The 144,179-nt window shown below is 40.3% G+C and overlaps 3 protein-coding genes and 1 long non-coding RNA gene across 7 annotated transcripts; 2 read left to right on the forward strand and 2 right to left on the reverse strand.

Annotated features, from left to right (window-relative positions):
* The first annotated feature begins 8,609 nt into the window (after positions 1-8,609).
* Positions 8,610-20,513, forward strand: LOC114015937 (uncharacterized). Of its 2 annotated transcripts, XM_027805874.2 has the most exons (3): positions 8,612-8,827; positions 8,913-9,020; positions 18,376-20,513. In XM_027805874.2, exons 1-3 carry the CDS (start codon positions 8,816-8,818, stop codon positions 19,009-19,011), a joined length of 756 nt encoding a protein of 251 aa, XP_027661675.2. In that variant the 5' UTR covers positions 8,612-8,815; the 3' UTR covers positions 19,012-20,513. The 2 variants fall into 2 exon arrangements, 1 of the variants encoding a protein (XP_027661675.2); XR_003560126.2 differs by lacking the exon at positions 18,376-20,513 and adding an exon at positions 10,084-10,321 and having other exon boundaries at positions 8,610-9,020.
* A 101-nt stretch (positions 20,514-20,614) lies between these two features.
* LOC102053062 (desmoglein-2) lies at positions 20,615-44,605 on the reverse strand. 2 transcript variants are annotated; one of them, XM_055705283.1, is made up of 15 exons: positions 44,436-44,605; positions 38,234-38,269; positions 37,216-37,350; positions 35,834-35,992; positions 35,450-35,594; positions 34,064-34,224; positions 33,064-33,198; positions 32,732-32,917; positions 31,491-31,750; positions 30,479-30,621; positions 29,583-29,810; positions 28,074-28,304; positions 26,935-27,059; positions 25,509-25,841; positions 20,615-23,456 (listed from the first exon to the last, which is right to left on the reverse strand). In XM_055705283.1, exons 1-15 carry the CDS (start codon positions 44,478-44,480, stop codon positions 22,434-22,436), a joined length of 3,345 nt encoding a protein of 1,114 aa, XP_055561258.1. In that variant the 5' UTR covers positions 44,481-44,605; the 3' UTR covers positions 20,615-22,433. The 2 variants fall into 2 exon arrangements, with proteins under 2 accessions (XP_055561258.1, XP_027661674.2); XM_027805873.2 differs by lacking the exons at positions 38,234-38,269; positions 44,436-44,605 and adding an exon at positions 38,071-38,136.
* A 65-nt stretch (positions 44,606-44,670) lies between these two features.
* On the forward strand, positions 44,671-59,365 carry LOC114015940 (uncharacterized). Of its 2 annotated transcripts, XR_008731416.1 has the most exons (3): positions 44,671-44,834; positions 54,468-54,518; positions 59,146-59,365. It is a non-coding gene; the product is annotated as an uncharacterized LOC114015940 (long non-coding RNA). The 2 variants fall into 2 exon arrangements; XR_003560132.2 differs by lacking the exons at positions 54,468-54,518; positions 59,146-59,365 and adding an exon at positions 46,397-46,800.
* A 7-nt stretch (positions 59,366-59,372) lies between these two features.
* DSG4 (desmoglein 4) lies at positions 59,373-80,681 on the reverse strand. The gene is made up of 16 exons (XM_027805879.2): positions 80,634-80,681; positions 73,848-73,883; positions 73,344-73,472; positions 72,501-72,656; positions 72,218-72,365; positions 71,146-71,309; positions 70,740-70,874; positions 69,991-70,176; positions 69,550-69,809; positions 68,482-68,624; positions 68,117-68,335; positions 67,273-67,824; positions 65,275-65,423; positions 64,715-64,775; positions 61,835-62,046; positions 59,373-60,354 (listed from the first exon to the last, which is right to left on the reverse strand). Exons 1-16 carry the CDS (start codon positions 80,679-80,681, stop codon positions 59,383-59,385), a joined length of 3,570 nt encoding a protein of 1,189 aa, XP_027661680.1. The 3' UTR covers positions 59,373-59,382.
* Between the last annotated feature and the right edge of the window lie 63,498 nt (positions 80,682-144,179).

Consider the following 144,179-nt stretch of genomic DNA (forward strand, 5'->3'; position numbering starts at 1 on the left):
TAGCTAACATTCTATTTGCCAAACCCTTATTATGCTGGAAATGTTATTGTTATGCTCTGAAATGTACATTTAGGTAAAAGGTTTTTCAGGGGTGAGCTCAGCCCCAACCTAAGTTGGGAGGAGATGTCAGCTGGGAGAGCAGGCATGGTGTAGCTGCGTTTCTCCAGCTGCATCACAAAAAATTTGTCCATAGTGTACCTGGTGCTAGTTGAGAGACAAAGAAACAGCCCTGATTGGCATTTCCTTCTCCCCATGTCCTAAACGTCCTAAACAACCCTGAGCCTACACTTCTGTTCTCAGGATACAGCACATTCAGATTTTGCTGATTTCACAGTATTCTAATAAAAAGGAATTTTGCCTCTTAACTTGAATAGGATTATGATAAAGGTCTTAGAGAGAAGTCATGGACGGTATTCTCCAGTGGCCTGCATGCCTTCAGGCTGCTTTATACAGTTGTTCTCTTTAGGCAAAGTTGGTTTTTGAAAAAAAATCTATATTACAGTCATCTCCTAAACTGGGATCAAAGTGCGCTTTGCACTTACAGCAAAGCAGGCTGATACGTAGTAGGTAGCAATCTACACTCACTTTGCATGCACATAAAAGTCAATGCAAGTGCCCAGCATTACAAATCACACTGCAATCTCGTGTTTGTGTCTTGTATTCAGGTCTTGGAAAGGTAAATACTGCTCTTAGATTTGTGCATCAACACTTGACTTCATTGTTTTGCTCTCTGTGTTTGTAAATATTTCTCTGAAGCTGCAAAGCTTTGTATGTCAGGAAGAGAATTATCTGTATTGAAGTGCAAGTAGGCTGTCCTGTCACTTGCTGTCAGCTGTTTTTCAAGGAAACAATACCAAGGAGGTGATGATATTGGCACCTGCCTGCATGTGAAGTTGCTCTCCTGTGGCAGAATGACTTAAAAAAAAAATTATTTTTCATAGGTTTTCCTGCAAGGTAACGGTTTCTGAAAAATCAGGTCTACAGGGATAGTACCTTTCAGCTGTCCATATTATCTGTTTTACTTTCCTCTTTTATAACATTTGACAGCTGTTTTTTAAAGTGAATAAGGCGCATGGAAAATTCTAACCCCAAACATGATTTTTTTCCCCGTCCTGCATTTGCTGCTTTTTTTCAACTCTCACCCATCCCATACATAGCCTAGATAGGGATCGTTTGACTATCGGCAGCAGCACCCTTCTAAAGGGAAATTAGACTTTGTGTGTTCGTGAATCCCCATTCACACATTTTGCAGATAACTAGATTATTTCTGTAAGTTCTAAGGTACAAGTGGATTCAGAAACAAGGTAAAAAAAAAATAGTAGTCTTTGTTATATCTCTGATCTAGAAGGCCATGGAGTATCTAGAATTTACACAAATTCCGTCCCATGTGAACCTAATTTAAAATTACTATAGCCTAGTCAAACAAATGCTGGCTAGATCTTTCTCCTTCTGGTATCAGCCTCAACCTGTTAGCACAATATGCTAGTGTTTTCCATAAAATGTACAGGAGGGCTCAGGAATTTGAAACAGCTGCCTAAGAAGAATGATTTCCCCCTTGGTGGAGAATCAAAACATGCGACTGTGAGACGGAAAAGGAGCAAGGCGATGGGTAACTGCTGAGCAACCAGTAAGTGCTGACTGACTGTTGTCTGTCTATTGTTGTTAAACTATTTTTGTGCAATGGGAGTCTGAAGCTTACCAACTGAGTAACTTATCCCAGATTAAAAAAATATGGAAACGTGAGGTGACAAGGAGCTGAGCACTGAGGAGTAAGTGTGGCTGGGAAAACCCTAGAACTTCTGTAGGAGTAGGGAGCCTGCCATGAAGAGCAGGAAACAGGGAAGCTCCCAGAGACTCCTGGCAGGATGCCTGCCACAAGGAAGGCAATGCAACACAGAGCCTTAGCACAGAGCAATAGCATAAAAGCCTGACTGTAAGAAAAGAGTAAACAGAGTCACTGAAAACTCCTCAGAAAGAGATATTTAGGAATCCTGGTGTGGAGGAAACAGAAGGGTTACATAGCTAATGCAGTGATAACATAAAGCTGTTTAGGGGCTAGGGGACACAAAACCGAGAAGAGAGGGTGATCGCCCAGCGTTACAGGGTGGTTAGGGGGTGGGAGAAGAGGATGGCAAAGTCCCTGGTGTGCAAAGTCATCTCAGCCTTATGGAAGCCAAGAAGTATGAGACCCCCAGTTATGGAAAAAATTAGATAATCCTCAAATATGAAAATTCTTTAAGGCTTATCTGAATTCCAAATCAGTTGAAGTTCATCTCCAAGGAATTAGAATTAATGCCTATTTTTAATGAAAGCATGTTCCCTGCTTGGAAGCATTACAGTGTTCAGGTCAAGAACAAACATGTCCTGCTAATACTCTTGTTTGTGTCAAGGATTTTTCCAACTGCACTACAGTATTTTTCCCTCTCTTCCACGTAGTCTCACACACTTACACTTGTTTTACATAGATAAGCTCCTTATTCTCTGCTCTATTTCCCTCTATTTGATTTTGTTTAGAAAGCCAACTGCTTCTACATGACAAAATGCTCAGACAAGCTGGAATATCTGACTTTGACCATAAAAACCTGTAAGCTTCTTCTGTGATGCTGGAGTGAAAGGGGCTGATAGATGAGTAAACTGTTCAGTAACCTGAATAGATTTCCCTAGTACTTTCCAAAGAATTAATGAATTCCTGAGCTCTGAAAAAAATCCTTTCTGTAGTACAGAGACCTGAATGTGACACCCTCTCTCACTTTTCTGGAGTAACATTCCATAGGGATTTACAGAAAAAGACCTGAGATTTACCTCTTGAAGAAGTTTGCTTGAATTTTCTGAACTGGAGTCAAGAACTCTCTGAGTTTTACTCCCGGTGCCTGCCAGCTGAGTTGCTGTGGCAGAGCTCTGGCACATCAACCGAGTGCTCAGGGAAGTACTGCTGAAGCCAGGGAGAGATTTTCTGTTGATTTCACTATTTGCTAATTATGTAACATTTTCCCTCTCTGCAGAACCAGGGATAATACTTTTCTAATTAAAAAATGTGCTCAGCGAGGTTCATGTTTGAGCTTGAATTTCAATTTGTAAAGAATTGCATTTAGGAATAGCGTCATTTCAGGTGTGCGGTATGCATGTGTTTGTCAGCCTGCTGCCCCTTTTGATTTTCAATGACGAGTATGTCTGTGTTTAGTTTTAATAGTCATTCTCAAATTTCTTTGTTCATAGGACTAACACTGGCTATTTTAATGGGCAGTAACACCACTGATATTAAACAGAAAAATAAGAAAATCATCCTTATCTTGTAATCTGTATCAAATCCTGTTAATCTGAAAATTAGGAAGTGTGCACTGTTAACAAAAAATTTAGAAGACAGATGGAATGGGTTGGCCTTCAGGTGTAAAATCTCAGAGTTTGGTCATTTCAAGGTTATGTCCAGAAGCATTCTGGGACATAGCCCAAAAAGAAGAAACATCTAAATAGGTGATTGTTGCTTTGGGGCATTTGTAATGTATGAATTCACCTGGCACCTGCTCATCGCAGCAGGCTTTTGGTCTGAAGTGCTTAAACTCCAAGGTCACTGGGCACTGATCACTACGAGGTACTACTTAAGTAGCTGCCCCCATAGTCCCTGTAATCCCTGTAAAACAAACTTCTGTTCTTCATCTTTAATACATATTCATGCCTACATACTAATCCATCAGTCTAGACAAGTGACCCCAAATCAATCTATACACAAAGCTAACTGAATAACCTTGTGCCAGCCCTGATGTCTTAACCTTTCCTATTGCTGAAAGATGCTTGGAACTTGCCATAAGATCAATGTCTTTAAAGGTCAATTTCTTTGTTAACAAAACAATTAGATAGTTTGGGTTTTAAATTTATTTCTCATCCCCTTCTTACAGTAAAAGGTACACAGTAAATCTACATGATGCAAATGTTTCTGATAGCAAAAAGCATTTAACAGAGGCTGCGATTTTCTTAGGGTCTTGACTCGGGTCTTTTGGCAGTGTATGATGTTTTATAAGGGAATATCCATAAATTCTCAGTTTATTCTCAGTGGACTGCAGATGTCAAATGAATAATTATAGTAGACATGACAATGAAAATCTTCCCCTAGCTTTTGTGACCATTAAAAAGATTCTGTAGGGTTAAATTATAATCTTGTCTTAGGTTATATATGTATTTGCTAAAGTTATTGCAGCTGTGTACTTTGCTCAGCATCTTGCTGTTCAAGATTGTAAAATGCTGAGTGTAAGGCACTTCATTCTGGTACCTGAATGCAAATAGGTGTGTGGAAATGCCTGTTTTTCCATCATGCAGGGCCAGCTGAGTAGTCTCTTCAAAAGCTTCTTCAAATTTGCACAAGGCCAAATTAGCCATTGGTTAATGGCTAACTACCTTATAATGTCATTTAAATTACTCAATTCTTTCTTTAGTGGAGATCAGTATATGTAGATCACCATATGGACTCATCTGGATGCAGCCTGTATGTGAACTGTCATTAGAGTGCCCGTGTGTGAGTGCCTTTACACGCTGTCATGTTCCCTGGGCTCCCAGTCCCTCTGTCCCTCCTGCCCGTCTGCCCCACCTCGGGATGAGATCCCCATCTGCCCTGGAATAAAATCCACAGGGCACGCTGTTGAGCGGGAGGTTCGCCAGCTGCAGTGACAGTCACACATCTATGCCTTTCTTTTTATGAACTGAACCGGCGCCTGCTTCCTGCCAAAAGCTCTGAGGAAATGCTGCACTAATCATTTTATCTCATAAACAGCGTTCCTGTATCTACCGAGGGCTTCACCGAACTTTTGCATCAGCTTCCAAGCACATTTACCAGTGTCACTGGTCTGGCAAAAACAAACGTGTAAGGCATGAAAATGGATCTGGAAGGAAACAGCCTTGTATCTTTTGAGGGATAGAAAGAAAAAGGTGTCTGGAAAGGGCAGGGTCAGGGCAGATTATGATTTTTATGTACAGTAACATCCAGATTTCCTTTTTTTTTAGTCTTTTTGCTCTTCCTCAACTTTTAAGAACACGAATGAAGCCCACTACAACATTTCAAGGACAAAAACTGATGAAGAAGGGCTGGACACTTCTATGTTGCGGAAGCAGCAGCGTGATGCATAAGCAGAAGAAAAGAGATAACAGCTATTGTAGACCAGCCATTGCTCTTAGACTGGTGTAGCTGAGCCAAAAGCTGCTGCTGATTATACCCGTAGTAGATGTGAAGCTAACTCCATGGGCAAGGTGGGAAATAGATGGTGGAGACATGCTATATAACGTATGAGTAGTTCTGAGATTCCTAGTGCTTCTCACCAGATTGCCAGTAAATTGAGCTAGTTTTCTACTTCATGGGATGAAAATAACTTGTACACTTTGAAATGCTGTGGGCTACATGAGTCAACAGGGGATTAACTAGCAGTCATGTCCTGATATATTGTAAGGGGAAATCTAGCTTGTGTATGTTTTCACATATGTAAATACACAAACTCTCCAGTATGCATTCTGTATGAAGTGCTGTCTGCCTTACATTAATTGCAAACGCAAATTGCTGCTTTAGATGGATGAACAAAGGCAACATGTATACTTTTCCCTGATTAAGCCTTTGTGGTTATAACCCCCTTTACCTACTGCTAGCCAAGCTGAGAGACTAAATTCTGATCATTTCACAGGAACATGCTCAGGTTTATAGAGTGCAGGCTTGTGAATAGTTAGTGCAACATTTGCTGTGGATAAAAATAGCAGTTTCTTTGCTCACTGTCTCTGAACATAGGATCAGAGCAACTCTTGTAGCACAAAAATAGAATATATATCAGCTGAGACTTCAACTTAACTGTATGTATGGCCGTTGTGCCGCTGCTCTGTATCTACAGTCACAGCTATTATGAAATCTGCTTTTTGCAGTTGGGGTGTGTGTTCTATTCCTGCCCTGTGTCTGTGTATGTTCTTCCTGGGGAACATACAGTTTCTCTTTTTCGGTCTGCATAGTATACAGACCCAACATACCATTGCTGAGAAACTGTTCAGTCATAGGACTGTTCAGGACTTGCTCTGCATTCAAGGATGCTTTTTTAATAACAATAACAAAGCAGAGGCCTGCTGTGTGTTTAGGATGAGATCAAGCAGAAAAACAGCCACCCTATCCAGCAGATCCTCTATGTGTTCATGCAGTATGTAGTGTCCAGGGGGTGAAACAGTAGCTGGCTTACAGCAGCCAGTCAGATCTCTGCTATAGATAGGAGAAAAGATGTATACCTGTATGCATGTCAGAGAGGTAGGAAGTTTTGAGTTCCTCAGTCCAACAGCTTGTTTATAAACCTAGAGTCCACACAGTGATTTTAAATATTGTGCAAAAAAACAGTGTGCAAAGTGGAGTGATCCACAGTGCTGGATGAGCATGGAGGTCTTGCGGGATTATTCCCACTGCCCGCTGTCATGGGCTATGGAGGTCTCAAGCAACTTTCTATGATGGCTCATTTTCCTTGCTCGCAGCAATTCAAGCTAATAGCAGAACTGTCCAAAGGATCCCTTGATGCTAGATGTTTGTCCACTGAATGCTATACACCAATGACCTAACTTCAGTATAAGCCCACAGGTCCTTCATATTCAGGCAATTAATCTAAACTCTTCTCCTTGCTTGGCTCTAAAATCTATAAATTCTATAATGCAGGTTATGCTGTAGAATGTAGCAGTAAAACATGTCTAGGTTGTGTTTTAATTTTTGGGACATTTTTTTTCCTCCTGAGGCTGTTCGGGTTTTTCAAATCTCTGAGGAATTCAGTGTTACTTGACTAAAGTAATCCAAGAAAATCTGGAATCCTTATGGTATGAACTGTGATTGTTGCACCGACCCTTCTAACAGCAGTTCTCAGACCAGAGCTCATGGACCGCTCCTGCTCCTCATCACCCCAGCATTCATGCAGAGCTAATCTGGGTGGCTGCATGAGGTCTCCTGCCCAAAGGCATCTGCCTGGTAGTGCCTTCCCTGTTTATAGGGCAGCACTACAGTCCCTTCAGTACTACATGATGCAACGCACAGCATCCCACATCCTCCTGAAACTGCACCACAGCCCATAATACTGGAGCCACTGGAAACCAGCTTAGGGAAATATGTACTGGTAGACTAAATTAATTTAATCCTCTTCAACTTTGTGATTTTCCCATCAAAGCATGTTTCAAAGGAATTTTAATCCCCTTTCATATAGGTTAGAGAAGGCGTTGAGGGTAGCAGCTTGTCCCATACCTAGCAGAATAGTTACCACTCTGTATGTTCACATACTACCGTTAACTCTCAAGTGTGGCCAAATAAAGAAGTCCTTAGGATCAGTTGGATACCTCAAATTGCTTTGGAATGTCAGATCAAAATCCTTATCCACTCTTGCTAATTAGCATTCTCCCCCAGCAGAGCACAAAAGGCTTGTGTGCTCTGGATGATTTTCTTTGTTCTGCTTTCCTTCATGCAATTTAGAAGGTTTCCTCTGTCCTCAGTATTAGACTTCTCTACACTATTGGGTTCTACTTTGTACTGATGATTTCCCACAAGCTTGACATCGTTTGCTGTTGAGCTCCTGGTGACAGGGAAAATGTAAATTTTAGCTTTTCCTTTAAAGATGTTACTCAGCAAGTAGGAGCTTTAGTCTTTGAGAAATGATGAAAGAAGCATAGCCTGAGATGGGCAAAACCAGCAAATAACTTCAGCCCATGACTGTTATCTGGGGAATATTTGACTATAGACAAGATTGTAGCTGTGTTATTAGTATCAGCTTGATGAGTCTATTGAAGTTCCTCTGCAAATATGAAAAGTCACATAAAAAGAGGGACACATACTAATTTTGGTCCTTCTTTGTACTGTTACATGAAGAGGGCTGTAACTAGCAGGCAAAGTGTGTACTTGCTAGTCACACTCCGTCAGGCAGTTTTGGTTTTTTTTAAATACAGGGCTGGCATGCAGGAGAAACTCAGTGCGTGAAAACACTGAGCTATACGTGACTTATGAGACTTTCCCCCCCGGCTTTGCCTGAAGTGGGATGCACAACTGCATGCTGCATACACACACCTGGCTTGTGGATGGTGGGTTTACCTTCCACAGAGGTCCATAAGTACTCTAGTAGCATCTACCAACACAGGTGTAATTGCTTTGAGAAACCACCCCCTGGACTCTTTTGAAAGCCAGAACTCCTCTGGCTGTTCCTTTCACTCAACCACCCAAAAAAGTACAGGAGAGGTAGCAGAATGCCCTGTTCTGTATTTCCCCTTCGCCTGCCTATCAGCTCCTTCCCGAGGGGACCTTGTCCTGTGGCCCATGGCAGGGCACCCAGTGGTGGTGGAGCTCTGCAGCCCCCTTGGCCAGAGCCATGCCACCACAGTTGGTTTGGCCTAGGAATGAATGGCTCCAGCAACTTGGAGCAGAGTCATGTCGTGGTACAAAGTGACTCTGTTAAACGGGGTTCATGGGTCTGGCATAGACAGGTCTTAACTGCTCAGTGTCAGAGCAAAACCTTACTGTAAAAATCAGAAAACCCCGTGTCCTTGGCTGAAGATAACCAAACACAGCAAAGCAAGGTTAATCCTTTTAAAATGTAAATATTAAATTAAACACTGGTTTTAACAGCACCCTTGGGTCTGTTGCCCTTTGGCTGGAGTTCCTCCCCTCTCTCCCCTGCAGCTGGGCAGCACTGCTGGGATGGGAGTCCATTCCTTCCACAGCCTAGGGAACAAATTGCTTAAGGTGGGAGGAAGCTGTTGCTGCTGGAGTCTTGTCTCTGAAGATCGTGACACCTGCAAATAAAAAGGCATCCAAGCTGGACTGTGGGGGAGAATCTGCTGCATGGCAAGAAGGGTGTGCAGTCCTACCACCGAGATGTGGCTGAGCCTAGCTGTCAAGCAACATATAGCATGTCTTTTAACTGCCTCTCTGCCCCCAGATTCATAGCAACATTACAAAAGATGATGGTTTGGCTGCTCCAGACGCTTTAGTTAAAAAGCACAGGAAAAGGAAAAAAGGGAAGAAGAAGAAGAAGAAAGAAAAAAAGGTAAGAAGGAGATGGAAAAAAGAGGCTGAGATGTAAAGAGCATGGTGGTAGGCATCTAAATCTGACACTTTCTGTGATCATGAAAATAGCTGAACCTAGGACAGGGCTGAGGTAGGCTGGCACTCTGTCAGGTGCAGTGTCCCTCAGAGACAGGATGGTGAAGGCCAGTGGCTCTGGGCTGGGATCATTGCAGTAGGGTAACACCCTCCTGCACTATTCTCTGAGCATCTCTGTGGCACTATGGATGCCCAAAATGGTGTAATGACTGTTGTTCTTACCCACCAGTTAAGAGTAATTTCCAGTGCAGCAGTTTTGGCCCACTGGTCCCTTCTTCCACATTCCTCCTGCTTATGGCATATGATCTTAATGCAGTCCGTGGACCTATTTGTTTGGATTAATCCTGTGTTTCTGTGAGTAAAGTTTGCTAATGCTTCTAAACAATTTTATTTGCCCAGCTGAGCTGGACTTTGGGCCATTCACTTGAAATTCAGACTTCTGCATAATAGTGCTGAACGACACAATCGAGCCAGTACCTGGAAAAACTGTTGTGCCTGCCCAGAGAGGGACCTTTTCTTCTCTCTGCTTAGCAAAGAGAGGAATTTTAAGTCACCCTGGCTTCCCATCCTGGGTTTGTAATTCTGTTGCTAAGTGGCAACAAAAGAAGATTATCGGATCACAGATTAACAGAAACCTCTATTCAGTGTGCTTGTGTAATTACACATTTCAGTTACTTATTTAAGAGCTGATTTTTAGCTGCCGTGCTCCTACCCCACCCTCACCCCTCCACAGATCTGTTGCCCTCAGGGTCCTGAAGAACTAGCCTTTCCTTTCCATGCTCAGCCTCTGCACCCGGGGTGGCTCTGCCAACTAGGGTACCCCGGGGGTCTCCGCTCTTAGGGGGATCTCAGAAATTCAAGTCCCTACCCTAGTCCTTCTGAATGGTTTACTTTGGGACAAAGCAGGAAAGAGTGTATAAAGCGGTTTAGATAGTTCAGGTGTTTCAGAGGTCACCCATTTGCCTCCTTCATTGAGAAATTCCCTGTTGCTTTTTCACTTTTCCCAGCCAGCACAGTTCCAGTCTCTCAAGCAAAAGTAGTCAAGCAGCTTTAGAAAGTAGAAGAAGAAAAAAATGTGAGTGTTCAAGATAATTATTAAATGATAAGGGTGAACCTCTGGCAGAAATTGCTTAGAGTGAGGTTTGAGAGGGAACCAGTGAAAAAGGCAAGGAAAAATCAGGAAACATCCTAGCTGGCCAGTGTCAGGGATGCAGACAGAAAGGGAGTCTGGGAAGGAGATGTAGTCTGTCAGCTGGGAGGAGGGGATGTGCAGCATGTGCATTCACAGAAGCACGAGGAGCAAAGACCTCTTCATGTGGGAAACCAGTTCACATTATTTTAAGCAGAAAAGCTGCACCAAGTTGAACCATGCAAGGAAGAGGAGGCAGAAAGAAGGGCAGAGCTGTGCCGGGACACATCCCTGGGGCCAAGGGGGAGGAAGGAATGTGAGCTGAGAATTTAATAAGGGTAGGGAAGGGGAGGAGAAGAATTCCCTGGCTAAAAAGGAAGTAAAAGTTAGGATTGGCATGGAGGGATGGTAAGAAACTGGAGCTGCAAAAAGAACAGAAGGGAAGAATGTGTGGAGAGAGGTAAACAAAAGGATACACTTTCAGGAGGTGACAGACACAGACTGTCATGCAAATACAATACAGAAACAGAAAGCAGTAATATATAGAGAAGCAATTCTGTGGGCAGTTCAATATACCTGCTTTTTCAGGGGACTGGTATTTTCTATGTCTTTTATGCTTGAGTCTCCCAGGGAAGCAGTAACTCAAGAAAAAACAGGGCTGAAATAATATTTTCTGGGGCAGTCTCTGTGTTTTAAACTGTAGCTGACACTAAACGTGCTGCCCATGTGCTTGCTCAAGGCCCTGTGTTTGATGAACATCGTGCTTTACAGAGCCCCTTGAGAAGAAGACACTGGGTTTGGGGGTTTTTTTGTTTCAAATTTTAGAAGGAATGAATACTCATTGTCCTTTTTTCTGAAGAGCTTGTGTTATTCCCCTGTCACCCCACTCTGCCTTAGCCTTGCATGTAAGTTCTCTTTGGAGGTAATGGTGCAATTTTCAGATGGAACACTGTTTGCTAAGATCGGTTTTAGTTCAGTGGCCACAGCAGTGTAGCCGGTGCCTAGAGCAGTGAGTCCAAAAATGGAACTCCTCTTGCTGGGATGTGTTAATTCAGCTGATCAAACACAAGGCAAACATTCACTTTGCAATTCCTACCCCAGAAGAGATTTTTGCCTTGTATGTTATGGGTCTCTTTCAGACTCAAACAATCAGTTTTGATTTCTCTTCATCCTTAGCAGCAAGCTGCTGGAGGTGTTTTCTGCTCTTGTGGCTCTTGTGTTTTGGCACAGCAACCTGGATGACGACAGGAGGTCACTCCCTTTCTTTCCTTCCCATCTGAGTCCATTTGGATCTTCAGCTCGGAGACACAGGTTTTTTGGATTTCAATCTGAACAGGTGGCACTGACTTCATGACGGCAGTGCCCAGGGACTCCTCCAGAAGTAAGGGCCTGGGAGAGCTCACCATGTGGAGATGGTGGAAAGCAGGGGACCGGCATGTACTTCTGAGTGGTGATACGCCCAGCCTCTGCTTTTGAATGTTGCCCCCATGAGCAGTCTGCTTTTTTGGGGAAAAAAAGGTTTTGCCTAAGATCAGGTAGGACACTTTACCTGAAATCATTTTGTAAGGAAGAAAAATACCCTTCAAAAATAGAGAGCATTCTCTTTTCACTCTTACAGACATCCTACTGTTTTTGTGACTAGTCATCTGTGATCTAAACTCCATCTTTGACCAGAGTTACCAAACCTGAATTCTTTGCACCCATGAAAACTAAACTGCTAGGACTATGGCAGCCTTGCTATTTGTCAGAATATCCAGTTATGACACAGTGACTAATTTGTCTCTGACCTCGTGATTACATACATTTCCCTATATGACTGCTGTGATTAACATAGCAATTCCCATTAGAATTACACTTGCCTCTCATCCCAGGCTGAGCTCTGCTCAGAAGAAAAAGGAATTCCTGGACCCTCTGGTGGTGCCTTTGCCTAGATGCTGAGGAAACTACCAAGTGGAACCTGATGAAGCAAACATAATAGCGCCTTCATGGCAAATAGGCTCTAGTCTTGACCCTAGGTCGTCTAGTCTCCTCTTATGACTCTTCCAGCATAGTGGGATGGAAAGGGTGGACCACAAAAGAAAGAAGCACTGATAGAAGAAAAACAGCTTTCTGCAGAAAACCTACAAAGCAAGGAGAGAGAAAAGGGGTGGAAAATATACTGTGTTGCATAGCACATAACAAGACCGTTAGCTTTCTGAGGGAGGGGACATCTTCTGCTGTTCTGTGTAATTTTTTTTTTTCTGGATCCCTTCTTAATTTTTGCTGTTAAAACTGTTATATCCATACCGGGTCTCTTTTCTAAAGGTGTCACTGCTCAGTTGTTCCTTTTGACTTAGGGTGACCATCATACAGAAACCACCGCACAGTGAACTGGGATGCTGGGACATCTTTTCCTCTCTGCCCCTGTAGCTTGAGTCACCGCCTGTAGAAGCCCAGCACGCCGGCGGAGTTCCCTGAGGTTAAACTCCTGCCAAGTTGAGAGGAGGAAGAGTGAAGGCAAGGGGGGCGGGGGGGTCGCTCCCTGCTGGAGGCTCTGCTCTGGCATTACTGGGTGATAAGACCAGTAAGGGAAGGCAGTGCTCCCCCGGGATGACTCTCGGTGGCTGCAGAGCTGTAACCAGGCTGAGCAGCGTATTCCTTTTCATTGCAAAGTGTGTCAAAGCTTCTGACAGAAAAATGCCGTCAAGTGTTGGCATGTTGCCAGAGAGCATCTTCTTTAAGAGATCGGTGACAAAGCTAGAAAAATCATTATTCCTTGGATTTGTTACCTACACGAAAGGAAACATAAGAGAGAGGCTGTTTTGCAGCCCAGGATCTGGCTCTTTCTTCCCACGGGCCTCATGGAGCACAGCCGCTGACACTAACGCCCGAGAGGGCGCCTCGCTAACCGGACCGAAAACCTGACAGATGCAACGGCGCCGGGGCGGCCTGCCGGCGGCGCGGCACTGCGGGGGTGCGTGCGGCCGCCTGCTGCCTGCCCGCTGCCCGCTGCCCGCCCATTGCCCGCTGCCCGCTGCCCGCTGCCCGCTGCCCGCTGCCCGCCCATTGCCCACTGCCCGCTGCCCGCTGCCCGCTGCCCGCTGCCCGCCCATTGCCCGCTGCCCGCTGCCCGCCCATTGCCCACTGCCCACTGCCCGCTGCCCGCTGCCCGCTGCCCGCCCATTGCCCGCTGCCCGCTGCCCACTGCCCGCTGCCCGCCCATTGCCCGCTGCCCGCTGCCCGCCCATTGCCCACTGCCCGCTGCCCGCTGCCCGCCCATTGCCCGCTGCCCGCTGCCCGCTGCCCGCTGCCCGCGCCGTTGGGGTGCGGCGGCACCGCCCCAGCCCGCAGCCCCGGCCCGGCCGAGCCTCCCGCGGCGCCCCCGGTGTCCCCGGGCGGGAGCGCGCGGCGCGATCGCGGGCTGCCACCTGGCGGCCTCCGCTACCCGCCGCGGGGCCGGCCACCGGCGCCGGGAAAATCCCTCTTTTCCCAGGGAGGGGCGGGCGGGGGAGCGGCCGCCCCGCTTTGCTCTGCGGAGGGGAAGGTTTAGTTTGGTGGTTCGGCGTCCAGAGAGGTGCCACCGCCCTGGTGCCCCCGGGGAGGCGGCTGGGCAGCGGCCGGCGATGGAGGTGATAAACCAGTTCCCAGTGGCACCAGGGCAAACGCCTGTCCATTCCCCGGCGCTGTGGTTCAGAGCCTTATCTGTTCTGGCAGGCGGAGCCAGCCGTAAAGAACTAAAAGTAATTCTGTCACTAAAACAAACGAATTAAAAAAAAAAAAAAAAAGCAAAAAAAAAAAAAGCAAAAAAAAAAAGCTTAAGGCAAATTTCCCTTCCCTTTGGAAGCCTGGATTTCTTTCCTAATGCTCCACAAACGCAATGCACCCGGATGGGTCAGATCCTGTCAGACTCCAGCTCCCCTAAACAGCAAAAGCGCCAGGTCTGCCGGATGAGTAGGCGGCACAGGGGAGTATTTCGATCCCTGTTGATCCTTTAATCTGGCTACAGAGCACAGCAGGAAAAGGTGGATGTGGGAGAGAAACAAAGCGGGGTTATCTGAGGGGCAGGGCTTTTCAAAGGAGGCTCTCCCTGAAAAGAATCCTGGGGGTACTAACTGCTAATTTATTTGTGGTACAAATTCCATCCATTGCAGCAAACACTCCTCACAGATTATTTCTCTCTAACACACAGCAGATAACTTGGTAAGCTCGGGCAGAGAGGTATGTTCAGCACATTCTCTTCCAGAAGCAGTTTTTAAAATAACAGCTTCTTTCCTTCTTCCATGCCATCACGTATTGTGTCACACTGTCCTTTTCTGCTAATCCCAAACTTCAGTTGATCCAATATATCAGCTTTCAGGAGCCTGAGATCGTTTCTGCAGCAGAACTTCAGTGCTCTGGAGCTTTCTACCTCAAATTATTTTCTTGCTCCTCACACCAAATCACATCAGGAATGTTCCTGTTCCATCCATCTGTGGCAAAAGCAGTATTCTTCTTGTTTTGTCATAGGACAGAATACTATACTCATCAGTGAAAAACCTGAATAGTATATCTGAAAAGTAAATACAGACACTTTGGGACAGCACCGCGTTCTGCCCTTCCTCTTGGATTTCCCACCGTGGCTGTAGAATTCCAGCTGTCCCCCCTCCCAGCGCCTTGCCTAGCCCCAGCCTGCTCGCTGGCAGGGCAACGTGCGAAGCAGACAAGGCCTTAATGCTTGTGCAAGCACTGTTCAGCAATAACTGACACGTCCCTGTGTTATCAACACTGGTTTGGTCACAAAGCCAAAATGGAGCACCTTAGGAGCTACTATGAAGAAAATTAACTCTATCCCAGCCAAAACCACTAGTGGGATGCCAGACTGCACTACAGGTTACCAGTGGGATTTGTAGGGAGGGGAACACAATAAAATGGCGAGATCTTTCGTAAATAATACACTGAAATCTCTCTTATAAGTGGGTTAATGGGGGCCTTGAACATTCAGGATTTTTTAGCAGAAAGCTTCATTAAATATCTCCTTTAACAGACTCCCTTAATCCTTGAATAGCTAACTATACTTCTCTACTGAACTGGATTAATTTAGGAGTCCAATTTTACTGTGGGTGTTTTCCTAGATCCTAATATTGTGTTATGCTCAGCAGGTGCAAAGTGTTTATGTCTTCTTTTAATTTTAAACCAGTTTGCAGGAGTTTTCTTGGATATGAAAGGAGGAGAACAACAACAGGAAGGGTTGAGGATTTAAAGGTAGCTGAGATTATTTTTTTTCTAGCTGTATGTTTCAAAAAAATGTGATTCAGAATGTCTCACAAGTATTTTGAGCTAATCTTATGAAGTAACATCAGCAGAATGAGGCACAGTTTGTAATGGTGGTTGCCTCTTTTCAAGTTGTAAGGGAAATTTTCATTAAGACCTGCATTCAGCTCTATCTCATCTTCCCTTTCTTTGAGAAGAGCATCCAAACTAGCAGCTTCAAGGGTGCTGTAAGGTCACTCTGCTTGGACTTGTTTCACATGGTATTAAATATTTAAATACTCATCAATTTGAAGAATAGGGATGTGAGAATGATCCTCCACCCCTTCTTCAGGACACATCCTTGAGATCCGCTCCAGCTGTTTACCTGCTGTTGTCTTCTGGGCTGCAGCTGCCCCAGTTGACAGCCATTTGTCCAAAGTGCAGTAAGATCAGCTACTAACTAATTCCACTAGCACCACCCATTAAGGTGGTATTTAACCTGGAAAAGGGTGTTTGGGGCATTTAGGGAGCCAGCAGACTTTTCGTCATTTTATACTAAGTCTAATTTGCTTGTTTGCTTTAAGAGATGCCTGAAAATCCTCCCACAGAACTCTGGATACGGTTTGGTTTGCTTGTGTTAGGGAAAAATACTTTATTCTAGTGAGGCAGAGTGTAGGGAGGAAGAATAGCCCATCTACAAGTTACCAGGACTGTGGAAATTTTTATGGATCTGTATTTCAGTTCTCCCAGATCTTGCTTGCAGGAACAAAACAAAGGTAGGATGGATGATAAGGAAGCTTTTCTTAAACAGGCTTATTATTTTGACAGTACCTCGCTGGGTTCCCAATTCAAAAGGAGTGTGAGAGGCTTTCCTTCTTCCCTGCTGTTGCAGAAGTCAGGCTTGCTGGCTACAGGACAAAAGTGTTAAGTCTACCACAGGATGATAAATCGCAAAACACGAGGGCCCTTGCACACAGAGCACATCTCCCGCTGCCAGCACTAGCTGTGTTCTCAGATGGGAGTTACAGCAGGTGTAATGCATCAGCCGGGAGACGTGATTTGGCTCCATCTAAGAGCTGATGCATAAATACATAATTCCTTCTACTTGGAAGCTCTGCTTTTAGTTTTCTTTTCTAGAAAGGATGAAAGGAGTAACTGGTAATGCTTGCAGACTAAAAATAAAAGAGAAAAAATATCTGCCTTACATCAGAGAGGCGATGCTGGGAGTTTTTCACAAGAGGAAGAAATCAAAGGAAGAAAGGAGGCCACCAGCTTGACCAGCGTGGGCGGCAAGAGGTGAGGAAGGCAACCAGCCAGGCTGGAGGTCACCCAGGGAGGCTATCACAGCCCAGCCCAGGGCCCTGCTGAAGCCTGTGCCCTCCTTCTGCCGAGTGCCATGTCACTACCACCAAGCTGCTCCCAGCAGCTCAGTGTCTATCACCATCCTGTGTCCCATACCTGCTCCCAGATACCCCATCCCCAGCAGGAGAAGGGTAGTTGGCTGCTTTGGGAGGCTGGTTTCAAGGCCTGAGGGAGACCTGTCAGTTGGTACCAGCCCTGTCCTCTCAAATCCTGCACTCCCCCAGGGTTTAAACTTTAGCCACGCTGCAAAGATCTTGGATAATCATTAGCCAGTGAATCAATGCAGTTTGTTGCTTAATCATTGGGAGGTAATACATCATCTCTGAGTTTTATTTGCTAGAGATAACAGATCTAAGAGAAATATTATGATGAAACATTTGAATCTTAGGTCAGAAACCAGCTTGAGGCTGAGGCGGGAGGGCTATAAACCCTCCCACCCCCAGCGCCCCGCAGAACAAACTGTTTGCCGTGAGGTTTTCCCCCCAGTGCATCCACAGCACCTTCTGGAGGCATTCTCACCATCCAACTGAAGACACTTTCTGTTCTATATTTCAAAGAAATGAGTTTCAGGGCAATTTTAAAACCAGTGCTAACACTTTGTACACGTATCTCAGTAACTGTAAGAAAATAATGAAGTAACTAGAAAGAACATCTGCACAGTGTGAATCTTCCTCTCTCCGGACTTCCCCAGCTAATACAGGGTAATGACAGAAGTTTCCCTCAACATATGACACATAAAAAAAATTACTTAGTATTAAATAAAAATGCAATTTTTAGCTGTGGCCCCCTACCCTTGTGCCCTTTTCATTACAGCCTCAGTGGCTCCATGAATGGGGAGCTGTAAAAATGAGGATAACCTCCCCATATACCACGCCCATGCAACAGGGGAACAGGTACCCGGTCCTGCTCTGCCTCAAAATTACGTCTGCAACTTTGTCTACTTTGGTGTTTTTTTCCAGCTGTTGAAATAAAGACGTGGTGCAGTGAGAGAATGACATAGCCACTGGTGCCAGTTCTTGGTACACCTTATTTTGTCCGTATCCTCTGGGACTGCAAAACCCAAGATGCTCCAGCAGTTGGTACTGCCCAGAGTTAGCTGTCTTTGTGGCAGGCAGGCTGCCGAGAGCTGCGGACATGGTGATGCTCTGTGCGGCAGCCCCTGAAGTTAGATAAAAAAGCCCATTTTGGGAGCAGCTTTCAGGATCTATTCTGCATAACTTGCATTGCCCTCTATCCCCCTCTTGGGGTGGTGGTCCTGAGTTTGATTTTCAGCTGCCAGGGTGCTGAGCAATAGGATGTGCTGGGGAGACCTGATCACCTGCAATGCTGTATCCTGAGGCGAGGCCACCCAGAGAAACTGGGAGCTGGTGACTGCAAGGGCTTTGTGTGGTTCAAGGGTCACAACGGCTACGTTTGTGCAGTTGTTTCTTGGCAGAGACTCTCACTAGAGGGTTGGGGCACTGGACATGGCTTATCTGGCAGTCAGGGCCCTATCCTGCATCCGTTTTTTATTCAGGGATTGCTCTCTCTGCAAAGAAAGCAAAACACCCTGTCTCTCCTCCTCCAGTTATCTCCCTAATCTACTGTCCCTTTGCCTCAGGTGACTGCTGTGCTGCTCTCTCTTGACATCGAGCCTCTCCTGGATCATGCCAAGAGTTCTTCTTGTTCTGTATCCCGCCATCATCATAAGGGGATGCCTATGGAAGAAGGCCTTCACACCAGGAGTCTCAGCTATCAGCTTTTCCCAGAGTGGGGACCCCCCCGATGGCTTGCTTTTCTGTGCACTTGTGCCCTGAATCCATGCGAACTCTTTTTGTCATTTGCAGCAGCTTTTGTAACGGAGCGTGTGCTTCAGCTACAGGTGTGCACAGCAGGGCAGCAGACGTTGCCTGTTCTCACATGGAGCATCCCAGTCTGGGAGAGCAGTGGGTTCAAATCCCTCAAGGAAAGGCCAAAAACTCCTGGGCCCTCGGCCACGCTCTGCCCACACCCTCCCCAGCTACGACAGGGCAGAGTGCCGCCCCCACCAGTGGGCTGCAGCCCAGGCTGGCATCCGCAGGGCTGGGCTGTGTGCCAGCTGCGGTCCCTCAGCTCCCTCCATGCACAGCCCCTGGGCCAAAGCCTACATAGGCTCCGGTGGGCAGGGGCCACTTTGCCCGTCCCACCAAGAACAGGTCCCACAGGGGCCCTGCCCTGCAGCTTGGACTTTGCCAGCAAATTTTGCATGATGTGCTGAGCCCCTGCAGGACCTCAGGCACATAGGGGCTGGGCTTCCTAGCTTGTGTCCTACAAGACAGGCTCAAAAACTACTCCCAGCTGGCACTCTGACCCCTCGGGGACCCTGTTCAGCCCAGCCTTGTGTCCTCAGATGCAAAAGCCGTTTGATACCCCCAGCTCACCTCCTGATTTTCACCCAAGTTGGTTCAGCTGGAGGAATGCGTTTGAAAGCCTCCACTGGTACCAGGCAGAGGCCAACTTTCCTGCCCACGAGGTGGGAAGGGCAGATGGTTGTCACTGTTTCGACCTCATGGGGAGCTCAAAGGCCACCAGGGGAGAAGGGGCCAGTAAGGGAGACAGCCAGAGCCACTTGCTCTGCTACTGCAGCTCAAGAGGGAGTGATGCATTTTTGGAACACCTCAAGGCCATAAACGCTTATCATCGTTCTCCTGGGGAGAGCAGCTGATTTATTTAACTATTACAACCCTGATTTACAGCTGATAACCCTGACAAGCTTTAAGCCTTTGATGGTGGTTGATGGTCACATTCCCAGGAAAGAACAGAGCTTGGAAAAGACTGTCCTGTCTTGCAAAGCCTAACTTGGCTCCAAGCACACACCGAGGTCTGACAAAGGAAATCCTTTCTCGTGGGTGCTTGGGACAGGGACTCCCCTCACCCTCCTACTGGGGATGACTGCGCTGTCTTGCAGCAGCCTGGCTCATACTCGTGGAGTCTGCTGTACCTGGTGAGGATTCAGAGGAAACATAAATCATGGAAAAGCAGCATGGATACAGTCCCTGTCATGCTGGTATTTCAGCATAACTGCACTCTGTTATTTTTAGATAAGAAAATTACAGACTTCATTTTTACTTCTGAAAAGTCAGAATGAGGCATCTCTTGAAAAGATAAGTTTCTAGGGCTAGTCCTGGTCTCAGGGTTATCTGGTGGTCAGATGCTAACCAGGCATTTCCATTAGTTTGGGTTTGTACATTCCTTCCACCAGCCACCATCATTTACAAAACACAGTTCCATTAGAAGTGACTTTGTTAATCTGATTGATGTTCTGCCAGCATTAGCACATGCTGATAGCATCTGAAGTCTTGGTATAAGACCAAGCCAAATAATGGGGATTCACTCTTAATGGATCTATTCAAATAGACTCTTTACAGCACTAGCCAATCTGTGATAAAAGTTTTTATATAAACAATACGCAGGGAAGTCAGGATTTCTGTGACACGGTCCTGACTCTTACATAATCTTCTGGATGTTTTAACAACTATAAAACTGAGACAGTATTTTAAGCCATGTTGTTTTGATGTATAAACTCATTAGAAGACTGGACTCAAAGCCCAGTAAATCTGTGGACGGGATGCTGTTTTGCATCCATTCTTACAGAATTTAGTGTGCTACACCAGCAGGCAGAATTTACATTTTTTTCCGGAATCTGTAAGTTAGCAGGACACTAACTTTTATTACATCTGCATCTTTCAGGTATTCCTTCAGGCTCTTTGGGAAATCCCAATCCTCATTCTATGTTTAAATTTATTTGCAGTAGGAAAGTTGGTGTTTTCACCGGGGTGGCCATGTTAAAACCGAATGAAGTACATATTAAAAAAAAAAAATACAGTAAGAGTTCTTTATTTCAAGATTGCATAAAACCACAGAAATACTCCATTAAAAAGTTAGAAATAAGTTCACTCCCTCTAAACTGCACGAAAAAGTGGTAACCACTTAAAACTGTGTGCTTGCTTAAAAGTAAATACATGTACTTAAATAACCAACAGGTCCAAGCAAGGGGGTAATTTGATTTGCTTGGAAGTACTCCACTTAATGTAACAGCCTGTCTGTCAAGTTGCCTCCTGTTAAGCATAGCCACGGTTCCTACTTTTTATATTTATATTTTTGAATCAACTTTTACATCCTTATCAGTAAAATCAAATACACTGAAAGCATTTCTAGCCAAAGGCAAAACATACTACTGGAAAACATAACTGCAGCTGCATGCAGGAAAACTCCAGGAGAGATGGAGACAACCAGAAAGTTCCACGGGTACACTGGTTTTGCAGCACCGTATGACCAGCTTGCTGATTTTACTGGTATGAGAGAAACGTGGCACCAATACCTAATCTAAAATACTGCTTCCTACTCTGAGAAAACATGAGGAGTGTATGACAGTTTTTCCTTTATAAAATTAACTTTAAAGTGTTTCAAACTGCATACAAATATTTACATATGCATATGTACATAGTGCCAAACAGTGCAGTACTGGCTTCTGCTTTTACCACATAAAAATGGTCTTATTTGTTGGAGAATTAAAGGCAGCTTTCTCTTGTCTTGTCAGAGCCAAGAGACATTGCTGTTATACGGCACTACACAGGCCTACACAGCTCTGGTACTGGAGCCAGCAGAACCTCACACACAAGCACACGTATCAGGCTGCATTTCTGTGCTTGTACCTGTGACAATTCATAGACAAAATTAAAATCACTTAGTTAACTGCACTTGTAAATCATATCCTACAGATGTCTAAGGGCCATAAACTTTGCTAGCAAAGTTACTGATTGAATCTCTAGCTTTAAAGCTAAGGTTAAGTCCTGGCTGTTTCTCATATATTATTAAAGGACCAGTTAGGAGCCAATGAAAAAATCTATACGATGCAAATGCTTACTTGTCCATGTCAGCCTAGACCCATGGCAAGTAATGGAATTTTTACACTGAAGTACCAAAAAAATTGCAGTTCTCAGCTTTTTTGCTACTTACTCTCTTTAACCCCTGTGCTAATGCTAATATGCAAGTATTGATTGCTTAAGGTACAAATGCTGATAACCCGAAGTTGTGACATCCCTCCAGAAGATCAACACACCACTGCCCTGAGGATGTACTGGCTTTGGTGGCCTTGGCTTCTCAGGAAGGGGAGATTTCTCAGACATCCACCAAGGTGCAGAGATCTGCAGCTGCAGTTTAGGAGGAGCTACCCTGGCCCACAAGGTAATAGATGGCAAACAGGCAATGAGAAACTGATGCCCCTGAAGGGGGACTTCAGCAGACACACTAAACAGCAGTTCAGAAACCTAACCAGCTTTGCACACCACTATCCATCACTAGATTTTAGACTTCTTTTTTCTGCTTTCCCATAATTATGCAGCTGTGGTTATGTGGTATTATTACACTAACTGAATAATAACAGAAATTACAAAAACAGTAAAGAAGAAATTACGTTTTTCCCACACACTTCCACTTCAAAAGGATCGCTGCCAATGTTATGTAAGAGCAGATTTCTTTGCTAGCTTCCTGGTCATAATCCTTATTTATACAAACTACTGCAAGCAAGTCCATGTCATTCTGAGAGCTCCAGCAAATTCAGGTCTTAAGAAAAAGCCCAAGGCAAGACACACGTGGACACCAGAGTGCTGGACACCACCACCCCTGCAAGGGGCCAGGCTACGAGCGAGTGTACTGCACTGTGCTGTATTTGGTGACCCTGGAAGACTTGCTCAGCGTGGCACTAGCAGGAGGTGGCCCTTCTAAGTTGGAGCCTGCCTGGTTAAGCAGAGAGTCTGTGATCAACACATGCCCTTGCCTTCCCAGGCTGGCACCTGCTGCCTGTTCGGCTCTGCTTTGCATCCCCGAGGCTGTTGCCACCCTTTCATTTACCACCACACTGCACCCCTCTGCCAAAGTGGGGAAGCTGAGTGAGCCCTGCTCTGCAGTGGGCACAAGCACCCTCTCCCGCTCCCTCACCACGACGTACTGGGAGTCAGGGAGATCCTGAACCGTCAGGGCTCCTGGCCCGGCACTCTCCGACTTCACCATCCTCTCTGTAACCACCATGTTATTTCCGTGTGGCAAACTGGGGATTTCCACCAGACCCTGCAAGCTTGATGCAGGTGCCAGCACTCTCTCTGTCACCACTATGTTCTCCTTAAACTGGGGGTCTAGACAGACACTGGCAGAGTAGGCAGGAGCCCCCGCAGAATAGCATGTTTCCACCGTGGTGAAATTGGTCTCCGTGTGGGCTGTGGGAAGGGGCCGGGTATTATGCTGCCCAGAGCAGGATGCAAAGGTTGTTTCCGTGACCACCTTCTTGGACATGGTGTCTTGTCCTGCACCACTGCCCACGTGCACTGGTGGGGTGGGCTGGAAGCAGCTGCCTGGGGCAAAGGCTTGTTTGGAGCTGGAAGCATTCTGTGGATCTAAGAACTGCGACTTTGCATCATTAAGACCAAAACCCGATTCATTCCTGGAGCTACCATCTTTCATGTTGATGTGTCTGCCTATGCATATTTCTGCTAGAGTCTTAAATTTGTCTCCTAAATCATCAAGGAAATGGTCATCAAGATCACCATCAATAAAGCTGCAGCAGCCGATGGAACCGTGGGGGGAGCCTGACTCTCCCTGGGAATAAACCAGGAGACAGTCATTTGCAGCTTGGGCTTCATCTTCATCCGCAAAAGAGACAGCTTTCTACAGACAAAAAACAAAAGCAAGCAAAAATTCATTGATGTCAGCTCTAGACATAATCAATCTGAAAATAAGGAATGCTTGGTCAGAAAGGTTGAAGTAAGAAAATTTAACTGAACCCACAGAAATCATCAACCAAAAAAGGGTAGTACATAAAAGTGTTTTGGTTTTTTGAAGTTAGTCTGAACTTGACAGTACACTTGATGAGAAGAAAAATCTGAGGTTAAACTGAAAATCTTGGGTACTATAACCACCTGCTGCTACTCCTACCAGGAACTGTACCACTTGTGATAACGCTCCATCTTCACAAAACGCTTGCTTTTATTTTGGTTCACTGAATGAACTTCACCTCCAACTAGGTGTTTGTGGGACAGTGCCAACACCATGCCTGAGAGTACCCTAATATTTAAACACACATTTAATGAGTACATGCTGACATGTTATCACCTGCCATGGCTCTTTTCACTACCACAAGCCTGCTGTATCACACCCAAGGAGCCCAACAGCAAACAAATCATGAAGTTAAATGGCTTGATGAGTATGGGAACACAGTCCAGCACATAAAGTTTTAGGCTCTATGCAGGCTGCTTTGCAACAAGGCATGCTCACGGGTTCTCATTATAGTGCTTCCAGGGCCAGCTCTGTCTGAAAACAGCATCTGCAATGGAGCTGCTGCCAGTGCTAGCACGAATATCTGTGTACGTGCTTGCACCAGCTCCAGTTCCAGGAGTGAAGACAGCCAAATCCTCTGGGCCTGCTGAACCAGCTTTACTTAATATGGTTGCTGGCCTGTGCTCAGAACCACTTTTCTGCCACATTTGACATTCCAGGGCGTATATTAGGCTTAGGCATCTGTATAATGTGGTATATATCCAGACCCAAATTGAGTGGATGATTATTTGTGTTTGATCCTGGAAGTAGGCACACTACCCGAGATGCTTTGACAAAAATCAGCACACATCTGAAACTATTCAATGTGGTCATTTGTCTGGTTTGGCGTTTTTTCCCCCCTATAATCCAAGAAATTTTAGCCTCCCAGAAGCTGTAGAGTACTGTAGCGTGACCTTTACTAAGCCCTCCTGCAGGACTTCAGCAAGCAGCTGTGTTTAAACTATGTCTTAATATTAGGAAGCGTAAAAAGCGGAAGGAAAGTAGAGGTGCTACTGTTGCATCTGTTCACCCAGAAGATCAATAGCTACAGCACTCAGGAGACATGCAAGTATCTTAAGCTCAAATCCTTCCCTAGCCTGGGGTGTTGATTCAAATCCGCGCTGCTGCTCCCCTGCAAAACCCCATCATCAGCCAGCTGCAGGGTCTGAAGATGTTTTGTTCGTATAGGTGATGAACAATCCACACACTCCCTGGCATATGGAAGTGAAACTTTCAGCGTAAGGAGCTCAGCAGCCTAAGAACTAATGATGTGCAAAGAGGAATAGCCACAGTGAGTATGAACAGCTTATTGGTCCATGGTTAGGTCACCAATAAAATAGTCAGAAAGGGGATTGCAACATGTGCCTCATATGCTTCTGAAGAATGGCCCTTTCAGGCTGCTGGGCAAAGAGACAAGTCCAGCACCACCTACTTCATCAGCTACTTTGAAAATGCAGACCCACCCTCTACCGTATGACATCTATTGCTTATCTTTCAAAAACCTGCTCCACAGTAAAGTTTGTAGCAGTGACTCACAATGAGTCATAGGTGCCTCCCTACAGGCCAGTTTAATGTGCCTAAGTCCCTGAGATTTAGATCGCAGTCTTTCTCACGGCTTCTTCCTGGGCAAGGGGCTCCTTGGTCACTGCTGAATATTCTGGATCCCATTCCCAAGTACCTCCCTCAGAAGAAGGGTCTCATCATGGGAGACTTTGTAAGCACCCAGTGCTACAAGACTGAGCATTGCCATGCTCAAAGTCCCACATGTGAGTCTAACCCAAAAATCCTTAATGCCCCCAACTCCACAGGCACACAACATTGACCACTGTATCAGGACCGTTTGTATATACACTCAACACTAAGTGTAAATATCAAACTACTGTTATTTTCAGGTCATATGCTTACGTCATTGAAGTAGTCTCTTAAAAATTCTTCATTCATGGCTCCTGCTGCTCCCACTGCGACTCCTCCTCCAGCCACCACTGTCTTGCCTTCTAGACCTGCCATGCCTTCAGCCCTTCCAGCTGCCATGGCTCCATACTCCCCACCAGAAAGGAGATGTCTTTGCTCTTCCCATCTGTCCTTAGTAATAGTGGTGTGATGCTCTCTTATGTGAGAGGCAGAGCTGCTTCCTCCTGCTGCAGTTTCCTCTCCACTCATTCCTGCTGCTGCTGTCACTTCACTGGTTGCTCCTTTCGAGTTCCCTGATGCAGTGGGTGGGATGAAGCTTTGCACTGGCTACATAAACAACACAAATTAGGATGTGACATGAAAGCTGTGCTGTCTAGCACACGGAACTCACCAAACCAGCAGTGGGGCTGGGTGGGACCTGGGAGGGTGCTGTCTTACAACTTGCTTGAATTCGCACCTATACATGTTGCTGCAAAAAGGCCTCCTGAAAGAGGGTGCAGCTTCCACAACTGCATTCCCAAGAAGGATCATGGAAATGTTTCCATAGATCACTGCTTTCTTTAAACTCAAAGGCTTGGGAGCGAAAGCTGGGAAAAAAAAAACAAACCAAAAACCCACACCAAAAAAGGGCTTGCAAAACTCCAGGGAGCTCAGCTGTTCCAAGAAAGACTCTGCCCAGCTTTTCTCAGACACAAAGCAAGGGAGTGTGCACTGCCTCTATGGTGCTGCCTGGCTCTTTCTTCTTTTCTAGAAGTTTGGCTTCCCTGTTAATTGTCTTTTAACAAGAATTTGGTGTGATCATTAGCCCTAAATCAGTCTTTTACCTTACTTCTGTTTCTTTGTTATTGTGCAGAAGCATGTCAGTGTCATGCCCTTATTTTTCAAAAATGGGTTTTTCTGCAGTTTTGCACTTTCTGCCCTTTTTTTTTTTTCTTTTCAATTAACAATTTCCTCTGTTTAAGAAGGCAAATACACAGGGAAGTAATATAAAATGCAGCCTGAAACTCTGAACTAATGAAGAGAAGCTAAGCTGTATAACCCATGCCTTCCCTGCTTCACCATACTCCCAAAGGGGTGCAGAACATTCCAGGCTTGCAAATGCAAATGCTTCAGTCTTTACAGTAAGGATGCTTTCCCCACATTCCTATCTTCTGCTCAGATACCATCAATATTTGCTTGATTGCCTTCCCTTTACTTTGGGATTTAAACATTATGGTTGTTTTTTCTAGAGCTGCTGATGGAATTCATCGTCCATGCATCCTTCGCTGAGCCTCACAGGGTTAATTTTAATTAATATTCATGTGCGGTTAAAATCTGCTGTACAAGTTTGAAACATCAGCCTGTAATGTGGAAGAGGTGCCAAGTGCCAAACCGAACACTTGGATAGAAATCAAAGCGAAATGCTCTTAGGGATACATGCCTTCTCCTCGGGAGCTGCTCCTTCACTGTTCCACTGATGCAATGTTGCTTCACTGTAGTCCGGTATTGCAGCAAATCCCTTTGCTCCTGATCCGCAGGGACACAGCAGCAGTAACAGTGGGACAACTACAAGGAAACAGAAGTTTACTATTAACTATGTGATTATTAGGGTCAAAGCACGCTAATAGCCAATACCAAAGTTTGGCCAGTGCCCACACCAAAATTTATCTTTAATGAGCTAATGATCAGTATGAGAGCTAATAAAGACTGAAGACAGGCTCCCAAATATTCAAGGTATTTCTTAAAAACATATGCCAGGTTGGTTTCCTAGAGAGTAAACTGACAATTAACCCATCAGAGCCTCAGCCCTGCAGATGATCATGCATGTAATGTAGCTATACTTCTACCGAAGATCTCATATACCAAACCCAAGCCCTAAATTTCACTGTACAACCTCAGCATTTCTAACTCCTCCTGCTAATGACATGGTGTCATGTAAATTTCACCTCACTACTCCTATGACATGCCTAGGGCACTGCCTGGGGAACTTAAAAACATCCAGTTTCAGGAGCACAGCATATTTATGGGGCATGAACTTTGTTTTGCCACAACTAGATTGCTACCAGTACAAGCAATAAACTACTGCAGTTCTAAATGCGCTGCTGGTGCATGACTGTACCCTAACTCCAAGCATTCTTCTCTTCTTTTCGAACTTCTGTTCTGTCTCACTAAAGAGCAATGTCATACATTGCTCAGAGCAAGGCACCAGACCTGGGTCTGCAGTGAGGGAGAAAGAAGTGGAGAAAATGCCGTGGTTTGAGTGGGAAGAGTTAGGTTCACATGACAAGATGTGAGAACACAGAAAGGGTTCCTCACTGCTTCCCCACGTGTTATTTAGAGCACCATAAACAAATATTAAAGTTGTACATATTGACTTTAAAATGCACTGCTTGAAATCCTTTGAGGGTGAAGCGCTGATGTGACTAAAATTAGTTGGGGATTTGCCGTGACTTCACACAGACTAGGAGTTTACACAGAATATATCAAGATGATAAAACCTGAAAGCCAGACTGTTTCATTCCTGATGCCTTACAGATCATATTTACAGTGCTTCCAAGATAATATGAAACAATTACTTACGCAGTAGAAGTAAAAAAGCCAAGATGATTAGCGCAACTGCTCCTGGTCCCAGACCCACCGACTTATTGCCAATATATTTCTCTTTGCATACACCATCATCTGCACACTTGCAAACTGTCAGTTGCAGAGACTGTGCCTGAGCACAGCTGAACCCTTGGAAATCCTTTATTAAGATGCGAACTTCAGTTCTTCCCAGCTTCAGGTTTTGTGGTACCAACTGTATGCTGGTGCCTGAGGCAGAGGAGGCGGTTAAAGAAAAACAAAAGACAAGAAATGAGTGGAGAGAAAGTTGACTCCTGTAAACTAAGGGAAATAAAACCACAGCCTCCCAAGACCCCTCCAGTTAAATGCAGCCAGTGCAATGGAGTGAAGTTTAATCAGCTGCTGCTACAGTGTACGTGCTCTTATTTTTATCATGTAATTCATGCTGGTAACAAAGCAGCTGTGCTCACTTGCGGTCTCAGATAATTGTGAAGAGTTTCACATCACCAGAGACATCATGGAAGACAGCCCAACCGCCTATGTAGTGTTAACCTACACATCATCCAGGTAGGTAAAGGCTGAATCCACAATAAAACAGCTTCAGTCCTTAGGAGATTAATCTGTCGTAGGCCACAGGCAGAGACTGGGGAGCCAGCGTATCACCTGCTCCTGTGGCCGTGTCACATCAAGGACACAACTAGGCAAGAGATGCCCAGATGATGTTCCCAGCTGGGGAACACCACCCTGTTTGGAAGAGTTGTGACTTCTACAATTGCTACTAGTCCGGCTGCAAATGGGGTGAGGAAAGCTAAGAAGATTCCTTCTTGGTCCTAAACCTGGCCATTATGATGACTGCCGATCGCTTTGCAGTGTTTGCTGTAGTATTACGGAGGACAGAATAATGAGTCTGAAGTGCTTTCTGGTACCTTCGGTCTACCTGAAGCATTTCCTTCAAGCATTTCCCAGGCTTACAGGAACAGAAATGTAAGAAGAAAATGCTGATCTCATTTTGAAATACTCATTAAAATTATTTATGATTTCTGAATTATTTCTGTTCCTACTGTGCTGGACAGTCTTGGAAAGTTTACACTGTTTCCCCTTTTCAAGGCCCACTGTGCAGACAGATTTATTTATTTATAAGTTGGTTATGTTACTGGCTACAGTTACTCTAAATCTGCAAGCTCAGTTTTAACAAAAACATCCTCCATCACTGCATTCTTTTTCTGGAAAGATGGGAATGGCTTGATCACAGCATTACCCATGAAATCATCATCACCACATACGCGTCATCAAACTGCACAAATATGGTCCAACTGAGCGAAGGCAACAAGGCCCAGAAGACACGACTGTGCTTTTATAGCATTAGAGAGAAGAGAGCAGAACACAAGTGATGTGTCTTCATGCCTAACTCCATATATACAGGTTGTTTTGGTCTGGATCAGCCAAACGGTCAGTTTGACTGGAATTAACAAATCACAACACTAGGACTCCGAAGAACTGAAAGTAATTAAAAATACATTTTCTTACCATTTCTGGATGCAATAACCCAATTTTTTGCCGTCCCTTCTGGCTCATCAATGACAGCAAAGCTGAAGGGATCACTGTTTGGGTAACTGTCCAAATCATTAGCTGTAACATCAACTAATTTTGCATCTGAACACACAGTCTGCACAGGGTTCACAAGAACTGGGCAGTTATCATTCTCATCTTTAACTTGAATAATGACTGTGCCGGTGACCGTTTTCTTCGGAACATCTAAGATTTTAAATATGAAAAGTTAAATTTATTTGTGCAAAACAATCATCTTAAAATAAAGAATTGAATATTTTCCAATCCACAAACATTGCTGAAATAAGTTGAAAGAGCTCTCTCTGGAGCTTGTGGGAGCACTATTTAATTCCTAATGTTGATAAACATATTGAAAAAGTTCTTCTGAAGGTAAGCTGTTTTACTATTTTACTTTTTTTTTCTTTAAAAAAAAAAGTATTTCCTATGTGTGGTTACACAGTAACGTGCAGATTATAAAAGAAGAATTCTAATTAGTTACACAAAAAGTTCAGGGAGTCTTTCCGGGTTATCATTCAAGAAAACTCAGTACTCTGAAGGCTGCCAATTAGCATGCTGAGATACTGGCAATTTCTATCTTGACAAGGGATGTTCTTATCAGACTTGGTCTTCGCAAAACTTTTATAGAAGTTCACTTCCATCTAGTCAAAGAAACGAAACAGGCACCTTGGGAACTCTTTCCAAGGTTCATCCTATTTCAGTGTAAGCCTGGGTCTCTCCTCTAAATACAGAGCCTATGGGAAACTGCACTAGGTAACTAACTTTTAGGCAGTTAAAGATAGGGAGGTTAAACCTAGAAAGGCAGCGTAAACCCTACATAAACCAATTAGCGTGAAAACAAAACCCTTGCAACTTACCAGTAGTTATACCCAACATGGTGATAGTGTAGGTACCATTTACTACATAAGACGACTCATAATCAAGTTTATTGGCAAGTTGGATTTCCCCCGTGACTGAGTTGATTGTGATCCAGTTTGCTGTATCTCTTCCTTTCATGTATCTGATTAAAATCACATACAAAGATGTACACATTTATAATGAAGAAAGCAATCATCAGCGGAAAAAGCAGCTTCACAGTTTACTCTTCGTTTAATAGAACAGACAAAATCCCTAGATCTGAGGTCTGACACTCCTGCCACTGGAATTGGTTTCAGCTATAAACCTAAGATTATAAACCTACCCTGAACGCTGAAACCTGACTTTCCCTCTAGAGCCAGGATTTATGTGCGGAGGCATTATAAAAAGTCGACTCGGAGTGAGACTGGAGCAGGAAAGGGAGCTGTGCTCTTGGTCATCGTCCTCTTCCTCTCCATCCCTGTTCACCGCAAAAGCTCAGCAGCAGCCACCCAGGAGAGACTGTATTACAGGTGTGGGGGAGAGGGGTCCACCAGTGGGTACACACCTCAGCTGGTCTGCACCATTTGCAAAAGCTACAGTGGTGGTTCGACGCCATTTTATCTGAAGAGCTACGATTTGAAAGCTAAACACACACACACAGATTTATGTGCTTCACAACCTTTCTGTCCGATCACTACATGTTTCTGAATATTTCTTCCTAAAGTTTCTGCAGATGATGAAATCAGATGAGTAAATTACTGTCAAAATTAAACATGCATGACACAAGCATGGACAACTTCAGCCCAAACACTCATGTCTCACCACATACAACAAAACAAGTAGGATTTTCACCTCAGCTATTTTCTGCATAATAGAATATTGAAGATGATGATCATTATGTTGTTTTAGGTGTAAAATATGCACAGTAGAAAATTACTGCCTTTGAAATTATTTCAGTTCAATATACACACTTTTACAATAAGATGTGATTTCTGACATACTCAGTTATGATGGTTATAATAAGATTCTTACGTAATGTTCTGTGCTATTTTTCCAGTGTCTTCATCATAGGCTTGGTACTGTCCAATAACCTGGTTTATCTGCAGTTTCTCACTTGCTTCAATAATTTTTGTGCCACCAGGGAACACAGGGCCTTCCCGCACATTAACCACATTAACTCTGACTGGAATTGTTTGTACTTTGTAACTGTGTTTAATTGACTTGTGGAACTCTGCTTTGTTTGTAACAACAATGCCCAAGTCCAGGCTTTGCATTTTTTCATAATCCAGCTCCTGCAGCAATAAAAAAACCCAACAAAAACACTCAGAATTTGACAGAATCTGATATCTACACAATATTCATGCATTTAATATTTAAATAATCCTATTTAAATAATACTGTAGCATCCCTATTTAAATATTTAGGATGCCACAGTGCAAAGAACTGTCAGTTAACATGTTACCAGAGTATATAATACTTGAAACTCTTTAGAAGTACATAAGGAAGACTTCTCATTTTTAATGGATGGCACCATAGGGATGTCTTTATAATACTGAATTTAAACTAATTTAAGGTAGGTACAATGAGTCCTACCCATCTATTCTGTCCCTACCTTCAGTGAACTGGTGCTCAATATTACTTGCCTCTTCCATTTGTATGGTTTTTTTAAAACCAATTAATTTACTTAATAACGCTTATCAATCTTTTACAGTTATCAGTTTTCTGATACCAAAACCAGAGGGGAAAAAAAAGAAAAAAAATACTCAGGACACTCTGCATTTTCAGTTCTTGTGGACCGAAGGGGAGTGAAATTCATAAAATAAAGAATTCCATTTATGGAAAATATTTTCATAATTTCAATTTATGGAAATTAATAAAAGTCTGTTGCCCATGGCTCACGGAGTAGGTGTTGTCTGCAATGTTATCTGTGGCCATGGCAAATAAATTTAAACTGAGATCAGTAAGGAGAGCAAAAATATGGGAAACTTTACAGCATTTTATTAGCACTGTTGCTCAAACAACAGGGAAACTCGGGGCTTCTGCCCCACTAGATATATTTGAGATCACACAGAAAGTAAATGGTAAAGCTGGAAAAAAATAATGATTTTGCACAGAATTACTGAATACACCAACAAAGAGTATGCCAAAGGAGGAGCGTCCACCATGTAAATTTATAGTTTACATACTGACTGAATATAAATAGCTTGTATGGCAGCTTAAAGGGAATAAATTACTCTAATATTTAAAGATGAGTCTCTAAAGGATATACTAACCTTCACAAGAGTCAAAATTCCTTCATTTGTTTGGGTATCCGTTACTATACGAAAAAAGCCACCTTCATTGCCAGAAACAAATGAAAAGTTTGCCAGCCAGTTATCAGAAAACTCTTCATCTTTGTCAAATACTTTTATTCGCAGAATTTCCACGTTTGCTCTGTTTTCTTCAATGCTTCCTTCAAACTGCAATCAAAAAACATTCTTCTTCATAAAGATGTAATGATTTACTTCATTCCACCCGTGCAAGAAAGTTTGCAGAACCTCGTTATTAAGCAATGGGATACCAACAGGTGTAATAACATGCCAAATACTGTGATAAATGTACTTACTGCACGATTTTCAACAACAGGCAGATTGTCATTGACATCCAAAATCTTGATTTCTAAAGAACATGTTGCAGCATTCCCACCTAATCCACCACCACGGTCTTTTGCTTCCACCACCAAAGAATAGCTACTTTGTGTCTGCCATGATAAGAAAACAAACGTGTTTAAACCAGCCTAGTTTTTCTTCACTGTGTTATCTTTACTACATTTCGCTGATCCCTCTCATGGTCAATTTTAACTCCTCTCTGGCTAGAAGCAGTTCTCACACACAACTACCTTGACAGGCTCTGCTGGAGTAGAGCCAAGGCTTTGAAAAGGATTTGAGACTTTCACAAAGAAGTTAACCTGTACTTACATGGCAAATGAAAAAATTTCAGTGTCCATAAACGGGGACAGGACCAGTGCTACCTGCGTGTCAGGACAGGGCTAAAGGCAGAAGACGTTCCCCACAGCTAACATCCAGATCACCATCTGCTGGCCAGTGAAAATTCAAAGCAAGCACAGGCAAAGCTGCTGGCAATATGTGGCTTTCAACGCTGTTTCACAGTGGCACCCATCCTAACTCTTTGCACCTCGATTTGCATAGCAGGCCACAGAAATCTAGATGCAATCAGCAGCTTTGCAGACGGTGATCTGCGTTGTCTTTGCCATATGCTCTCCAGCAAAAAGAAATAACCCCTCGCTTCACGCAACTGCTGCCCTGGCTGCATGGAAGGGACTGAAAGCAACGACATCAGGCTGGCGCTGTGCTAGGGGCTGGCTGGTGCTGTACTAGGCTGCTGTTGTGACAGGGGGAATACAACCCTGATCCCATCACATTCTCCCTCCTCGGCCCTCCCCTCCAACTCCTGAAAAACATGCATCAGCCAGACAAGGTTTTAATCCCAAGGGAGGCGAAGGAAACAGAGGGCCAGCTCTTCACTCTGGCAGGTAAGGCTGAAGGTGACACAACAGGCATCAGAAGACCACTGTTAACAGATTAGAAGTGGCAGGGTGTTTTTACCTCTCTGTCAAGGTTTATTTTTGCTACTTGAACCTCGCCAGTATCCTTATTCACACTGAATGCAGCGCTAGGGCTTTGGGAAATGATCTTGAAAGCAATTTTGGAATTTAGGTTATTTGGTTCATCTGCATCTGTTGCATTTATCCTCATTACAATTGTACCTGCAAAAAGCAAAAAAACCCACCAGTATTTGTTTACACTGCCATCCTCTGGTAAGTGTTTTTACTGTAACGTCAAAGGTAAGGGCATGTTGTCAGATGCACTGCACAGTTTTCTGACGCTCTTGCCTTTATTTATTTAATTAATAAACTTGAAGAAGCATTCCTGGAATCCAAACAGTACGTGTAAAAACCAATTGTATCCACATATCTGTAACTCAGAATTCAATGCACCAGAATTAAAAAACAGGTTGAATTCTTTCAAAAATTCTGACAGAAAACTGTAGACATCATTCAGAGAAGAAAGAAAAAGTTTTTGAACAAGCTGCATTTCCCTCACACATTATTATTCTAAAGAGAGCACTACTAACTCTTCCACCTGAACAGTATTAAAACAACTGCTTTGTATTGACGCCCTCTAACAGCTTCACTCAAAATACACAGCGGACTCCAATGTGCAATCCTGTCATAATTCATGGCACAGGTTTTGTTCTTTGGGAAATGGTCTAGCTCAGTGCCCAGTGCTAGAGTTAGAATATTAGGTGGAATTCAGGCAAAGCGCAATGACCATACGGTGGCCACTGACCTGAAAGAGAGCTGAGGGAACTCAATACCTCACCCAAGTGCACGGTCAAGAATTTGTTTCCTCAGTTTATTGTGATATGGAAACGGACACAATGTCAGGTATTTATAAGATTGTTTTATTACAGCTTTTACCTTCTGGAAAACAATCTGTTGCTCTTTTGTCTATTGACATCAATAGGAAAACGGCCACTAACTTGTCGAGGGTTAGGTCATGGCCATATGTGCTTGACAGTGAAGTACCTCTCCGGCCCATACATAAAGCAGGGCTTTTCATGAGCATGGCAGAGTGGAGTCCCTCCCAGACAGCTGGGATTGCTAGCCCAGAAGGTAGACTGCATTTCCCATGCAATTCCTGCTGAAGGGCTCTGGTTCCTGGATTTGTGGTCGCTTTGACAGCAAACCAAAGGTGCCATAAGAGGAAGTGTTGTCCCCTGCTGCATTTATGTAGATGCTTTCCCTTAATGACACCGCACGGCTTAAGCCTGAATAAGAACATACATTCACATGTGGATAACCTGACCTATGCAAACAAGAGATCACATCCTTGTTAATGCAGATATGCTGCTGGAAAGATTATATTCACTTGTGCCCTTGCATGTGTGGGAAAAACTAAATAAAAAAACCAATTTAAAAGCAGCATTACCTGTTTCACTTAATTCTTCAACTGAACCAACAAAAACTTCCTGTGCAAACACCGGAGCATTGTCATTTATATCCACAATTTTAATTGGGAGGTCTATTGGCTCTTCCAGTTTTGCTCCAGTCTTATCTAGTGCATGACCTCTGAGCTGAAATAATACAGACAGAAACAATAAGCAAATCCAATGAGTGACTGTAATATATATAAATACATATGCAAAATAGAAATATATAGAAACATGTATGTAACAAACACTAAGCATATATAATATGCTTACAAATACAAGCATGCATACACACACAAATATCCAGAAGCATTATTTGAACAAAATAAATAAAAAATGGATAGAAGAGCACCTATAAGGAAAAAAGTTACTATTCAACTCACAAACAGCATTGGAGTCTTTTCTCTGTCAACCCTTCCCGTGATGTTCAAGTCTCCAGTCTTTCCATTGATAACAAATAATCCGTAAGGGGGTTCTGTTACTCCTTGACCAGATATAGTATAAGTTACCACTATCCCTTTATCTTCAAGATCAGAATGTATCTAGCAGAAATATAACAGATAAAATAGCATTTGGTAAATAAAACCACATTTTAAAATGCAACACAAATATTTTTGCAATTTTTGTAATAAACAAAGAAAAAATAAATAGTAAGCACATTTCCCTGCACTCTTTTGAGTGTGGTGATGTTGAGATGAATGCGGAATGAGCTGCATGTTCTGTTTGAGGATCTATTGCAGGGAGACAAGGAACATGATGGACAGCACAACAGTTGGGAACCATGGAGTGGAGAGATCTGTGGCAGAAGAAAATTGGGACTCCTTGGACAAAGAGAGTGGGATAGGGCACAAGTATGAGGAAAGGTTGGACGACCACTGTGATAAGGTGAAAAGCTCGAGTGAGGGAAGCAGGAGGAAAATGATGGGGGCAAACAAAATGTGGAGAAAGATCAAGAGAGAAAAATAATCTGAAACAATAAATTGAGCAGGGGAGACTGAAGTTACTTGAGCAAAGCCTAGAAATAAAGTATGACAAATTTTTAAGGGAGATTAGCCCTAAGCTAGCGAACGTGACCAGGACTGAGGAAGTGATAGGGTGGAGGAAAAAAGGTCAGACCTGGAGAGGAACAGATAGAAGAGGCTACATAGACTACAGACTATACTCTTCCTCTGCTGTCAGCAAATACCTGAAGCATCTGGAAAAGCACATGTGCGTTGTGCCAGTATCACCACCAAGGGCCAGCCCAGGCAGAGGGTAACAGCCTGCTCCATCTGCAGTTACTTTATATGCTGACGTGACAGGTGTGGTGAATTCTGGTTTCAGCACTGGTTCTGAACTAAATGAGTATTGTTCTTGCACAAAGGGTGATACCTTGGTTATTTTTAGCTCTGTTTCCTAAGAAGTGAGGCATATGTAAATGTGCTCCATGTACACCCTTCTGCCCAGTCACCACCAGCAGTTCTGGTACCCACTTCCTAAGTTCAACCACAGCCAAGTAGGGGTGGTGGAGTGAGAAAAGTATCTTTGTATTGCATTTCTAAAAGTTTTATGAAAACTGGTGGCTGGGAAAAGATGAGACACTGAGCCAAATCAGGCTGCAGGAGTAACCCATCTGCTGAAGGAAGGAAACAGAAGGAAATGTGTCAATCTTCAACTGACATTCAATAGTCCTTTAAAATTAAAGAAATATCTGTGCGTGTGTTTAGGGCAGCCATAACCTCATTCTACATTTTCATCTTTATTTTTATCTCTTTTCTGGGCTTACTCTAGCGATTGGATTCATATAGGAATTGTCCTCCTCTTCCCGTATGAAAGCTGGAGGGACTGTCCATTCTCGCTTCTGTCTGATTAGGCTGTTGGGATGAGACAATATGCCACTCATGCCATTTTGATTATAAACCTGTGAAAAAACAAAGTTGCATGTCAGCGTTACATTTAGCCATTTCAGATGAATGCTTTAGTGCTGCTGTAGCCCAGATGTCTGAATAGCTTTTGCTCTTTCAATAGCCAGTAGCTTCAAAATCATGGAGCAGCATTAGCCTTCCGAGCCACAATCTAAGAACTATATGCTCCTCAAGCTGATTGAGGAGGAAAACTACACTAGTCTTTTCATTGAGACAGAATTAGGTAAGACAGGCTTCAAATACCTGAGCAAGTTCCCATGACCGGGGTGGGTGAAATTACACCTGTTCTGGAAGATTTGAGTGCTTGTCATCAGATGTGGGAAGAAGTTTTGCACTAAGGCTGTTTTGAACCACCATCACTGCCTGTTTACCAACCCACCAATACTGCCTTGTACTCAATCTTCTCTCTCAAACACAATACATGAAAGAGCCGGCCTCCATTCAACACATCCACTGCCTCTGCTACCCTTGCTCAATTAGCTCTCATTATCACTGGGCGTGACAGCCTTCACTTTTCTGTCCAGCTTCGTCCCTAATGTGTCTGTTGATTTCCAGATTCACATTTGGAAATGTTTTCGATTAACATATTCCATAAAACAGTAGTCGATTTCATTTATAGCGTTAAAAAAGAGATATCTGCAAACTTAATATTTTAGAGGAAGTTTCTCAAGTTGAATGCCACTCAGTTTGATGGATGTAAGAATCTATTCACTTACATTTCAGCTTTTAGTTCATTATTCATTACACATCTTCAATGCTTCAGAAAATGGTAAAACTCAAGATATTTATCAACTGAAGTATGCCATGCCTTTGACACTTTGCTCAGAGAACCCTTCTTCAGGCACTGATAAAGACAAGCAGTTTTTCATTATTTCCTACCTTCACATAGAATCCATTTCCATAATTCAAACAGATCTGCAATGGAAGTTATGATAAACATTATTAATTCTATGCCACTTCAGCAGTACTAAAACTTAACTGACATGACCTCCCTCATAAAAACAGCAAACCCATCAGGAAGAGGGCATCCGAACATCTATCATTTAATATTTACTATTTACCCGTAATAACTTCTGAAAAATTCATCCATAGCCATCCACATTAAAAACATACACTACAATTATAAAATTACTAAGTTTTGCACTCTCCTGGCAGGAAAAGGATAATAAGCAATTGACACCTCCCTCCCCCAATAATTGCAGGCTTTATAGTAATTTTTAATCAACCATTTTTCAGTGCTGAATAATGCTTCACTATTCCAAAACAATGGGAATTTGCCATCAATTGAAGTAAGTGCTGGTTGCCAGCAGCGCTCTGAAGAATCCCCTTCTTCTGGGCAAATCACAGATTATACAGGCTGTGGTGGGTTACCGACCGCATCAGCAAACAAAACAAGTTAAATAACGTTTAAAAGCAAGAACTAATCAAAACATCTGCTGAAGTCTACATGACAGAAGCAGCGTTCTACTTGGCACCTTGCTGGGAGGACAAATGGCACACATACATCCCTTACTTAAGGCAGAGGCCCATGCATGCTAGCAGGCAGCTCATGCTTGCTCTGACAAAACCTTACACGCCAGCATTCAGTATTGGGACTGCGCATCTCTCCATGCACCAGGACAGCCCAGGACAGCTCTGCATGCCTTTAGACACCTCAGTTAGGTGCCTCATCCTAGCTGGAAGGAACTGGAACCTCTGCCAAACCACCAGAGACCCTGTGTTTACACCCACTCTTCAGGCACCACAGACTCTGCAAGCGACACACCCCCCCCCCCCCAACAATGCAAAAATGTAGGCACTGGGATGCAACAACAACATGTAGGTTATTACATATGAAACCAACAAATAGAGCTTTTGAGCTTTGTATAGGTAGAGAATACTGTTATGTTCTCGAAACTATTACATCTACCTACATTTCGCAACTTAGGGAATTCTAATTTTTTTTTAATACTAACGCCTAAGGCAAAGCAGGCTCATAAAAGGTAATTTCCTACTGAATTACATCAGGGAGTATTTCTTTATATTCTCTCTGACTGATTTCTAGACTATTGACTGGCCTCTCCCTAATTCATCCCTCTGACTCAGCCTTGATTGCTGCATTGATGACAGCTTTTTTTTTTTTTTAAAAAAAAGATGTTTATCTTTTCCCCATACAATGCAGTGGAAGGTGTTGGAAGAATGTAGCAGAAATTGAGCAATGTAGCAGACGGCTGCTGAAACTTGCCCAACAAAACTGTTCTTCAAATGGTAATTTTCCCCATGTAAATATTCTGAAGGCAAAAATCAGCAAGCACTGAGTTCCCTAATGGTTATGTGCTGTGAGGGATACAATCTTATTACTTGTACGGATTTTTAAAATTTATTTTTATGATTAATGACATTGTACCAGCAAGAGTGACAGGAAAATTTTGGTTTACAGTCAAGGTTTTACAACAGAACCTGCAACTCTTGCAAGGTGAATAGTTGTCCTGATGTCTTCATGAACATCCTTATTTGTTCTTACTGGTAAACTGAAGGGAAAAGTGTTTCTGTCTCAATACTGAACAAGGACAAGAGGCACAAGGTGAGAAGTTTCTTTGTATTGGAAATAGGAGAACCACAGTATAAACAGAAGTGCCTAAAATTCAAGAATAAGGAGGTCTTCCACTGAGTGAAAGTGGAGAAAATCCTATTAGTCATTGTAAACAGAAAGTCTTTCATTAAGACAGTTAAAAGTAAGTATTGCTTTGTTTGCTTAGCAGCAAAGCAGCCTTAAAACTCTTACTGCTAAAACAGTAAAAATACTTTTGCTCTTATACTTTTTAATCTATAGTCCACAGGTAATCTCATAAGGGATTTCTAAGACATCTACAAACAGCACCTAAAAATGGTGAGTTTATTTACAAGGTGCATACATGTGTAACAAATACATAAAAGGATCCTGCATTTTTACAGACAATTTGTAAAGGTTCCAAAAATGTGGAAAAGCACTTTTCAATGACATTTTCTTCAAGGAAAAGTCACATATCCAACAGCTGTTGCATTCTGAATCCACCTCCTCCCCCTCCCCCCCCCCCCCTTTTTTTTAATTTCCTAGAGCTGCCTTCTGTTAAATGGCTTGGTAAGAGTAGGAAAGCCCTGTTCATCATTTCATGTGGATCATAGCCTTGGCACAAAAAATACATCTGTTGATAACACAGAGCTGAGAAAGCATTGTCAGAAGAAAACTGGATGGTTACAGAAAATGAGGTAGAAAACCTGAGGCCTGAAGTAATAAAAATGGAATGAAATACTACAGGAAAGCAGCAGGAATAGGCAAGAGGGCAAGGGAAAGCAAGGAGTGACTACAAGGCTGCTCTTGCCCAAATCCATGTTCATGTGTAGTCAGGAAGTGACTAAGGAAGAGATTTTGAACACCCATCTTAGCTTTGTACTGTGAAGATGAAGACTGAGTAAGCAAGAAGGTATGTGTCTGTATTTGCTACACAACAAAACAGTAAGTCCTAGAAACCTTGTCTTTCACATATGCTGTGTGTCAGGAGATTTGGATCCTGCACCTCATGTGAGTCAGTTTGGTGTTGACGACAGTGGGCAAGTGAAGATCTTCCACACTTAAGAGAAGCAGGCTGAAGGGACCATCCAAGATCATCTACTAGTCCATCTCCCCAGGGCCAGGACAAACTACATCTTCCTGATGACCTGTTCTTAAAAACAAGGGATGGAAGTTCCACAGCCTCACTAGCTAACTTGAGGCAGTGCCTAGACAGTGTTACAGATGGGAAGTCTTTGTTAATTTTTATCCTAATTTTATTATGCTAATTTTTAGCTCTTTGCAAGTTGATCATATTGCTGTTTGGATGAGATTCAGTTTCAGATGAAGGCACACAAAATCACTTATCTAAATGAACGCTAAAAGCTTAAACTTCCATGATAATCAACAGAAATACAGACAATACCAACAAAGAAATTGTAGAGCAGTTCAACTTGCCCCAGAGCCAGCCCACATCTATTTCTTTCTGAGCCCCTGACTGTAGCCATGTCTAGTTTGTAAGCCCAACATGAGAGGATTTGTAGAGCAAAGCAGTTGCTGCCGAGAACCCAACACTACACAACCTGTGTTTTGTGGCTTTTGCTTCAGACTAGAATTAGCCTGGTCCCACAGACCAAATACCCACGAGCAGATGGATGCATCTCCCAGGGCAGTTTCACCCAGGAGGGATCAGATCCAGACACTGCAGATTTGCTTCGAAAGCACAATGTGATCCAACCAGACAGGTGCACTCTGCATCCACTGCATCCCCACTTACCAAAACAGAAACTCAAACACCTTTATTGAGATGTCTTAACCTTTCCCTCTTTGCCATATTGATAATGGTCTTACTGAACAGTGTTAATTCAGGTTTTGTCACAATTAACCCTTTATGTATCTGAAAACTCATCATGGGTCTTTCTCACTCGCGCCCCCGCCCTGTTTCTCAGTTCTTTAATCTCACTTCAAGAATCAGAAAACAGGATTTCCTGAATTTAGACTGTATTTTTGGCTTTCCTCTAGACTCTCCTGGGCAGAATAACTTTTTCTAAAGTCCAGTGTCCAAACTAATACAACACTTTAGTTCAATAGGATGGATAAAATACTAGATCTCACGTATCTCCCACCATATCTCACTGTAGCACAGTTCCTGTCCTGTCATCCCCCACTCCCCCACCCCCCTTTTTTTGGAACAATATTAATTTGTTGAATCAATGTACAGATACTTGTAAATATTTTTACCATGTTTCAACATGTTACTGGTGATAGAAGCTAGGCTGCTTTGAATTATCTCACCTTTGCTCTTTATAAAATTAAACATGGTTTTGTGGTTTGTTTTTTTTTTTTTTAATTTAGCATGTTTCTGTTAATTTTGAAAAGTAATTGCTACTGCCTCTGACATTACAATAGTGATCCAATGTATTGTGGACTGAATTTCATCATACCTAGCCAAAGTAACATCCCAAACATCAAGGAAATACAATCTGAGAATATGTTCAGAGAATAAAATCAGTTTTGCTACTTGGGTAGTAAGATTCATACATCTCTGTCAACTCCTCTTTCACTCAAATGTAAGAAGCATTCTAGGATTTCACCTCTTGAAGACGTGATGTCCACCCCCTTCAGAAATGACGGAGAAACCTCCCAGTCTAATAATCCTCGATAGCTGTGCCTGCCCGGCAGGCCCATGGCTCTGGGTGTGTGCCCTGAACACATGCCAAGTCAAGCCCGAGCCCAGCCCTGCAGGAGCACTGCCATCCGGCACACCCGGACATCCCTGGAAAAGGGTCAGAGGCAGGGACCTGGGGAAAGCTGCCACAACCTCTGCGAGGTACCTGGGGACAACAATACAGGGATGCAGGCTGAAGGCAGGGAGGGAGCACAGATGATGAAGACACACTTCCAGGAAAAACAAGGAAAGGAAGAAAAAGTTCTCGATGCTTCTAAGGTAGAAGATGTTTGGGAAGACACTACTTCTAGACTGATTTTGTTTTTCAAGAGTTTCTTAAGGTTTTGACTTTATCAGTACCATCCTTGCATGTCATAAAATAGAAATGACCCCAATCTGATGCTCTCAAACAAGCAACTAGATTTTCTGTCACATGAATGGCTTTGTCCAGATCAGGGAGATGAAAAACCAAACCAACCAAACAAAAAAGGCAAAACCCAGCACTGCCTCTCCTGACATCACTCAGCTAATATTCTGTGTGACAATGAGGCATTCAGGCACCAAACTGAGCTCACTCTTAGTATACTGTACCCTGCCACAGCTTTAGCTGAGACTGAGGATGATCAGGTTTGAGAAAAATAATTTTCCTCTTTTCTTCAGGCAAAACCAACAGCACCCTGTGCCCGTGCAAGCCCACCAAAATGGATGATGTTGTGGCTTCAGGTATTACAGAAAAAATCAGTGAAAACTTTTGTACAAGTAGCATTCCGCATGTTCCCCATGGCTCTTTTGGGCAAAACCTTTCCAACCAAACTCTAACGCCCAGCTTGCTGCAAAGAAGCGGGTGGCCTGTCGCTGGCCGACCCGCGGCCAACCAGAAGTCTACATCAAAGTTATCAGGCAACAGGTCTCCAGCTGACAAATCTGATGTAGCTGGATTCCGAGCCCAGGGAGCAAGTTTCCAACCTACAGCACCCGGCCGCTTGACCACGCAAGCGAGCCGCCGGCCGCCCGGCTCCCCGGCGGCTCCCCGGCGGCTCCCCGGCGGCTCCCCGGCGGCTCCCCGGCGGCTCCCCGGCGGCTCCCCGGCGGCTCCCCGGCGGCCTGGCCTCCAGCCCTGCCTTTGGCTGCGCCGCAGCCGCCCGGCTCCTGCAGGCGTTCCGCCAGCGTGGAACGGGGAAGGGCTAACGAACAGTGCGGCGGGTATGAAGGTAAAACGCCTAGAAACAGCCTGGAAACATCCTCCCGGATCAAATAAACCGGGCGCTGCGGTTGTGAAACTCTCCTTGCTTTTAGCCTGAGAAGGCGTTTCAGAGGATGGAAGGTCTAAAGGCTGTGGGCTAAAAAACGAGTGAGGGCAGGGAAGGAGAAAGCCTGAAGCGTCTTGGATTGTTAAGAATTTGGTATCATTTCTCTAAGGCGATAAAAACTTCCATTAAATCATACTTCATGATCCATTCTCCCTCCTGGCACTACTCCTTCAAAAAGGCAACGCGATTTCTTAACACAGATAACACGCTGAACACGAAGACGGCAGCAGCCCGAACGCTTCACCGCGTTCCTGTTCCCCCTGGCGTCTCCCGAAGCCCCACCCATCCCGGGTACCGCTCCAGCCGCCTCTTCCTCCCTTCACCCGCCCTCGGACAGCGAGCGGCGATGGCTTCGATGGCTTTCGCCCGCTCGCAAAGCGAGGGAGAAACCCCGTCCCCAGCACCGGCGGCGGAGGGCAGCCAAGGCCCGACGGGACGGGCCCCCCCGCGCTCGCACTCCAGCCCCCCGCGGCGCCGGGGCCGGGCGGTGCCGCCGCTCCCTCCCGCACCGTTCGCGCCGCACGGCGGCGCTTCCCCCCGCCCGCTCGGGGGGACCCCCGCGGCCAGGCGCGCCCCGTCCGGGCCCCGACTCACCAGCAGCACCAGCAGCCGCCCCGCCGCGGCGGCGCCCCGCGACATGGCCACCGCCTTCTCCGCGCCTTGCCCGGCACGGGGTCCCCTGCTCGGGCCGCCCACGAGGGGAAATGGCGGCGGCACGTCGAGGGGCGCACAAGTAGCCGCGGGTGGGTGGAGTGTGCCGGGCGGAGGCAGGTGGCGCTCGGCCCGCCCCGGCCCCGGCCCTGGCCCCGGCCCCGGCCCCGGCCCCGCCCGGCCCGGCCCGGCCCGGCCCGCCGCCCTGCGCCTGGGAGCCCGCAGAGGCAGCCCGGGGCCGCCGGTCGCAGTTTCCCCGGGGGTGGCAAGGTTCGATCTCCCCCTCGCCAGGAACAGCGAGCTGGAGCTGCAGGAGGCATGCAAAGCGGCTGCGACAACAAAGTAATCAATTAAGGAGGAATTGGGGGGGGGGGGGGGGAGGGAATGGAGTCTCGTGGGAAAATAAAACCGTGAGTTTTTTTATCATAACCTTCCCCGTAATCTTCTTTTTAACACTCCCTGGGCCATGTTCTTCCTGCCTTTATCTGGCAGAGATCTTTCCTGGATACACCTAATTAATTGATGCTTAGGAAGGCTTACCTGATTCTTTGTGATGGCGAAACAATTAAATACACTTCCCGTACATCCTATCTTCTTTGGGGCAGGCACGTAATTAATCTTTCTAAGGTTACGCTCAATTGTAAGTAATTCCTGAGGTGGCTGGTTATGATACTACATGTCATACTGTTAGGACTTGGCGAACCAGCCTTATAGGGGGGGGTCTTTTCAAATACATTATGTCCCCTTACTACATGTTGTAACAGTGTACGATAAATAATTTCACATTGCATGTGATAGCAGTTGCAACAGTTATAGTTTACATGGGGATTACAAGGGAAACAGCTTTACCTCACAATTTATTCTGAAGTTATGTACGTCTATTTGTATTTTTGATTAGAATATCACAGTTTACGGAGTATGCTGATACCCCTGCATAAATATCATTTCCTTAGTTTAAAGACAACAAAGGGCAGAATCAAAGAAACCAATATACACAAAATGCACAGTGTTAAAGGTTTCCATGTTCTTTCTTGGTTCCGTCACTGAGTTGCTGCGTTGGACTGATCACTTTGGAACCCAACAGAAATGTATACGTTTGTGCAAGAATACACCCTGAGATCCTCTGAGGATCTTCTTCAGGGCAGAGGTGTAGTTTGGTACAGGTTTAAGAGCCAGTGTAGCTAGTGCAACTAATGTTAGTAGAAGTACTGTGTAATTCTCTTTTAGAAATTCCTGTTTGAGGCAAATGGGGCAAAGCACGTCTCAGAGAGTCCTCATATTACACTGCTTTTAATTCAGTGATTTAGAAGTAGATTTTCATTCTAGCTGTGTATTACATTTTCTAGCCCGATGGTTAAGTGTAACTTGAAAGTATTTCTTTGCATGAAAATGCTGTAACAGAAGATCGTTGATTTGTGACTTTCATCTTAATCTGTGAGTTGCTCTGAGTTCTGAAACAGTTTTTGTTTGCCTGTCCAACACACTGTTAATGAGGTGTTAGTAAATACGTATATTTACAGCTTTTGCCAATTTTTTAATGCTGAGATGATGAAGTAAATATCTAATTTAATTTCCTTTCAAAAATCCTTAGCACTGATTTCCTTTTGAAGTTACCGATGTGTTTATGGGAGGAGTGAGTAGAGTAACTCCTTCACAGAGCTCAATAGCCACAGAGAGACAGAAGCTCTTCTGTAAATTATTCTGTTTTATGTTGCTTGTAACTTTAAACGTGGGTCAGCTACATGTCCTGTGCATCTTACAAGACCCTCAGTCACCATGAAAAAGTTTGGGGCTTTTTTTTTACCTAGTTCTCTTGTATGAAAAATGTCTATTACTCTTACTTTACAGAAATAATTTGCCTGACACTATGAAATAAATGTCAAACAGTATCATTTTTTTTCTAGCACAGCTAGCTAACTGTGTCACCGACCACTGAAGTCAAATTTCTTTGTGCCTTTCCTGGACTTTAACCTGGCAGCTGCTAAACAGTCCTCCCCCCACAACCAAGCCGCAGCTCTGCCCATACAATCAGTTCGCACGGGAGGATCCGTGGAACATTAGATTTCTGTTTTCCCTCTGGAGACATCAGCAGTTCAGAGTTCACCAACACTGCAGAACCAAGAGGAAGTTCATCTTTGCTTTTCAAGCCATAAAAGCAGATGAGCCCTTCTTCACGCCTGGCGAGGATAGGGGCTTTCCAAGGTGTGGGGCATGCACCAGGTTGATCCTTTCTCAAAGCACAAACATCTGTCTAAATTCTCTTGATAAGCTTTTAACAGCAAATAAATTGTCATCTAAAACAACCTAACTATTCTCGTGAGGGAGAGTGTTTGCTTTCAGGGATAACTGTTGTCAGCACAAGTATTCTAGCAAGTGTCCTCGGAGCAAGGGACAGTGGCTGGCCCTTGGTGGCTCCCCTGAAACCTTGCCTTGTCCTTAGCTCTGCCTGTCACTTCCTCCTTATGCTGCGTAATGCTTCAAAGCAGTGCCAGTCAGCTACCGGCTTCCCTGGGGTGGAGGTGATACTGAAAAATCGGAGACAAAACTCTCTAATACCTGGCTTGGAGTATTAGAAAGCAGGCGTTCTTTATTTTCGGTGCTGGATGCACAGGGAATAAGTCCCGCCCAACATGCATACCGACTTTTTTCTCTGTTCATCTTTATATGGCCTTTCTATACATATTGATGACATTTCTGAGAAACTGTTAGCATGTGCATTACAGTTCCATGAACTACTTACCATATCTACACTCCTACGACGCATGTGGCCTAATGGTCAGGGCTCCTCTGGTGGTCATTTGGGACATCTTCATCCTTTCCTCATCCTCTTCCTTGTCGTCTTCCTCATCTTCTTCTCATCTTTTTCATCACCTTCTCTTCCTCTGGCCCTGTTTCAGCACTCTCAGCTCATGTCTTGGTTTTGGACTGGTTCTTATCTACTTAGCAGCTAAACTATACAATGCAGCTTTCTACTAGTAGCTAAACTACATAATACGACGGCATTGTGCAGCTCGGCCATGCCATGGGTACATAGTTGCAACTTTACAGTTAAGCACACTGGTAAAATTCCTCCAAGTATCAGAAGACAAGGATGTGCTTTACATCAGACCAGCAGAGTCCACCTCTGCTTCCTACAAAAGCAAAGGTGACTTTACTGCAGCTGTGGATTTTTGTTGGGGTTTTTTGTTTGGTTTTTTTTCCTAGAAAAGTACAGTTTCTTTTAGACAAATGATTCAATCAAGAGAGACAAATGCAGTATCTAGCAAACGGTGTTAACTGGAAAACCCAGAGTGAGTCCTTAGGAATGAAATGTTGAAATTAATTTATTATTCATATGAACCTATCAAGCAAACATCTCACATTGTTTGAAATTATGTCATTAATCTTTTCTGCATTGTTTAAAGATTCTTTACTGCACCATGGCCCCAGCTGCCACTCAGTTTTTGGGAAAAGATCCCAGTAGAAAGCAGTGTATCAAGTCTGTGCATGAATATATCAAAATTGCATTTAGTTATTCAAAATATGTAATGAATAATGCATATTCTGTGAAAAAATATGCACATCACAGAGAGCGTTCCTAACCCGCAGACAGCTATTGGGACCGCAGTGGTTGCACTGCGTGCAGTTACCGGCTTCAAAGTGTTTTGCAGGACCAGGGCCCTTGAGGGGGAAAAATGAGTGGACTGAGGAGAGAAGTATATTAGCAACAGGGTTTGATACTTTAAGTAAACACTTGACACTCTCAGAACAGAGTAATTGTTTTTCCCCTGTGCATTAACTGTGTTTTTGATTCTCCATGCCTCCTGTCACTCTCCTTAAACAAATACAAGCTGTTTATTTCCTTATAACCACAGGAATAATTCCCCTGCTTTCTTTTGCTTTACCTGCTCTCTCTTACTCAGCTGCTTTCTCCTTATCTTTCTCTCTTCAGCTCTTTCCCCTATATCCACTCTGCTGTTTGCTGCCTGCCTGGTTTTTCTTTGCCGGTGTGGCCGGGTTGTTTGACTTTCCAGGTGCCAGCTGCAGCTGTAGGCATGAATAAGGCTGCCAAACGGCGAGCTGCGGGATTGGCGGGGCTGTAAAAAAGCCAGACCAGATCCTTGCCCTGAACACAGGTGTTTTGTTACTGTCTGACAGCATGAAATACTGTCTTTTATGCGTACAAAACAAGGAGTGGCAGAGCAACTCTTTTGTTGTTTTCCTCTGCATAGCAACTGAGGCCACTCACTCAGAAATTGTCTCCAGTCTGTATTTTCAGAGTAGTGTGATTTTCTGGGAAAACTTACATGACAGAGAGCATATAGGTAAATAGAAACGGTTGCTTTGCTGTGCAGCTACTTCAATGGAACAGAACAGAACGGAACAGACCAGACTTTCAGTTGGAAGGCACGTACAATGATCATCCAGTGCAACTGCCTGACCATTTCAGGGCCGACAAAAAGTTAAAGGATGTTATTAAGGGTATTGTCCAAATGCCTCTTAAACACTGGCAGGCTTGAGCCATCAACCACCGCTCTAGGAAGCCTGTTCCAATGTTTGACCACCTGCTTGGTAAAGAAATACTTCCTAATGTCCAGTCTAAACCTTCCCTGATGCAGCTTTGGACCATTCCCACACATCTTATCCCTGGGTACCAGGGAGAAGAGCTCAGCACCTCCCTCCCCACGTCCTCTCCTCAGGAAGCTGTAGAGAGCAATGAGGTCACCCCTCAACATCCTTTTCTCCACACTAAACAAACCCAGAGTCCTCAGCTGCTCCCCACAGGACGTGCCTTCCAGCCCTTTCACCAGCTTTGTTGCCCTCCTCCTCTGGACACTTTCAAGGACCTTTACATCTTTCTTGAGTTGTGGGCCCAGAACTGCACACCGTACTCGAGGCGAGGCCACACCAACACTGAACGCAGCAGGATAATCACCTCTTTTGACCAGCTGGTTGTGCTGTGTTTGATGCCCCCCACGATGCGGTTTGCCCTCTCGGCTGCAGGGCACACTGCTGACTTTTACTTGTGTTTGGCATAAGCAGAAATATTAGCCTTTTTTTGGTCCATGAATCTTCATCAATGCTGGACAACTGAACTGTATTGAACAGGAAGATTATTTTGAAAAGTTGCAGCTTGGGCTATGGAAGCAACTTCTGCAGTTCTCACTGTAATTTGTCAAGTCCAGTATCAGCTGCCATGGTGCAGTGCAGTGAAAGTTTTCAGGGACTGTAGATACAGCAATGTGGCATTCCCTCATTTGCTGTCTCAGGATAAAAAGAATATTATTCCATGATTTCTTCTGTCACAATTGAAGTACATGGGCTAATATACTCCAAATTCTTGTGTATGCCTCTACGCTAAGTTAGCAGGTAACCTTAATAGGGGTTGACTCAGCTGAAAAAAAAAAAAAAAAAAAAAGAGAAGAGTTCTTCATTTTAAAAGTGAAAGAACAACACCAGCACAAAACCAGGTATCAACTGGTCTGAATTTTAGGCTGGAGATTAGAACAGCGAACTCTCAGATTGGTGGGATTTGGAGTGACTTTCAGTTGGAAATGCAGGGACAAGAACTGATTTCAGTCAGTTTATAAAAGAGATTCTGTAATGTGGTTGCCAGTTATCAGTGGACTGGATGTGTTAACAGGGAAAGTTCCTTCAAATTTTCATAGAATCATAACATCACAGAATCATGGAATGGTTTGAGTTGGAAGAGACTCTGCAAGTCACCTAGTTTACCTCCCTTGTAATGAGCAGGGACACTTTCAACTAGATCAGGTTGCTGTAAGTCTCGTCCAGCCTGACCCTGAACATTTCCAGTGATGGGGCATCTACCACCTCTCTGGGCAACCTGTTTCAGTGTTTCACCACCCTCACTGTAAAAAAATTTCTTCCTTATATCTAGACTGAATCTACCTTAGTTTAATTTGAAACCATTACCCCTTGTCCTATTGCTACAGGCCCTATTAAAAGGGGCTTTACTTCTTAAAAAAACAATTTGAAAGTTACATTGGTGTGTGACATATACATCTGAATGCTAACTAAAACCTCACCCTTGGTTGTTTCACCACAGAGTACCTCATCGAAAACCATGCTGTTTCCAAGTGTTGGCTAGCTTGTTGGAGGGTACACGTCTGTCATATCAATAAACAGAGGAGCTGGCTGATGTGTTAGGGTATGTTTTCACTACATTTAGCTCATGTTCTTAGTTGAGAGTCACCACAATACCATCCGTGTGCCAAACCCTCTCATTAAATTATGTTAATGATGGCATAGTGGAAAGGATACTTTGACCTCTGGTTCTGCTTCTAATTGTCCTGGTAATTTGCCTGCACTGCAGTGAGGTTACAGACTAAACCGTTGGAGGCGATACTCTTCTAACGCCTACCCTGAATTCATTATATGAGTCCACAAGTCAACTCACAGCCCCCCAGGAAGAAACAGTCCTAAAATAACTCAGCTTATGCCAGCTGCAAAGACCCACCTAAGACCACCTGAAAAGCCTTGGGGCAAAAATAACTGTTCTCATCTTACACATGGACATAACCTCACACATATCTGTGGTGGTGTTCATCATAAAAAAGTAAAATATTTATGAGAGAGAAATCTATTAAAGTGATGCAAAATACCCAAGGCTGAAAAAATGTATGGAATATAAATTTATTCTATCATTATTTATAAGGTTTCCTAACAGGTTGTTGTAGAACTTTGTGAATAGGCTTTTATATTAATCATTCTTACAGAATTAGCTGGGTTGTTCTTTTCACTGAGGTACTTTGCATAGCTGAACTATCAAAAAACATGTTTGATTTTGGAATACAGTGGCATTAGTTGTATTTACACTAAAAAATTACTAGTGTTCTTTAAAAGTTTTATGCAGGTTAAATGAGAATGCATATTAGGCCAAGCAAATATTGTAACAGTTAATAAAACAATTAATATATAATAATAATAAAAATAATTCCAAGTTAACTGAAAAAGCAAAAAACCTCAGGACACAGTCTATATGCATATTCTTAAATTTTCTAAGTTTTTGATTTATAAAGTGAGAAGGGCACTCAGAAGGAGTCACATAATTCAGACTAATAGAGACAAACCGGTCAATATAAAGATAAAAGGAAATCTTGGTTCCCATGTCCTCACAGAGTCCGAGAAAATCCAGTAAGGCAGGATGAATCACAAGCCCAGGGGGTTGGACTAGATAAACTTTGAAGGGCCCTTCCAACCCAAACCGTTCTATGATTCCATGATATTTAAAAGGACATGAAAAAGGGCTTGCATGCTCTCTGCATTTACAGAGAATGAGAAACTGCAAAAAGGAATATGTAAGTAAGCTACCAGCTGAACTTTCCAGTAGTAATTAAAGGACTTGTTCCACCTGGGAGGCTGAGTTGAATCCTCATTACTCCAAGATCTCCAAGTTAGGATGGCCATTTGTCAGGAAAGATATCAGTAGAGTTGGTCCTGTGTAAAGTCCCTTCTGTTCCCATTTCGTTAACAGAAAGCAATTTGACTGAATAAAACACAAGTTAGATAGGACTGCGAGGTCCCGTCCCTTAAACTGCTGGGCTCTCCTGTTCAGTGTCTCCTGCTGATCTGAGGGGGGCTACTGACGTAGTCAGGTGCTGTTCATTTGTGATCGGGGATGTAGAATCTGACCCTATAACTTTGTGTGCACTTAATTTGTCTTGTAATAACTTGAATGGATGATGCTGAGGTCTAAAGCATTTCCCAGGTTTAGACTTTTCTTTTTTTTCCTCTCTTTTCCCCTCTCATGCCCTCATGCCAAACCCCCCTGCTGCCCTCCAAGGAAAAAATCTAGATGCTCCTTCACCTTCTCTTTTTCTTTTCACCTACAAATCAAAACAAGAATATATGTTGTCAAGAATTTGCCACATTGCCTAGTTTTACATGAACTTTGCACGTCAGCCCCTGTTCTCTTGAATATTGCTTGTGGAATTTACTGTAAATCCTAAATTCACTCTTCACTTCTTTATGTTCATGCTGTAAGGGCTTCATGTGGCCGATCCTCTTTACAAGTACTTACTGATGACAAAAGAGGAAAGAAGTAGTGCCGTGAAGACTCATGCCTGTCATCATATATTAGTGTCAAAGGCCTGTCACAAGTGAAAATACTTTAATCTTAGCTAAATTTAATCAAGGGAATTATTTTGAGGATAAAGGAGGAAGTGACAAGATACAGTTTCAGGAGATTAAAATATCAAGTGAGTCAACCTAGTCACAGCTGAGTCTCTCAACAGAGAACTCAATTCCATGTAAAGTCAAAAAAATCAGCAGTGGTTTGCTTTGTGAGTGAGAAAGACCTGCTTTTGACATAGCTCTTAATTCATGGTGTGTGTAATGGAACCAGTGGAACTTTCGAGATAAAAGTTTTGCTGACGATTTTGTCTGCAACATGGTGCATGGCATGGCGCAGCTTGTGATACATTACACTGAAAGGGACACATATGAAGTTCTCTAAAGTGTGGCAAGTCTGTCACACATTGGACCTGTTGGTTTTATTCCTCAGTTGGCTTATGCAATATTAAAAATGCAGGCATTCTACATAGGCTTTTCTTAGAGAAATGAAATGTTAAGGGTGATGCCAAAGTAGTTTTCACAACTTACCCTAATAATATTTTCTTTTTGAAGTATAAAATTATATTGATAAAAGCAATTACAGAGTTACTCTGTGAATCGCAAATGGTGATAGAACATAATAAGAGTTGGCTCTGGTGAAGCTTTCATCAGGGTGGGTTGTGGACATGCATATTTCTGTGTGGGATGGTTGCAGGATGTGTATTGCACCACCTTGACTGATATTCTGTTGAATCAAAATATTTTCTGTTTTTGATGGCAAAAGGCAAAAAATCCCAAAAGACCCAAGGGCTGCATTTATTTTTTTCCTAATGATTGCACAGCTATGATGGTGAGAAAGTGCAAACTATATTTGTTAACATCAGTGTTAAGGCTGACAGCTTTCCATTAAGACTTGCCTATTTCGGATGCTTTGAGATGAATCCTCTATAAAAAGTGCAAATCCCAGGCAATCCCCTAGAACTGAGACTAGGCAACTTTTCAAAGGTGATAAAGCTATTTTCAATCACTGGTAATACTTCTGCTGAATTTTCAGATTAGATTCTGAACTTGGGTGTAACAAAACTGACAGCACCCCCTGCATGACTGATAAGACAAGAAAGATGGGTGTATTTCTTTTCATTCTGTCTCTGACAACTGCAATGGGAGATGCCATTTAGAAAGCATGTTCAGGCCTGGCCATTGTTTGTAGCCCATCCCCTGGTACTCACCCAGATGAGGCTATTTAGTTTGTATTTATAGACCTGTTACACATGAATTTCCCTAGTCCCTTTCTAAGCCTGTTGATGGTGCCTCTACAGCCTACCATGGTCATTTTTATTCAGTAATATATTAACTAAGGAAATCAAGGAGATAGAAGTCAGACTTACATACCCAGAAACACAAGAAAAGCATTACTTTTCTGCTATTAATAAATTTTGCATGTCCAATAGCTGTTATTTTGCTGTTTATATACAAATAATTGATCTAGAATAGATTTTACATTTAAATGGCATTAATTTTAATAGACATTCAGCATCAGAGGCTCAAAAAGTGCCCTCTGTGTGTGTGCTTCAGACACATTGCTGGCAATATATTTGTAGGTGTTACCAAAACACCTTAACACCTGAGCATATTACAAGTGTTGATGAATTTATAATCATATTCCTAAAGGGAGGAGATTAAGTTTTCGTTCCCCTTTCCACAGAAAATTTGGTGAACGTTCAGAGAAATTAAGCAACTTACCGATCTGGAGAGATCTTTGTCATTTGAGTACTGATCTGGTGTCACAAGATGATTCACCTTTGTGGCAGCCTGAGCCCACACTGACTGGCTCATGGACAGACCCTTGCCCAGCCTTTGGTCCTGGATCACTGTAAGATGAAAGCCTGCAGCTACAAAATTACAATCTGTTTTACCTAGATTTTGACTGGCTTGAATGGAATCCTTAATGAATGAGTTGGAAAAAAGCCTGTAGGTAATATATATTTTTTATATATATTATTTTATATAAGTATATATTTTATTGTTTAGAACTTTCCTAAAAAATAGGAAAAATAAAAGGGCTAAACAGCTAGCTAACTAAATTTGCAGGTAGGCCCAACAGTGTATGATGAATATCAAAGGTCAGGGTACGTGATGGGTGTCAGTTAGAACAGCTTCTGTTTCCTAAATCAACTTTTCATGACTGTTCCCTTTCATACCTTGTTCTGCTGGATCCTGAATTACAAGACACTGTTAAACTATTAGTCACAAAAAGAAAATATGACAGATCTGTTATTATACAAAAGTGCATCCAAAACTGTCACCAACTGTAATTTTCTCATTGCTACCCCTTTTGTAAAATTTCCGTGCGCTTGGAATATGGAACCATAAATATATAACTAAATCATTTTTTGAATTATACATGCACTTTTATAGATTTCAATTAAAGTTGCTTGAGCATAAGAAATGGTTTTGTTTAACAGAATTTTGCTTTATTTCCACTTAAGCAGGTTCTAAATATACAGAAGATAAATGATAAATTATCTTTGTTGCACTGGAACTAGCAGTGTCATCAGACTGATAGCAATGTCATTGCTATAAATTGGAAGATGGACAATTTTTTTTATAACTGATCTTCCTGAAAATATATTTAAATAATTATCTGAAGTACATGTGAGTGCCCAAAATAATTCTGTATGAAATACTGAGAAAAAAGATGTCAAAATGTTAAAGCAAAGTGAAATGATACATCAGACTTAGAAGTAAAGACACAATTCTCTTTTTAAAACAAATATTGTACTGAGTTCACATAAACCTTTTTGAAAAATCTCTGTACAAAAAATAATTATTATCATGAATACTGGCTTGGAACATTAGGCAGAAATTTGATTCAGAAAAGTCAAAATGTTTAGGTTTTCCTTTTAGAACCAAGGAGTTTTTGCTTGGTTTAACTCATCTTGACCTGTATGCTCTGAATGTACCTGCAATGCCTGTGCTGCCCAAAAGTGATTCCAGTGCCTTTTGCTCTCTTTCTTCTCTGTGGCTTATGTCCAGCCTTAATCTATAGCTCCTCTGAAGCACTGTTTAAGAGTTGCAGGACAGAAGGGCATCACAGAAAAGGCCATCTAAAGAGAAAGAACAATGCAGAGAATGATGGCTTGAGGAAATTGTACTATAATTCTTGTGAGACCTGGCACATTTCTGCCTGACAATCTAAAACCTAAAGTATCTCAGTGAATCTGATACATGAAACAGTTTAACCCTGGGATGCCCTGTCTTTCTAAACCAGCACTTTTTCTTTTCTTTTTTTTTTTTTTCCTGAAAGAAAATTAAAGCTAGAATTTTCCTGTAAAAACGAGCAGTTTTAAGGAAACTACATTTCCCACTGATAAACGGAGTAAAAAAAATACCCTGAGCCACTCTACTTACAACATGATGTTCCAAATGATCATTTATTGGGGTTTTTTGGTGCCATTAAGAAATTACATACAAATCTCTAATACTTATATTTATGAAAACACATTAACACTGTAATATTAACTAAATTTTAAATAGAATGAAAATGATGCATTTGGTCACTCAATAGTGAGGAGCATTTGAATTATACAGTTATGTTAATTCAAACAAAACACTAGACTTCTTTTAATTTTGCTTCAATTGTGTAGTCTTTTCATACTGCACATAGTAGGCGCTGCTCATAACAGTTTAAATGTGTTATTTATTACCACAAAATCAGGACAGAGTAAAAAGTATCGAAACCTGCAGTTCAAATTCAGACAGTGTTCCCAAGACAGAAATCTAATGAGACCCTCAGCTTGTGGCTCCATTTTCTTCCATGGCAGTATACTTTTCATGATACCAAGATCTCAATGAGCCTATGTAAAACTGTAGGATCCTGCTCCATAAAACCCAAGTAAAAAAAAGAAAGCCATAGACATGGTGATGCACACTGCTGACACTTTAATAAGAGTTTTTTGCTTGAATGGTTTAGAGAAGGATTGGTACCACTACTCAAATTTGTCTGTTGCTCCTGAAAACCATTCATTCTTCATTATTAAACAATACGATTAAAGGTAGACAGCAAGCAGGCTTCTAAATTACAACTGAAGGAAAAGAAACAAACTAATGTCTCCTAGTCAGGATTAAACTATATACTATTTTTCATAAAGCTAGAAAAAGAATTTGCACAGATTTTTTTAATAAACCATGTATTTGTTCACATCTTCAGATAAATTTTTCTTCCACAATTTGTAGTAATCTAAAAATATCCACATCTCACTAAGAAAACAATTTTAAGAAAGTTTGTGAAAATTACACAGCAATATAAATTAATATTAAAAAATGCACTGACAGATAATCTGATTGCTGTTTGATGTGAGACACCAATATAAAAAAATGCTAGATACCTTTCAAAATTGGTATTAAATAATAAGCTTTTGATCTTTAAAAGTTAAAAGTTTAGAAAGTTTAAAAAGGTAGTAGACAACTACTGCATAACCAAAATCTGTCCTTTGAAACATTATTTTTTCTCCATTAATTCTTCCCCTTTCTATTTTTAGACATGCAAAGAAGCCACAGTTAGTTCAGACACTCATACTTCACATAGCATTCCTGTTCAAGAGGGCCACAAAGAATTCAGCATGTGCTCCCAAAGACTAGTTATATTACTTTGAAGCACAATTAGGAAAAATATTTCTGATTTGCATAAGATGATTATGGAAATATTTACACAAGACTTCATTTTCTTTACATTAAGAAATACCTCTAGTGAGCTTTAGCTGTACTGCATAGGCTTTCTAAATGCCCAGAGAGTCATAGATATTTCAAATATTTGCTTTTTTTTAATGTAAATAGTTAGCAAAATGCAAGGGAGCATGTCAGAGATTTAGTGAATTTCAGCACGCATTCTCCAGATATAAAAGGATAGAGCTTTATATATTAATACCTATTTTCCTTCTTTAAAGAATGGTTCCAGAAACCATAGTTACAGTTGAACGCCCATAATGTATAGGAGAGATCATTCCACTGAAGTCAATGCAATTTTAGTGATACATAAGTTAATCAAGGTTAAAGGATGAAGTAAAAATAACAGTACTTCAGATATTATGGGGAGAGCACCTAGCATGCTCAGTTGCTTCAGAAAAGGACTCGAATCCATAGAAGGGACGCTTTCTTGAGGTAGCTTTGGTTTTGGTCATGACTCCTGAGGATTTCGGGTGTTTTCAGCAGTGGCATTGACTCAGAGGGCACTGTAGGTTGACTTTGACAGCAGATCTAGTTGCATTTCCAAAAGTACGTTTTAAAAAAACTTTTCCTGATGCCAAACTCAGAAACTTGTTATCTACTTCTGAGATAAGATAATTTGGATATGCAACTGGAAGTTTCTTTTCTATTTTAGAGAGTGGGAGGTTCACAGGCAACTCTTAAACTACTCACTAACCTATCCATCAAAGCTGAAGAAGCAAAATTTGAGGGAAAACTACTGATTTGGTGGTCTAGCAAAAAAGCTAGTCTCTCTGTATAACTATTGTATTTACACTGAAGCAATGTTGTGTATGCTATTTTTACTATACATATGATACAGAAGTAAAATGAGATAAACACTATATTTCAGTATTTTGCTCCTTCAGGTCATATTCTAAGCCACGTTAAGGTATTATTGGAATAACAGAGTCCAGTAGAGCTGTATTTGTGGGAAAATAAAAGCCAGATTTAATTAAGATTATAGAATCATAAAGCCTTTTTCAATTAACACTTTGAAAATATCAATGCAAAATACATTGACATATGAAATAACAATTCTCCACATTGCTTATTAGCAAATTGATATTGCTCCAAGTGTTTTTTTCTTTTCATGAAGGACTTCAATTACCAGCGTCAGTGATACAATACTTGCTGTCGCGTCCCCACATCACAAAGCTTCTAAGACTTTATTTTCTTGTCAGTGTTAGAAAAGAGAACTGGCATGGTACATTATAGCCCTCTTAATATAACTTGACACTGGAAATTTAAATGGTAGTCATGGTTTGGCACAAAAATCTGACTAAGAGCTCCTGGTTGTCACTGAAGTCCTTTTAGATTTAAGGAAAGCTGTAACGGTAATGGAGAAAAGATGAAGCCAACATCTTCCTGGGTGACAGCGTCAACGTGGCAGCGCTGTGTGCAGCAAATTGCTGGTCATGCTCCTTGCCATGAGAGCATGGCAGGCCGTGACAAAGTATGTATTTTACTGAGAACTTCAGAAAGCAATGAAACTATATTGTGTTTATATGATTATTATTTATAACTATTGTTGGTGATGGGAGAGATAATTGAAAGTGCCACTTTGTAACACTTCCTGTATCACATGCAAACTAAAATTAATCATTTAAAAGTGCTTATTTAGTCTTGAGTTGACTAATTATTAATTACATTCTTTTCCTGTCTTGTCAGTGAGGGGCTATTAAGCCAAATCTGCTTATTGTCAGAGATCACCCAGCAGCATAGTATTTTAACACTCTTTTATAAGACATTAATTCATGCTGATACTGTATGCACACAAAGATCCCTTCTCACTGCTCCATTCGGTAATCAGATCTCTCTCCAAAAATATTAGTATCTGTTTGTACACTTGTAGTGCTAGGTGGAGAGGAAGAAACAAATTTAAAGCTACCTTCAACTTCCCCTTCACTGACAAAGTCCTGCGTTTGACCTTGAAATGGGGCACCCTTCAGAGATCCTCACATAAGTAGGAAACCCTGAAATTTTAGCACTATTTCCTAGTTATAAATAATAACAATATTCTTGATGGGTGGCAGCTAATGAGTGTCAGTGCAAATGGTGATTTCAACAGGAAGGGGCGCTGGCAGAGGCCTTACTGACTGGAGTACTGCACGGTGCTGTACTTTGTCACTCTTCTCCGGGAGGTGCTGGGGGATGCCATGCCCATTGCCTGGCCAACGTGACAGTCAGCACTGAGCATCTGACCAGCACTGCTCAGGCCACCCAGATTCCCCCCAGCCAGGCTTGTCCCCCCCAGGCTGCTCATCCCAGACCCTGACACTACCCTCTCGGTGACTACCACATTGTGGGCGTTCGATAACTCCGAGGGAATATTTATTAAGCTGCCTGGCATGCCAGAGGCAGGCCTGAACACCCTTTCTGTCACCACCACATTTGACCCATCTACCAAATCAGGAATGCTCAGAGAGGCTGGGAGCCGGGAGTTAGGTGCAATTACTCTTTCCGTGACGATAACGTTGGACCCATCTGTGAGGTCGGGGATATCTAGCATGCCACGCAAATCAGAGGCAGATGCAGGACCAACAACCCTTTCTGTTACAACAACGTTGGATGCACGGAGTGGGTCAACGCAAAGAGAGGGGGAGCCAGAGGTGTAGGTCTCGGTCACTGTCATGTTGCCATGGAGCAAAGGATCTGGCATTGGCCTTGGGGGCTGTATGGTTGACCCAGATGTGTAGGTGTTTTCAGTAACAACCGTTGTAGTGCTGACGGGAGGAGGCATAGGTGCACATCCATTGACAACAATGGTGGTTCCAGGTGGTGGGAGGTTTAGATCACTTTCAGGGTTGGGAAAGGTGACATTAACGCATGGCCAGGGCGGGTTGACATCAGGGAAAGGTTCGATCTCTTTACCCAGACAGATCTCGGCCAGGGTCTTAAATTTTGGTCCTAATGTGTCCAAATACGTTTCATCTGTATCTTCTCCAATAAAGCTGCAGCAACCCACAGAGCCGACAGGAGTACCGACTCCTTCATGATCATATATTAATAGGCAGTCATTTGCTGGCCGACCTTCATCTTCATCTGCATACACAAATGCTTTCTGTAGTTTGCAAAACAAGAAAAAATAAAAGAAGAAAAGAAGAACAGAGTGACTTTTCATCAGGTTTTTGAGTATGAAGACTCAAACCACAGTAAGGTTTTTCTGAACATGGTAAGGCCCAGTTGACTTGAAAAACAGGACATCAACAGGACAAATTAAATCAACATTTTTGTAACCTTGAAATAAGTTTTACCCAAACAGTACTGATTTTGTATTCTTGTTTCTGCCAACACTTAGCATCTCAAATTTAGTCTGTCATCAGTGGATCTGACTGTGAGGTGAAGGGAGAGACCAAAAGGGGTAGGGGAACAAATGTACTCTTTGGGCAGCAATATCCAAACAAAGCAGTAGGAAGAGGAGCAAAGCAGGATGGCGAGGGGAGCAGTGGAGAGACCAGGACAGAGGGTATGGGACAGAGGTTTGGTTGGACACAGCAGGGAAGGCTTGGTGAGCCCCGGGGGGAATCTATTTTGAGCAGGGTAAAAATCACTGATTTGGGATGGTGTTGGGGATGATGGGGTGGTCAGTGCAGAGACATCAGGCAGGAAAGAGGAGAATTTAAAGTGAGTATGGGATGAGGTTGGAGGAAGCATGGAAGGACAGAAGGGGAGGCCTGGGAGGGAGAGGCAGAGTAGGAGGAGTAATCTGTGGAGGCCCGTGGCTTGCAAACAATGACTATATACTGCTCCCAGCCTAAGCAGGGAGATTCCTGTCTTGGTGAAGTCCATGCTCAGGACCTCTGTCATGAAGACAGAGCTCAGGACTGCTCTGTTGTCTCCTCCACTGATTCTTGTTTAGATTTTGAAATGCAGCAATCCTGATATATTAATTGATATTTCGGAGACACATGCAATTATAATATTTATGCCTTACGGTTCATGCTAATTATGAAAATATATCCCATTAATTCATTAATCATGTAAATTCATAGCATTTTTTAGTCCTATATGTAAAGGCTAATTAATATGCTGCCAATTACAAAACTGCATATTTGTGTCACTTGCAGTTCATAAGTCTTTTAGGGAATAGAAATGGCAATAAAAATAAGGAGGAAAGAGAACTGGTGTTCACAGTTCTTTAAGGGTAAAAGTCACTTCATTAAACAAGCTGTAGAGGAAGTACCTGTGAACAATTTCACAAAGTTAATATCTATTTATACACTGAAAAAGGTGGCAAATATATAAACTTGGTGGCCACATGAAGCTGCAATAATTAAACTGCTTGCTACCCATACCTGCAGCGTGTCCATCAGTTTACAAAAAGGCTATTGAGCAATCAAATCTATGGTGGCAGCAGCTTAAAGTCAGTGCTACTAGTGCCATAGTTTTTCCCACTAGTGTAGTCAGCTTTGCTCACACCAGTTTTACATGATGGAAGTTTCAATTTAAGTGGAGTTATTTTGGATTTCCACCACATAACCTGGGGAGGAGAATCTAACAGTAGGCTTACAGATATAAAGCAAAGATCATCAGATAATTACCTCAGAGAAGTAGTTGTCTAAGAAGGCCATGTTAACCCCTCCTTCTCGATATTCTTTTATTGTTCCTCCAGCTGACCCTTTTGCTTCCCCTGTTCCAGAAATTCCTCCAGCTGTTCCGTAACCAGTACCAGTGCCATAGCCAACCCCTGTAGTTTCTTCAACACCAGAAGCTACTACTCCTCCTCCTCCTCCATACGTGTTTGTATATATGTCTGAAAACAGAAGAAAAGGTATCCTTCCTGTGCTTTGCGAAAACTTATGCAGATTTTTCCAGTTGTTTTTACAAATAGTACAATGACACTACTGAGTTTCTAAAGGTATTTTAGACTAAGTTCAGTCACCGATCCATGCACAGGTGCCAATATTGAAACTGCAGTAAAAATTAAGCATACATTAGCAGACATCTAAGACCTTGATTTTATTCCTGAGGCTAGGGAGCACATGCATATGTGCTTTACAAAATCAATGATTTACTTGTGTAACTGACTGGAGAGATTCATCTCTGATGTACATACATACTGTCATGGGATTTGCATTAGAAAATCAGGTAATGCTTATGGATAATTATGCAAATACATAAAGGATTATTTATGATCACATCGGGGTTAAAATTGTTTTGCCTTAATTTCTCTTCTAAATGAAATAGCTTTGTAACTCCTTTCACATTTTCTAGCCATTAGATTGTTAAGGGGGATTTGGGACAGTAACAATGGATCATAGTAACCACCAGTGTTCATAATGCAGAATGAAAATGTTATTTACAATAAAATATAAAGTCATAGTTACAGAATTTTGTCTTCTCCAGATTTCTTCATATGTGATAACAAGGCATGAATGGTCTTAAATATCAGCATGTAATATAATAAACCAATTGCTTACAGTAGTCTTGACTATGATTACATTAAGAAACATAGTCTAAATAATTTTGTTGTTTTCATTTAATCTCTTTTATAGAATTTGAACCAGGGACTTTCACCATAATGGTACTGAACAGTAGAAATAAAGTAAATCACAAAGGGGCAGAGTTCAGCTGGAGGCCTGTAGCCAGAGGTGTTCCCCAGGGGTCAGTACTGGGTCTGGTCTTGTTCAACTTATTCATCAATGACCCGGATGAAGGAACGGAGTATACCCTGAGCAAGGTTGCTGATGATATAAAACTGGGAGGAGTGGCTGATACCCCAGGAGGCTGCGCTGCCATTCAGCGAGGCCTGGACAGGCTGGAGAGTTGGGCAGAGAGGAGCCCAATGAAGCTCAATAAAGGCAAGTGTGAGGTCCTGCACCTGGGGAGGAACAACCCCATGCACCAGTACAGGCTGGGGGTGACCTGCTGGGAGGCAGCTCTGTGGAGAAGGACCTGGGAGTCCTGGTGGACAGCAAGCTGGCCATGAGCCATCAGTGTGCCCTGGTGGCCAAGAAGGTCAATGGTATCCTGGAGTGCATCAGGAGGAGAGTGGCCAGCAGGTGGAGGGAGGCTGTCCTCCCCCTCTGCTCTGCCCTGGTGAGGCCCCATCTGCAGTGCTGTGTCCAGTTCTGGGCTCCCCAGTTCAAGAGACAGGGAACTACTGGAGAGGGCCCAGCAGAGGGTTACAAAGATGATTAGGGAGATTAGGAAGCTGGAGTATCTCTCTGATGAGGAAAGGCTGAGAGAGCTGGGCCTGTTCAGACTCGAGAAGGCTGAGAGGGGGTCTTATCGATGCATATAAATATCTTGTGTGAATGTCAAGAGGATGGGGCCAGGCTCTTTTCAGTGGCACTCAGTGACAGGACAAGGGGCAATGGCCACAAACTGAAACACAAGATGTTCCACCTGAATGTGAGGAAGAACTTCTTTGCTTTGAGGGTGTCAGAGCAGTGGCACAGGCTGCCCAGAGAGGCTGTGGAGTCTCCTTCTCTGGAGACATTCAAAACACCTGGATGTGACTCTGTGCAACCTGCTTTAGGAGAACCTGCTTTAGCAGGGGGGTTGGACTAGATGATCTCCAGGGGTCCCTTCCAACCCTGGCCATTCTGTGATTCTAAACATGTGTAAGCCTGAAACTTTTCGTTTGTAATGGCAGCAGAACTTCCCTGAGAACAAAGACTCTTAATTCATGTTTACGCCTCAAAATGTTCTCTTTTATATTTTATCTTAAGAATGAGAAAATTTTTGAATAACCAACAGTCATCAGAGAAGTTGTTTTGTGAAGTGACAATTCTTCCTGTCAGAAGCTAGTGAAAATGGATCTGTACCAGCATCCTTCCTTCCTGTTGTGGAGTAAGGAAAAGGGGAAAAGAGAAAGTGGCACTGCACAGCATTACTTATTCTCTATGGCCATTAAGTTCCTGGGGAAAACTTATCTCAGAAGCATAAATTCATTGTACTATGTAGCAACTTTCTGACTAGTCTAGTTGCAGAAATGGTCAGTAATTAACTGGCTATTTGATAGGTCCTATTCTCCCTTGTAGGAAGCAGAGCCTGGAAAGTGGAAAGAACCGAACCTTTCATCACTGAGTTATGAAAGAAAATTTCCTTATTCTGTCCTTAAGATTGATTTCTACTAAAATTGGTGTCTTTATGTTGTCTTTACATTTACAAATGTTCCTCCATTTACTAGCTGGAATGATAAGAGAAGAAAAGAAAGAACTACCTGAGATTTGAAAGCCTTGGCAGATATTTCAAAATAAATTTAGTTTGCAGAAATGAATCTGCTCAAAGGCTCAAATGTCAGATCCTTTCCTGTGTTAATACTGGAATTCCTACTAGCAGCAGCTTGATGTCTGCAGATATAAGGTTGGAAGGGTTGGGTTATAGCTGCAAAACCACAGTGCTCCGTGCATCAGAAGACATAAAATTCTGCAAGATAGCTTTATAGCACATAGAAAATTTTAGGATCTGCTTACCAGAGGGTTCACCAAAATCACCTCCTGCAGCTGTTGTTGGGGCAAGAATGTGTGAGACATCCTGAAAGACAACATTTTGACCCCTTGAGTGATGAGTTTGAAATCCCCATATGAAGGCCAGGACTTTGTGAATCATGTTAAGAAATTAGCAGTCTAAATTGTTAATAATAGGTATTAATTACCATCCCCATTAAAAAAAAAAAAAAAAGATGACTCCAAGGTTTTTTCATTGTCAATGTAAAAGGTGATCAGTGCAGATGGTTTGTGTTACCTTGTCCTACTTCGCACTGAAAAAAAACTTGCTAGTTTTTGTTTCAGCTGAGGGAATAGTAACACCAAACTGTTGGACCAAGCTAACTGAATACAAGTTAAACCACACAAATTTCATCTACAAATGTTAATTAAGAATCACCTTTCATATCTTCCTAGCAATGGTTGACAATGCCAGGCTTCTTTTAGAAGATGACACAGTGCTACAATCACTTTCATGCTTCTAGTCAAATACAGTCTTTTCTGTAAGTATGAGGTAGTACAGGTTTTAGAAACACAATATTACTGACCCGGTCTTCAGGCTGTGCACCTTCTATTCCCCATGGATGAATTGCTCCTTCTGTGCATTCAGGTACAGGTTCAAATCCAGTTCCAACTCCACCCACAGCACCGGGTCCACACCCACAACAGTCACTCATTGACATCAAAATTGGAATTACTGAACAGGAAAGAAACAGGAAAGAGGGATTTAGGACATCTCTTCCTCACAGGAATAGCTGCTTTTCCCAGGGGACAGGTGCTCAAGAACTTTTGAAAATATGTCTTTTAAAATGCTTCAAACCAAGCAGCCTGCATGTCTAGCTTTCAGAATAATTTTGGAAATTTATGTATTATGAAATTCAGAATAATTTGCACCTTCAGTTGCAGCAGAGCAATGCGGGGGTGGAGTAGGGCTGTTACTCCAAATTTATGCCTATACACCTGGGAACAGACTTTGATCTATCTCAGCTGAATGAATCTAAGTTGCATACATATGAAAATTGAACAAACAGAACCAGTTTTGCTATGTATAGCATTCAGTGATATTCATTCTTGATATATAAACATACATTTGTCTCTTCATATATTGTAATTGAAAAGAAATACACATTAGTAATAATAGAGATATGAGAATCAGTGGAGGGATATTCATCTGACTACAGTGATCTTTGGCTGAGGCTCCAGTTGCATTTTTCACATCACATATACATAATGCTTGATTTGCAAAACAATAGAGGCAAACCCCAGTTTTAACAAATGATTACATAGAGTGACTCAGGTTTCCCAGTGTGCTTAGTATTATGCTTAGTTGTTTCAAGAACTCAGTGTTGGAAATCGCTGAATGTTTTAAACGCCAACATTGAAAACATTGCTCATTTTGGAAAGGCACTGCAATATTAATTCTGGCTGTCTTTAGGTCCTTGACCTAGATGGCTAAGTTAGTAACCTTGGATCACTGCAGAGGGAGTGGAGAGAGACAGTTGCCTTCACCAGACGAAGTAGATCATCTAAAACTCTCAGTTTAACATCAAAGTAAACTAAAAAGGGGAAAGGGTTATACAGTGTACAAAGCACTGCCTTACACTGCATGACTGAGGACATATTTACTCCAGATTACCAACTAGAAGAGATTTCAAAAGGCAGAAACATTAACCACCTAGGAACTACAAATAAAACAGCCTTTTGCAGCTTCAAAATTTTGTGTTTGTTGATTCCTGCTAATCAAAGATCACACACATGCACATTCTCCGCCCCCCCTTCCCCCCCCCCCCCCCCCCCCCCCCCCCCCCGCAAAACTCAGGAGAAAAATAATTTTCCTCTGGTTTTGTAGTCAGTAATTCTGCACTGGGAAATTTTAGATGTTGATTGCTTGAAGCCCAGGACATGAAATAAAGACAATCACATCTGATTGTGGTGGTCTGAGAAGAAATTTTTTGCACAAAGTTGTCCTTATCCCTGAAACTCATATTTCTTCAAAAGTAATAGGACATGAATAAATGATCTGTTTTGATCTTGTTATCTCAAATGCTACTTATTTTGAATAGATGTAATTTTTTGGCAGCAATAGCCAAAAGGTTCAAAATTTAAGATTATTGTATTTATTGTTCTACTACTGAAATCTGCCTTTGAGTTTAAAGGAAGCTTGTTCTTTACATCTTTTCATACCCAGCTTGGAGCTGATACTTGTCCATTTCTTCTGCTAATGTAACAGAAGTACAAATTGCAAAGTGCAAGTTGTAAGTGACAGGGACAGCTCTTGCTTACTAAATATTTTTATCTTGTCTGATGGTTTGAGAACTGGATAACACCTTAGGAAAAAAATCTTAGGAAGCCAATAGTTATTATGAATGAAATATGTATAGAAATATGTAGAAATTCTTATAATTTAGACTTTTTTTTCTCTGTCAAATGCCCCATGGGAGCCAACAGGTTAACAACCAACCAGAAAAGTCACCTTACTTTAGAAGAATTAAAAAAATAAACTTATTAGAAAATTAATAAAATTCTTTTCTTAGTTTTATACTTACAAACAAATATTAATCCACCAAGAAACATCAAGCCGATGGCAGCACCACTAAGTGTGGTAGTAGATGGCAAAGCTCTGCCATAATTTCCACCTTCGTTATAACCATAATCAGTGGCTGCAGTAACTCCTTCATCAACATCACCGTATCCATCAGTGTAAACCTGCCAGTCTGTGTGGTCTTCAAATTCTTTTCCTCCAGGTCCAGACGGACCCATACCACCACTTTCTTGTCCTGTTCCTCCTCCACCTATTTGGCTTCCTGTTCCACCAGCAGCACCACCGCCACCAGCAGCACCGCCACCACCGCCAGCAGCACCGCCGCCACCGCCAGCACCACCACCACCTCCAGCAGCACCACCGCCACTGGCACCACCACCAATGATAATTATTTTTGTGGCCCCACTGGTGCAGTAATTACGACTATCACACTGACAAGCTTGCACGGGAATTATATGTGGTTTAGGGCAGCGTCGGCCTTGGTTATCTCTTACGCTGACATAGATCCTATAAACGTAGAAGTCAATGTTCTGACCCACTAGTTCTGCAGAGGAAGCTTTGGGAAGAAAAAAAAATTAGATTAAGGTATAGACTACAAATCCTGTACAAATCTAGAATTTTTTAAAGTAATATTCATCAAACAGAATGAAGAGTAAGCATCCCCATCCTGAGATCTTCAGTTACTTTATGCCTCTACAGTACTTATTCTAAGCTGAAACTTACAATGCTCATCTGTGCTAGTTTTTTCTTTTGGAAAACCTAAGCCAGGTCAGTCTAGTCATCACTTTTTAACCTGAGGAATATAAAAGGGGCAAATGCACTTTTTAAGAAAATGTAGGTTAATTTACCATTTATTGATCTGATAATCCATGTGGTTTGAGGTTCACCGTGTATGCTGAATGTAAAGGGGGCACCATATGCAGCACCGTCCATACCCTTTGCTGTGATAACCACTGATGGGGAATGCATACATATTTTTCTTAATTCAGTATTAATAGTTGGGCAATTGTTATTGGTGTCTTGTATTGAAAGCACAATGGTGCCAGTAGCAGTATATCGAGGAACACCTGTAAAAAGAAGATATTTTTCATCAGGAGGGAATATTCATAGTATAAATAATGCAGTTCAGGTGGGAAAACTGGAAAGAGGAAAAAACATTGAGAGAAATCTGGAACAAAGATACTGTTTCAGAAAACTTAATCTCTTTTCTTACCTCTGGTGATAGCCAGAACCTCTGCTTTGTACTGCCCATTGATTACATAGATTGATTCCCGGTTAATTACTTTGTTCAGTGTGATTTCACCAGTGTTTTGATTGATTCTGAACCAGGCACCTGGATCACGTCCTATACTATATCTGTGTTTGGTGAAGAAAAAATACTCAGCATTATGTTATGAATATGTGTATTAAATATTCATTTTGCAAATAATATTTGCCTCTGGAATATTTTTCTTTAGGCTGTGCTAGGTTCTATTGAATTTCACCCTCTTCAAGCAAAATTCCTCTATACTTCAAAAGATGTAGACCAGAAAAATAATTAGGAAGAAAGTAAATGTGCAGAAGTCCATTATATTTGAAAGTGGTATTACAGGCTAAAAGTAAAAACTTTCTGGACCCTGTAAACCTTTACTAGAATCCCTGTTGAACTTTGTCAGCAGTTAAATCTACAGCTTTCCCTACACATTTTTCTGATTGTATTTGCTAACATATTCCTCTGTTTTAAGAAAAATTGTCAAACCTTTGTAAATTGCATGTCTTTATTTCTACATACATTAAAAAGCAAATTATAGTTCCATTAATTATCACTAATTTGAGGAGAAATAAATGTCTATTTTTGTAATTTTTTTTTTACTATTGAATGAGCTGGTAGTGACCTTCTGTTCTGATTGTATAATATTGACTATTATTGGGGTTTTCTTCTTGCTTTTTTGAGATGCCAAAAAATTCCCTATTTGTAGCGAACTTTTCAGGAAAAAAATATTCTTAGGTTGGGTTAGAAAAAAAATCTGTTCTGATTTATTTAAGTTACAGCCTGTTAGAAAAATGGTATTTTCTTTGTCTTTTGCACAAGGCTAAGGAAAGTAGGTCACAAAACAAAAGCAATCATAGCATAAAAATGGGTTGAAGAATATACTATTCTTTTGCTATTTTATTCTATTGCTAAACTATTAAATTTTTAAAGTCTTTTTTTTTAAAGCACCCTTTAAAATACCTACTCCTCTTTCCACTGAAATCTCAAAATAATTATTTCATCCAGGGAGTTAAGCAGAGCAGAGCTTACACAACATTTGACGCAATAGCTCCGGTGTCCTCATCAAGGGCTGTGTATGTTCCCACAACATAATTCACTCTTGTGCTTTCTGATACAGGAAACACAATTGAAGACGGATGAAATCTTGGTGGTTCAATCATATTTTTTACTTCTATTGTAAGGGGTGTTCCAGTGATTTGGTATTCATGTGCAACGGAGTGGTGGAAGGCAGCTACGTTCCTGACACCAATAATCAGTGAGTGAGTTTGGAGTTGTTCATAATTCAGTTCCTAAAAGATAAACCACAGACAACTAGATAATAAAAGTCCCTTTAATTTTATTTAAATATTTTCTATTTTAAATGGTTGAGTGACAGTGTTTTTACTGCTCATTTAATTTTGTTAAAAATTTATTAAAACTATTTAAAGATTTTTATTATTTCAACAGTCGAATCACAATATTTATCCATACCTTAATTACTCTAAGGATTCCTTGATTTGTAGCTCGATCTGTAACAATTTCAAAACAGTTATCTTCATTACCAGATATGAAGAAAAACTCTGCTAACCAATTGTCTGTAAACTCTTCATCAGCATCCAGAGCTTGTATTCGTAGTAGTTCTGAACTGAGTGAATTTTCTGAAATACTTGCTGAAAACTGGAACGACAGATAAACCTATTAGCAAACACTAAAACATGGAATGTGAGGAAAATGGAGCTGACTGCAGAGATTCTTTTGAAGGATGTCCTGCCCAAGTTGAAGTCAATTTAATAAAAATAATGTGTTCTGGGTAAATTGTGATTCATTCTCAGTGCAGACCCAAAGAGTTGTATCACCCTCAAGTGTTTGCAGAGGCATCTTAGAGGAGATGGATTTGTGCTTTCGATAAGAAAAGATCATACAAAGACTGGATTAACCTACGTAATGTAGCTCTATTGCATGGGTCTGGATACCTGAGTGACTGTATTTCTCTGAATACCGAGAAGTCAGCATTAGGAATGACTTCACGGAATACAAAAAGAATTGATGTGTATGTTAATCAGAACTGGTGTGCAAGCAACGGCTTGGATTTTGAGCACACTTCAAGGAAGCACGACTGTTAATCCAGTGGAGCATTCAAATGTGAAAGTGCTCTACAGGTTAGTAAGGGCTCTGTTATCATCTGGGTTTTTGAACAAGGTTTTAAAACAGTGGTGTTGGTTTTGGTACTAAAAACTTACAGAGCTTTGAGCAAGAGTTGGGAAGTTGTCATTGACATCAATAACTTTAACATTACAGCTACATAGGGATGATATTCCATCTGCAGCTCCATCCCGGTCTGACGCCTTCACAACAAGAGTGTAGCTACTATGTTGCTGTCACAGAAACAGAAGTGAGTGTGTTAGAAGGACCACCTGTACATCTCAAATTATTATAAATACTCATGCCTTGCTACTGTTTCCTAATGCAGGAATTTGCCTTAGACATTCTAGTGTAACACGCAGAAAAAATGAATCCCTCCTTTAATTTTTGTAAACCCCATGAAATTTCTCCCCACCCCCCCCCTCCGCTCCACCCACCCTCACCCCCCATAACACATATACACCACAACATCATGTTATTTAACTTTAGGAAGGGAAATGTTACCTCTCTGTCCAGATAATTTGCAAGATGGAGTTCTCCAGTATATTTATTCATAATGAACATGGGTGGACCTGAAGGTTCCTGACTCTCTATCTTAAAGGCAATTTTAGAATTCAAGTGATTAGGTTCATCTGCATCTGTTGCAATTATTTTCATCACAAGTGTATCTAAGAATAAAAATTAATGATTATTAATAAAAAAACAAATCAGAAAATCTGCTTTGTTCCTGCAAACAACTCATCCAGACAATGCTAAAACTTGGTATATAAAAATGATAGAATGCTATCTATGCACTGACATTTACAAGGAGAAAACAAAAGTTTAATTTTGTAGTACTGATTCTGGCTGAATGATAATGATTCTAAAATGCATTACAAATTAAGATCAGATGGAGTAATGCAGATTTTCACTGAACTTCTTTAAGGAACCATAGGGACTACGTAAAAACAGTACATACTGAGCTTGTAGACATTAATTTAAGAATTCTCCAAAGTTTTAAGTGAGAATTTCTAGAAAGTAGATGAGGGTTAGGCAGTATTGCTTCAGTGCTATTTGCATGTCCAATATTGGCTGCTGTACTTTTGGTAAGAAGAACTATTTTAGTGGTTTAAGTAAGGGTTTATTTAGTAATATTCTACTGCAGATGCAATACTCAGGCTACAAATACAAATATTTGAAATAGAAAAAACAGGAAACCCCCTATATTTTATATACCCGTAAAGGAAGTAAGTGTAGGTGTAATGTTATTTTTTTTTAATGAGGAGAAATTAACTGCATTATTTTAAATTTTCACATTGGAAAGAATTTGCATGACGGTATGTTTAGAAACTGGAACATTCAACGTTCATGTGTGGGAGGGAAGGGAGAAGGAAGCATTGCTGCTTGATTTTAGGCAATGAGCTTGGGCCCTGGCTCGAATAGCACTTCAAGAGGCATCTGCCCCCTTCTCTGGAGTATCTCTGGCCAATATATGTAACTGCCTAAGAAAAAGCAGAATGAGCACCCCAGGTTTATAATAACTGTATTCTGGGAGCTTCACTAACTATACGATAATAGGCATAACAAAGTTACTTACTGTCCATACTGCTTTCCTCAATAGATCCTGTAAATACAGTTTGTGCAAATATAGGAGGGTTATCATTTATATCCAGAACTCTGACTCGAAGTTCAAGAGGTGGTTCCAAATCTACACCCGTCACTGAGTGTTTAGCAAAGCAACGTATCTAGACAAAGAGATTTACTGTTTTAAAACCAAAGGTGAAGTAAGGAAAGTAACAATCTGAAATGAATTTGCCACCTCCTGCTCTCCCTGCCCCACCCTGGATCCATCATTATAAAGGTAAAATGGGAGTACTTACAACAAATACTGGGGTTACTTCCCTATCCACTACTGATGTTATATTAATTTCTCCAGTTCTTGGGTTAACAACAAATATTCCATAGGGGGCACGATCAATTCCAGCTCCAGAGATGCTGTATGTGATTGGATGGTTTTCTTCACAATCTGATCGGATCTACAACAATAGACAACAGTATGCCAGATTACTGAGGACACCTTCAGGACTTTTTCCCCTATTATTAGTTCCTGTAAAAAAATCTATATAATTTCAGATTCTAAACCACCTATCACAAGGTTCAGCTGACAGAACCAGTGGAAGGATGTTCTACAAAACAGTCAGCCTGGAGATTCATCTCCCCTTAAGTGCTGGATGGGCTTTCTATTTCTCTTAAATATTCTGGCAGGGAAGTGGAGAGTGAAACTTCCAAGAATACCAGAGTGTGTCTGGACCTCAGTAAGGGTACGGTCATGACAAGGGGACATCTTTGCTCTGTTGCCCACAGAAATCATACACTATCCTTGAACTTCTGCTCAGGGGTTTCTCAGGGTGAGAAAGGAAAGGAAAAATATTGTGATCTAGTATATAGATGATGCACATGAAGAAACTATGTTGGAGCTGTCCAGGAAGTAGACTGATGGCAATGTTCTAGGAAGCCTTTGGTCACTCCTCAGCAGCCATGTGGGTTCACCTTATGACACTGTCTCAGCAGAGCTGGAAATATTGCATCATCTTTCTTTTATTCTACATACCTTGCTTTGACTACTCTTAAGCAAATATACTTTTAAATTTCTCTCCTTTTATCAGCCTGTCTGTAGAAAAATTTCCTTGCCAGTGAACACTTTTGGTTTTCTTTGTACTTACTCTGGCAATTGGATTCCTTTTAGAATTATCTTCTCCTTCTCTACAAGCTGCAGCAAATTTGATCCATTCACGTTTTTGTCTTCTGAAGGTTTTCCATCTTGCCATTCCATTTTCATCCCATTCTTTCACCTTTGACAGAGAGTTCCAGCATCGTATGACAGGTAACCTCAATCCATTTTAAATTAACACAGACATTTAGATTTTTCAACAATACAGAGAAAAGGGATTTTTATAAATCATGGGCTTTTTTATGTCAGTGAGTGCCAAAACTCGAAGACTGTAGGTGTTAACTTTAAAATTATTCCTGTGTAGGAAACACTCATTTATATTCAAGAGAGTATCTCTTGAGAGGGTGAGCAGGTTATTACCTGCAACTTTTTAATATTTAAAAACATTTTCAATCTTCAAGTTCAGAAATGTCTTAGTTCAGTACTTTCCATTTCATTTTGGCATTGTTACATTCAATTTAATCGGAAAATCAGTTTCTAAAGAAATATATATTACCTCTACATGAAATCCTGTGCTGAAATCCAAGAGTACCTACAAAAAAACAATGAGAAGATTGGCATACAAAAATTCAGGGCAAAATGCAGTAAGTAAAAGCCAACTGTCTTACATTGCTATACTGCAGGACTGGAGCAGTTCTTTTTCTCAAGTTTATTGCAATAGCCTATCTAGACAATAGCTACAGGATTTTCACAGATGACTTTGTGCAATTCATTCTTTTCTATATCCATCATCTGAATTCCTTGACAGTTAACACCTTGAAAATTAATACTGTCTTTCAAGGCAGAACTGAGTTTGAATGATGTGCTATAGCAAATTTCAAGTTATACCTACCTCAGAATACAGCTTTCACACAGATTTTTAGGTTGTAACACCTCAGCTGAAGAGAGAAGTTGTTGCAAAGGTTGTTCTTAAAAAGTAAGTCTAGGAAACTAGAAAAGGAGTATTTATTTATTCTAAAGAAGTTATTCTTTTTTTTTTTTTCTCCTCATTTCAAAGGTCCACAGGACACCTGAAGTACTTAACTATGTAGTTTAACAAAAAGGAATGAAATTATTTTCTTGAAACTTCCCACTGAGCTTGAAGAGATTCAATGTAATATGGAAAGCCAATTGCAGTCATCAGGCAGATTTCCCTGGAGTGCAGTGGGCTTTGATTTCAGATATAACTATGCAACCAAAGTCTTTAGTAAATAAAGGTGGCAAGATCAGATGCAATATTCAATTACTTTAAAATTAAAATTAATTAATAGAGAATCCTCGACTTCTTGATTAGCACAGTTTAAAAGAAGGCACAGTTGAATTAACCTTGTTCCGAAATAAGGTGTGAAAATGAAGTTCAGTTGGTGAATGTACCTCTTCAGAGCATCTCTTTTGGGTTTAGGACCTGCCTCTGCTCTCTCCAGATGGTAAAGGGTGAAAAGTATGGGATTTTCAGGACTGGATGCTTGTTTCACTCATCATTGGGAAAACCAAAATATCCAGGTGACTCAAAAAGCATTGCAAAGTTTCTCTTTTCTCACCAAATGTGGTTAACAGCTGTAGTTACCATTTTCCCACTTCCCTTATAATTTCCCAGTACTGCTCAATAGCAATTTTTTTGTTTTATCTGGTGGGTTTTGTGTCAGTTACACTTGGATAAAATTTCTCACAATCTTTTTCATTATAATAGCTTTACCTCATGGGACTTTCCTCACTTCAAATTTATTGCATTGCTCTGTCAAGGCTAGAAGATGGGCGTAGACTTTTTTCCACTTAATGTTAAAACAACTGCTTACATGCAACAGATGAGTGAACAGCAGCTTCACCTGCCTTTTCCCATTTCCCCACTGTGGTGGTACCTCTTGCTCCCATCCCCTGGGCCATGCTGTGATCTCAGGATTCCCCGTTAGGCTGTAATGACTTAACCTAAGCCACTCGTTTGTGGCACCAATTTACCTGTATGCTGTCAGAGGTCCACCATCTGTCATTTACAAAGCAATGTCTCCAATGATCTCATCTTGCCTAGAACATTCCCTGAGACCTTGGCACACAATGGCTGCCCCAGTCTGCTTCTGAAGGAGGGAGTTTAGACTGTGGATTTGTCCACTTGGTGTAAATATACCTGGAAATTTATGAGACTATTCATGGAGTAAGAATTTTTTTTCTTGTTTCTTTGAGTAAGCTGTTGATATAAATGTTTAAGAAAAGTATGCTCCAGGAAAATCATTAAAGTATGTTCATATTGTGCTAAAAGCATCAATACACATTTTAATCTGAGTTTATGTCTTGGTAACTATTTAAAACCTCAGCTGCAGAATGGGGTACAAATATATGTGCAGCCATTACCTCAGAGAAGGAACAACATCCTACTCCACTTAAGCTGCAGATTTCCCCCCCAGTGGGAGCTCAGGCCTGTCCTTTTATGATCCCCCTTGGAGCTTGGGAAAACATGGGAGAATAGAAGGGGCAGATTCCGCCCTCACCAGAGAGCCTGACTGATAAACCCACCAGAAATAGCACAGATTCAACATCTCTTATCAGTTGATCCCAAGAGCAGAACAGAGCCTTCTGTGGCAAGTGTGGTGAAATCCTCTCCACCCTTAGGCCGGATCCCTTCTGGCATGTAAGCAATTGTCTTGACCCAGAAAAGCGTGGGTACACACCTCCCAGTGCAGTGTTAGTGAATCTTGTCTACTGCCTGCATCCCGTGGCCTGTCCTGTTATTTAACAGTGAGGCCAGTACCTCACACCCAGCCCCATCGCGCTCACACTCAGCAGGCCTGACCGAAAAACTGTATTGAGTATCTCTGAAATAAGAATTATTTCTTATAATTCTTACAAGAATTCTGTTCTTTAAGAACATGAATATTCATAAACCACTTGATTTCAGCCTATAAGGAGTTCTGTTTTCAAGCAGTGAATAATACACATTCTACACTGGAATTTCACCCTCTGTTTCTGAGCACCAATAATGGGAATGTCAGGAATTTGTTCATCCGTAGTGCTGGGGATTGTAAATTTAGGACCCATATTTCCACATTTGTCCCGCACTGACTAAGGAAAACCCATTTTGTTCCGTGTTGCTAGTGGGAGATCTGGAAAGAAGTCTCGATGGTTTTGAATCCGAGTCCTTAGTACAGTTTGTGTTATCATTTGAAAAGGTTGTTCTGATGAACTTGATGTCAACACTTGGTATGTTTTTCTTAGTTAATGATGCCAAAGTTGTCTAGTTCACCAGCTAAACCTCAACAATTCTGGATTGACAACTATCCAGGGAAGAAAGTTCCTCTGCCTCCCCACCTAATGTTTTCTGGTTCTCCACTATCACCAGCAGTTAGAAAGAAGGTTTCCCCCACTCCAATTGTCTATTTCTAATGTGTCTCTCTGCAATGCAAACAAGGCAAACTTTTTTTTTAGTGCTATTTCCAGCAAAGAAGTAGTCTCCTAGCAGCTAACTCCAGCATACCTCTAGGCAGTGAACAAATTTCCCTTCTAAACTAGTAACAGGGTACAGTACCTCGCACAGATTCAGTGGCTAATGATAATGAAAGTAATAGGAGCCACTGGAATATGTGGGATGCATCCTGAGGACCTTGGGGTAAGCAAGCTGATCAGGATGATGTCAAGATTTGCTGTTCTGTTTTCTCTGAGAGACTGTGAAAAAACAGAAACTCTGCAGAGAAGCTAGAGGCTCATTGCACAAGCTGTTTCTGGTTGGGGCTGGGAGAGGTGCAGGCAGGAAACATGTTTATGGTAACTGTCATTTGCAGAGTGGCCTGTCTGAGACCTTGTCTTGTTGTGATGATACAAAGCCTGAACCTTGTGTCCAAAATGACTCCTTAGAGTCACACTGGCGTTATTCTGGATTTATTCTGATGCAACTGGGAACAGAATTAGGCCCATAGGATGTGAATGGTTCTTTGCACCTTCAAAGCCATTTACAAACAAGAATTAACTAATCATTAATTGACTGCCAAGCAATATTATACGCAATTATGGAATCCTCCCTCCTCCACCTACTCAAATCTAAATGACTGAACACGCCTTTTAACATCTTCCCAGCATTATTCATATTGGATCTTCTTCTCTCTCTTTGAAGTCAACAGCGGTATTGTTATTGGCCTGGATGGGAGGAGTGCTGAGAACTCACACATATTGTATTAGTCATCAAGCCGCCATGATAGCTCTGGTTGTGTCAGCGTTTTGGGACTTTTACACCTTTCTTACTCAGCCAAAGCTCTGACTAGTAAAGAGTTGAAATAACGAGCCTTTCCCTTTATTCATTCTGCATCTCTTTAAAAAATGATAAATGAAATGATGAGAAGCAGAGTTGAAACATAAGACAAACCCTCACATTTTAAAAAGAAGCCATTTGATCACTTTAAAATTGAAACATGAATGTGTTTTTGTCTATACTTTCCATTTTTATAGGTCACTAATGAATGTGCTTCTTCCAATTTAAAGGAGAAGTTTTCAGGATGATTTTTCTGGCATTTTGTTTTCTGATTCTAAGGTATTTCTACTGCTTTTTCTGTTAGCAACTGACACCAATATTTTGTATTGCACCCAGGATGGAGAATCCATTGCTATTTCAGCAGAAGTATGACAATGTTCATGTCAGTCGGAAGAGTATATTCCAAAATTTTACTTATTTTAAAATGTGTTTATTCAGAGAACTGACCACTTTGGGAAAGTTTCCACTGAGATTGTTTCATTTCTGCATAGTCATACAGATATAGTGAATTTCCATACAGTAACTGAGCTTAACCATTAGAAAAATATACAGAAAAGCAATTTCATACAGGGTGTATGCCATTACCATTCAAATTTGAGTTTTTCAAATTAGTCATGCTAAGTCTCCTTAATAAATCTCCTCAGTAAAACTCGATTTCTAGTATGGCTTAGAGTACTCTAGCTGCAAATGCATGTTTGCTTAGGGATCATTTTCACTTAGAACTGCAGACTTAACCTAATCTTAAGTGATAATTCCTGGATGTGGAATTGCTTTAGTCTCTATTTCTACAACAAAATTCTTTGGCTGAAGAGCCTATAGGTTCTGACTACATCCTGGCAGATGCTTTACATGCATATGCAAGGAGAGGATTTGGCCCCTTAATATTTTATGTGCAACCAAGTTATGAGTAGGAGGTGTAACCATAGCCTAACAACTGGGGGGAGGGGGGCGGGGGGGAGGCGGGAAACGGCATAGATAACACATGGGAAAATGTAGCCAGACAAAAGTGCATATAAGTGATGTGGTGAATTTAAAATTATTTGCTGTCACATGATAGCTGGCAGGAGAAGAGTCATACCTGATCAAACAGGTTATTTCCATAAAACGTGTCTGTGCAAGTATCACAAACAGAACTCCCTTACTCATGAGAATAATGCCTTTGAAGTCACGTGATCAAGGGTTGCAGAATCAGTGCCACCGATGGTGAAATGCATATAGAAAATTATTTGTTTCAGGGCTCTAAGTGGTGTTTTTTGAAAGTGTAATAGTGTACTAAAATGGGTATAACTCCACAGCAATTTTTTTTGGTACAACTTATTAACAACATACTAACCAGACACACCATTCAGACAGGTGATCTTCATGAAAGATTGAGCTGAAAACCAAGACTTTTTTTCAGGATACACTAACATTGGATACATAATTTATAATTTGTTTAATCTCTACTGTTTGTCAGCTTTCTTCAAAGTGCTGAAAGATGCTACTAAGCTGTACAGGCCACCATGAACACTGCTGTGCAGAAGAACGCATAATAAGAACAACATTTGTTTCCTCTGGGTAATAAAAGTTCAAATATTTGATAGTCATCAAAACATAATGGCAGTTTTCACAGTTGCTCCTATTTTCTGAGAACAAATATCCTTCATCAGTCACAAGTGTAAGGATAATATACTGAAAGAATGAAAATGGCTCCAGAGTTGCCGAGACAAGTAAAGCAGTAAAATCTCTTTTGAATAGGCAGATCTTAGATACAGTACAGTCAAATTTTTTTTGAACTTCGACACATCAGGAGTATGCATCACCAGGTAATTGAGTAAAATTAGTCACTAATGCTAGATGAAAATCCAGAAGCGTTAGAGTGATGTACAACAGGCCAATCTCAGAAACCTCTGCACTGAGGTCTCTAAACAAGCAGAAACTCATCCAAATTGTAACTTGCTTTTGCCAAGTTTTATTGTTTGCTTGGCAGCTGCCCTGTGCTGTTTAGTTCTACTTTACCGACTGCAGAGCTGTCACCTAAAATTAATGGATTATCTTTTCAAAGTAAGTCTTAGGATTTCATGTTGTGTAACAACAAACACTTTTTCCCTAACTATAACATTCCTAGAGGGGTCAGTAATGGGAAGTTAACAAACATTTACGCTTACTAATACATTGTGTAAAACAAAAGCCACAGAAGTACATAACTGTAGTAGAAATCTTACTCTTTTCAATCTTCAGGGCCTTAAACTTCTACCTAATTTCAGAAGAGCAGCACAGACAAGTACAAATAATCCACACAAAAATCATACTGCAGGAGTAGAAGGGCCTTCATTATTTAAGTCCTTTTTGAGTATTCATGTGCTTTGATGAACACACTATACAGCTATGCAGCTTGACCATAGCCACAACTTTCTTTTTACAGTGAGAAAAACAAACCTGAAGAGCGACACTTTCATCTGCGTTCACCTGACCAGCACATGGCAGCTCAGGCACTAATGCATTACAAGGCAGGAATTCTTTGTAAATGTGAAATAACAGGCAAAGTCTTGACTTTTACTCAGCTAAGGTCTTCATTAGATTTCACGCTTTTCTTTTGAATATAGCTATAGGATTTAGTCAGCTCCGAAGTGCTCTTTCTAGTCAGTTTAAAAAAAGACATAGGCTTTTCATATTCCCTCAACTGATAAAAAAAATAAAGACATAGAACCAAATGATATACAGTCAAGTTATTAGGATTTTTATAAATATAATACTTTTATTAATAATAGTGACTCCTTTAATAGTAGCCACAGACAACATTCACCTGAAGACTCATGGATTAAACATCAAAAGTCCCATATTGAACATCAACAGACTGCAGAAAATCAAAATCAAAAGAAACATTTCTCAGCATGTAATGAAAATTAAATTATTTGCATAGAATCTTCAGAAGTGTAGTTTAAAATAAGCACAGCTTTGCTTTTTATGCTAAATTTCACAAGAGTTTTTTGGACGGTAGTTTACACCGTAAAACGTATAGGTTTGCTGAGGAAGACTCAACTGGCATAATCATAGAGTTTACAAAAATTGTTTTAAAATCTGACTTACCAATACAAGGAACAGAAAAGCAGCCGTTTGGTGAGGGAGCCAATCCATGGCATCTGAGTTCTTGGATACAAGTCCAACTGTGTTATGGTTACAAGCCTGTTCCTTTTCCCCTCCCCCCCCCCCAACTCTGGTGTCTATTTTAAAAGACACTCGGTAGATGTCCTTATACTCAGCCCTTCAAGGTGTCTCTGCCTCCCTCTGAGGGAAGCACTGAAGATGCTGTATAACAGAGTGTCTTTCCCCACCCCAAAATCCTGGGCTGGTCTCATCTGAAATGCTTGACAACATCATTATTGCTTGCAGGTAAAAACTGAGACACACCTTAATTCTTACTGCACTGAAACCCTTTGTTGGATACGAAAGGGTACGTTTTAAATACAGAAGGCAAGCTTCGCTGAGAAGATACCGAGTGATTTATAAATTACTCACAACATAAGGAACCATTAAAATGGTAACTTATCATTGCTTTGAATGCAATTACCAGTTTTCTCCTTGGACTAAGTATAATAGACGAGCTAAATGAATATTACCGTAAAGAATATGGATTTTAAGAAATGATTACTTTGAATTCAAATGTAAGTCTATTTGTTTACTTCCAGGCGTGAAGAGGTCAGTTCCATGCACATTGTTCACAGAAGTGCAGCTCTCAGAGCAGAATGGGATTGTCATTAAAGAGGTAACATATTAATTTGTTGCAAAAAATAGTGTTTTATTCATTAGGCTACAAGAATATCTGATGCATAGGAAGGAGAGTTTCTGCTTTGACCAACTGCAAAGCTTCCTTATGCCATACCTTTCCCTTCCTATGGGTTGTGCTCTTGCTGACACGGTGAAGAGGCACATGTACACATGTGTTGTGCCAGAGAAACTGGAGAACTGCTTAAAATAACAGATAGTGGAGGCAAGGGAGGATGTGCTGCACAGCTCACTTCTGGCCTCATTTTGGATGGCATGGGCACAAATATATGAGGGACAGAGAAATCAAAGAGGATTCCCCACTTTGCTCAGCAATAGGTCCCTCTGTTCTGCAGCACAGCATTGCAAGTCCCTTCTTGCGTCCTTAGGACACCTGAACTGCCCCGGTATGGGCAAGAAAAAGATATAGTGAGCTTCTGTCCTGCCATTGAACCTGGGAAGAGGGTGCATGCTTCACCCCCAGAGGTGCAATATGGCTGGTTGCTCCTGAGCCTGCCAAACCTGCCATGGTGCCGGGCATCTCCCAGGACTGAATTCAAGTTGGGAAAAGAGGGCTCAGCACCTCTGGTGTTACTCAGCACCTCCTGGGAAAAGGCCCCATGCTCCTGCTGGGTAAGCAGCTTTGCAGCATGCTGTGCCCACATGCTGTTTAGGATGGGTGCTTTGTTGCCTTGCAGCTGGCTGGGGCTGCCAAAGCGTTGTGCTTGTCCCTGCTGTCACTCAGCTTTTGGTACCAAGCTTAACATTCTCAGCAGTCAGTCATTGAGGCAAACTGTGACAGGCAAGTTTAAACAGATCACATAGAGATTTTGACTTTTCTGGAAAATTTTCAATAATCTGAAATTTGCTTTTGGATTAAGTAAAAATAAAAAAAAAATTATTTGCTGTGCATATAAAATATGCATATTCTTTTATGAACCAAAGTATCTTTTTACAGAACTTTGGCTTAATTACATATTCCAAGATGCCGCTTTTAAAACATTTTGCCTTCTACATTTTTCAAATGTTTGGTTTGGAGGTTTGGTGGTTGGGTTTTTTTTTTCAGAATTTTTAATGTTATTTTCATATGTTTGTTAATGTTTCATACCATACTGATATTATAATTATTGCAGGAAAATGTAAAATATCCATATTACTAATGCAATAATCAGTCGTTGAAGTGGGCCAGTATTCTGGCATTTCAGAGGTAGTTCTATACTTTCTGTGTAGGGGAAATACATGGAATAAGGGTAAACATGGCTTCAGAATGAGTAGTTCTCAAACTTCTCTACAGACCTTCAGACATGGTGTCAGTAGACTATTTTTGACTACTTTTGGAGTATCTGTGAAAGAAGATTGATAAAAACTTATTTTATTTAGATTATTGAGAAATCACTGCATGTGAAAGCTATATAGGAGCCTTGATAAGAAACCAAGAAAGGCTGGAAGTGGGTGTCACTCAAAACTGGTCCTGGCAGTACTGAATTTCTGACTACTGAACAGAAGAAGGTTATTTCTTGAAAATGTAAAATATGCATGTTCTCCTACAGGCCAAATTATTTCAGTTTTGTTGTGTCATACTTTTTAGTATAACAGAAGATAATTTGATCTACAAAAGATGATAAAATGCCTCAAACAACAATAATAGTCCCAGAAAAAGTGAAAACAAAAGCCCCAGCTGTTACACAATATCTCTCTGTGCCATACCTCATTATGAAGAAAAGTGCACATGGACTCATCGGGAAAGATAAATAAGAACAATTGTTCAATAGGAAAACTTATAATGTAATTCCAAATGGGATTTCAAAACAAATGTTCAAACTTTCAAAAATATAATTTTAAAATTAATATTTTTTTTAAAATAGTTTAAACAAGAATGATGGAAAAGGTACAGTAGTTTGACCTGGCTTCAAGAAGAAATCCTAAACCACTGACCATTACCCTTTGGGAATACTGGAATTAATAAAACAGAATTATTAGCAACTGCCTAACAGTGATTTTGTGCTCTTGGAGCTTTTCTCTCCTTTACATTTTGTATGAAGGTTTTTCTGTTTTTTCTTTTATCCCTCTTAGCATCTTACCGAGCAGCAGAGGAAAGGGCCTTGGATCATTGTGTAAATAGAGCTGGATAATTCAAAATATAACTGGCATATAATGCAATTAATTAAAATTTCACTTTTCAGCCTAAAAATTCAGCCTGTCGCCTACTGATATTGCAAAGCCAGCTAAGAGTCCAGTTCCTAATGACTTCCATTTAGGCGAGGTAATTAACACTTTTGAGTGCTTCAGAAAGCACCCTTTTCCTATTGCAGTGGTCTCACTACTTTTAAAACACTGTTCTTGAGTAATTTTTTAAAATAGGGCATAAGCTTTTAAGCCTCCAAAAGTGCATCATCAGCCCAAGCCCACAGCTGATTTCAAACCTGCTTCATCCATATTTGGTGCACGCGCTTCAGTCAAATTTCTGAGCATCTCACAGGGAAAAGTTTGGTAGTTTGGTTCTACACCCTCTCCTGGCACAGTCCCCAATGTGAGTTATGCCTGCCCCTGTTGTGGGGTTCAGAGGGGGGGCTTTTGCCCCTGGTCAGCCATGAGCAAGTTCCTTAGTCAAGAGCCAGTTGCTCTCCTCACTGGGTCATCATCTGGTCAGTGCCCTTCTGAATTTCAAAACAAATAAATCTGCTCCACACTCAGAAAGGCTGCTTTACTTCCTGCCTATATTATTTTCATACTCACAGACACAGGAGACACATCTTTTTCTAATAATTCCCATGGTACACAATATGCAGGCGGAAAAAAGAGGTTCATGGGACCTAGAAAAAAAAAGACCAGGAAATAGAGAATGACATGATGAAGTAATAATAAATACCTTCGTTACAGAAAAGCTATGGATATTTGTGTCTTCTGATAAAATTTTGGTATTTTTCATATTTTGATATTCTGAGAACAATTTAGGTAATGTGCTAGGGTAGCCCATCTATAAAGTGGCCAGGCCTCAGGGACACAAAGGTTGATTTTTTCTCAGAATCTGTAAGATGTCAAGTGAGAGGGGGACATGCAGAAAAGTTAGTGGTGTAAGATACATCTAAAAGCAGTAACAACAATAATACAATGTTGCTCTGTGCATTTAATACCAACAGCAACTATCTCAATGTTTAGATGGCTAAGTACAACTTTTGTGTCTCATCTAGATGATAACTTTTTTCACTTGACAAAATTTCTGGCAATACTCTGTGATTGTTAATTGCATCTCTAAATTAGTGCTCTTCATTGAACAAAACTGACCAACGTACTATATATCATTTGCAAAATGCATGAAAATGAAATCAATATGATCTGAAGTTAGCCATAAACTTGTTCTCACTACAGATGTGTTGAAGAATCAGTATCAACCTACAGTGCGATATGATTACCAAAGGAAAGGCTATGTGATTTCTTTGGCTGATTTGTGCCACAGGTGAAGGAGGATGTAGTTACCGATGGTGAGGAGATAACTGAGTTGTGGATAAGAAATTCCTACTGACATAAATCCGTCTCCAGCATTTGCTTCAGTGTGGGGGCTGTTGAAAAATTTGCTCAAGGAGAGCTAATCCCTGAGAGCTAAACCAGCTCCCAAGGCCCCTTCCCTTCAGGATGAGTGATAAGGTTACCAGGTGTGAATGCTAAAGGACTCGGGGGAATGTGGAGTCAGACTGGGTATCTCAGATGTATGTTGCAGGTATTTTCATACATGGCTAACATGAATGTTCCTGTAGGCTAAAGCTCACAACCTCAAGAGTTGTACTATAAGGGGAAACACATGAAAGAAAATAAATCTGCCTTTGAAAGTAAGCATAGTACTGTCTGGGATGACAAACCCAGAACTGACTTATTCATAAATTCATCATGATTCTATTAGACTGTTACAGAGCAGGCTAATACGGATGTCTTAATGGAATTTTTAAATTAAAAGATTTATCACTTTTAATATATTCTCCTTAGTTCTTCATTGTTACAATACTGATCGCATCTTGTAAAGTATTGGGTTTTAGTAACATTTATTTTTCAGTTTAACTATTTTTTGCTTTATTTTGCTTCAGTCTGTTTTTTTATGGGGAGTTTCATTCTGATTTTTTGTTTGTTTGTTTTTGTTTCTTTTTTTTCTAGAAGTTTATGTTAAATATTTTTGCAGTTTTTATTTCTTACCTAAGCATTCATATTTATACAATTTTATATTACCCACAACCGTAAAGAACTGCGTATACTCAGTTTTGTGAGAGGCTGCATATAATTTTCAGGTTTCCTAAATGGCTTAAACCCTGCATTTTTTAAAGATGCTAAACATCTAAAGGCAGTGATGGCAGGGAGGAGCAGCTGAGGGTGCTAAGCCAGGGGCAGAGGGTGGGTAGGACAGCCCCTTTGGGCTGTAGCAAGGGCTTGGATCTACATAACAATGAACACACCCCCTAATACTGCAGTCTCAGACTTAGCCTTGAGTAAGTCTTCTGTGTGGGAAGTGAAACCCCCCAACTTCTTAAATAATTAAACTTTTCTGCTCTAGCCTGACCTTGATTAAAGGAAGCATGTTTCCCCAGCAGTTACCTGGAGGCTCTGTCATTCCTAAATTAATACAGACCTCCATTCTGCAAGAGGAGGCCAGCCTAAGACTTTCCTAAATTACCTGTTTTCTGGCAAGCACCCAGGAAGGTAGATTTAAAGTATTTTATCAATGCTATATTCAGACCTACATGGAAGGCTAAGAAAGAGATTTTCTGTAATAGCAAGAGAAGGCAAAAAGGAAATGCCATTAGCTCTATCAAAGCAATATATGATGAAGTTGGCATCATTCACCCTGTTTTAATATGAGGAACCCAAGGCACAGCAAGATGCCCCAGCAAAGCAGGGACAGGACTCTGTCTCATCTGCTGTGCTTTAAGATATCTTACAAGTGGCATATGACAATTAACTCACCTCTGATATATCTTATTTTACATTTATGGAACTGGATCTCCTGGGAATTACTTGACAGGTAAGGCACACAGACACACTTTGCAATGTTTATGATATACAGGTCTGTTTTGCCATATACTTTATGTTTTGATACGTTTTGGGAATATCACTTGCATATCAACAGGATCACTGTTGTTGCTGATAAAACTTTTATGGAGTAGGGGTTTCTCCTGTAAAGATTATTTCAGACTGCTAAACATGTATTTCAGTCCCAAATAATTTCTCTCTAACAAAAAGAATTGCTAGGATGGGCAGTATTTCTTGTTATTGGCCTGATTAACACCACCATACATTATAATATCAACCCATCTGTCTGGATATTAAATTGAATATTAAAATTTGATTTAGGCAGCATCATGACAAAGGCAATTTTTCACTTTCCTCAGAACAGATGATTTTTGCAGCTTATTCATTTCAGCTTACTGCTATTGTTAGTAAATGTTGATAATAATAATTGTGATGATGACATTGTCATTTCTGAGTTGCTGAAGATGTGTAGGGCAAACCAAGAAACATAACCAGAAAGATAGCCTTGCAGCAAAATTAGAAAAATTAAATTTGATGTAAGGAGTAGAAGGTAAGGATGAAAATTAAAGAGTGTGGAAATGAGCATGATTAGAGCAATGCGATTATGACGTTGCTCACTTTGAGAGGGTGTCTGCCTTCTCTGTCAAATCTTTGAAGTCAACAGCAACAGAAAAATGTTCAGATTCATAAGTTCCCTTGGTAACAGTCACCTGCTACTTTTTCAAGCAGTTAGCATCTCCTGACTGTCTTTTTATTCTCCCAGTCTGGGGTACAATTTTCCTTTTATTTATAATGAACTAGTGAGTTTTATCTTCCAGTGAAGCCAAATTCATTGACTGTGGGGTTTGCAGTAGGGTCGAGGCTTATATGCAGGTTAACGTTGCCTGCATGACTCCCTCTGAATGATGAATCCCACCATTGAAAGTCAGTATTAATGCTCTTGCCATCTCTCTACTACGACAAACATAGGAGCACTTCCCAGTTTCTGCAAGATCCAAGGGTGCTGTGCTTGGCCTTGTTCTTGTAGCAACCTGGGCTTCCAAAGCAGTAGCTGCAGTTGTGTGTAAAAGGTTTCTGGTATTTGTCCAGACTAGATTTTGCTTTTGTTTCTGGTGAAAGAGTATCAGTTTGTGGGCAATGGACTACGTCTTTCTCCTATCTCACTTTCACCAGAGAGGGTGACAGAAAGGCCTAGGATCATAGCTCTGAGCACGAGGCAGGAGTGCTGGAGGAAGGTGAAGGCAATGGCCTCCTGGTACAAAGAGAAATGCTACATGCATCCATCATGAACAAAGCTTAGCCTAACTTTTACTTCAAAGTCAAACAAAAGAAAGGACACACTGTACCTTCTGCACAGTTTTTACCCAGGTATCACAGAAAATAATAATGCTGGAGACTTACAGTTCATATTAATGAAAGATAAACATCTTGTATTCCTTGTGGGGTTAGCAAAGTCATTATGAATCCATATCTTCATTAGTTTTAGCCTGTGATGGTAATTTTGAAGCTGCTGTTTCAAGATGTTAAGGTATGAAGACAAGTAGCCTTGGAGCAGGGAAATGAAACCAGAGGAGTGGTGTACCTGTTGCTGAGCCAAGGGTGAAAATGTTCTTAGTACAAGAAGGTTAGACAGGTCAGCAGCATGGCCTGTGTGCTGCTTCATTGCAGGTTATTAATATCTGGGATGCTGCATGGAAATAACAAATCTGCCTGGATAGTGGTCTGCTTTCTGCTAGTTTTCTAAATAAAGAAATAAATTATAAAAATTCTGATATAATAGGAGAAAGAAAACCTGTTTAATTCAGACAGTAAGCAAAGGTTATGTGAGTGCAAAATAAATTATTTATATTAGTGTTTTTTTAATAGTCACAACAGTTAAAACATCATTTGAAATGTATAATTAAATTCCTTCTTGTTAATCTAATACATTGGCTTAACTGTTTTTTCTAAAGAACAGTCAATTTATAAATCTATCTCAGCTGATAATTTGCCTGACTTGCTTTGGGTATAGGTGAAGTTGATGTACTTTCCTGTGCTGTACCAATGTCTTGTCAGCATTTTGAATCTTCTGGACATAATCCATCGCAAATTTCTATTCCGATGTAGGGTTGGAGATAAAGAACTAAACTCGTGATACAGATACAGAGATTCAGGAGTAAGGGGACACTTTTTTGACTTCAGAAGCACGGGAGAGCAATCTGTCTGTCACCTCAAAATGCATGAAAAAGTAAAAAGCAGATCTGTAAAAAAATATGTGAACTAAACCCCAGTATGCTTTGGAATTATTTCATAAAACATCTTACTTCATTAAAAGCTATTGGAAAATTGGCCTTTGCAGTACCTATGAGATACATATAGGCAGCTAGATAAATAATGAAAGGTTATCAGAAATAAAGAGACTGTAATATTAATCGACGAATTCCACAAAATGTGTGCTTTATTAAAGAACAATGCTGTATTTGGTATTATTTTGAGCATCAAAATCAAACTGAAGACACATTGTAACTCCTATGATTGAACCTGTGTGTTGCAATAGTGCACAGAGGCTGCCCAGAGGTTGCCCTCATCATCTGGCCCCATTGTGTTTGTTGCTAAATAACGGACATGGTCTCCCTTCTGAGGAGCTTGCAGTGCAGAAAAAAGATTCACAGTTTTAAAAAAGTTTTCAATGTCAAGTTGATATTTTAAACCAGTCAGAACTTGACTTCTTTACTTGTAATCCTGCTTTCCTTTCTGTCCTCTGAACTGAGGATGCACTTTATTTTTATAGGCCACGATAATACCACATTTTCTGAATAAGTGATATAGCCAGTATATGGATGCTGTAAACCAAATCTATTATTGTTCAGGTGATATTATGTCCCATGTATCCATGTATGTACATGGATAAGTACATGGTGTGTACAAAGAAGAGCAGAGAAAGAATGGTGTCTCAAGATCATTCATCTACTTCCCTCAGAGAGTGTGTAGTATTTTCCAAAGGCTTTTGCCTTATCTCTAAAATAAAATATCTATGCACATTTGATTCCAGACATTGTGCAGCCATTATAGCACATTAAACAAAAATAAAAATATGACTATTTATATTAAACTGCAAATATTTAAAAATTATTGTCTCTTCAATTATTTATTTCAGATTTTTGAATCATCAGTGTTATATGAAAGATAATTAGTGGTATCTGTTTACAACCCTGGAATTTAAATAGTGCCAAAGGCTTATATTATATCTACAGAAGCCAAAAAAAAAAAAAAAAAAAAAAAAGGAAGTGCATGCAAGAGCAGTTAAAGGTAGGTTTTGAGAATAGAAGGGTGGCTACTAAACCAATGTGGATAAATAAAACTCAGTCCTAGTGTTTGAAATGTGTTCTGTATTTTTTACTGTTTAGATCAGCCTTTTCAGTGGCTAAAGAGTAAGGCACTAATGTTCATTTGGAAAATTTGCTTTTACTGTATATTTTGTTTAACTGAAAAAGCATTAGAAATCTCATGAGCTATCCTGATTACAGATAAAGAAGAGAATCTTCATGCTGGGACAAAATACAATTATAATCCTAGATTTAAGGAGAAAAAAGCTAAAGAAGCAAGAAAAGAAAGAATATCTAGGAGCTATAGGAGCAGTCTGGAGCTACCCAGGACCAATTCTGTGACAAGTGGGGTTTAACTTCAAGCAACTTTTCTAAAAGCTCTTACCAAGTAACAGGCTTGTAAAGTCATACCCAAGCATCTAATTGGCATGACTTTCAAACACACTAAGCATCACCAGATTAGTGCTGCTAAAATCAGGCCTGCTAATTAGAAAACCAAGTTCAGTAACAACATCACAGCATTGCTTCAAACAAAGATGATTTTAAGAGTCTAACTTCAGAAGCCCGTGGAAAAAAAAAAAAAAAAAAAATCTTGGCTTGGTAATCTAAAGTATGAACCCCTATGCTTACATGAGTTAAAGGTGAATTTGATTTAGGTGATGCAAAGTTAGTATCACCTTCAACAGGTTTGACTTCAGATAAGCAAGTGGAAGAAGCAGAAGCATGTCTAGGCATAAAGGACAAGGTTATAAAATGTGTCTGGAGCCCTTCTCTCTTCCAGTGTGCCTCCCTCAACTGACTTGATAACCTTTTGCACATCGTAAGGAGAATGTTTTCTAGGCTTTAGGAATGATTTCATGGACTTTCAGTGTTGTTAAAATGTTTGGTACTCAGTTAAATTCTGCAGTTTGTTCTCTCAACTAAAAAGAAAAATCTATGCTGACATTTCACAATTCTACAATGTGGATGTTAGTGAGACCCAAAGGTATGTGCATTTGGCCTTCTGATATCTGATGCAGCCAAAATTTCCCATTTTACCTTGAAATAAGCTCTTTTATGAATGGTGGTGCTACTTCACACGGGCTGCAGAACTTCTGTCTTCACAGGTGGAGGGCATGCAAGGGCACATGCCACTTAACTGTAGAAGTAAACAGCAAGGATAAGGTCTGTGTATAAGCTTGAAAAGCTTAACATTCATGACAGGAAAAATCGGGGGTTTTAGATAAATATTAATATACAGATATATTTATATATATTTAGTTCAAGTCTATAATCAGTCCCAAATGTGCCAGGACTGTATGTCTAAACTCATACAAGCAACCTCACCATCTCTATTTAAATATATTGTGCTAAAATATCCATGGAGTGAAAACCCTGAGCAATGTTATATCGTTATATAGTCTTAGTGCTTTCAGTAGCCAAAGGCAAGTAAATGCCTGAAGCATAATGCTCTCATCCTAGTTTTACTTTCAATTTTTTTCCACTCTTGCCAAGAGAATGTGATTGAAAGTCACATTCCCATGTTGGCTCAAACAAAGCCCTTGTTGTCTGGCTAACTGTGTTATCTTAGACACCCTGCACAAGCTCTGCACCTGGATCCTTCCCCCTGAAAGCTGCTGAGCAGGATGGACAGATGGGAGGGCGCTGAAGGCAAGAACTGGTGAAGACTGTTCTGAGCCGGGCTGTGTTTTAGGAGTGCCACTAGAGCTAGGCACCTGCCATGGCACCGGCATGCTTTGCCTAACTCTGGAGGACTGAGGACAACTTAAGTTTTTTCACCTGTGGGTTTTAAAAGGCAGGGCATTTTAATGAGCTTTTCCTATCCTAATCTCCACTAGCTAGCACAGGCATATCTCAGAACAGACTGCTTGTCAATCTTAGCACTTCTCACACACACACTCTCACTTGTTTCTGGTCTTAATTAGCAATGAAATAACTGATTAGTCTATCTGGTATGGTGCCCTGTCAAATCCCTACTTCTAGTATAATTTGAGAATATCTGTTTCTCTTAGCTCTGGCCATCTGTTTCCACCTGCAAGTCCTGTGAGAGACAGACAGACCAGCTTGCTCTCCCTCCAGCTCGCATGGCAGTGGAGGTAAAGGACAGGCAGCAGGAGAGGTAGAGGTTTTGCTGTGCAGATGCTCCCCACAATACCTTCATAGGTGGTGGGAGGCTCCTTCTTCCTGGGAAGAAAGGAAGGTGGGAAAAGAGAAAAGAAACCAAGGCCTTTCCTTCTAGCCCTTAAATAGAGCCTGTATTCTATTAATGGAGGATACCTGCAGGTGATTACAGAAATCCTAACACATGCTTTAGATAACAAGGACCAGGTTATTTGTACACGCTGCTGCAGGGCATGGTCACCAGTCTTCATCTGCCTCCTTTGCTGAGGCTCAGAGAGCATTTACACTTCTATAGCACTAACAAACCAGCTGTCATGAGACTACCTGGAGCATGATCACTTCTTTTCAACTGACTGTATAGAGCAGGTATGTAAGCCACAAACAAAGCATGCAGTTTCTTGTCTAATCTGACTGTTTAGGCAGTGATTGCTGAGTGAATTGCATGACTAATAGCATAGAGACGTTCCAAATCCAGCCTTATTCAAGTACTAACTGGGTCCCTGAAGAAGTAGCAGTTTGCTTGGATGTTTTTGCTGTCTTTGTCATGGCTACATGGATAATGACTTCAGGTGTTGCCTTGTCTTTCCAAATTATTTTGGTTCATGGGTACTCAAGTCTTTTTTTTTTTTCAGACCAGATCTTTGTGGTGTAGCCTGCATCTGAATATTGAGGCAATGGGAAAGTGGGAGTCATGGGTTCAGCAATCATCATTAAAATATCACCATTGGCAACAGTAACTAAAGTCAAACCTGTCTCTCTAATACAGTGCTTTTTAAAAACTTGGCAATTAGACAAGGAAATCACTGAGTAAAATTAAGATTATTTTCTTTTTCCTTTGAAGAGGGAGAATGGTAGTATTACAGTACTCTGTGACCAATAGAAAATACTGAAATCCTAAGTAGTAATCCCCATTCTTTCAATTTCAACAACTGGTTTTTGTGAAATGATCACAAATTTCCCCATCACCCACAAAAAATATTAAGATGTCAGATTTTTTCCTTATTTTCTCGGGGAAAAAGGCAATGGCCAGGCTTGAGCCTGAAATATGTATTTTAGTGTTTTCCATAATATAATACTTCTGTTTTAAATCTTATTTACATATTACACATAGTCTTTAATGCAATGGCATTGTTATTTTCTGGTTTTATGTAGGAGACTGAACTGAGTTTATGTTTATAGACAAAGCCTATAAAGCATTATATCTGGCTGAGGATCTGTGCATATTCTATTCTTGTATACTGAATTTGTGAGAAGATGTCTTAATAAAAATATTAACTGGAGATAACGCCATAAGAATATATCACATCATTAGCCATAGACATCAGACCAAAGTTCCCTCTAACCTAACACCTTGCATCTGAGAGTGGCCAACAACAGCTGCCAAGTTCAGAAAGAAACTCACAGAAAAGGGTCATTGGTGGTCAGGAACTTTTTGAGCTGGAAATTGCATTCATACAGCTATGTCTAACAGTATTTGATGCACCTTTCTTCCACTAATTTGTTTTAAAGCTTTTATACCACCAAAACATCCTCTGGCAATGAGTTCCTCAAATTTAGTTATGTGCAATGTGAAAAGTCCTTCTGTTGTTTTAAATATGAGGACTGATTATTTCACTGAATGCACTCTGTTAAGAGAACCAGCAAGTAATTGCTCATTAGTCACCTTCTCCAGGTCATTCACTGGCATCCTACTGAACAATGGGGACTTACACAACAAAAAAAAGTGCACACCTTCTAAGAATGACTACTAAACTTTTAATCAAGAGTCAGCCTTCCCTGTAAATAACAGACATTACACACCATTAAGGGTGAACATGGCAAATTGCTGGAAGTAAAGATCAGTTTGGTTTTTTCTGTCCAGTTGTCTGGATTCTTTCATCTCTGGGAAGTGACTGACCCAGAGATTTCTGAATTCACGGAAAAGGATGTCTTTGAGCTTGCTGAACTTTGGAACAGGTACCATGAGAGAAAATCTGCTTCTGTAGGTGAAATGAGTTTCCCTAATTTATGTTACCAAGGAAAGCAAGATGTAAGTCTACAGGAGGCCTGAATACAGATACATGAAGTGAGAGTCCTAAATTATGTGAATCATGCTTTTAATTTATTCTCCTGACACAGGCGCATTTGAACACTGTACTGGAAGACCTGAAACAACCATCCTTGCTAGGCCTTGCAAATGCTCTGCTGAAGAATAGATGATGGAGATTTCTCAGATCCCTAAATCCAAGAAATAAATCCCCACATGGCCTAAAGTGGATCACCAGAAGCTGAACAGCATTTAGTAAGTTGTGTTAGTGTGATGCAACTTGCTTCCCCTAGCCTATCATGCCTGTGCTGTGGACCAGCTTTCCTTTTTATCCCTCCAAAGCTTAGATTCATATAACCTGCCTAAGGTAAACATCACAAATACATGTATAGTCAATAAAGTGTCACCTGCTTGAGACAACTCAATGATGAGCTTCCAGAGATGGCTCACTCTGACTATTCAGAAAGTTGAAGTGACTGTGCTTCTAATGTTACGCTTCTTACTCTCATGCCTTTGTTGGGTGGGTGCTTAGTCAGACGGGTGGGATTTCTCCATGCCCGAGTTCCAAGTGGTGTGTGATCTGGCCAACCCTTGCACTGGTCACTTAGTGACGGACAGGCTCACTCACTGTGTGTTGCTCCATTGTTCCTGTGTCAGCTTCTGTCGCAATCTGGCCCATGGACATCTCAGACAAGTTGCTGAAGAACATCTAGACTGGGTTGGGTACTGATTACAAGTCTAATTAGAAGGAAGCAATTACTGGGATTACATGTACAACTGAGATTCTGTGCAAGCAAGTATCCACTTCGGCATTTATTGAAGTTTCTCTTTTAAAATATTTCTTACAAAAATGCTTGTCTATTACTGTCCATTAATTGTGTACACAATGCAGAGATTTAGGTTTGTTACAAAGTTCTGTGTATCCAGATCTTTCTCACAAAATCAACCTGGTTTTGTTTCCTCTTGAATCTCAAGAGACAAATTTTCTAGTCTGGTCACCATAACATGGAGGAAAGGCATTGCCCTCTGCAAAGTTTTGGTTCCTATTGCTGTCCAGTTTAACTAACACATTTTTTACTACACCTCTTAAAACTCCCTGCTCTATGTGGTCTACTCTTAGTTTTCCCAGATACTGCCTGTGACAGCAGCTGCAGCTCCCAGTGCTCCCAGTGATGACAGGGCTACCTCTGAGCACAGCAGGAGCCAACAGGACTGCAAAAATGGATGCCAGGTGCTCACTTGCCTGTGTATGTTATTACATTTTTAAAGTCATGCTTACTTTTAGTCACTTGAACAATCATTCTATGTATACCAGAAAATCTAGAGAAATATATATACTCCATGTTGACTATTTCCTTTTTTTTGTTTTGTTATTTTCTCCCTTCTGGTGGTTTATGTGGGAAAATTGCCTCTAGAAAACCCTTTTAAACCAGCATATATGTATTTTTCTAATTTTGTTTGTCTGGTATTTTGCCAAAAATGGTTCAGAGCTGAGCTATACACTTTTAGAGCCATCTAAAAGTGACCATTTTCATTAGTGCCTGCCATGTATTCCCAGTGGCAGTATGTATTGCAGGGACTAGTGCTGAGCCCCATGGCATCTTGGGGGGTGTCTCAGGGGTCTCCCTCAGGAGGGCAGACCTTGTCACCATGGTAGGTCCTTCCCTGGCACATGCAGTAGAGGAACTTCATCCTCCAGACCTTTACATCCTGCCCCCCACCAGCTTCCTTTTCTGGTGTCTTCCCTGAGGAAAGTTCTTGCACCACTATGGAAGATACTGAAGTTATTCCAGCTGCTGTTTCTGATCATTTGGTATATCTAGTGCATGCATGAAATACGACAGTGTACTTGAACACACATTCACAAATTAATATAATGGGAATGTATACATACCTTGCATCTGCCAAAAGATAATGAGATACCTGTGTAACTTCAGAAATATTAAATTGTCATTTCACTGAATTCAGTCATCCCTTCCTCACCTTCCCCCTGCATGCACTCCTCAGCTAGGGTTGTACTGAACTTTGACCTTGAGAGAAAGCTGCCTCTTGTGAAAAATTATATAATAAACTCAACATGTCACTGACACAGAGATTGACATCTTTGAGCTTCTAAGATACTTTAAAACCATTTGGATTTCTTCACACACAAAGACAAAGGGTGAGAAAGTGAAGCCAACAAGAGAAAAGCTGGTATTAAGAACAAGGATAACTCTTCAAATACTGGATTTCACACTAGTGTTTTGTTCTGAAAAAAGTAAATCATTTCCAGCTGTTTATACCTTTATGACTGTGATGGCTAATGGATGTTGTCAGAAGAAGCAAAGATTAAATACTAAAAAAAGTCTTAGTTGTCATTAGATATAAAACCAATGCGTCAACAACAACAAACAGAAAAAAAAACCAAAGAAAGAGTTGTCATGATATCAGCAAGTTACCTGCTTGGTTTCTCAAGAGTATGACAGGGCACATGTAATTAGACAGGGAATGAGAGTGGTGAAAATGCAGAGGTGTGGCTATATCGTGCGCTGAGTACAGGCACACACCTAAGAAAACAGCCAGTCCCTCGGGAAACTGACAAATAGTTTCTGTACTGCACGTCAAAGGTGATAAGCCAAACTCTGAAGCAGAATGCTTCATCCACTGTTTCAGCGGTATGCCTGGGCAGTGCAGGTCCGCCAAACTAGCTTCAGAAAGGTGCGTGAACCCTGAGTGTACTTCAGCAAAGCACTGACTTCAGGTCGACTGGGAGAGCAAAGTTCCAGGAAGCAATGCACAGGATGCTGCATATTGTGCAAGGATATACCATGCTGCTCACTATACAGATTATAAATATACACACACATATATGTATATATATATTCTTTTTACCCTCCCACCTTTGGCATATGATTTGACTGTAACTGTGTCTGTCTTCTTGGCTAATTAATGGTAAGCCTCTTTGGGAAAGAGAATTTTGTTTTAGTCAGGTTTACAAAAATTACAGTGCTCTATATTAGTAGCAATGGTATTAATAATGGTAGTAAAAATGGAGAAAGAAGAAAACATTTGTGTTGTATGCAAGAGAATCTTTCTTGAAAAGAAATACTTGATTTTTCCTCTCTAAGCAATTGCTCAGATATTTCAGACTTGAAAGGAACAGTAGACAAAAGCAGAAATGTAAAGAATATATAATAAAAAATAAAACAAGAAAAAAAAAGTTAAAGAAATGCTGAATATTTTGGATAAAAGGACTGCGTGCCTATAAAAAGCTTATTGCAGAACTTTGTATATTATGAATGCTACTGGCTCTCTCTGTGTAAAACACATGATCTTCTGAAATAACCTAATAGTCTTTCTCTTAACAGCTGTCAAAAAAAGCTAAAGTAAGAGTAGTAAATCCACCTCACTCTGCTGGTACAACTAGATTTAGGAAACTGCTGAGAAAGACAGTGATAGAGCCAGTAGTTTGGTTTGGAAATTGCCAAGAAAGCAAAAAGCAGGCTGTCATTTTCTTCACTGAACATAGCTCTTTCAGTTTACACCAAATCCATAGATTAGGGCAGAAACAATGTATCTAAGAATCCTGTTAAAATTCAATCATGCTTTATCATGAACAAAAAGCCAGTCCTTCAAAATAAACCCTACCAAACCCAGCCTCCACTATAGACACTATTTCTGCTTTTCTTTGCTGTTGATCACTAGAAATAGCTGGAAAATATTATCTGCTGTATTTATACCTGCCAGCACTATCTTGTAGTTTCTCACTTTCTGGGGAAAAAATTAACATTTTAAAGTTTGATTTTACCAAAAAGTTGAAATGATTTGAGGAAAGGTCATCAAAAACTTCACATTTTTCTAAATCACTTTAGATTCGATTCTTTACTGGAGAAAGCTATACAATGCAGGTTTAGTCAGTTTTTGAATAGGAGGAGGCCATCTGGAAACGTTTGAGGAATCTGCAAATAAATAACTTGTGGTGGCTGTGGTGAGCTGAGTTTGCACTAGATATTTTTTCCTGAAAGAGAAAGGTACCACCTTCAAGAATAGTGGTACTTGGCTAGTGTCTCTGCACAGATACAGCAAGCAAAACAAAAGGGTTGGACCACCAGCACCAATGGAAGAACATTCCTAAATCCTGGGTTTCACCCTCAGTTGTGATTTCCCAGATGCTTCACCTGGTCCTCCTGCCCTGCTGGTAGGAATGGTACTTGTACAGAGAGCAGTACAGATGAATCCTCTCTTTGTGTTGGTCACTGTTGCCTTTCATTAACCTCCTGCACCAATTTCCTCTCAAGTACCTTTCCTTTGGGGTGTGGTTTTAAGAACAGCAGCAGTGGCTGGTGTAATAAATTCCTTCTCCCCTTGGCCTGCTGCGTTAGGTTGCTGTACCAGAGGAAGCAGTTCATATGTTTTAAGGCTAGAGGGGACCATTACAGTAATTTTACTTGCCATGCATCAGAAACAGAGTACGTAATGCAGAAATATATCTGGTTTTGACTTAAAGCTTTGTGTGCTGTCATCACTTCCCCTGGTTATTTGTTTAATATTTATTTATTTTTAATATATAATTTGTTATTTAAATATATAATTATATTATTTAAAATATAATTTATTATTAAACTTATGTTTAATCTTTATTATACTTCTACCTGAAAAATTTGTGCTGCATTTACAGCTTGTGATTCTCTAGCATAAAAATTCTCTTGCTATGGCTTGATTTACTGAAGTTAAAGACAAAAAATCTTCCACTTATATACATAATAATGGCACACTGAAATATCTAGGGACCTCTCTGTTCACAGTCACAAGTGGTAACACCAGCAAGAATCATGACTTGCTTTTGCCCCTAGAAGAACACATTGTGAGCTGCAAGGCATTTTCCTCAGCCTTTCCTTACAAAAGCAGTCTCCATCTTTTAATCAAGAGCTCCCTGTTTTCCTTCTCTTTGCATCTGAACTATGCAATTAGATTTAAATACATAGGTGACCGATTACACACTACCAATATCAGACTTTGAGAAGAGAGAAGTGAGAGAGCTGGGCATCAGCCACTCAAAAACTCCTAGGAACCGGTTGCCATTGTAAGAGTGATTGATAAGGGGATGTTAGACTCCGTATCGAAATGCTCCTGTGCCATTTTCTTTCTGCCCACCATAATTCCCCTGCATACCAAGCCACAGTCTGCTTTGCTTTCCCTTCTTCTTTCCTCCTCATGCAATCATTCACTGGAAAAGTGATGCCTCAGAGAGCTGAATTCTCCCAGAAGGAAGTACCCAGAAAGGCAACAAGCATACCTGAGAAGAAGGAGGAGGAGTTTTTCTTGTTGCCTTCTGCAGCCTAAACTGGGTCCATCAGTAAGGCTGGAAACTCCAGTTGTAGGAGCATGAGATTTATGGCTAAAGAGGAAAGTAGCTGAGTGGTCCCAAACCATTCCCAAAATCTTTGGGAAGTCTTAGTGCAGTTGAGGATGATAAGAAAAAACCCAACCTTATTATTTCTGTGAGAAAAGGATATAATGCTCATCTATATATGCCTTTCTCATATGCAGAAGGGAACACTCATATTTTAAATACAAATTCTGTGTAACTTGCTTTCCAGGACAAAAAGGGGAACAAAGAGGGAAGAACACACAGGAATTCCCCTGGGTAGTCTGGAGAAATCTTTAGTTCATTTAACTTTATGCACCTAACTTGGGTAAATCAAATAGGAGCACAGTCTCCCTGCACAGTCAGCGGGGAGGAAGACACCTGTGGAAGATGAATCAGAACATCCAAGATCTCAAATTACTTGCTGGACATGCTTATCTCCTCCCAGTGACTACAGAAGGGGCACAGGATGACAACATTTAGCAAGTCAGAGCATCAGCTAGAGGCCTACAGTGAGTTGACTTTCCAACCATCTGAAGAAATCTATCTGAGGAAATCCAGATATTTCTCTGCTTGTAAAGGTTATTCTGCACGGTGTGACTACAGAAACAATGTTGTATGACTTAAGTGAGCTGCATAGTAGGTCCAACCCTGAACTTTGTCTTTTGGATGTTTAAATGAATTCTTCAGCAGCTTTTACAGTGACCTTGCAGCACCACATTGCCATTTTGGCTAAATTCAGAGCAAATATATAAAAGAATAAACTGCTTTTAACTCCTAAATAGTTTACAATACAGGCTGTTCACATACAGTCTTAGCTGCAAATTGGTGACACAGTCATCTGCAGATCTTTGTGGATGCTTAGACAAAGGTAAAGCTGACTCCTAAAAAAAGAGAAGGATGATTCTCTGGTTAGGGTGTACATGTGGCTTGTTCCCTCTCCTGTCACCCTTCCTCTGTGACACAGGGTCAGGCATCTACTCACATTTTGGCTTCCATTAAGTGAAAAACACTGTCCTTTTGTAGAGTGGCTGTTATAAATCATACTGGAGTTGAGCACTGTCAGGGTGCCAAAGCAATCTGGCCAGGTACAAGATCAATTGTTCATCCCTAATGGTATTTTCAATGAAGGACCAAAGTTTTCTTTGGTGAGCTCAAGCTTTCAAGCAGCTTGTGTGACTGCAGAGGCTCTAACTTCTTTGCAGCTTCTTTTATCTTTTACTTCGTCACTTTATAGCTCTAAGTCATCAAGCAGGACATGTAAACTTCCAGAGATAAATGAATACCTCACATTCCACCAGGCTTATGCTCCTCAGTCCTTTCAGTGCCTTAAACATGTGATAGTTTCAAAGCTTTGACAGCTGGCTGGAAAAGAACCCTCAAGGCTTATGCTCTGTTTAGATATGTTACCAGCCCACTTCTGCATAGCTTGCAAAACAAGCTCCAGTGTCTATGCTGCAGCTGAATTTACAATTCCACAGAGGTCTGAGAAAGAAAAAGAAAACCCATCCTATCATTTGCAGATCACAAATTCAGCCAACAAGGAGGCATTCATGCCTCTTAAATTTCAAAATTAGCCATATGAGCCACAGCAATGGCAGCTGAATTTTTTTTGGCCTAGAAACCATATATGAGTTGAAATATGCTGATTTTGAGCATGCTTGGAGATATGGGCACGAGAAGGATGAACCACCTGTGAGAGCTGGCATAATTCAAACCACCCTAGCCAGTGTCAGCAGTAGTCACTGTGCCTGAGGGGCAGCTGAGCTCCTCGGTGAGGGCATGGGAGTCTGCACAGCAATTTTGCAGCAGTATGTAAGGCAAAGGAAATTTGAGAGAGTTCTGCTTGCAATTCCTGCATATCTGGTTGCCACAGCTACATCTTTCATAAGGTTATAGACACCCTAAAGATATACAGGTGATTGAGGGCACTGCATTGCACTGGAGGCCTCTGTTAGGAAGGTTATCTTCTCTGGGGATGGTAGACACCTGCATAGCAGACTTCCTCTGGGTTGCGTTGTGGTTTAATATAGTGAGAGTTTCCCTCCACAAAACGCAATCCTGATTTTCCTCCTCTTATGAGGAGTCCCACAGAGCCAGAGGAACAAGCTGGGCTTGTAGGTTACATGTATATCAGCCTTTGAACTAAACTCTACCTTCAGTTACACCTCTATGAATTGGAGTAAGTTTTACACTTTGCTGAAACTAGCTGGGATGTTTCATTGCTGTTACAGAGGAAAGATGACAGCTCTAGACCTTTTCACCCACTTCAGAGTTCCAAGAGCAATTTCCTAGTACAACAGCAAAGGGCCAAGTGAAACAAATGATTATCACTGTAATAATTTGGTCATTTGTGCTTTCTGTTCAGAAAAATAAGTGTTTCTGACCAGGCTTCTATAATAAGGCATTCATTGATCAGAACTGAGCTACAGGTGTAATGAAATGTTCTGTTCAGAAGTCTAAGGAAGCTTACAAAACATTTATCTGATTTACTGACTTGTGAAAGCATGTTTTATTTCAAATTAAGGAAAAAAAAAAGTGGCAGAACTTTTCTGCAGCAGAGAGGTATAGTTTTTCTTCCATATGGGAGAAATACAAAATGACAAGGACAAGAAGACAGGACCATGAGACAAAGGAGTCTTGCTTCTTTTCCATAAAGCAAAAGTTTAATGTAGTTTCTGAAATAAACATTTGTAAAAACATATTTCACAGAGAAAGATACATTAGCAGTAAATTTGGCTGAGAAGAGCAGAGGAAACCTGTGAAGTGAGAAACAACAGTTCATGCAGAAACTCAGTTTTAATAAGATCAAGTTTTGCCCTGCCATGTTTTGAAACTATCTGGAAGAGCCTGTTGCCTTCCACAAAGAACAAACACAGCTAAAATTACTAACGCAATGACTCTACTTAACAAACAACTTAATACCTGCAGACTTTCTAACTGGGTGTGGAGGTGTAATTTGCTCTTTTGGATCTTTCTGCTTGGACAGAAGCCAATGTAAACTCCCAAGCCAAGTCATTCTGATTTAAAAACCATTTTCTGAATGTCTTGGTTCCCATGAAAGACTGATATCTGTTTAATAACCGGCGATTCAGATACAATTGAAACACTGCATTTGGAGGCTTTCTCTAAGTCCGTAAAAGCAGAAGTGTAAATGTGCTTTAGAACACAAAAATACCTGTGCAGCACAACTTGCTGTTGTTTTTTTATTAACTTCTAGGTTAATAAAATGAAATATTTACAGATTGAAAGTATCTGTTTATATGTATTAGATCGTCAAACAAAAGAATGTGCATTAGAAAGATTTTTTTATATAAGGGCTGCATTGTACTTCTAATATCTTTGCACATCAAACATTGTTTATAATTTTAACTGGAGAAAATCTCTGTGATGAATTCCAGTCACTTTTGCATTGCCAGAAAAATATTGTGAATATTTTTTGGAGGTGCAGCAACCAGATATAATAGTAAAACTTTCTGCTTGCGACTAAGAGATCATGTATGCTTCTGTTTGCCTTTTTATAAAGCACCCTTGGACATCTTTAACCTGTGAATGTTGGAAAGGCTTCAAGGCTTTTATTGTGTAATTTCATTGACTTTTTTTCCCCCCAAATCCAGATTAATTTCCACTCATCAAAATATGTGATATACTTCCATCTGTCATATAAAACAGGCAAAACTTTAAATTAATTTTAAAATACAAGGATCTGAATCCTTATAACTGAAAAAGCTTTTAAGCAGCAGCCAGTTAGATGACCCTTCTTGTAATTCAGCTAGATTTGAATGGTCTGTAAAGTACTTATGGCTTATCTAGTGATAGCCTGGGTGAAAACTCAAGGTAGAAATTGGGAAAACAGATTTCTGAAAGTATTGCTCTTTACACAAAAATTAGTGAAAGGAGGCATAGAGAGCTGGGATTCCTGCCTTCTTGATACAACAGTTCCCAGAGATGAGTGGGTACAGTGGCCTGGCACAGACAAACTGTCATTGCAAGAAGGGTGCACAGGAAGCTCTGCACTCTAGCCATTGACCCTGCCGTGTCTGGGCACAGCCCAGTTTATATACCCTGTTACACTCAGGGCTCTTCTACAAGTGTGAGTTTATTTCAGACAGAGAAGGAAGCCACAGGCCTCATTTCCACTTAGTTTAATTTTTGCCCTTTGTTAGATATTTTTTTTTCTTTGTAATAATTATTTTTTATCCTGTTGATTATTCAGAATGGCAAGTCACTAACACTTGCCATTAACTAAAGTAATACTGCTCAGCTATTCCAGTTTTCTCTGCGATACACTCTGACATGTCTTCACATCTCAGTCCACAAGCAGGTCTGGAGAGCAACGTGGCCCAGGTGAAAACAAAACCACAGCTATAATACTGACGATCCTGCAACCGCACCAGAGATGAACTAATTCTGCCTTGGCAGAGCTGGCCAGAGGCAATGCAGTGTATCTCTGACAGCTGTGTTTTTGCCAGAGAGAACTGATAAAAGTTTTTTGGAATGAAATTCTAAAGAAGCTGCATCAGGAACTCCCCAACACAAATAACAGGCTGTCAGCACCGCTGTCATTTCATCGGTGTTAATACCGCAGATGTTATAGGAGCACAGACTATTCCGTAGTAACTATCCTGACTTAACTGAGGTTATATACATATTTTTTACAGAGCTAAAGTCTTCCTGGCTTATCTGTGAAGGCAGGGAATGCTTGCTGTAGGAACTAAAATTAATGAGGCTAAATTGCAATACTAAAATTAGGTGGAAAAAAAGCCTTCTGAAGTATTGCCCTGTGGGATTAGCTTAGACGAGTTTCGTCAGGTTTGGGAAGCATTAGAAGATAGAGGATCTGAAAATGCAGAGAATCTTGTTTCTGACATGAGAGAAAAGGCATTTTACCCCTCTCATCACTGACAGATGTAAGACTGAGAAAGACAGAGGCAAACTCTCCAAAGGATTTCGATGTGGAAAAAACCAAGCAGGTAAGCTAGGTATTATTCATACTATTTCAGCATTTTTAAGGCATGTGTCCTCCTAAATGCTTTTTCTACTTAAATAGTATGTGCTTTATGGAGCTGGCTGGTTCCTGGGTGCCTCTGAGAGAGCAGCATGCAGGGAGAGGTGCAGGGAAGCCAAGCCACTCTCGCCAGCTGAACGAGACCTAAATGCAAAATGTTGGTCTGTAGGTTCCTGCTCGAGGAACCTGAAAATGAGAGGCCTGTGCTACAGTGGGGGGAGAGTCCTGTTGGACTGGAAAATGTGCTCTGCATACCAGAAAATGGCTAGGAAGAGCTAAGGGCTAGTTTGCAACATTCAGGTGTAGCCATTATTAAGGAATGATGCAAATTCTTTCTTCCAGGAGGAAGCACCAGGGAATGTACTCACATATTGCTTGATCTTCCCATAGCTGTGCCACCCTGCATGGGGTGGTTTGCCCTGCTTACCCAAGTGTGAAAGGCTGGACTCACTCTCTGAAAAGCCTGTTTTTTCTGAGGAGATGGGGATGGAATAAAGCTTGCATTCCTCTGGGGGCAGAGTGACATTCCCTCTGGCTGTCCCAGGGACATTGCAAGAGTGACCTGTACCTCTTCTCTGCTTTTTTTCTGATTTGAGTCTAAGTAAATAAAAGGTTTAATCCATAATCTTTAATCTTAATGGAACTTTACCCCCCTGATTTCAGTATGATGTCAAGTGATCGCTACCAAAGGCAGTTTTAAAAAAGATCTGCTTATGTAAACCTGGGTGATTCATGCCTCTGTATACACAGGGTCATGGGTGGGTGAAACCCTTATCCCCTCCTTTTTCTGTAACAAGCCAGCCTACACAGACATAGATAGTAACTATGAAGAAACAAGTGAAAAAAATCCCACTTGTAGAGAAATAGGGACTCCTTACAGTGTTCATTTCACATGATGAAGAGGGCTTCAAAGCGGACAGAGAAGACAATACAATTATGATGTGACTCCTTTTACAGTGCCCGTGTTATGCAAAATGACCTTTGTGAAGCAAAGAATCAGCCCAAAAATGTTCAAAACTCACCATTTCTGGTATGAAATGCTTGTAATAATTCGTGAATACCAGTAGTGTGGAATGCTAAAAGACTTCTACGGGAAAGAATGCTCCTTTTAAATTTTATAGCTCAAGAGAAAAACATAGGAAATCCTCAGCACAGAACTTACTCTGTTATACATATTAAAAAGTCATACATAGCACTACTGTTAAATTAACACTTATTGCATGGTCATGTTCTGGGTTTTTGCATGTGTAAAAGGCTGTGTATAGATTTGGTCATGATGCTGCCACCTTCAGGAATTAAGTTTTATGTAAATTTCAGGTAACTAGTTGTGAGATGAAACAACTCTGCTGGTAATCTAAATTTATCTAATTTACCAGGCATGTAAACTACCTTAGATCCACATTAGATTCTCTGTTCATCTGATAGGCCATCTCTGAATTTAGCCTTCATAGGCTAAGGCTAAGAAATTCTAAGGCAATCTAAGGTGGCTGATTCAATTAGTGTGCCAAAGGAATGGGTAAAGGTGTGCCATGTTAAGCAGATAGTAAAAAACTATATGAATGTGTAAATTAAAGTAAATCAGCTCCCCTTTGAAATTATTCCTGCTCTGTGTATATATTCCACCAGATGGATCAAAACGGTTAGATGTTCAAATATGCCTTGGAGGCACAGACTACAACAAAAAAAAGTTGTGGAACTGAAATGAGCAAAAGATATTTTTTCCATTCCTTTGACCTATTAGAAATTTTCAAATGAATCCTGTAAGACACTGGAATGAAAAGGGGATCTTCCAAACTTTTAAATGCCATTCACATCAGAACAGTAACTATGGTACCCCTGTAATTAGTAGACTGTGATAGGATGTAAAATGTACTGATTTCAGGTCTTGCTTTGAATAATTTAGACCAAAGATTTGTCCCAAGGTCATTGCTAGGCCAAGAAAATAATCTAATCTGTTGCTATTTTAAACTATGCCATGCTCAGGTTCTTTTATCAGATTTGTTTAACATATGAGTGAATCTTAGAAAAACTGTGTTCACAGTATCATAAGGGCCAATATTAATTTATCTAAATTTTTGGTGTCTGCAGTGTAAATGTCTACATCTGAGCTAGTCACACAGGTAAACTAGGGTCACGTAGTCACCATCTGTAGTCAGTGGAAGTAGGGTAAATATGATCAGTGCTACATAGGGCAATATTAATCTGACCATATTTAAGCATCTAGTTTAGGACGAGACATATCCGTCAACTATTGGTCAGAACTCTGCTGACTACAAAAAAGCTTAAGCTCAGAAGTTTGTGTCAGTGTAATAAATATTCATTTAGTCAGATAAGTCTCACGCAATTCTCTACAACATCTAAATTTCAGGGATTGGTTACGATACGTTGGGTGTTTGGGAACAAGGGTTAAATGTTTCCTTTACTAATTTTCTCACATCCTCCTAACCTATCAGACCTGGTCCACATTGTAAAAACAATTAAATATTTTTTGGTCAACAAGCTTCATTCTTTGGGTGATCTGATTTTTGTAGGATATAGCTTCAACTTGTGTTTGTAAGCAAGGATTGTTCCAGTTCTTTCTCTGTTCTTTAAAAAATTCCATAGATACATTTTAATACTTAATTTTCCTATGAATTTTCTCAGAAATTGAAACTTCCCTGCCTAAAACACAGTGTATGCCATAAGAAAAGACTTGCAGCTTATCAAAGGTATTTTTTCTCATATAAGAAATAGAATTCATCCTTCCTTACTTTTGCTTTTTAAAAAATTCATGTAATGCAGTATTATGGCATCCATGTATCATAACTTTAAAGTTATAATAGGGGAAAAAATGTAAATATAATGAAAACTATTATTATTATATTGTTAGTCCTTATCTTATGCTGTCCATTTTCCAGATGATATAGTAAACAGAAAGTTAGTTATCTTATAGGAATAAAAAAACCCAAACAACAGCTCTGTAATATCCTTGTGTATCCTACAGATTTTATCTGCTTCTAACTTCTGATGATCTCAGTCTTACAATTATATATAGGTACCTAAAATAAGACTTTGCTTTGAACTGCTTGAAATGCAACATAAAAGAACTACACGCTCCAAATGCAGTATTAACTTAGGTTGCTATAATATTGGAAGGTAGTGTGCAGATAAATTAATTATGTGACAGAGAGTTTGTGACTTGCCCAAGGCTATACCACAAACCCAAGAAAGCTCGATTTAACTTCTTGCTCAAGCCACAAGGATTCTTTCTGGTGACTTCAATAGGAATTGGCCTGGATCCAGAAAAGAAAGAGAGGATGCTATCAGGCATCAACTCCTTTGTCTTGATAGGAATCTTAGACAGATAATGTTTTTGGAGGGTTGCTTTCAAAAGCAAGGGAAAAGCCCTGATGATATAAATAAATGGGTGCAGCCTCACTGTCAAATAATTCCCCTTCTGAATCTGAAACAAATAGGTTGTAGTGTAAGTTTTCAAATATTGCCCTTTCCTTTATCATTTGATCGCAACTTCTGTTGTGGCAGCATTACACCTCAGGTGTAACAGCGTTGTTTTTTCTTTTTGATGTGTGAATTTAAGAAAAAGAGTGTGAATGAAGGTGGAAATGGCAGAGGAATCCAATCTACTGTAAACCCCATGGAATAACAGCAATTTTCATTTTAGCATCTTTTGGTATATTTTGGCTGATTGCATTTTTCTAAGTCACTATATTTTACAGAAGAATTAATGGAAAAAATAAATACAAAGACAGATGGCAAGGCATTCAAAACCCCTTCAAAACTAGAAGTAATGTGCATTTTTATAAATACATTTTTTTTTCTGTTAAGAATCTGAAAGTTGTGCTAAAAAGCTTGGATGTGAGTTAGTTAGCTCATGAAATATGGCCCTTTGGTTTCACAATTATATGCAATAATGATCATAATTTTATTATGGGAAGGGCTATGTTCAATAGAAAATAATAGATCCCTGCAAGGTACATGCCAGTATAGTGGATTATCTAAACAACATGATTTCATCATCCCAATATCATTACCGTATGTAATAACTAATGTATCAAAGGTTTGTTGAATATACCATCATATTCAGGATATAAATATTTCTTTTCTTTTAGATCTTTATTTCTCCCTTTTTAAGAAAAGGACTAATCACTTTCACTGTAAATAAAAGTATTAGAATGAAGAATAAAGAATTTTGTCAGGGGAGATTTAATTTTGTAAAAGTTTCAAGTACAGATAGCTGTAGTCATAATTGAAATGTGTGTTTTATTCAAAGTGTAGAGTAATATTAATTCTTGCACCCACTAAACACATAAACAAACACAACCGCCCCCCAGCTGTGTTTCTTACATTTTTGTTTTCTGGCCACAATACGTGTTTCAGGAAGCTAACAAAATGCATTCAGACTCCTTGCAAGTCAAAAGTGTGCCTGGTTAATTAAAACAATCCAAAATTTACAAAATGATATCACAGGTAAGAGAACTAGTACTTTAAGTTTATGGACCTCAGAAAGCATGTGGATGAGCTGCAGTTTTACAAGCATCTGATAACAGAAGAATGCGAGGCCTGGCTTTGAGCCTTTCAAAAAATGAGTTATGAGTTCACAGAATAACAAATGAATCTGTTTTTCAGTAGGGAGAAAATAATTTACTACGAACAGGCAATCTAAACATAGCTGGAAATGAGACAAACAGTTACCACTGAAATCAGCCAGTCCAAATATATGGGCTTTTAAAATAAGTCTCTTTTTTTATATGCATTTCTGATCAGTTTTCAGATATATAATGGTATGGACTGAGTGTAAGTATACCAAATAATAAAATGCTTCCTTTGTCTAAAGAGATTAATTCACTGCAATGAATTTAAAGGCTGAAGTGCAAGGCCCAGGAGTTCCTGTCTTGTGTTCTCTCCCCTGACATTGATTGCTTCTGCAATTGAAGAAGTGTAGCAAGATATGCCACTTCCCAGGATCTGTTTTTCCCTCTGAAAATCCAAACAAGCCAGATAGCAGTATTTAAAAAGCCCTTGTGAGGGCTTAAGTAGTTAATGTTTCTGCAATGCTTTAGGCTTCCCCAAAACCACACTTGCAAGTTGCGATATCCTATAAGTAATACAGCACTTCACAGAATTACAGAATCACAGAATGGTCAGGGTTGGAAGGGATCTCTGGAGATCATCTAGTGCAAACCCCTGCTAGAGCAGGTTCTCCTAAAGCAGGTAGACCAGGATCAGTCCAGGTGTGTTTTGAATGTGTCAAGAGAAGGAGACTCCATAGCTTCTATGGCAGCCTGTGCCAGTGCTCTGACACCCTCAAAGACAAGACGTTTTTCCTCATATTCGGAAGGAACCTCTTGTGTTTCAGTTTGTGCTCATTGCCCCTTGTCCTGTCACTGGGCACCACTGAAAAGAGCCTGGCCCCATCCTCTTGACACTTACCCTTAAAATATTTATATGCATTGCTAAGTTTCCCTCTCAATTTTCTCCAGGCTGAACAGGCCCAGCTCCCTCAGCCTTTCCTCACAAGGGAGATGCTCCAGCTCCCTCACCATCTTTGTAGCCCTCTGCTGGGCCCTCTCCAGTAGTTCTCTGTCTCTCCTGAACTGGGGAGCCCAGAACTGGACACAGCACTCCAGATAGGGCCTCACCAGGGCAGAGCAGAGGGGGAGGACAACCTCCCTCCACCTGCTGGCCACCCTTCTTCTGATGCACCCCAGGATCCCATTCTTGGCCACCAGGGCACACTGATGGCTCATGGCCAGCGTGCTGTCCACCAGGACTCCCAGGTCCCTCTCCACAGAGCTGCCTCCCAGTTGGTCACCCCCAGCCTGTACTGGTGCATGGGGTTGTTCCTCCCCAGGTGCAGGACCTCACACTTGCCTCTGCTGAACTTCATGAGGATCCTCTCCACCCAGCTCTCCAGCCTGTCCAGGCCTTGCTGAATGGCAGCGCAGCCTCCTGGGGTATCAGCCACTCCTCCCAGTTGTGTATCATCAGCAACCTTGCTGAGGGCACACTGTCCCTTCATCCAGGTCACTGATGAATAAGCTGAACAAGACTGGACCCAGTACTGACCCCTGGGGAACACTGCTAGCTACCGGCCTCCAGCTGAACTCTGCACCATCTATCACAAGGGGGAGGTGGGAATGGCTAAGTGAGGCACAAGAGAAGGGAAAGGGACTAGCAGTAGGAGGGTGTTCCTGTTTCAGGGGTGGCCGGTGTTGCTCTCAGAGATCTCTACCTGTCTGGGAGTTAGGGAGGGATGGGAAAGATGGTCCAGGAGGGTGAAGGTAAGGAAAGAAAGCTAGGCAGGTGCACTTCCTACGTTGTGGGGTTGGTTGATGCTCATAAATGGCATGGAAAGGGGTCTTCCCCTGTCTTGTTTCAGATCACCTTACCTCTGTATAGAGATCCTCCCACAGTTTCACTTATCTTGTAACTACCTCCCCTCCTCTTCTACTTTCTTCTTCCTGAAGCAGCCTTGAACAAGTTATGATGCCTCCTCTGGGTCTCCTCTTTGGACTAAGCAACACAAGTTCTTTCAAACTGTTATCATTGGCCAAGTTTCTCAGGCCTTTGATTAACCTTGTAGCTGTCTTGTAGGCATATTACAAACGACCCACATGAAACAAGCCTTATCAGAGATTAGGAGGTCAGAAAGTTGGATTGTATGACTTACAAACAGTACTTATGTTTATATATCAGTGTTATCAGGATAATAATTTTGTTGTTCCTATAGGTTGTTTTTCTGCAGTCGTTGAAAACTTGGATCCAATTCAGCTTGTGATCCTCAAGAACTTAGAGCCTCTTTTGCATAGTTGTTGCTTAGTTAGCCATTCTCCATCTCTTACTTGTGAAACTAAGTGTTTTTATGCAGAAGTAGTATATTTTTGACAAAACTCACACAAGTGGAATTACTTCCTCCTTTAAAATTTAAAACCTAAATGTATTGCTGGATCATGTTAAAGCCAAACTTACTGTTGTTACACTCAGTAGAATTTGTTTCCATAGATACAAGTTTCTAGTAGTGAAAATGAATGTGTATTTTGTGTTTGAATATGTTGATGTGGGTTGAATGGAGTATTTGAGTATGTGGAAATCATGTTAATAAATCACTGCTAGCATTTGTACATCAACATGCATGTTGCAGCTTGGTTTTCATAGCATTCCACTAACACAGATCAGAGCATTCCTTTCTCTTTTCAGTACCTATTAGCCTTGTTTAGGACTATAACACATCTCCATATCTCTCAAAAAATGAGGAAAAGAAAGTCTAAACTGGTATGAAAGATTTTATTCTTATAGTTTTCTGAAGGTGTAATACATTTGCTGTTTAATGTTCATTTCCAGAGTATTGTTTTCATCTGGCTTTCTGCAAAAAGAGAGATAAGTAAGGGTGGGCAAAACTGGCTAGAGGTAGATTTGGTTTGTTAAATCATTCCTCCTAGATTTCATTTAACTGCATAAAGGGCAACTGAATGTTTCAGATCTGAGTCAAATTTTATATGATCTTTGAGGGAATGGTTATCGTGAAAGTGATAAACACACCAGGAAAAAATAAACAGTGAAGAGGACAAGTTCTCTTCAGGTTTGATGTGGTTTGATATGGTGTAAATATGGTAAATTGTGAAGTAATGCATCAGTGAGCACTTGAGAACTACAGAGATTGTGCAGAACCTTTTGGCACACAGATGGTAAATAGAGAACAGGATACAGCCTGTTGCTTAGCTTTGACTGAATAACACTGTCCAAGAAAACACCAGAAAAAAAGTCTTGACAAGTTACTCTCTACTTAATTGGCATGGAATCCAATGTGTTTCATCATGCATATTAATATTTTTGAAGAACGTTGAGTAGGCTTGATTCTCAGTTCACTTAGTTACTCTCAGTGCTATCAAGAGTTGTTTCAAAAAAACCCAACAGTATTATGCAGATGTAAAAAGGATTAGGAAATGGTCCTCTGTGCTTACAGTTGTCACAGAACATGCCATTAAGTAGTTATTCTCTACTCCATTACTCTCTACTACATCTTTCCTTGTACAGTCATTTACAAAGTGAGAAGTAGCAATTATATATTTCATATTACAAGTGTTTATAACTGTAATTATTTTCTACACACTTTCCAGGGTAAAAATGACTACCTAAGCTAGAGTGATTGATTCTGAAGGTCATTTTGACTGAGTAAATGACTGTAGTATTTAAGTGTCAATCAAAATATTTTGGAGGACTGCAAAGGGAGTTAAATTGTTCTGGAGACATCTTCCTTTTTATTCTTCAAAGCATTTCCTGTCTGAAAGACTACTATGTCCAATGACATACAACACAATCATACTTATAAAGTAGGTGTGAATGTGCTTCTGGTTGGCTCAAAATTGTTCATTAGGCATTATGCTGACTAATGATATTAAAAGTAAGAACAAATAGCTAATATTTCCCTTATAAAATGTGTTACTGAGATCTTAGATATAATTAACTCTTTCCTAAGTGTAATTTCTTGGATAGAAATAAACTAACTCTGTTGACCAAAATTAAATGAAATATTGTGTATGATATAACACGAACTGTTAATTATCTCCTAAGACAATGTTCAAAGGCTGCGCCACTGAGGTTTAGACTGGACATTTTGAAGCATTTCTTTACCAAGAGGGCGGTCAAACACTGGAACAGGCTTCCTAGAGAGGTGGTCAATGCCTGAAGCCTGTCAGTGTTTAAGAGGCATTTGAGCAATGCCCTTAATAACATCCTTTAATTTTTGGTCAGCCCTGAAGTGGTCAGGCAGACTAGGTGATTGTTTTAGGTAGCTTCCAACTGAAATTTATTCTATTCTATTCTATTCTATTCTATTCTATTCTATTCTATTCTATTCTATTCTATTCTATTCTATTCTATTCTATTCTATTCTATTCTATTCTATTCTATTCTATTCTATTCTATTCTATTCTATTCTATTCTATTCTATTCTATTCTATTCTATTCTATTCTATTCTATTCTATTCTATTCTATTCTATTCTATTCTTTAGATCAGTCATATCTTGAAAGGCTTCTTTAATTATGTTTCTGCCATTAGCCATTTTTGGCTTCAGTTCATAGAGAATGTGCTGTCATACTTGGAAATAAATATTTTGTTTATTAATATGACTGGAACTAAAAGAGAGAGCACCTTGAGCCTCAGAACTGTCCCAGGAGACTCAGCTGAGAAACAACTGCACTTAAAGGCTGAGAAGGAGTAATCAAACAACAGATAAGGACTGAAATACTGTTGGTTGGTAAACAGACAAACACCAAAATCAATTTTTGACAAACTTGTTTATCTTTTCAATACCTGGAAGAAAGCAATTATTAAACCTGAAAGAAAGTGAACAGATTTCCTGCAGTAAATGCAGGCTTAATTAATTATTTTCAAGTTTTCGTATTAAAATATTGACCAGTAATGTACCATTAACAAAATTGTTTTAAATGGTTCTATAGATCAAAGAAAAACTAGCTACTCTAAATGATCAAATATTGATATTAACAGTGTATGAAGCAGTGAAAAGGCTACACGAAAGACAGCAACTGTGAGCTTGTTTTAACATTCATTACCTATTTAGCAACAAAATGAGAAAAAAATAATTTCCTCCAGTGTTTTTGTTATTGACAGTAAATTTAAGTCATTCCATTTGCTGTGGAGGAAGAAAAGTAGAGAGAATCTGATGGGCTTACACATCAGATATATCTAGAAAAAACCCCACACTTGTGAACTATATGCACAATCCAAAATATCATAAAACAGTTACAGTATTATAATTTTTGCATTTGTAGGAACACTGAAAAGTCTTTCATTTGCTGGCTGAAGGGATATGATAATTTTGCTATCTGTATTACTCATTTTTTCAAAAACAACAACACACTTTGCTTATTATTTCTGTGAACTTTGATTTTACTGACACTGGTTTCATACTGAGGAGAGAAGCACCCTGCCACCTTGGTGTGTTTTGCCAAGTGTGCTGTTTTTTTTCCCAGCTCTCACTTCAGAATATCTAGCCTTCTGCACATTCAGTGTAGAGCTGTAGTCCTCCTAGGCCTAAGCAACACCTCAGGTGAAGAGCAGCTAAGGTGTCCTGAGCCCTGCTTTGGCAACTCAGGTGGGCTAGGAGAAGCCCAGCATTGCCAGCCATTGCCATGGATCCATGTCCTTCCCTAGCAAAAACACAGAGATTGAGAGTGGGAGGGGTGTTAGTACATACTCCACTGACATTATCTGTCCTAAATAGCCCAATAAAACAGTATTAACAACAAAGACCTTTTGTTTGCCTGTCTACATAGAGATACTTCCAGAAGAAACGATTCCTGCTTATGAAACAAACTGCTTAGAAATACTTCTGGAATAAATCATTCTTGCTCACTAAACAAAGCAGATTTTTTTTAAATGGCCATGTGATAACCAATGCAGGAAACCTTTTACTTCTAATAATATTTGTGATTTTTATATTTACTCATGTGTCTATTGCATGTATGTGGTACGTAGGCATGCAAAATCCATTTGTAAAAGACACACTTCCAATTAAAAAAAAATATTTCTTATTTTAACTAACTTCGGTGACCAGCGTGCTGTATTTACTGTCTGAAGGTGATAACCACATAAGGAAATAAAACATAACACGATCCTGAAATATTTTACCACGCAAGCTTGAATTGCTTTTAACACCACGGAGGTGAAAAGTGAGCCTATGCATGCTAAGAAGCCTGCACCTGCAACCATCAGCGGAGCCTGGACATCAGCTCTACCTGCTTCTATAAAGGGGTGATCACAGCATTAAGTGAAAACGGAATATGGAAGGAAGAGCCATGGAGCGTGACCTAGCTAACCACAGTGAGTTAGGTGCAATCTTGCCTTTCTAAAAGGAATCATTTCAGACTGCAACAGACAAACCAGCTGGGACAAAGTAACAGCTTAACTTGTCTAACAAGTTCTGTTTTATTTAGATTAAAAGGTAAAGTTTACACTGAAGCCTGAAAGCTTAATCTTCTTTTCCTGTATCTTCTTGGTCCTATTATGCTCTCTAGTTTTTTGCCAGTTCTAGAATTACAAGCACCTCATACTAAAATAAAAGCCGAGACATTTTAAAAGGATAGCACTGGGGATGTCTGCCCCACCTTTCTGCTTGTGGCTGCCTCCCCACAGCCAGGTCACAGAAGTGGACATGAACCAGTTCCTTAAGCACAGCAGTTCATAGCCTGGCATGTTAACGTCAGCCAAAGTGGATATTAGTTAATGCACCCGACCATGAATTACAGCAGCCAAATGTTGGCCTGATCTTGCTGACTCTGTGAGAAATCTGAGGGGGATGAGAAATTCTTACACCTTCTGTTATCTCATTCCTTATAGATTATAGAGGTTTCTCATCTTTTCCGACTAGGATTTTTTTGTTGATGGGCACCATCATTCTCAAACCTGTAACTAAGTGGGAACTGTGTTTCGTCCAGGGTTCATGCTGGTCACAGCTTTTAAAAACCATACTTGAGAAATAGAAAAGCACACTGCACCCACAGCAGGAACAGAAGACTACAGCAAGAGCTGTGCAGCGTGATTGGGAAGAAAGTTAATGAGGCGACTGGGTAGCACACTACCTTGGATAAATATAACAGAAAACCTGCTTGGTCCTCCGGTTCTGTTGCCACCGACCCTTTAAGTAAAAGTTTTAGAGTGCTTGAATATATGAATTCTGAACTAAAATGCTAACTGAAGTGGACTTTAGCCCTGTAACAGCTTACCAAAAGCATTTTGTGTGGGTCTTTAAAAGAAACCACACACTGAACGTGTTACTTGGTATCCCAGCATGAGAAAGAACATGTAGCCAAGCAAAACCACATTCCCCTACTTTTTAAGTATCTTAAAACTTTTATTGCCCGTTAAGTATTTGTTCTCGCAGCCTGAAGTTGAAACCACAGCACTGTAAACATTATTAATAAATGCTCTTTGAGGTTTTGACTGAAGCCTCACTCAGATGTGAGATCCATTGGACTTTCTAAGAGAACCAGCCATAAGTCTGAGCACACAAACAAGCTTGGGTGATGACAGAGTGCAAGTATTGCGCTGCTGGAGCTGAAAAGCCATGCAGGCTTCTCCCTTGTGGAGGGAGAGGGGGAATGCTCCCACCCAGGGTGTTCCCCTGGCTCCACTTCTCCTGGGCAAGTCCCACACCTGGAACTCTGCGTGGTGGAGCCATCATTGAGCAGAGGATGCAAGAAAAAAAGGATTCACAGCTTTTTTTTTTCAGTTAGAAAATAGGGAAAGTCTTCTATTCAGAGCCTCCTGGCATCCATGGGATCATAAAATCAGTTTATTTTGTCCTTAGAAATGTGCTTTAGTTTTTGGGTTTTTTTAAGATCCAAATGGACAAAACAATTGAATTAATTAGAAAATGACCTACAAAGGTGAAAGTTAATGTGTTAAAACAACACTGTTATTTAGTTTCTTTTAGACATTTAGCCCAAGCCTAGTATGGAACTCTTTAGAACTGACGTTAGAGCATAAACCATGCAGTGTTTCTGATACACTGCACAAAAGCTTAAGTGAAGAGAAATGCATGCATATTCATGTGTTATATCTGGAAATAGGAGTATATGCCACTTCATTTTTGTCTGTAAGGAAAAATATTAGTGTATTTTCATCAGATGCATTACAGTATGGTTATTACAAAATACTCAGAAAGTGTTGCTAAAAAGCTCTTGCTACCTGCCTGTAAAGCACTTATTTCACTAAAACTCCTTTATAATATAGAAAAGAAGGAACATTTATTACTCTAAATTAATGTACCTCATAAACATTTTATTTTTAAAGTAGTTTAATTTCAAAAAAAGTCAAAATGTGTAAAAAATGTTACTCTTTGAATATGTTGATATTGAAAGCAAAATGAAATTAAAAGTGCCCTCATCTTGAATTTATCTTTGGGTGTGCAAGTTAGCCTGACATCTTCAATACTCTAAAAGATATGAAAGAATTACAATTCATGGACACTTGCCTGATGATTTATCTACTAGTCAGATGGTTACTTCTTAGTGGCACCAGCTGCATCAGTTCAGTAAATCTGAATATTCGTGTAAGGAGTGCCACTGAAGCAAGTTCAGCGTCTCAGCCATACAGATACATGTCGATGTTATTGAAGAAGTATAAACAGCAAAAAGTTAGCACTCACAATAATGTGTTGGGCATATTTTATTAACTGAATATACTATGGTCTGGTGAACTTCTCAGTTCAGTGGGTAAGACCAACTTTCTAATAATTTATATGAGAATATTTTTTCTAATTGTCTTAGGGCTTTAATATGTAGTTGGCATACAATTATTTTTCTTTTTTTTTTTTTTTTTAATTCAGAAGCAATTATACCTAAACAGGGTGAAAGAAGAAAAGTCTTTTATTCTTGACAATTTTCATAACAACGTGGGTATTTCCCATGTGTATTTGCAGAGCTTAATGATAGAACTACAATGTTAAGTATGAGGGTAGAAACTGTGTTTGAATTTTTCTAAATTACATAGTCACAAATTCATTCACTTGGGATAAACAAGAGAAGAATGTAGCTAACAATCATCAAAATGGCAAACAAATAACCAATTAATTCTATATTATTATAATTCTTATTGCGCATATAAGATAGACAGAGAAGCTGAGGGATTTGCCGAAGGCCACAGGTAGAGCTGGAAATGCATCAGGGATTAAAATGGAGGACAAAGTGATTATCATTCAGTTCACACTTCTTGTAGTAAAGACCAGTGAAGACCATATGCAGCTAGATCAGATACATGAGACTATTTGACCCTTTCTATCATTTAATAAAACTTGTGTAAAAAATGTGTAAAACCTCCCCCCCCCCCCCAAACATACACATTTTCAACTAGTAATTTATTTCATTTTATGGTCATTGACTAGTATACCTACTAAATAGGTCAGGTAAAGATTCTGCTCTGTCAGCACACTGATTGTTGTACGTATTGTTCTGATGCCATCAAGAAAGTACTTGTCATTGAGTTTAACCTTTTATGTGAAAGAAAAAATAACAAATCCTCAAAGTGATTAAACCACACCAGAACAAACAATGGAGAAACATAAGTGAATGGTGAACCCTAACATCCATTTTTACCATATATATGTATAAATGTGAGAGACATACACATGTATACATAGACACACATATATATTTGTTGCAGTATTTATGCAAGAGTAAAGATTTTATCGCCTGCAACATCAGGATAATGCATAAACTCTATAACTCGTTTCTAGCTGTATAAAGACAGATCAAAGATTCAGTCTAGGTGTGGCTCTGGAGTTTCATTGCTCAAGGCTAATTATTCACAAAAAGTCCCCACCCTAGAGAGTTGTCTAGCAGGTTTATCTTTTGGCTGGTAGACATTTTAGAGAAGACACTACCTAAGCTCAGCTATTTTGTATGACACACTACAGCATCCAAAACATTTTCACAGATTTTATGAGATATTTGACCAAGTGCAGATTACATATTAATATAGTTTTCTCTCCCAGGAAGAGACAGGAGTTTCCAAGACTTTAAGCTCACGCTGAGCTCTAAGTGAAACCAATTTCAGTGAATCGGCAAAAGCACAGTACCATAAAGACTGCTGAAACTTTTCGCTTCCTAAAGAGCAAACCTGCGAAAAACGTATTCTGAACATGACCAAAATACGTGAAGCATCATGCTACATACAACAAAATAACTCATTTAAGAATGCAGCATCATCATAGTTTAAAAAATTACTATTAAAGAAATTTTTTAAAAACAGCCTCGACCTTTATTTCCTTACAAGTCATCAATAGTGATGAAGACTGCTGCAGTCTCTCTCAAAACCCTCCCCCCCTAAAGATTTATTGTAGTCATCTGTCCTTGTCATAGCTACAAGGAGGATTAGCAAGCAAACCCAATATTTTTATGAATTTGTATTTATAAACTTTTATAAAGCCAATAATGCTTTCTGGGCAGCATGTTACAACTAAAGAAGCAGAGACAATCCTGTTTCTTGTTGCAGTGCTGTGAATCTGTTCAATGTTTTTTTCTGGATTTCTTTGTATGGTACAGCTGGGCCATTCAGAAGCCTCACTCAATTATTTGAGCAAGAAGTCTATAGAAAACATTAACCTTATTTCTCAGTAGTAGCAGCCCATATATTACAATGGTTACCAATATTTTATTTAAACAATCTATTTTTTCCTAGCAGTCAAGACTGTGGGGATACTGGTTCTGTCTCTGCTCTCATTTGAAATATGCTTTGTTTCTCCTCTCTGCCCTGGTATTTCTGTATCTACCTGTTAGAAATGTTTTGATAGTACTGAAAAAAACAAGCATCTGTCACATCTAGAATTTTCAAGAGTCAATTTGCATGAATATTTGAATGTAACAATAGAAGCTGAGATTCTTACTTAGTAAAAATTCTCCTGGAAGACATTACAATCTCCATCTGACTCAGGAATAAGTAATGATTTCACACAAGAGGACATCTGGAGAACTTTTAATCTTCCAATAATATCACAAACACCAACAAATCAAGAAAATACATTTGTAAGGAAGGTGTCATTATGCATGTTTTGGGATGCAGATACTTTATTACAGGAAAGAGAAATAGATCTGAGTGATTATGTGAGCTCTTACTAGAATCAGAAAGGCTGGGTTTTTAATGCTGTGTTTAGTCCACTATACTACACCTGCCATAAAATATTGCATGCACTTATTAAGGGCTATGCTTGCATAAAGTGAGGCTGACTGTGTCACTGGACATGATGCTCTGGTATGGCCACAGGCCACCAAAGACTGTCTTCCTCTTTAAGGCAGGTAGGCAAGTATCCTCTTTCCCTCTGTAAAAACAATATTTTAGTCAATTAACTTTATTAGGTGGTTATAACTCCCATGAATAGGTAAACAGAAACGGTTTCTGTGTTTTGTGGCTTCACAGGACTCAGCCTTTCAGGAAGATGGAATCTGTGTTGAAATGCCAATGCTTTTAATACTTTTGACACCAATGAGAAAGCTTTGTATGACTTTTTTAGCAGAGTTTATTAAAATAAAGTTTTAATAAATTAAACAAATTAAAATTATTTTTTCACTTAATTTTGATTCCAGGTGTGATTCTCCCCTTAAGTTTTTGCATGTCCTTGGCTACTTGTATCAGATTAGAGGATCAAAAAGATCTCTTCCTTCCTTTATATCAATAAATTACTTTCTTCCTCAGTTCCCATCTATAAGCTGTGAAATTGGAAAAATAATGTGTTAGTATACTTTGGATGGTACTTTCTGAGCAGACTAATGTATCTTCAAGTTCTTTTTTTTCATTTCAATAATATGATACAGAGGTATTCAAATATTAATAGTGTTAAGTAGCTTAATCTTCCTGCTATTTTTACATATGTGTTTATGTACATGCTCTCCTCACTATGTTACACCTGGGCTTTTGGCAAGACTAAAGATTTCTTCAAGTTCTATGGAAAACATTAAGTTCAAAAAGATTCCTCAGGATGTCAACAACTTTTGTAAGTGACAGCAGCTTGGAGGAGGAAGTAGAGTTAACTGGGATCTTAGGAATGGGTGTGTGAGACTGGCTTGATCCATCAGATCAGGGGTTCATCCTAACAAACACAGTCTCAGATGGAGAAATAATGCTACCTGAAATAAACAAGAACTTTCAATACTTTAAACACTTGATTGTGATATCATTTACTTGATTTTGAGTCTTGTGTGTGATAACGAGACTTGCGAGCGATGTGATGCTTGAGATGGTTTCAATCAGAGCAATCAGGTCTCCTAGCTATAATGTAGGGTCTTAATTTGGATTTTGATGACCACCTGCAAACCTCAATGGTTAAAATACAAAGTCTTTTAAAGAAAGCATATAGGTGGTGTTCTGAAATTTGATCACAGATTATTAGTTATTCTATATTAATTTTTACTACTTCTCTGTTCAGTAAAATGATAACACTGAAAAACGTGTATAGAAGCAGTCTGTCACTTGGTGTCATACCATTAGCAAACCCTTTTTGCAATTATCTAATAGCAAAAGGTTGGTCTAATTTGTGGCACATGCTCTGTAAGGAAGTTATAATCTACCTGACCTTGGGCTCAAATACTTGTGGACTATCATAGTTTAAATGCCCAGTAACTCTGCTCCTATGGGTGGGGATTAAGTAAACACTAAATAAATAGCGTTTATAATAGTTTATATTTTATTTAATGTAAATAACTCTAAATAAACAGCATATAAAACAGCACAACTGGATGACACAATTTGCTAGTGGTAGTATCCACAGCACATGTATGTATCAGTTCTTCCTCTGGGAAAAGGGAAAGGAAGGAGAGGAAGAGGCAGCAGAGATCTCTCTCGGGGACACAGTGCCTCCTGAGGGTACCTGAAGGTGAGCTAGAGCTCACTGGCCATGCCTGGCTCAGAGATCTGACCTGAAATGTTTGTCACACTAGTATGGAAATAGCAGCAAGGAGCTGGTGTCATGCATAAACATGTGAACATGCGCAGTTCACCTGTGCACACATGGAGTCAGAGACAGAAAATCAGAATGTGAGGAATTCTGGACACAGAATATCAGAATGTCAGGGATCTTGTAGACTAAATGTGACCGGAGATTCCTAGTTTTCTTTTAAAGTTGTGTATTTTGGAAGGGAGAGGAGGGAAAAGAAGCACTGCGGAAAGAAAAGGTTATATGAATACACAGTGTTTTCAGGAACTTTACAAGCATTTAAGAAGCTAAAGCTGCTAAATAAGAATGAGAACGCTAATTTTTTTCATAAGCTTCTGCAGATGACACACCTTATTTTAACTGATTATTATACAAATCATGAACTATGAAGATAATTGCTTCCCTGGCCAAATGACAAAGGAATTCTTATTTTCAGTATGTGCCCTGTTGAATGCCAAAGGCATTGTACATGCTAAGGCTAATGCTTTGCTATATAATAGACACCTACTGATTAGTAGTTCTCAAGCTTAATTTGGTTATGGTATGACAAATTAGGGAGTGTCTTTCAAAGTAGAACTGACATAATGTTTTTTTTCTACTGGAACTAAAATAAATCTGTGCTTCCAATACAGCACCTCCAGAAAAGTTAATCAGATTAAAATTAAAGCATTTTTTGCATTTCATGTATTTGACAATTTTAAAAAGTGATCCTATTCTTCTCATGTTTGAGTGTTGTGCCTGTCTAATTGTTTTCCAAAGTTACATTTAGCAACATGACTGCCAGGCTCATGTGTGGCTCCTTGTCTGTATTTCTCCTCAGGGGAAATTGTGTTTGTCTTTTTCCTTTCCATTCTACTGATGTTTTTATTTGTAAGAAGCCAAAGAAGACTGATTTTAATGATTTGACTTCTGTGTGGGATACACACATTTCTCTAGTTTGAACCCTCACAAAGGGGAGGAAACTAAATGCATTTATCTGCGGGAGGTTTCTGAGAAGACTGGTGCTGGAGTGTCAGTGTAAAGGGAATAGATGAGGATTATATTGATGATGAGAGAGAGCATAATGTCTGCTGCTGGAATAACAGTGAGCTTTGTGGTTTGGTAAAAGTTTGTAACAGAGAGTGTTAAGGGAAGTGTTTTTATATCCCTTAAACCTAAGTGACTACTCAGCCATCATCTAAGGCAGGAAAGCACATGCAGGCGGCTGTTGTTTTGTCTGGATATCTAGTTCTTTCTCATGCTTGATAGAGATTGATGAGGTTTTGAACCCTTGCCAAATATACCTGTGCGACTCAAGTTTGTCCTTGGAATGATAAGCCATACAGCTCGTGAGCCTTTGAGATTGAGGCTGTAAGAAAGAACAAGAATTCCAGAGTTGGGTCCACCTTAATCTGGCAGGCTTGGCCAGTCCCCTATCCACAAGTTTGCAGCAGGCAGGAGTCTGTGCTGTGCCCGCAACCATGGTAAGGCCCTGAGGTCAGCTCAGCCAAGCAGATGCTGAGGAGCCCATTAGACCCCTTAGGACCATGCATAGCAACTTGGTATAAAATGGTTTGAGCTTAGTGGCTTTACACCTGTTTACCTGCCCTAAATAAGCTCTGAATATCTTTGCTAAAGCATAAGGGCAAGGAGCCAAACTGCTATCTGAAAATATGCAAAATGCATGCCAGAGCAAATGCATGAAACATGCAAAAAATATTTGTGCAGGCAAATAAGGGGCTTTACAGGCATCAAAACAGTAGGAGAGAGAAACTTTGCACCATCCTCCATGATACATTTGCACTGTGCTGTACGTGTGGGAGTGGTTGCCAAAGATCAAAGGTCATATTTCAACAGAGGAAAAAAAATACGTATTCACACAGAGTCTTATTATTCCCGTTTAGCTAGGAGATAAACATAACTGTCATTTATGTGTTTTATGCATTCTGTCTTTATATTTGTGGGTCACACAATGAAACCCTACAGACATTACACTGCAGACTCCACCTTAAATTTAGTGTCCTTTAAGGACAATAAGGCTCATATGATGAGGAGAAGGTGACCTTGGTGTTCCTGCCATTACTAGCTTAATACTATAAGAATATCAAAACAAAATTGAGTCAGTACTTAAATCAATGATATTCTTGTTAATGGAGGTTGTAAATCATGCCATATAACTAGCACATATGTCTATACATATTTTAGCTTGGCTTCTCTGAAGACAAGCATTATGCCAGGGAAGATATATTAGTTATTAATAAGCAAGTTATGAAAAGTGTGAGTGATAAAGAAGAGGGAAGGAGAGAGAAAAATGTCCAAATGATAAATACATGAAAAGCAGAATCCTTTTCTAATTAAAGAAGCACAGAATGGTTGAGATGGGAAAGGAACTCTGGAGATTGCCTCGTCCAAGAATGCTCAAGCAGCTTCACCTACAGCACATTGCCCACAACCTAGTCTTATGTTAGCTACTTTGATTTATCAAGAAAACATTCCCTACTATTGGATCTATTATCTATGCAACTTTCCATAAGATTGGAAGTTATAGATGAATGTTAGGAAGGATGCATCATCTACCCTCTCCAAGTTCACAGCAAATACCATCTGTCATCTTTCTAGATAAAAGTTTTTAGTATGAAAGTACCATTACAAATGCTTAGAAAACTATCTGAATTTACCCATTAGGCAGTAAGACACAGATTCTGCTGATGACTTCTGAATATTGCCATGTGGCTGAAGACCACAGGACACGCATAATGAAGCCTGAGTAGCTGAGAGGCAGAACAAGTCAGAATGTGATACTACATCCCAGATGCCCACTGTCCCATTTTGGGCACAGCTGGCATGGGTGTGCAGCTAAGCTGCCAAGTGACCCAGAAGTCTCTGCTGACTTGCTTCCATCCAAATCGTCATGCTGATGTATGTCCTTTCCTTCATCCTTCACTTTGGGGCCCGAAGTTAATGGAAATGTCATGGTTTAACCCCAGCCAGTAACTGAGTACCACGCAGCCACTTGCTCACTGCCCCTCAGCCAGAGGGATGGAAAGGAGAATCAAAAAGGAATGTAAAACTCACGGGTTAAGATCCAAACAATTTAATAATTGAAATAAAACAAAATAATAATAATGATAATGATAACACACCGGTTATAATGAAAAAGAGGGAGAAAGGGAGAGGAATGAAATCCAAAGGGAAGGGAGAAAACAAGTGATGCACAATACAACTGCTCACCACCCACTGATCCATGCCCAGGCAGTCCCCGAGCAGTGATCAGCAGCCCCTGGATGACTCCCCCACTTTATATACGCAGCATGACATCCCATGGTATGGAATATCACTTTGGCTAGTCCAGGTCAGCCGTTCTGGCTGTGTCCCCTCCCAATTTCCCGTGCCCCTCCAGCCCTCTCGCTGCCAGGGCCTGAGAAACTGAAAAGTCCTTGACTCAGTATAAACATTACCCAGCAGCAACAAAAAAACATCAGTGTGTTATCAGCATTGTTTTCACACCAAATCCCAAACACAGCACTGCACCAGCTACTAAGAAGAAAATTAACTCTCCCAGCTTAAACCAGGACAGAAAGCCATTAAAGATTTGCAGTGATTCAAATATTTATTAGTGGTTGAAGAAGGAATGGATAGATTGGGAAAGGCTGCAATGAAGAGGAAGAGCAGGGACAATTTAACGTTTCAAACAAACAAAAAGTCTGTATCAAAAACAGAGATACAAAACTGCAGCTCTATAGCGCCTTGAAACCAAAGCTCCCCTAGTTGGAGGGACCTGAGCTGGATAATCTCAGTTGAATGCATTTATCATCCTTGACAAATAAAGAAAGGAAACAGAAATCATAAGTATCACATTTGACATTCAGACAAGCATGTCAAAAATTATCTGCTATCTTGTCATCAGTACTGCTTTATGAATAAGTTACAAATAATTGCACAGGTTTTCCAAAAGGCCAAAATCTCGCTTCTCAGCATTCTCCTTACATGGTGAAAATAGGACACCTGAAATGTCCATCATAAATAATTACTGATGTTATTAGTATGAAGTATTCTGTACCTAGGCTACAGGATAATTAATCAATCCCAATAGAAGTCAATGCTGTTTTGTATCAGAATGTTTCACAGAGACTGTTTGGCACAAGGACACTATTGTTTAAAATGTTAAAAACAAATCTACCCTAGGAGAACATTTATATGATGTCACACAGTGTGTGTATTGATACTTGAGCTAACACATGTGTTCATAGGCACATCATAGTACCATGAAGAAAGGTAAGGTTTTGTACCTAAGTACCTAAATACTGTAACATGCATATTATAGGGAAGTCTATGCAATAAAGTGGAAATCCCTGGACTAGTACTGGGCTAGCCTTATCTGAGCAAGGTGGCTTGCAGACACCAAGTTTTAGGAATGGGATCATAACCTCTGAAAACTAATATTTTGTACCCCTTCCTTCCTCTTTCATTGAAGGATGGGCTGGGAGGTGGAAGTAATAAGAGAAAAAAAAAAATCTGTTACCATTCGTGGTTTGAGCGTGGGCAGGCTCAGCATGCTCTCTTGTGCCTTGAAGGGGAGCCTTGGATGTCAAACTGTCTTGCCAGAGGTGATGCCAAGGCTCAGCAGGAACTCAAGCTCTGGTAGCCAGTTTTCCTGGCCATGCAAACTTTACAAAACCTTCAGTACTTTGAACACACATGTGAGAAAGGTGAAGGATCAGGATGCTCTAACTAGCTCCTGATGGAGAGCACAGCGGTTTCCTACAAGCCACCTTGCCCCATCATTGGACAAGGCAGGACCCCATGTGCAGCTGGGCCCAAGGGGGAGCTGCCCCAGCAGCAACATCTCTTTTGCTTTCTCCCTTTACCAGGGCTTTACACAGCAACTTCCTCAGCAACACCACTTTGCTGTCAGTCTTTTGGTAGAGCAACACTGGCAACCAAACTGCAATACAACCACAAAAGGGACATGCCTGAACATCCCAAGAGGAGCGATAATGTTTCCTGAAGTGACAGCACTGCATATTGGGGGCAGAGAAGTAAGCCACAAAAGTGATGCTGACTATAAACCCATACCACTATTTCCTTAATGCTGTTTTTTTAAATGCTTTCCTCAGTAACTCAGCCACTGCTCCAGCTCCCCAGCAAACTACAGTGGGGCTTCTCTCTGTGGCACTCTCCAAAAACAGGTTTTAATGTTAACTGCAATATGAAACAGAGTCAAATAATTTGGTTTGAGTTAATCTTGATCCGATATCTTAAGAAAGACAAATCAACCAAGAGTTGAAGGTTGTACTATGACCCAGCTGATTGGAATCTTTTTCTGGGCTCTTCCAGCAGAGTCCACATCCTTGGAGAAGCCACTCCGCAGCTCTATACCTTGGTTCCCCTCCCTGTAGAACTGGCTACAGACATTCCTGCCCTGTGAGATGTTTCAAGGAAGTTTCAGGAGGAGGATGCTATTTATGAACAAACAGCCACAAACCAGCAAGTAACCTTGTATTGAGTTTAATGGCTGTCCATCAATTGCGATTACAATTATGAGCGTGATTATGCACAGAAGATACAGTAATGTCTGTCTTTAGGACTGCTTTCACTCTCCTTTCATGAACAATGCATTAACCTGGCATTTTTAACTATTCTTGCTTTGTTCAAAACAGTCACCCTCTTTATTTTGGCTGCTTGGGTATAAAAATGAAACAAACCAACCTGATCTAGTGAGAATTCATTTTGGGTCCTGGAACACACAAGTGAGAAAACATGCAGTATTTCTTGATGTTTACCACCACTGGGTCCTCTGCTTCTTTTCCAATAAAACCCGCTGTGGTGTGCATGCATCCCACTGTTCCTGCACACTGCTTCATTTGCTTGTACTATTCTATGCCTATCTATCCCTCCTACGTATACATTTACTATATAAATAGCTATGACTTAGTGACTTTTCTGTGATCTGCCCATGAGATTTAACAGTAAGCTGTTCACGTTCAAAAGTAACTTACTGATATTAGAAACAACAACGAAACTCTCCCAAAATAAGAAACACAAACATTTACTGAGTGCTTGACCTAGATGTGGTGGAAAACCTTGTGTGATCTCATGGTCTTGCAGCTACTCCAATAGCAGTGTTGGTGCAAGCATGACACTGTGATCACCCAGGCTGGACAGATAGTGTCCAGAACAAGGGATGTGGCACTGGCCTTTCAGTTTGCCTATAAAACACCAGGAAACTCAAATAAGCCATGGAAAGGTAAGAAATAACAATGACATCCCATAAGGATGCATTACTTTGACCATGCAAAAGCACTGACTGTTTTCATGTTTATGTGTATTCGAACAGGAGATAGAAGACTGTCCCATATGCTTCAAAGCCTTGTAAAAGATACAGTGGCTGGAAAAAGTTTGCAATCTTAGCCTGTTAAACAACTGTGGAGAGACTGCAAAGCATTAAATGGGAAGAGATACTTTAGGGAGCGTGCTGCTGTACTATCAGTAGTTATTAACCATAAAGACACTAGCAAAATCCTTTAAAATATGCTCACCCCAGAGAAACAGATGAAGTATTGCACCAATGAACATACAGCAATCTTCCAAAATGATCTTGCGTTGAGAGCAGCAGCAGTGAATGGAAATTCACACACAAAAAAAGTGTGAAAATCAGCTATGTGTGATGAAAATTTTCAAGGTACAACTCATGGCAAAGAAATGAGATTAATTGCTATTGCTCCATTTAAAGATAATATTGGGGGACACACATTGTTTTCTCATAAATACATTCACAGGCATATGTGGTTTTGACTGTCAAGTAGACTGGCCCAAAGGGACCTAATTGCAAATTGGACTATTATCTGTACCTCAGTGAGACAATTTTTTTGACACATTGACCTCAACTATTAATTTAAATTTAATTTATTTTAATATTTTATTTTATTTTAAAAATAAGTTTAGTGAGTTCTCACTTCAGATTTTTTAAATGTTATTTTAATCCATCCTATTGTAAAAAAGACTACCACCTTTACATGTGAGACAAATGCAAATTCATTCTCTATTAAAAGAACCCTTATTTAACTTACGCCTTGATACTAATATAAAAATTGCTTGATTTTTACACTTTTTTTGATTACAGTGTGAATTTTTTCAAGGTCATCATCACATTTTCCTCACTTCAAACAAACAATAGTCTTCTGGAAATCATTTCATTCACATCTGAGGAAATGCTGAAATCAACCTTCACCTAATTTTATAACATATGTCCTTCAAAATATTTATACATGTACATACATTAAGAAATATTTATTGTCCATAGAAGAGGTGAGAAAAAAAGACAAATGTTCTTTTATTTAAAATTAAATAGCTCAGTAATTCTAGAATAATTATTTCTTTCCCAAAACCAAAGTAGTATCAATAAAAACTTCTTTTTAAATGACCACAGTATTGTTTATTCTATAGCAACATATGTTATTTCTTTAGAGATATATTTATTTAGGGCACAAAAAGAAAAGTGTATGTAGAACAGATGTATTTAACACCATATATTTAGAACACAAGAAAACCTTTTTTTTTCATTATATGTAGAATATCATAAGTAAAAAATGCATGATGAAGTTTATAGTATATAAGATAAACCATTTGGAGTAAGTATGTAGAGTCTCACTTTTGTACTGTTAAGATCTGTGAGAAATTGAAAACAAAGATTATTTCTGGCAGCGTGTTCTTTGCTCCACAAACATGAGACATTGGTTGCTTTCCAGCTTTCCTCCTCCAAGACCTCTTTTTGTGAAGGACAAATTTTATTCAACACTGGTAATAATCAAAAGCCCTTTGATCTTAATACTACCCTCAGTCTTCTCTCCATGTGGCAACGAGCTTGAAATCCACCAAAATCATTTATCTGGTCTGTTTTTCGTTGTCTCAGTTGCATGCTCAAGGCACTGTTTGTTGTCTCATATATCAACAAACATTTTCCTCTGCTCCATCTTCTCTACCAAGTCATGGTGGACATTACCAGACTTTTCATCTCCTGTTTGTCTAACAGTACCAAAAGGATTCTAAAGGAAAAAAGATCCTACCACACAGTGAAAGCACTTTCCTACAATATTCTTCACCTGCTGAGTTAGTTGTAGAGTTTCTTCAGCAGTTCTTGTTACTGCTTCTTTACCGGCCTTTTGCTCATTACCGATACCCTCCATAATTGCCACGCAATCTTCTAAATGGTTCTTAATTGATATTAATATTTCCCTATAGAGACTGAATTTTTCAATGTTTCTGATCTATCCATGACAAATATATTTTGTTGGCATCTTTATGTCTCTTTCTTACTCACAGAAAATCTGGAACAGGATCTTGGAATTCAGGAGCTAAAGCTTAATGGCTCCTGGGAAAAAAAGACAGGGAATTGCTCTTCTTTTGAGCTATCATCAGGTCAACTGCAGCAGCAATAAGAGATGCTTCAAGCAAAAGGCAGGGATCGGCCACTCCAGCCATACCAACTGGTGTAAAAGTTGATGCTCTTCCCCTGGCACCCACGCAAAGCTGCTGCTGCCTGCAGTAATGCCTCTGCCAGCCCTCTGATTACTCGGCAGCCTACTGACCTAGGCAGTTTCCTGTTTTGCCTAAGCCTAAAGCCATCCCTGGATCCACGTTCCCAGTTTGGCAAACGACAACGGGAGGCACAGGTATGACAATGTTCAGTGGCATTACAGGCAGTCCTCACATCAGACTTGTAGGTGCCGATAGGTCTTTACTGGTGGTAATGTAATGATGGAGGAATGCAGCTACTGCCAGTGGAGACAGCAAGTGATGGAGGCCTTGGAGAGCCTGTGCGTATACCTGCAGTATCAATTATTTCTCTACATCTGTTTCTGGCTGTAGCTGTAAGTAACTTGCAGTGTAGGATGCAACTTTCTTTATCTAAAAGCAGTAATACTGAGCATACTGATTCCAGATTTATCTGAATGAAAGCCATAAAAACATATCAAATAGTACTAAATATTTGTACAATATTTGAAATTTATTGATAAATAATTGATCAACAGACAGAAAGAGGAGAGGACAGAAAATAAATTCTTCCTAAGGAATCCCATATTTCATAGGACCAGAAAAAAGAAGTTTTATTAACACTTCTGATCAATTCCCAAACACAGACTTGCTATATGTATCCATATTAATAGAAGCCATTAGTTTGTTCTCCTCCCTCTCTCTCTAATAACCATTCTGTCTGAGCTTAGAAGCACTAATGAATTTTAGTGTCTGTTATCCTTGTCCATCTGTATCCTGCAGGAATCAAAGAAATCAAGGACACCCCTAAAACAGGGAATCCATCCTCAGCAATCCATCACTTTCTTTCCCAGACTTTTTCACTCCTTTCTCTTCTACACATACACCCACTTCCCACTTCTGTTTCTATTTTCCATGAGGAACAAAGTTGGGAAGAGGAGATGAGACTTCTTTGTAGATCTGATAGAGACAGTGAAAGGCAGTTCATGTGGCTTGGCCCAAGTAGAACCTGCCCTTCAGGATCAATTCCAAGTTCCAATGTAGACAAATCCATCCTTCTCATGGCATTCATTACGTTGTGCACTGGAGGGCAAAAGGTTAAAAAGGCATACATTTCCATATGTCCTGTTTATATGAATTACTAAGGCCAGACCTGATTTCTCCTGGAGGTATAGGGAGACACAATGGAAGAAACTGCTTTGCAAAGGAAGCTCCCTAGGGTTTAGACAGTAATTTCAGAAGTCCTGGACAGTGTCTCAGCTGACACATGGGCTGTAATCGGTGCAGGCTTTTCCTCCAGGGACAGGTCTACATGTCCATAAAGACATGACAGGACAGAAAACAAAAGAAGATTCAGAGATTTCAAATCTTTTTAGAAGTACGGGGTCATGCTGAGCTGTGATCCAGCGACAGCTGCGATAGCCAGCAGAACAGCAATAGGAGCACATTTTTATTGCTGTCATCATCCTTCCTTTTCTCTTCTCTTGTTCACTGCCTTCCACCAGGCCTGATGCGCTAACTTGAACAGCAGAAACAGCATGGCTGTGCTAATGCTTGCTTTCCCCAAAAGTTTTTAGCTGCACCAAGGTTCAGATTACACCAAAAGCACTCCTGCTGAGGTCTGTGCTTATCCAGCAGTTTGTGTAGCAGCAGTAACAGCACACGAGCCTCGATAGCCACAGGACGCTGGAAATCGCTTAGTAAAAATAAATGATCATGTATAGGTCAATATTTTTAAAGTAGTCAGTCTACAGTGTTTCAGATCTAATAATATATGTGATGAAAAGTTGTTTACACCACTATCATTGTTGGGTTTGAGGAAAGTTAGCCTGAATATGGAAAGGAAAGTTACCAGCACAATATCCAGCTCTGAGAAACACTGAGTCAGCGTTGTGAGGTCCTATTTGAGTCCCTGTAAGAGATTTCTTGGCACACAACCCACAGATTTGGAGGAGGAGTGGGTAGTCTCCATTTACCAGTAAACATTAAATATGTTATATTGTGTTCTTTGGAATGGGGATACAAAGCTGAGCCTCTCAACTCCCAGCCTAGTGGGAAAACCAGCAGGCTCCTGGAGTCTTCTCTCTGCAGACAGGTAATAACCTCGGGCACTCCCACAAGTAGTGCAGAAAGGAGGTAGAAGATTAATTTAAATGCATATGCCTCATAAGTAGAGTAAGTACTACAACCCGCACTACAGACAGCTGGATTAAACTCTGTCTTCCCACGTATTATGAGAAAGGACCGATTTAGGTATCTAACTTGAACAGCAGATTCAAATAGCAAATAGATGGCTTCTTAATCCTCTTTACAGCCATGGATTAACCGCTGTTTCCTTCCTGAAAACTGCTGAGTAGTCAGTTTAGGTTGCTCCCTGGTTCTTCAGGATGCTCACATAAGATCTTAAGCTTTGTCCCTACATGCTACAGGACGATTTGGCACTGAATTTAAGGACTGTGTGGTCTTTTCATGGTGAAGTGGCATAAAGTGAACATTAGCACCTTCTACACCACTTGTGTTACATGACTATACTTCTGGTCATTAGGAACTGTTCCTAACTGCTGAAGTCAGCAGCCAAACCCACACTGACTGCAGTGCTGCAAAGTCAAGTCCCAGCATCATGCTGGCCAGGGTTCTCCATTAATGGAGCATGTCCTGAGGTGGGAGGAAGTTCCTTGGAGATTATGGATAAGAGTGGAACAGAGAGCTCAGGGCCCATGGAGTTTTGAGATTTTAGTCAATACATATCACTAAGTAAAGAAAGAGAAAATGAACTTCACTCATCAAGTGCTCTTTTCTAGTAAGGAGTACAGTTGAGTCTCATTTGGCTAAAAGCTCTATTACAAATCGTGCACTAGCTATATCAACCAGAGGCAGGAAAGGCTTTTGTTAAGTTTCATATAAAGAGCTGTGTTTGCTGACCATAGGAATCTTTGCTGTTATCTAAAATGATCCCTTCTTGAGGAAGTAACAGCAGAGTAAGACAGGTTATCATCCATCGATCACTATAGTGTAATAGAGGAAAACAAAAAAGAGCACAGTAAAGTTAAATATTTTATGGAACAACATTTTAATTTTATAATTAAAAGGCATCATTAAATCATTAACTCTTGATAAAAAAGTCAGTTTCCCACAGGCCAGCTTCACACGGTAGAACAGTTCAGAAGCCTGATTAGCTCTGGTTTACTTCCAGCAGACACCACAGTGCTATCACCTCAGCTGTGACAGAGAACAGGGATCCCTAAATGTGGGGGTTAACTGCAAGCTACAGACCTTTGAAGATTTATTGCCCCGTTGCAGCTCATCTCTTACATTCTTCTCTCATGGTGTTGGCACCACTCCTATTCCCACTACTGGAATATGCTGGACTGTGTGAAACAGAACTTTGGCATTGGGCCCTATGTGCAATATCAGTATATCACATAATTATTGTTGTGTTTTTGTGCTACAGATTTAATTGTAAATATCCTCATGGCCCTCATACTATATACAGCTGGATAACTTCAAGAGATGATGTCTAGTCACTCACTAGATAAAACTGGACTGTGGTTAGCCCTTTCCTGGGCCAGACTGCAGCAAAGTGATTGCAAGGAAAAGATGCATGATTTCAGCATGGTACCTCCCATACATTTATTAGCACTTGTTCATTCCTTAACAAGGAAGTCACAGTTTCAAAGGATTCAACTACAGCCTATCCAGGCCTGTCAAGTCACATGTGCTGAGTAAAGGCTCACTCACCCTTTTGGCCCTCTCTAGGCTTGTCCCCCTGCAGTGACGTCTCTGGTTTTATAGTACGTAGGGACAGCCTCTCTCTTTGTTGACCCCATGCATCACATGCAGCTGGCAAGTATTAGGTCTTTCCTGGGAACAACCCTCTGCATAGGTCCTGTCTTATCACAAGCTTTTCCAGCACGATTCCCCTATCTTGCAAAATCTTCTTGCAACATATTCAGCAGCTCCTCTTACTGCAGTGTTATTTACATTCATTTAAACAGATGCAACTTGGATGCGAGCTGGGAAGTAAATGTAATCCTGACTCCATTTAGTCAAATTTATGTCTATTTTGGAAGGCCAGACGTGCCAGAAAGGAGTGTAATGTGACTACTGAACTCTGTACAACACTAACTCCATCCTCAAAATGCACGGGAAAAATTCAGTACATTTTTGCTGATTCAGTGCAGAGTATTTTCCACTGTTTCCTCCCAAAGCAGACTGGACTTGTATGACATACAGTTACTAATTCATTCCTAGCTTATATTTTTCAACAATTCTTTTCATTGCTAATCTTTCATATATGCATGGGTGGAGTACTCATGGCAACTCAAACCTGTTTGGCAAGAAAAAAACCTACTGCATAGAAGATGTATAAATCTCCATTATACATTTAAATATTGTAAATGACAACATCTTCTGGAGTTTCAGAGTGAATTCAAAAGTTTTTGGGTAATTTTTCATTAAACTTTTATTCAGAGAAAACTTGTTAGTTAGTTGGTATTAGCTATTTTTGAAGAAATGTGCCAAGTTAGTAACATTTTCTTAAACACAGGATATGGTCTTTTATACTGAGATTGTTGTGTGTGGTTGATTCATGTGTCTGAAATAAGGAAATCAAAGCTCTTGTTATATTGTTTAATTAATTATTTTCTTGCTGAATGCAAAGATTGGGAGAAATGTTTTGGTGGTCCCAGCAGTGTGATAAGAAACAAATACTCCAAATTATTGCTATGTTAGGAAATGTGAACCTCTAGCATCTTTACACTGTGTTATTTAAATGTTCAGTCATAACGTTGAACTGGCAACATTTTTTCTCATTGGTTTAATTTTCTAAGTAATGCATAGAAATAAATGAATGCTCATTAAAATATGTATTTACCTTGGATTCCCTGCATGAATCTTTAAGCTTGTTATGGAAATTCAATTGATGTATAATTAAAGGAAAATAGTAAAAAATACTTGCCATAGCTTGAATTTTGCAAAACGGTCCAGTAAGAAATCTAAGTAACCTAATAATGCTTAAAGTAAAAACCACCTTGTAAAATATAAGCAGAAATCAGTTTTATTCAAGAAAGGTCTGCCCATCTGTTGAAACTTCTCCATGCTGCTGAGTAGGATGTGTGATATTATGACCAGGAATGAACAGGCTAAATTGATGAAAGTACCATGTTTAGAATAACTTGATGAAATATTTAATTTTAAAACAATATCATTACTTACAGAAGAAATCTCTGTTCCCTAAATAAAAATCTGAAATAGAATTTTAATTATAGCAAAAAAAAAAAAAAAAAGGTAAACTGTGCCTGTAAGTTAGAATTCTAACCGCATTATAGCAAGTTCAATAAAAAAATGGAGTCAAATTCTCCCATTGCTTAAATACAGAAAGAGCTGATTCAGGTCAGTTTATCCCTTGTCTACATTCATAAAGGGTCTGTCAGATGTCTGGGATGAATTTCTAATAAATAATTTTTTGAATAATTACACCAGAATATGGGAAAAGGTCAGAGCTCGTGTCCTTTTCAGGGTGTGCTCTTCTCCCTTGTTCTTTTATACCATTTGACAAGTGGTCCCAGCTGGGCTATCACCGGGGCATGGACACCTGTAGAAAGACACACCTCACTTGCATTGCTTGTTAGGACATTGGACTGCTCTGGTCTCTTAACATCTATGACTCATGTGTCTATGCCCTTGTTTAACATATTTTATAATAAATTCTTTAGTGAGCTGGAGCTGAACTGTTCTAGACAGCCTCTATTAGCATGACTCATTATTATCTAAACATTCAAAGGTAGAACTGGATCTATGTTGTCTGGTTTCAGCATAGTCAAACTTAGCTTACAAACATGTGTTAGCCTGGAGCTGTATCACTTAAAAACAAACCTGAATTTGCTATGCCAAAAGCAGTATTTATTAGTCAATCTTGAATTTCAAATCCTGACTTGTAATAGGAAATTGAGAGAATTCAATGTTTTGATAAATGTAAACACTAAAATTATTTGAGAAATATTTCTTCTGATTATCAGGATGCTGCTTTGTCCCTACATTATGAATGTTCTGGGCAGTCCTGTTTCTCCCACCTCAAAGAAAGGATGTGGAAGAGCTGTAGCAGGTTCAGGGTAGAGCAATAAAGATGATCAAAGGTATGACTGACTTCCATGGGAAGAACAATTACACAGGCCAGGAAACTTCAGGCTGGAAAACAGACAGTTGAGGGGATAGATGATAAAGTCATAAAAAATGGGGAGTGGCATGGGAAGGGTGAATAGGCATCACTTGTTCATTGTGTCTCTCAATAGCTGAAGTAGTGACATCAGATGAATCTATAGGTGGCTGGTTTGAACCAAAGAAAATTAGGTGTTTTTTTCATGCAGCACGTATTAAGGCTAAGCAGTACTTCAGGGTTTTGTGAAAGTTAAGGTTTGCACAGGGTGAAGGACAAACCGGAGTTCATGGAAGAAAAATCTGTAGGGTCACTGAATACACAGTGCTCATGAACTCCTTAAGCTGCAAATAATCAGCCTATTGCAAGGCTGGGGAGAAGTGTCACTATTCGCTTGCTCTGTTTGTATAATTTTTCACTTGGTATCCTTTTTATCCATCATCTTGGTCTTGTCCAGCAGTTATTCTTATGTTGTTTGTTTATTAACTGACCATCATGAATATTTATATAGTGCATCTCTACTTTTTGGGTACATACCCAATAACTAAGACTAAGCTTGTCTCTCAAGATTAGTTACCAAAGAACATCGCAGCAAATTTGTCACAATACAAATAAAATATGAATTACTATAGTGTGATCTGCATTTAAAAATGAGGGAATACATAAAATACTAATCCAAACATTTGTATCCTAAATATATATTTGCATTTTTACCAAGTCTTTCACTATGGTATAAAACATTTAAGAGATTTTAGCATTGCTATGAAAATACATTACAGGATTATCTTTCACCATCAATGAAATTAAGCTCTAAAGTATATTTTTAAAAGTCATTATTTGCTTATAACCATGCACCTATCTATTTAAAACTGAAAGGAAATGCACAAAGTATGTAATAAGGGCTGGGAAGGCCGGCAATTATAGGCTGAAGATTCTGACCTGTAATGCAGGTAGTATTGTTAATTTTTATGTGGACCTCTTTTACATTATTAGCCTGCTTGAAAATCTAATTAAATATATTCTGTAATTAAGCAGGGTCTGAATCATGAAATATGACAGTTAAGTATGTGTTTTACTCGATAATTTTATCACTAAAAATTCAAAATTTGGTTATGCCATTGACAAACCTCATGAGACACTATATGGGGAAGCATTTCTTTGGTTCTGGTGGATCTGATTTACTTATTTGGTAGGTGAAAAAACTCTTCCATTGTAAGTGGACAACTGGAGTGTTTGGACAGACTGCAAACTGATAATCGTTTTAAACTGATGGTTAACTTCATCTCTCTGTTCTGATGATTTCATATTTTTTCAGAAGATTTGGGATGGAAAAGTGGAAAGACTATGTGGACATTTTCTAAATAATATAAGTGGGTTATGGTGTGTTTGTAAAGGAAATGTGAATCCAGCCAGCAAAACACACAGATGTCAATGGGAAAGACATGACACTTCTGCATAAGTGAAAGCAAAGAGCTTATGCTTCCTTTGCTTCTCACTTTCTTTGAGGAAGAGGGAAGTATTTGTCTCAGTAACAGTGACTAAAAATCAACAGTAACAAACAGACAAGGATATCTGTTCAATAGTAGTGGAATATGTGAAACTAGATGTCAGCTGGGCTTTCCAACACTTTCTTTGCTACGCAATTAGCAGCAGTTCCTTTCCTGGTCATTGGGTCACATAGCATGGGTCCCCAAATGACCCAGTAGGAAGTATCAAAGAAATCTGACTGGATTAATCAGAGACTCCTGACTGCTCCAGGGGGCAATAAGTGGGATAAGACTGTACATCAGCCTCTCGGGGAGGTGCTGGTGGGGAAGGGCTCTTCACTGCCTGAAGAAACCGCACTTCAGTACAGACCCACTTTTCTAACCTGCTTTTTCCTCCCTAGTAGTTTGCTCATACAATCCAACTATAAAGAAAGCATAAGTTAAGAACCAGCCTGTTTACAGTAGAATAGCATAAATTAACAACAAAGAAAATAAAAAAGTAACAACAAACTTCTGAGTATCTTTATTTTGAAGGTTGTAACCTACTTAGCTTGCATGCAGATTTGTACACCAGCAACTCTCATTACAGCATAAAACACAAGAATTCATCAAAGTATCTCTGAGATACAGGTGGTTTGCTTTGCTATTAGTACATGTATCCAGCAATAGTTTTACTTTCTGATTTTAATCCTAGATTGAGTGTCCTGTGCAGCTCAGAAAATAACCTTTGTTTTAGCCTCACCAATAATATTTGATGACTGACAGTGACGGATTAATGCACAGTTCTACCTGATGGGGATATTCCGCTCTCTGCAAAAAAGAAAGGTGTAAACATAAAAAATTTAATTAACAACATTTTCTAACAAAATTATCTTTTCTCTATTACCTCACCATTTTCTGTGGTCTTTCATCATGTCAAAATTGGAGGAAATGAAACAACAAACTAGCTGTAATACAGCACACTGCCTCAAACTCTCAAGCAGAAAAAAACCGCTGCTATCAAAATAAACCCCAGCGACACAGGGATCTCTTATTTTGTGTTAAGTATATTGCCCATAAAAAAAAATCACCTCCCAAAAGTTACAACATCAAAGCCTCTTTTTTAATCAAGAAGTGTTTCATTACACTAAAAAAGTCACAAGGCAGTGACCAGTGAAAGCACTAGTTATAAGAAATTAGTGACTTTTGGGATGGGGGCAAGGAGAACGTGAAAGAATCACCTGAAGGCAGAGATGGGCCTTTCCCTCTGCAGGGTTAAGTTTGGTGGAAAAGAGTAAGAGATCTTTCCAGTAACAGGTGGCATGAGGAGATGAAGTAATCAATTAGGAGACAGGTGATTAAGTGAAAGAGAGGGAAGTGTGTGGAATGGGGGTCAAGGGAACAAGGCCTGCAAATGACTGATAAATCATGTTAGCACTGAAGGAGCCTGAGTTTAATTAACATACTTTGGAAAAGAGAAAGGGAATTATAGAAAGACGTTGAGAGGAAGGAAAACAGCAGGAATGATTCAGGAAGAGGACTTCAAAAAGTAGGGAAATAGGTGACCAACCCTGCCTAAAAATCTGAAATAAGGAATAAATGTGACTGATTGCCTAAAAAGCTAATACTGAGATGGAAACTTTCTGTCCCTCTCAGATTCAGCTAAGACCAAGGAGAAAAGGAAGAGGGAAATTCAAAACAAAATTACAGTAACTGGAAGACAAGCCAGATCACTGAATTTCTATTTCAGAAGGATCCCTGAAATTACTCCAAACCATGGAAGCCAGAAGTGAGAAATCTTTGCCTCTGTCCCCTTCTGGTCACTTTGATGCACCTCATAGCTGTCAGGCTTTATGTCATCTCCATCACATAGGTGAAGTGTGCAAGTCTGCTACTCCAGGCCAGTCAAGTCCTCAGGATATAACATACTTACCAAGCAAGCCTCACTGAAATCTGAAACAACATTTCTTTCCTTAGGAACTTCCAATTTCTTAAATTTAAATTTCTATTTACCCTCACAGTCAGAAACCACATTTTTTTGAGGAAAATCAAATAGACAAACAAAAATCATGTATATACTGTAAATCTTGTTTTTCCTTAATGTTAGTCCAAGAGGACTGAAGTTCTTCAAGGGCTGTCATGCCTCTGTGTGACAGATATCCTCTGAAGCAACACCTTCCTCTCACCTGGAAAGACAGTTCACCCTTTCTAGGTGACTATTTTATATCTGGTGTCAAGGACATTTTTCTGGCTTTGTCTTGTAAAAACCTTCAGTGATTTGTGAAGAAATGATTTAATATTAAGAATAAAAAGTCATTATTTTTTCATCTTGTTTGCATTTCTTTACAAAGCTGTATTACAATGAATCAGTGCCTTATTACAAAAATATTCTAATTGCTGAGCATATACCTTTCCCACAAATTATAGCAGAAATCCTATGGCCTTGTAATGCACACTTTAACTACATCTCTTTACAGTAAGTAATAGGAGACGTTTATTACAGTAACTGAAGGAGAGGAACCTGTGCATGTTCCACCCAAAGGTGTACTACTTTTCCATGAATTAAAGCAATGTAAACAAAGAAGGGATCAGTTTTCTGCAGTGTCACTGAGATTATAATTAAAGGACAGTGAACAACACATTTAATTACTAGGAGATGGGAACTTGATAACTTTGGGGAAAGGACATCTCTGACGTTTTGCTTACAACAACAAGGAGCTGGACTCAGTGAACCTGTAAAGGTTTTTTACAGCCTTATGTTATGAAAGTCAACTCTGGGCCTATCATTTTATCGCCATTTAGTCAGGCTGGAGACAATGAGGACAAAGATTTGCTGCAATGTGTCAGCCTTTTGAATATCAAGTAGATTCTAAGTGCTTATTAAACCCTTGGCATTATTTGGCTCTTACAAAAAGAATTCAATAGTTTTATCAGGTTATTTAATCACTAGAAATATATCACTGTTATCCTGTATTACCTTAAATTCATTGTGGTCTGCTTCCCCCCCATTATTGTTCAATTCCAGGCCTACTAATACATTTTCAAAACAGAAGTTAGTAGTTTATATGATCTTCAACCCACATTTATCATACACGGAAGGAGTATAACTGGTGTTCTTTTGGACCAGACCAATCGTTAATGCAGCCTTCTATGATTAATTTAAAAATCCTGCTATGCTGAAGAAGGCAGGTAAAGCATTTATGCTGAGTGTCACCCCAGGCCCAGTACCAGTCACTTCAGAGTCGCCCACCAACAGATGCTAGCTGAAGAACTTCCATTTGATGGGGTGCATTTGCCTTCTGTAGTTTATTGGTGAACAGAATCAATTTGGTGAATAGAGAGAATTCAGCTCCCAGACTTTATTGTCAACAAAGAAAAAACTATAGGACCATGGTTTTGCTTTAACCATCATGAACTTCAATGCTGAGGAGCCTGGTATGCAGGGAGCCCACCTCACCATAGCAGGTTTATATATACTTTTTCATTTTTGTTTCTGTCTACATCAGTTAATATGTGTGAATCGACACCAAATGTTATTAGCTGCTATTAGCTCTCTGTTCCTATGAATTCTGTGCATTGTTTTAAAATGGCAAATAAAATTTTAGGCAGGATATGTAAAATGAAAATCCTATTTATATAAAAGATAAATAATTACCCCCAGGAGCCAAAGAGGTAGTTTAAGGCTCAATGGTATGGATCTTTTCCACAGTTTGATTAGAAATAACAACACAACCTTTGGAGAGAAAAAAAAAAAGCCTATGAAAGTAATACAATTTTATTTATTGGTTGGAATAGCTACTGGAATACGTCTGCTGACATTTGATTCTCATTAACTTTGGTTTTTTGTATTACAGAAGCACCAATACAGCAGAAAATGCTGTAACACCATAAAAAACCTAACATCTCTACTGAAAAGTTCTTGGAGTATGTTGCTAAACGACACAAAGGTAGTGAGATGGTCAGAGGCAAATCTGTAGTGAGTTTGTTCAGTATTATTTGTTTGCTTTGAAAAATATGGATACTATGTCTAACTTAAGTAAGAGGGCATGAATGACAGTGACAGGGAACATGTGAAAAGGGTAGGTCTCAGAGAGTTTCTGGCTTTTACTTCTTGTTGCTTTGAAAAGGGAAAATGCAAATTAATCAAGTTTCATCTTGTACAGAAGATAAGGCCCTTGAAGTGATTGCAAAGAGTAGGAGGTGTTGACTAGTGATATCTACACAACTGCCACTGGGAGAACTTGTATTGCTATTTGATTTGGACAGTGATAGGGAAATAAAATTTTCTTCATTATTATTCAGACTAATTCAGAATATTAGTACAGACCAAAAGTAATTATTGCAATTGTTTAAAATAATCAAGCTCTGTTTTCTGATTATTCAAACATTTTTGTGTTTATTACATGAGGAAGTCAAGAAGGCAACCCCTTATGTTGCAACACCTCAGACTAACATGTAAATACATAAGCCAAATATCAGACACAATATGTGTAAATGACAAACATCTGATTTGTATTCACAGTTATCACAATTGTTTGCACAAACTGAATAACGTTACATACATATGTATAATTAGATACATTCAATAATCAATTTGATTCCAGATTGGAGTGTGCATTTTCCGTGTGCAACACCACATCTGAACAGTTTTTTATTTTCCATATATTTTGATGGTTTTGACCTCCAAGATAAACATTTTTCTCCCCCCAAAAACACAGAGGTACATTTCAAAAGACAAATATCTGTTGATTTTATTCTGTCTTTATGTCACCTAGAGGAAAGGCATCCTTGTGGTATCTTCTGTGTTCTCTCTTAGTATAAAATATATATAATTAATAAACCTAAACCACTGTAAATCTTCATTCTTGCGCTCTACAGTCATTGAATTCTAGACACATATAGTTTTCCTCTTACAATGGAAAAAAACTTGTAATTAGGCTATGCCTAGAGCAAGTATTTTAAAGAATTTAAACTGATGACAGGAATTATTTTTTTTCTGAAACTATTGTATGTGGTAGAGTATGCCAAAGTACGGCAGTAATAGTGAGGATGTGAAAGAAACCACAGCAAACAAAGAGGCACTGGGTGAAGTTGCAGCCACTTGTTGGATGAAAGTCATGGTCCTATCTCACAGCAGTGCTTTTGCCTCTGGCTGCAGTCCAGGGAAAAGGGCTGAAGGGAGTGAGTGCTCCAGCTGAGGCCATGCCAGCTCCACAGCGAGTCATGGCGTCTCTCTCCAAGCAGGCGTGACACCTCCTACAAAATCAGACTTGGCCTCACCCTGCCTGAAAGCAACTCTCTGCCCAAGCTAGGAGTATCCAAGTTAACTTCTAAACTCAATACCAAGCCCATTTTTAATTGGCAAGTTAATCGTGTGAAAATGCTGACAACGTCACTCTAAGTACTAGCCTTTTAGTTAAGCACATTTGTAGGTGGGGCATATATAAGCATAAGAAGGCCTCAGGACAAGTTGGAAATTGAGCTCTGGCAGCCACATTGTCCCCAGATTACAGCTCATAGCAGATGTTCACCAAAGCTACATAAACTTTGCCAAGCTCTGTACCTTCTGGTAAATCCCATGAAATATGAGATCTGTGCCTTTTAAGAGCACTGGAGAAACTTGGCTTTCCTTTGGTATTTGCGTGTTGAATTCACCTTTCTGTTTTTCACCATATTTTGCACATCTTTATAGGCCTGTAATTAGGTTGCACTGAAATCTGAATTAGAAGTAAGAATAAAATGCTAAATTCTGGGTAATTTCAAGCTAAAATCTCAAATGAAGTCAATAAACCAAGTTCCTCTTATCTTCACATTTAGATCACAGAGAGGTCTTTGAAGTCAATTGTGTAACAATCCTCTAAAACAAAATAATTTGGCCCAGTTTTAATTTAATATCCCATTTTATGACATTCCATTAATTTCCATGAAGTTTGCTTCTCATTTGCGAAATGAGTGAGATTAGAATCAAATCCAATAAGGTTTGTTGCAGAAGGTCAGATAAGACTGAAAGAGTATCTCCAGGCTTTTGTCAATGGAAACAAGCCTTCTAAATTGTGTTAGTTCTTGCAAAAGTGTCAGGAATGATTATTAAACAACAGTTATTTTGCCTTAATTTTACTTGTTTGGTCTGGATCTTACAGGATAAGCTTCAGTCCCCCACAGACATCTAAGGCTGTAAAAGCAACTGTACCAAATCAAACCAAGATGGCCAAGTTCCCTCTGTCTGATTGTGGTCTATACTGGATCCATGCAAATGTATATGAACAAGGCAGGTATATAGTGGCACGTTCCTAGCTAGTTTATACAGCCTACAGTAACCTTTGGTGCTGTGATTTCCTGAGGAAAAACGTGACATGCTTGTTTCTCACAGCGGAGTGCAAATCAAGAGTAATTGCATTGAAATTTTGTGGAGTTATAAGGGTATGCAACCAACAACAGTAGGTGCATATTTTTTTTTCTGTAGGCCCAGGAAAAACACTTGATTAAAATATCTTCCTGTCCTTGTGAA

The sequence above is a fragment of the Falco cherrug genome, chromosome 3 (assembly GCF_023634085.1).
Source record: "Falco cherrug isolate bFalChe1 chromosome 3, bFalChe1.pri, whole genome shotgun sequence".
Classification (NCBI taxonomy): domain Eukaryota; kingdom Metazoa; phylum Chordata; class Aves; order Falconiformes; family Falconidae; genus Falco; species Falco cherrug.

Coding starts and splice junctions, on each gene's coding strand:
- LOC114015937 (XM_027805874.2), top strand. Junction 9,021..18,375: donor AGAAGAAGAAAGAAAAAAAG/GTAAGAAGGAGA, acceptor CCTTTGCCTCAG/GTGACTGCTGTGCTGCTCTC.
- LOC102053062 (XM_055705283.1), bottom strand. CDS start 44,480: ATGTCGCGGGGCGCCGCCGCGGCGGGGCGGCTGCTGGTGCTGCTG. Junction 35,595..35,833: donor AAAAGACTCCAATGCTGTTT/GTGAGTTGAATA, acceptor GTATTATTTCAG/CTCAGAGGTCATGCACTAGA. Junction 32,918..33,063: donor CTGTTGTTGAAAATCGTGCA/GTAAGTACATTT, acceptor TTTTGATTGCAG/TTTGAAGGAAGCATTGAAGA.
- DSG4 (XM_027805879.2), bottom strand. CDS start 80,681: ATGGATTGGCTCCCTCACCAAACGGCTGCTTTTCTGTTCCTTGTATTG. Junction 64,776..65,274: donor GTGCACAGCCTGAAGACCGG/GTCAGTAATATT, acceptor GTTGTCTTTCAG/GATGTCTCACACATTCTTGC. Junction 62,047..64,714: donor TGATTTTGGTGAACCCTCTG/GTAAGCAGATCC, acceptor TTCTGTTTTCAG/ACATATATACAAACACGTAT.